Source organism: Hyalella azteca, unplaced genomic scaffold, assembly GCF_000764305.2.
Source record: "Hyalella azteca isolate HAZT.00-mixed unplaced genomic scaffold, Hazt_2.0.2 contig15697, whole genome shotgun sequence".
NCBI classification, from domain to species: Eukaryota; Metazoa; Arthropoda; class Malacostraca; order Amphipoda; family Hyalellidae; genus Hyalella; species Hyalella azteca.
The window spans coordinates 1-144,179 of NW_025945539.1; the positions used below are offsets into that span (position 1 = coordinate 1).

General features: G+C 36.5%; 2 protein-coding genes across 2 annotated transcripts; both read right to left on the reverse strand.

The window, feature by feature from the left end:
• Positions 1-15,222: 15,222 nt before the first annotated feature.
• LOC108676655 lies at positions 15,223-21,148 on the reverse strand. Its single transcript, XM_018164770.2, has 5 exons — positions 20,979-21,148; positions 20,466-20,819; positions 19,077-19,337; positions 18,141-18,331; positions 15,223-17,516 (listed from the first exon to the last, which is right to left on the reverse strand). The coding sequence occupies exons 1-5, from the start codon at positions 21,115-21,117 to the stop codon at positions 16,575-16,577; spliced, it is 1,887 nt and encodes a 628-aa protein (XP_018020259.1). The 5' UTR covers positions 21,118-21,148; the 3' UTR covers positions 15,223-16,574.
• Positions 21,149-30,180: 9,032 nt separating this feature from the next.
• LOC108676646 lies at positions 30,181-81,258 on the reverse strand. Its single transcript, XM_047884604.1, has 11 exons — positions 80,991-81,258; positions 74,002-74,134; positions 64,219-64,423; positions 62,000-62,390; positions 47,607-47,720; positions 40,599-40,771; positions 38,530-38,674; positions 35,430-35,560; positions 33,164-33,323; positions 30,826-30,934; positions 30,181-30,202 (listed from the first exon to the last, which is right to left on the reverse strand). The coding sequence occupies exons 1-11, from the start codon at positions 81,094-81,096 to the stop codon at positions 30,181-30,183; spliced, it is 1,689 nt and encodes a 562-aa protein (XP_047740560.1). The 5' UTR covers positions 81,097-81,258.
• Between the last annotated feature and the right edge of the window lie 62,921 nt (positions 81,259-144,179).

Here is a 144,179-nt window from a genome sequence, read left to right on the forward strand (position 1 = left end):
ATTCATTCTTCTTTCATAAGTGCATTCATTCTTCTTTCATAAGTGCATGGAAACCCCTTGGGTATTGAGCAAGTATGAGCTGTGGACAAACATTCCACTTCGAATTAACACTGTTCTTACTCAATTTCCTATTCAAGTTAATACGTATACTAGCAATTGTGTTCTATCAACGCCAAAACAATTTCATACTTTCTCCAGAATTACCACTGATGATTTGACTGGAAACGGACGTTTGCTTCAGCTTTTCATAATATATGTGTATTATTGATCAAAATATTTAAATCTTCAATATCACAATTACGATAATGGAGAGAATTAGGGGCAGAGAGGAACGAGGTATCATAAATTATTAAATTTACTGCGTGAAATTTGAAAATAAATCTACATTTCTACTATTACATCACCCAAAAAATCTTATTCAAATTTGAGCAAAATACCTGCGGTGCTTTTAAGGACGTTACGAAAGCCATTATCAGTAAAATTCAAATAAGAACCTGCTCATGCTCCTGATTAACCAAGACATGTACGGGAAAACAGTTACCGTACGACATTTTTTTTTCATATTCACCCCAAAATCTAGCCGCAGGAGTGGCTTGCACTGCAGCGTCGTGTAGGAGGATTATATAATGGACAGTGTAGGACTATATAAAGGACAGTATAGGAGGATTATAAAGCGGCTCTCCCGCGTGGCCTGGGGCTACAACTTCCTATACACACACGCTATAAGAACTCCAAGTGTGTGAGCTGGAGACGGGACGAGAAGCGTTTATTGTGGAGAGTGATGCTGTTTGGTAACGCTGTTGTCTGAGCCTGTATGATATTGATCTCGTACTTGAATTTCCTGATCGATGATCTGATGATAATAAATTGATTTCACTGAAACTAATGGGTGCAATAGTAACTACGAGCTTATGTCATGGTTTCGGTATTTTATTAGCATGGAACAAAGGGGTAGCAATGATGAATTATTGACACTTGAAAGCCACATGACTGTAATTGTTTGCTTCGTCAGCTAACGATCAACCAATAGCAGAAATTTTATTTTTCATCCCTCTTTCGATTAAAAGGTATTGATTTAAAAATAGCTTTTTAAATTTTAATGTCTTCCATTACAAAGTCCTCTCGTCTCTTGAAATCTGCAACACGTGATCACGTGGAGTTTATTTCTTCTCAGATATGAACTCCACTTCTCTATCGTAGTATTTCTCTGCCGCGTCAGTAAAAAAGAGTCTCGGCTGGTGCTCAAATTTCTTGCAAGAAGCCCGGTGAAGATTCTCAATAAAATTCGGTCCCACAAAAATACGAGTTTGAATGAAGTCCTGGACCAAAAACAGGCTTTCCTCTCAGACCAAACCGCCGTTGGGTATTTCTGAGCCTCTTCACTTCCCTCAGAAGCTTTTCGGTCAACTTCCTTGCTCCTTACGGACGCTTTCGAAAACGGATGCGCTTTTTCCCGATAATTTTAAAATCAGTAATGAAGGTTTTCACCCACCATTGCTGCTTTTCCGGCCTAAAATTGTGGGACTCGTGCTGTAAGCAGCCGTGTGGGCTTCAAATTTTCATACTTAAATTAAAAGGTACGGGCTACGCATATCGTCATTATGCCGAAAAGAAATCTAACGAATGGCAAAGAAAATTCGCACATTCGTTCATAGCTTGCCAAAATATGATGAGTGAAGAAAAGAATTGCGCGCATTAATTACCATTATTATAATAAAATTATTATCCTAAGTCTCAATCTAAATTATTGAATTTTAGTATGTCCGAATGATTCAAGTTAAAATGGCGTTCATTTGAATAAACGAGCTGTTTTGCAACTTCAAGCTGTAAAAATCTAGATTTTCCTGAGTTTACTAAATGATTGTACTATGCCATTCATCATTTCATGTCTGTGTACTTATCTGGACATAATACAAATTCACATTATATCTACTAAGATATTATCTAAATACGCTTTATACATATATTGCAAAAACAAAATAAGACTGAACTAGAAATGGTGACTTGAGAAAATCGGTCGTTCGTTGTCGGCTGTCTCGCCCGAGGCTCAGAAATCCTCAAAGGAAAATGCGGCTGTGGATGTGGCGGGAAAATATATAGACCTTTCGTGCACAGCTGTAAAAGCCAACAGTGAAGGCAGCCGTCGCGATTTTTCCTTGCGACTGCCTTAGAGGCACGCGAGAAGAGACGACGGGACCTGAGATTAGGTAACGGTTTCGGCTCTTCATTCCTAGAGCAGCAGACTTTGAGCGGGAAACATTTTCCACCGGAAAAGATTTTACCCCCTATTCAATTGTTATAAAATTGAGCGCGTAGGGAAATGGTGGATGAGGCAAGCAGCTAAAGGGGCAACAGGGCAAGAAATTCACGGTCATACGTTGTTACATTTTGATGGACAATCAAAGCGGGAATGAAATTCTTATTTGGGTAATTGTAATTAATGATACATATATGAACCATCTGAGTGAAATGCATTTATTTTATTGAATGTATTGCACAAAGACCACCAAAAATATTCTCATTCATTGTCATCTCAGCATTAAAATAAGAACGCTCGTATATACCTGGATTGATCGTTTGTTTTTTAAGTTAACTCTCACTGCGTCGTGAATGGCATTAGTTCCTATAGAACGATCACAACCATAAAGTACGACGCATGACTGTACTAGACGCACGACTGTGTGAGACGCACGACTGTATGAGACGCGCGACTGTGTGAGACGCACGATTGTGTGAGACGCACGATTGTGTGAGACGCCTGACAGCGTGAGACGCTCGACTGTGTGAGACGCACGACTGTGTGAGACGCACGACTGTGTGAGACGCACGACTGTGTGAGACGCACGACTGTGTGAAACGCACTTGAGACGCACGACTGTGTGAGACGCACGACTGTGTGAGACGCACGACTGTGTGAGACGCACGACTGTGTGAGACGCACGACTGTGTGAGACGCACGACTCTATGAGACTCATGACTGTGTGAGACGCGCGACTGTGTGAGACGCACGACTGTGTGAGACTCATGACTGTGTGAGACGCGCGGTCGATCAGAATTAAGCGATCGTGATTTAGCAGAAGACGATCACTCGTGGAGACCTTGCAAGAGTCTGAGTCTGGTCTCCGGCAATAGTGTCTCAGTAATTAATGTAAGAATGAAACTACCATTAAGACTTGTCTTGCACTCGATGGAAGCATATTTACCAAATTACCTATTTTAATCACAGTGCATTTCAATTTTAATTATAGATATGCCAAATATAGCATTTTGAAGCATCGTGGTTTCTTCAGAAGTCTCTCAATAAAGTTATATCGCTTGGTTTTTGGATAAATTAAAGTTTTGCAACGACGCATTGCCACTTGAGGATCATGCAAAGTTTTTAAAACTGAAGACGTTGTCAACTTGTCAGTAATCGTGAGGATTGGCTAGGTGTGAGAAATGCATGGCGATGCAAGTTAGGTACAGAAGGTTGGTGTGTGTGTGCAATGTAGCTGGATCAGTCAAACTTGAAAAGAAATTGCATTAGTTCAGGCAACAGGACAGGACAGTTCACGTTGTTGGGGCTCTCTGATTTTGAAATCCCTTACAACGTCCTCACGTATTAAAATCACTTGTTTGCTTGTATAAATTCTCTTATAAAGATATGGTGATTTTTTGTGGTATTTTCTTTGCTTTTAAATTCCTGGACGTCCTCACGTGGTATGGATCTGTTATCTGCAGAATGATTTACCCGTGGTAATAGCCAGGTGCCGTAGACTTCATTAACAATTGACTCAGTGACGTATGGACGGGTGTTGACAACACGGCTGAGTCACCCACCACTGAGTGAGTATAATGGCGTTAACAAGAAGAAAGCCAAGGCAGGGAGCAAAACATGTCTGCTGTCTGAAACCGGAGCTCCTCGATCAATGTTGTCGAATTACAAAGGTTGGAGGGCAGTGGCTACGTACCGAGCAAATATAATCAGAATGAGAAGGGGAAATGCTGCTTTTTGAAAACAATGGTGCTATTGTTGGTCTGGAAATTTGAAAATATGGAACTCAGGGGGGATTTCAGTCTCGATTTTTAGACCCTTACGGAGCTAGACTCATGCGAGTTGTTAAATAGGAAAATATAAATTTGAAAAATAATTTGAATGAACAATAATCATTATCCTCAGGTTAGTGGAGGTTCGGGTCAGCACCAAACCAAATTTAATATCTATACAATTTAAGAACGTGTCATTTTTTGTGTTTTAATTTTTATTTTTGATAAAATCCAACATTCATTTATCATTAAATATAGTGTTTATGGTTCTTCTGTTGCTGAAGGTTAAAGAATTTAGTTAAAACCACGTTTGTAACATTGTTGGAAGTTCTCCAGCACCTTCGATTGCAACTCCCATCTCCGGAGTAGCGCTTTTATAGACGCGATGATATCGAAGTTCGAGCCACTTCCTCTCATTGCGCTTATAGCTGTAAACCTGCTGAAGGCAAACAGAATAACAGGCTCTGGAGGAACAGACTACTGAAGGCAAACCCCATACTGAAGACTAAAAGGCTACTGAAGGCTTACAGACTACTGAAAGCCAACAGGCAACTGAAGGCTAACAGGCTACTGAAGGCTTACAGACTACTGGAAGCCATCAGGCTGCTGAAGGCTAACAGGCTACTGAAGGCTTACAGACTACTGGAAGCTAACACGCTACTTAAGGCTAACAGGCTAGGCTACTGAAGGCTAACAGGCTACTAAAGGCTAACAGGCTACTGAAGGCTTACAGACTACTGAAAGCTAACACGCTACTTAAGGCTAACAGGCTACTGAAGGCAAATAGGCAACTGAAGGCAAACAGGCTACTGAAGGCTAACAGTCTACTGAAGGCTAACAGGCTACTAATGGCAAACAGGCTACTTAAGGCTAACAGAGTACCGAAGGCAAACAGGCTACTGAAGGCTAACAGGCTACTGAAGGCAAACAGGCTACTGAAGGCAGACAGGCTAAAGAAGGCTAATAGACTACTGCAGGCTAACAGAGGCTACTGAAGGCTAACAGGCTACTGAAGGCTAACAGGCTACTGAAGGCTAACAGGCTACTGAAGGCTAACAGGCTACTGAAGGCTAACAGGCTACTGAAGGCTAATAGGCTACTGAAGGCAAGTGAAGGATAACAGGCAAGTGAAGGCAAATAGGCTAGTGAAGTCTAATAGGCTAGTGAAGGCTAATAGGTCACTACTATACACATTAGAAAGACAACAATCGCGCGGAACCTTCCTTCAATAATTATCTCAGGACAGTAAGAAAATCAAATCAAAATATCAAAAGTTATCTCGTAGAAAATCTTAATCTTTTAGGTGCCATGCCAGGACAACTTTTTGAGGGGTAAGTCCATCTAGATAATCTTGTTCAAGACATGTTAATGGTTCAAGTTAAATTGAATTCAAAAGTTCGGTATTTTAGCCCGCATGAGTATAGTTCCTGTCTGAAGAACGGAATGACTTCTGTGGTGTCCATGTCTGTGATGAAAAAAGTCGGAGATTTTATTTGAATGCTGGTAAAGTTCATAATTCGTTCGCTGCATAAGTTTAAACATTCTCGATGTTCCCTTGAACATTGTGATACGAAATATAGCAGTAGCGCTACATAAACATATGTCAGCTCTTAAATTTTCGTTTAAGTTTCAGTACAAAAATTTAATGAATTTGAAATTCTTGTGTGATACTTTCTTTATAAGGCGATCATAATGTAAAGAATTAAAAAATATTCATATTGATATTCAAAATTATTATTATTATTTTTATTATAACAAATATAATTTTGTACTGAATAAATAAAAATGCAATATAATTGTTGTAATAACATTATTTGGCAACGCTAAAATTATAACCATTAGTAAAATTAATCCTATGATAATTGTTAGAATTCTAATATTTAATATGAGGATCAACATACGACAATATTTAAATATGAGCTCACCATAAAATTTATTGTTGTCAGTCACCATGTGATTATCTATTTATTCTCAGAACCAATTTACTGGAAGCCATTAAAGAACAAGCTAGTCTAATATGCCTGTATTAATGGCCTGCATCGGTTGATTTATATTCCTTCATCGATACACGGGGTATATTAGTTCACTTTTATATCAACTATTGGAATCCGGGGCTAAAATGTTATCGAGGCCGAGTGTAGCACTAGTCAAAGTAGTATGCAGTTAACCACAGGTTTGCACTAGTCAAAACAACATGTAGTTAACTCCCAGGTTTGCACTAGTCAAAGTAACATGTAGTTAACTCCCAGGTTTGCACTAGTCAAAGAAACATGTAGTTAACTCCCAGGTTTGTAATAGCCAAAGTAACATGTAGTTAACCCCCAGGTTTTCACTGGTCAAAATAATATGTGGTTAACCCCAAGGTTTGCACTAGTCAAAATAACATGTAGTTAACTTCCAGGTTTGCAATAGTCAAAATAATATGTAGTTAACTTCCAGGTTTGCACTAGTCAAAGGGTATGTAGTTAAAATCCAGTGTCGTACTAGTCTGAGTAATATGTAGTTACCTGTAGGCTCGTGGTAATAAGAAAGCTCATTTAAATCCATTTAGGCTTAGTAGGATTCTTTTTAATTATTATCAACACTAATATTACTAACTCCTATTAAAGTCCTTCAGATTAGCACTGATCCACTCACACTGATTTTCAGAATTTTAATATCAACATAGATTGTGTAAAAGAAAATGAAATTTAGATTACTGATTTCTGCTATGACCCTAACAAAAATATAAAGTATATCAGGGACAGACCGACCATCGCTCATGGAATCGTCGGAAATATCGCATTTAAAAGTTAAAATATAAGCAGTGATATATTGCTTTCTTTTCAAATACGACACTAATCTCATGTATGCACGATTGAGTGGCAGAAGAGCATTGCTCCCAAGGGTGTGATTGTTAAAGATTTTATGTTAATATAGATTCCATGAGAATAAGACAATTTGCTGAACAGCAATCTAATTTGCCGATTGCACCGCAATTTCTCAGGCGAAACAAATTTTGTATTATAATTGTATGTCTTCCGTACACTGAATGTTTTCTGAATAATACTCCAGCATGAAGTCGTGGCCTCGAAACAATATAATATAAATTTAAAACCTAGAAAATATACCATAAAAAGCATAACCTAGAAATCATAACATAACACTCCCAATGTAAGTCATTACAACCAAATAATAAATTAGTTAATAAAAAAAAAACGTCCTAGAAAATCTTAGATAATAGATTTACGATCGGGGCACTGACAATGGAAGTAATTCAATCCTCGCGATGTCAGCTGGACTTCCGAGACATGAGCTCCTGAGAAGACTTCTTGTTGGGAAAGATGACTCCCTGGGTGAACAGAAGACTCCTTGGGTAAACAGAGGACTCTTTAAGTGAACAGAAGAGTCCCTGGGTGAACAGAAGACTCCTTGGGTAAACAGAGGACTCTTTAAGTGAACAGAAGAGTCCCTGGGTGAACGGAAGACTCCCAGGGTGAACATAAGACTCCCCGGCTGAACAGGAGACTCCCTGACAGGGTGAACACGAGACTAGAACACGAGACTACTTGGGTGAATAGAAGCTAGACTAACCTGATGAACAGGAGACTCAGTGTTTAAGCAGAAGGTTCACTGGTTGCCCAGAAGGTTCTCTTTATAAACAAAAGACTGCCTGTGCGAGCAGAAGATTCCTTGGTGGTACAGGAGAGTCCTAGGGTGAACAGAAGGCTTGTTGGATGAAAAGAAGATGACTTCCTGGCTGTACAGAAACCTCCCTAATTTGTGAACTAAAACTCCCTGGGCTAAGAGAGAAGTCCTTGTGTGAACAAAAGACATTGGATTTTATCGAAGACTCCTTGTGTGAACATTGACACCCTGGTTCAACTGGAGACTTCCCTTTTAGCCGGAAGACTTTGACGAAGCCAAGAAGACTCCCTGGATGAGCAGAAGACTCTCTTGGCGAATCAAGGACTTTTTGGATGAGCAGAAGACTACTTAGGTAACCAGAAAACTTTTTGCTGAACAGAAGACGATTTCCTAGGTGAATAGTAGACCCTTTGTGCGAATAAAAGACTCCCTTGGTGAGCAGTAGATTCCCTGTGCATACAAAAGACTCCAGGGTGAACAGAAGATTGCCTGGTTGAACAGGAGATTTCTTGGGTTACCAAAAGTCTCCCTAGGTAAACAAAAGACTCCCCTGATTAACCAATAAGCCTCCTGGGTGAACAGATGTAGAATCCCGGGGTAAATAATTACTCCCTGAGTGAACAGCTCGAACCCCGTCCATTTCCCCGCGGGGCTCATTACCCTCCCACTGTAATTGGATCATCAGTCGGTGTTTGCGCCGGAGCTACGCAAACGACGATGCCAGTTGTTTGGCGGCTGTTCTAAAAGTCAATTCTGCTCCAGCGATGAAATTTTTCAGCAGGATGAAGGGATGAAATCTTCCATCTTCCTATCAATTCAGTTTTTATTTTTTCAAATTTTAGGTTCAAATTAGGTCATCTTGTGTTCCAGGTTCTAGGTTTGAATTAGGTCATTCTGTGTTCTAGGGTTCAAGGTGCGAAAAAGGTCATCCTGTGTTCTAAGGTCTAGGTCTGAATTAGGTCATCCTGTATTACGGGTTCAAAGTCTGAACTAGGTCATCATCTTTTCCAGGTTCTAGGTTTAAATTAGGTCGCCCTGTGCTCATGGGTCTCGGTTTAAAATAAGTAATCATGTGTTCTAGGTTCTAAGTTTGTGTGTTCCAGGTTATCGCGTCTTCAAGGCATATCGTAATTTCCTGGAGGGCGGTTAAACGATTATTTTGAGGCATGTTTGGTCGTCAGGAGTTTCAAATTTCCGAAAATTCACACAAAATTGATATTTTTAAAGTCATTTTTCGATACATCAATTGAAAATTTGTGCTTCCAAATTACTTAATTAACTTTTAGCAACTCACTTCACAAATAGGCTGAAAATTTTGATAATGATCGGCTGATGTATTCAAGATTTAAAATTTTTCAAAATCTGACACAAGAGCTCCAAACTTGCGATGTTCTCAGCTCGGCCAGAGGCCTCGAGACTTCCTCGGGATAATTTGCAAAGAAAACATCATGCCTGATTTTCCGTGCTTGTTAGCTAACATTGACTGGGTAGTTTAGAAGTTAAACAGATTTTAGAGCGAAACTATAAAGTGGATTGCACGTCCAAAATGTGTTTGAATGACGGAAATGGAGCAATCAGGAAATTAAAAGTCTACGGAAATTGAACCTAGTATTCAACTTACTGTATTCGAGAAGTCTTCCTCGTGATATAAATTCTGGTATCAATGTATTTATAGGTAACAATAGTAAAAAAGTGATACAAAATAGTATAGACGGCTAAAATAAGTAAGTTACGTAAACATGAATTCAATTCAGAAGAAAAAAACTACGATTATATCTTAGAGCTTCAGAATTAGATTCCATTTGAGACCAGAATTATTGAAGACCAGATTCCAAAATTAGATACCATTGTTACTGCAATTAAATTTGCCTATAAATAGATTAAATTCAATGAATAGCAATTTATTTCGGGGTTAACCCCCATTGATCCCAATTTTTCAATTTTAAAAGTGCATGGCATTTCTGAACTAATCTATGGCATTCAAATTTAACTATATTCACTCGTGTGCAAGTAAATATGGACATATTATAACGGCAGAAGCATTCGTAGCGACATCACACAGGACAAATCATTCATAATTAATAAGAGATTTACGCGTATGACACATTTTCCAACTGAAGTCCAAGTTTCTATTCCTGATTGTTTCGTATACTTCTTTCATATATTCATTAATAGTAGCGTATTGCTTATATTACAGATCGTTAGTACGCTCAAAAGACAAATACTTATATTATTATGAGATTTCTTTATGCATCTGGATTTAACATGTCGTCATGCAGATATATTCCACTTTGCTTCAACATGGTTAGTTAACCATGACGATGTTAGGCAAGCGTCCAAAAATATATTGCGCTTGTGATGGAGTTTTTTGCCCCTGAAAGTTTAGTTTTCGCTAAAGATTCACGAATAATTGCTTAATTGCTGCAAGTTTCGGCAACTAACGAGTTACTTGTCTTTCAGATAACTCCGGGACTTACGTAACGACGTTATTCAAAGTGGACTCGGGATTGATGCTTCCTCAACTAGAATCTGCAAAGTTAGCTGGAAAATTGCTATTAAAAAAATCCTTCAAATGCTTGGTCCATAAAAAGAGGTCATATACCTGCTGGAATGCAATGATGAGGATTTTGATAATATTGGTGTGAAAACTTACGAAACGAAGCCAAAAGAAGAAAATATATTTCACGTGAGTCCTTTTTAGCGCATTTTCTCATTTGTGACAAAAAGGCACTATTGTGCTCGCCATGTCCGTCTGTCCGTCCGTCTGTCCGTCTATCTGTCCGTCCGTGACTTCATATTTTCGTCGACGAGAAAATGCGCTCTCTGTCACTCACTGCAATAAGTACTAAGTTATATTTTTTTTGGATGTGCTTCTGAAAATTTCGCGTCATGGCTCATTCTTCACTAAACATCTTATAATCAAACTAAGTCTGAGTCTGATTTATCAGTCAAACAATATTATCAGACTCATATATATCAAACACGTTGACCATCTTAACTTCATCCACGTCTGACTTTGATACACTTTTTTAGTTCCGCATATTTCCAGCAGTTGGACTGACAATCAAAATAAAAGAGTACGTGTCGAAATTACTTCAGGAAGTTTGTCCAAAACTATCAGAGGTGCGATGGAGAATTTTAGACTCAGATTGAATTTTGTAGGAAAACATTTTTAGTTTCTTTTGTTGATGATTCTGGTAGAATGAAATTTTGCTCTCTCGCGAAGTATTCCAAAAAGAAGACATTTGTCTAGGTTTTGGCGCGTCTGTCTGGAGGCTCTTTTTAGACGAAGATGTGAGGAAAAATTCACGATCGTAATATTCTTAATTAATTCGCTGTTAACAGCTCAGAGAAATCCTCAACAGGGGCACACAATTCATAACATGAAGCTTTCTCACAATTTCACAACATGACGATTTTGCAGTTCATTTTTCTGCTCATCACAACCTTCTAGGATGGCTAATCAAAGAAACAAAATATATATTCAATGTTGATAAATTCACTCAACTGATGGTTATAATTCAATTCATTTTATCAGCACATTTTCTATGTAGATATAACATTTTATTCTCCTTTTCAACTCCAGCATCCTGGTCTGTGCAAGACGAAGCAATCGTCACGTCAATGTTTTTTACTTGTACCTTTACCTCTACTTTATTTTTATCTCAATGAAACTTAAATATATATCATTTTCGCTGAACTTTATTTATCTAATATATACTATTATATAAGTCTATAACTGACCTGTATAATGTTTAGCCATGCGAAATCTAACTGAATAATTTATTCTCATGAGTATAAAACATAACAACGAATTGCCTACAGAAATTTTGAAGAACAAATTACGGGAAATCATTCTACATATGTTTGATAATTTCAACAGTATCGCTGCTAATTCGGTTTGAAAATTAAAATCATGCCTCGAATGCTTCTAATTTGAGTCACGTAGGATGCTGGCAAATGTTAAGTTAAAATATATAAATTTTGCCTTTCTAATTATCATTCATTGAATTATTACCAATGTAGAGCTAAACTTTTCTTTCAATCACATTGATAAAAACTCCCCGTTTTCAAATATCTCTTGATTAAATTTTTAATATATAGAACATGTATGAGTTGAACATTATTGTTTTAATTTATGAATAAAAATAATGCTTTTCAAAACCTTTGCGTAAAATTCACATTCGAATGTTGGGCAGCAAGGGAAGTCCTAATTGAGTTTTGTTACCAATAATACTACATTAATTTTAGGCTTTATTGAAGTTCGAAAAAAAATTAAAAATGGGAGAACGCCTTTTAGATTCATTTAGGTTAAAAATATAAAATATTGTAATTCATGACATGATTAGAATAGTCTATGCAGCCTGCGATCGTCTCCCCAGATCATCCTCGCCTGTCCTCCATGCCAGCCTGCTGTCGCCTGCCATAAACATCCTCGCCTGTCCTCCATGCCAGCCTGCGATCGCCTGCCATAACCATCCTCGCCTGTCCTCCATGCCAGCCTGCGATCGCCTGCCCAGATCATCCTCGCCTGTCCTCCATGCCAGCCTGCGATCGCCTGCCATAACCATCCTCGCCTGTCCTCCATGCCAGCCTGCGATCGCCTGCCAGAACCATCCTCGCCTGTCCTCCATGCCAGCCTGCGGTCGCCTGCCCAGATCATCCTCGCCTGTCCTCCATGCCAGCCTGCGGTCGCCTGCCATAACCATCCTCGCCTGTCCTCCATGCCAGCCTGCGGTCGCCTGCCATAACCATCCTCGCCTGTCCTCCATCCCAACCTGCAATCGCCTGCCCAGATCATACTCGCCTGTCCTCCATGCCAGCAGTCTCCCTGCTCGCCATGAGGCGCACGACGTCACATTTTCCTGGCCTAACTTTAGGCCTAAATTTTGTGCCACATATTTCAGGGACTTCGAAGTTGAATTCTTGCAGAGATGCAATTCAATTACCCTGCTATAGGAGACACTGTCGTTCGTCGGCAACGTCGGCGCTTGTAATTACAAAATCGAAATTTTTTTTAGTAAAATCAGGCCCAGTCTTCGTTAGCCCTACAACGGCTGCTCATGAGTCGTCTCTGTTATTTACGGCAAACGACGCGACGTCGCTTACGGCATCACGACGTTGACATGATGTTGTTTACAGCATCACGACTTTAATGCGATTCTACCATTTTGTGGCGGTCACAACAACGTTGTTTACGGCGTCACGACGGTGACACGATGTCGTTTACGTCATCACGACGTTAACGTTACGTCGTTAACGCTACATCATGACGTTAACGTGATATCGTTTACGGCAGCACGGCGGTGGCATCACAAAATTTAGCATTGAAAAGCTTGAAGCAGAGCGCACTAATTTGCATATTAATTTGCATATAATTTGTATATAATTTGCATATAAATACACAAAATAAATGCAGCGAATTGATTTACCTGAAACAATATATAGCTAAATTATGCAAGAATGTTTTACCACAATAACAGCAGACATAAATGAATTTTTCATGTCAAATGACAGCCTTACTAGGCAGTAGAATTGCCCGTATGGCAGTACCGATTTAAATAATAGTGTTGAGATGAAAAATAGCTGCGCCAGGTTAGTGAACAGCCACAAATAACCGAAATAACAGAATAAATACGTTAAATCCATGGTGAGTCAGCAATATGTTCCAAAAATAACTCACAACACCAACTCGGTTAAATTAAATTAAATTCAATGATAAATTTTCTATTTGCAAATCGTATAAAAGTTTTTGTTGAGGTTGAAATTTAAATTGTTTCGTGTTCGAAATCAATGCCTGGCAAAATTTTTCTGAAAAACTATAATAATATTGCGATTTCAATACATTTAATTTTTCTAACAGAAGTTCAAGCAATAAACAGTGACCCTCAATCTTGAAAAATACAGGTTAAATGTTTTCCGGGACGACTTACTAGCAAGCTTTGCATCACATTCCAGGCAGTCAACCGCGGGCATTTTTCAGGGAAGGCGCAATTTCTGGTCAGCTTTCGTTGTCTGGCTGGTCATATTTCACCTCGGAAATTTGCGGAGTTTTAATCGGACTGAAATTCCTGCGGCGGCGGATCGAGCACAGCGGCGCGATATGTGAGAGCTCAGCGCCAAATTAACGATAAAGTCTTTGCAATTAAATGGAACCTTGAAGGCACCACAAGAAACGACTTGAATTAAATGCAATGCTATTTTAATCGGGCTTGCTGTGATGCATAACAAGATCTAACTTCACAACAAACGACTGCAGATACAAACAAATTTAGCGTTCAACATAAATTAGCGTGAAATTCTGTAAATTTTTGTGTTTGAAAGTAAAATTACGCTATTAAGTTTACACTCAAAGTTTAATTATTCAAGGTTTACTTGACCACCCAGGGGCCTTAGACCTCATGACCCATGACAAACTAATTGTAACAGACGTAAAATAACTGCAAACTGACAACCCCCGAGAGCTGTTTTTTCCGTGCCGAACATCCAATTTATTAAAAGCAAACTCGTGGTGAGACCTTATCTCTGGCGCTAATGAGGTTTGGTGTGTCAACCCCTGCAACTTCGTCAAAAGTTTTGGGGAAAATGCCACGAGGGAGTTGGACCTTAAGTTGAAAGAGAACAACGTGGAATAGAAATCTTTATAAAAAACTAGACTTTAAATAAAAGAATCAAACAGTGGCCACAAAATGTAAGTTTTTTGTTGTTGTGTCTCAAGAAACTGTGCTTTGGCGGCTGACCCATCATTAGCACCCTAGCATGAAATACATGTTTTCTGAGATATATAGTGAATCCAATCAACGTAAAGGCCGTAAATACAATGAAATGTTTCGATTCTGTTAAAAATAGGAAGAGTAATTATCCGAATTAATTGTTGAACATTTATTTTCGTACATTCCGACAAATGTATAAAATTCTTATTTATTCTCTGTATGCATTTTAACGAAAAATTTTTTAAATTTATTTATATTAGACAAACGATAAACATCAATACATTTTCATGAATCATGCAAGAAACTTAGGATCATTTAAATTAGATATCTACATCCACTGTCAAATATTTCGTTTCGTATGGCAGCGTTCTCTCTTCGAAAGAGCTTATTAAAAACGACGCATGCGCAATTATTATTACGCTGCTATGATACATTTAATGTTAAAAATATGCTGAATGTTATACAGCAACGTTCCTGATCAGAACAACAGCCGTATAACCTCACATGTATTACTATAACCGTTATGAGCTCAAATTATGTATTACTATTACAGTTATGAGCTCAAATTATGTATTACTATTACAGTTATGAGCTCAAATTAGGGAGTCACACGAAACTGGGCGTGTTAAAAAATAACACTAGATTATCACAATAATCACAATACTCAGGAACGACAAAAAACATTGCGGTCAATTGAATATAAATAACAAGATAGCATCTCCTGTAACTCCCCAAGCTGTGGCCCAGTGCTTACAGAGCAGGGGCCATACTTTCAAAACTCGCTAAGTGAACGTAAGTACTTACGCTCTATTTTCTTGTCTATGATTGGTGGATTTTGCTTGAAAGGCCGTCAATGATTGGCGGATGAACTTACGATCTCTTAACTTTTTTTGAAAGTATATAGGCCCAGAGTTATAGGATTGGAGAGGTGCGGGTTCGATCCCGGCTCTGTGCGCCAGTTTCTGGTCAGAATCGGCGATGAGGTCGGGCCGTTAAGTTAAGTAAAAGTGTGAAGCAGTGAGTTGCGTGTTTGAGATCGCAACAAGCTGTAAATATTCTGTGATGTTAAAAATTGGCGACAGTCCTACGGCGCAATAAACGCTGAAACTGCTATTATTATTGTAACCACGGGCAGGAATTTTTGACAAATGTGATTCGATTTCACTCTGGCCTCAATTGAAAAATGTACGACAACATGGGTGCTGTCACATTGCAGTAGAGTTGATTTTAAACTTTATGAACGCAGAGAAAAATTCCACTGAAGTGAAAACCGTCTCCTAAAGCCGAATAAATTTCGAGAGTAATAGCGCACTTTCGCATTTCCAGAGCTTGGACAAGTCAAAATGGTTTTAAGTAGATAAAAATGGTATTCTACCGGCGAAAATGCGGTGTCTCCATAAAATATTCAGAATGATTCTGAGAGGAGAGAAAAAATTTTTCTAGTCGCAGCTACAACAGGGAATCGAAAATGAGGCATTTGGTGTTCGAACTTTAAAAGTGGCAACTGATAATCCAAAGCGGGAATTAAAGCGACCCAATTTAAACAACAAGCAATGAACCATAAGCCCCTTAATTAAAATTGTAATGACGGAACCACTGGCTCCGAGTTATTGGTCATTTGATGCTGGTTTGTGCTCTAATTTTATTTATAGAATTTTGCTGTTAAATAAATAGATGAGAAATCGAATATTTAACGATTTTATAGCGTTAAAAATCTCCCAAAACGTAGAACCAAAATATTCTGAACGAAAGATAACACGCATGGAAGAGTGGCTAAAGAGTGATGGGTCCACAAAGCAAGATCAGAAAAGCATTTTAAGGAATTGTAGCCAGGACCGTCAAAGCAAATGATTGAGCGAGGAAGTTTGACCGCAAGTTCAACAGGACACGAAAACCAGAAATAGGAGCTGAAAATTTCTCTTCAAATCCAACCGTCATTTTTGGCTTCTTTTAAATGTCTTTTATTATCTGGGTAGTCGGGAAACGAAAAGATCTTGGCTAAGAAAATCATTAAAATAATAAAGCACTCGGAGACGGAGTTCCCGAATTGACAGCTCACCAAAGTTGAAAGTTCAGAGGAAAGCTTTCCCAAAACATGTAATAAATCATTGAGCAAAATTGTGAAAAACTCAGCACTTGCAGGGACCGATATTTTTCACGAACAGCAATAGACAAACTAAAAAACTTTCGAAAACATTGCTGAATTTTTCAAGTGCTGACTAGATGATCCGAGGATTGTTCTTTCTTGTCATATCTGGTCAAGATAGAAGATCCCTCCACAGCTTTCCCTCTTTTGCTAGCTTCCGTCAATGGTTGCGAGCTCTCCAGTGTATTGCAAGAGTTTGAAAACATCGGAGGAGGTGAGCAGAATGTTTCATTTTGTGAGCATGCTCCATCAGCGCAGTCAAAAGTTTCTTTTTGTGGTGCAATGGACGGATGGCAAGACAGAGGGGATCCTGGGAAAGCTGATTGTTCGACTTGTTGATTCGAGGGAATTTGCACAACGTCAGATGCATAGCCAGAATTGGGATGCAGTCGTAAGATTTGATGCACTTGTGAGCCTTCGTTATTGGGGCTCCCCACTCTGATGGAAAGGAAATTACTATCCATGCGCCTTGGCAACGTTCTATCGATTCGTACGCTTTCAGGTCTCACGGTGCACTCGCTCGAAGTCGTGGAAGAGGGAGAAGGAGAATATGAAATACAAGATGTTTCATCTGGGGTCGGAGAACCTAAGTTACTGGCTCTCATGTCATACGAATCTTTATTAGCATTTCTATGCATCGGTGGACGCATGATGTGTTGATGAAGGTGGCGCATTGGTTGTCGTGAATTTCGTGGAGCGAAATTCGAATCCCTCGTCGTTTTTTCGACTGTTCCATTACCCGACTCGCCACCTCTGCTCATTTGATGAGCGGATGCTCGGGACATGCAACCTCCTGCATGCATCGATACAGACGGAAATGAACTTCCCGTTTCGCTTGTTGGAATTACTTTAGGTAATTTTAGGGGCGACATGTAGGTGATGGTCCCGTCGAGGCGGTGCAGGCTGTGGAGGCTGGCATGTGTTTTGGTGTTGCAAACAAGGGGCGAGAAGTCGTGGTCGAGAGGCAGTTGGTAGAAACGCTCGCGATGAGTTTTGTTCAGGCTCTGACGGGCAGAAGGTTTTCATAATAAAAATTATTTCCGTGTGGCATTCGTGCGAGTTTAATTTTTTTGTCACATTTAGAATATCATTTTATTATAACCCGTGAATTTATTAGAATTTTTTCGTAATTTCGTATAATTATCTCAGCCATGATCTAATAATTGTATAGGTGCTGGCTAAATCATTACGTTGGTGAACGATACGCATTGCCATGTGTTAGAAGGATCGAGATCTTCTGGCAAAACGTTGTAGTTCAACTACTATAGTTTATTGCTACAAACACGATGCACTAATCATAAATTAATTCAAAGAATGATGTATTTCCTTACTTTATGGAGATTCCTAAAGAAACAGCTTCACTCAAAGCATCCGCTATATTACAACGTTACTTTCATGTTTTTGTAGCGCCTTAACCTAAGAAACAATCATGACCCATCTGAACGCACCTGACTAATCTCACTCTGTATTTAAACCCACCTTATCTTCAATTAAATTAATTAATTATTTAATATAATAATTAATTCATATATAATAATTAGTTAGATTAATTAATTATTAACTTTCAATACAGGATTTTAATATAAATTTTCCCCTCGCCACGCATATCGAATGCATTCCGCCCTCACCGATCGCGGTAGGGAAGCTGTTCGGTGCAGCACCGCGGACGTCATTTCCGGACCAGCGCCGGCGAGGGCATTTCTGCCTGCACGCCCCGGCACATCTCTCCCATCCGCACCGCGGCCCGTAGAGTCCATTAATGACAGTTGATTGAAAGTTAAGTTGCCGCCAGCTGGCATCGCCTTCACCGTAATGGCCTCTGTGAAATGTAGCAGAGATATTTGACAGTAAATGTAAATATTTATACGGTTGTTAAGAAATTTTTTTACATATTTGGGCAGAGAGATATTTGTGTGTATCACCGTAATGCTATGATTGACGGTACACAAATGTGTATCAGAGCTATTTGATGGCATTATATCACGGCCCCAATGATCATGATATAAAAATGATTCTGTGTGCCCTTCTGAATGCATCTCGTTATCACCACAAATAAGAATGGGAAGTTGAAGTGGGTTCTCTGTTCACATTTATTTATGATTACAATTAACGTTGGGGTAAGGAAACACGAGTTATTCTCATGCATCTGGTTATGTCTCAAGTAAATATTATTTATCCGGCATTCGTTTCTCTCAATGAAGTACAACAAAATGGAAACAAATTTTTTAAGCGTGCAATTTTTACGGAATAGTTATCATGCGGAAGTTTATTTGCTAGACGTGTTTATCACAGTCAAAGGTTGAAGAAAAATGAAGTAATTAAGTATCATGTATAAAGTTGTGTAACTATAGAAGCTTTTGAAAAACACCTCTGCCATATAGTATTGATAGCATAATATAATATTTAATAAAATTGACATATTTACATAGCCACGTGATACAGAAGTAAGTTCCAATATACGAAACAAAGATACATGAATAATTCAACGATTAGAAGTTATTATAAGTTATATGAATATTAATTTAAATTTTAAGAAATCTCAGAATTCATCTTCAAGATCTCACCGCTGCAGTATGGGATGAGATCAGGACTCGAACCACCGGTATCCAGGAAGGTTGTAAAGGAAGCCTCCATTTGATTGGACTGAGCATCACCAACATCACGATCGTCGTGGGCTTTTGTGCATTTTTTTGGTCGTGCTGAAGAACGTCGTGCTCTGATAACCAGCACGATCACCACACACGACAGTGTGAGAGAAGCCAGGGCTCCGATCATGACAGCAATTATAGGTCCAATGGGCAGACGATTTTTGTCTTTCTGGGCCACTGAAATCGTAGGGTGAAAAATTGTAAATTAGGCCTGCGTGTCCTTGAATGGCGATGAGTATTTTTATTTGAAACAAGTGGACTGCTCTTGGTAACAGAGTTGGCATCAGAAGACCGTATTGTGTTTATATTTAATTAAAAGAAATATACTCCAATAAAATATTTTACAATTGAAGGAATATTCTAAAGAACATCACTACTATAGAATAATGACATGAGATTCTGTGAGGTTCCTTCGTGTACTTGGAATTTTTGTACATGTTGCAACTTTTTTAATTCGTTATTGATTTCAGTATTTGATACAGTTATTTCTGGCCTATAAACGAGTATTACGAATATTAAAGATGTTATAACTTTTTCTAGTTACCAATCAAAGAGTTCAATTATTTTACGTCTTTTATTACAGAAATAAGCTAAGGAAAACTTACAGAATAGGAACTGGCTGGAATTAATAAATTAAAAGATTCAAATTCAAGAAACTAAATTTTAAAAGATAATATTCCAATAAAATTATTCATGCAGAAAACGTCGATAACAAACTGACGATGAAACTAAGAAAACACAATTTTATTTGCTATAGAATTCACGAGCAAAGAAGAGATAAAGAATATAATTTTATATTTTTAGGCATCATATTATCTATTATATTATTGCAAATATGTTTCAGAGACCAGATCCTTCAGCTGGACTGTCTGCTTTCACGTCGAACGGTGGTACGTTCCGATGTTTGGAAGCGATTTTGAAATTTAAACGGCAACTCTCGGTGCTTTAGAATTCAGGATCCCAGAGTCATTCAATATTTTAAATTAGAAATTTAGTATAGACAGCGCCTTTGGTACTCGTGTGCTCTGCATTATTAATATATATGTTTTTATATTCCTCTTTATTTGTAATCCATGATTTAGGCAAGGATTTTACCTTGGTCCGTTATGTCGACTACGTTTCCTTCCTCCTAAAAAAACTGTAGCAGAAGTGTCATTCTCATAATGTAAGTGAGTTAATAAAGTTATGTAATCAAATTATACATCGGAAATAATGAAATATTTATTAGAAAAATCTCACCCCCCGGGAATAGTGTAATCAAATTATACATATGAAAAACTCAGACATTTATTATGAAAATCTCACCTCCCGGACTGGTCCGTTCTTGCGCCTTGTCCTCGAGCGTCTCTAGCGCGACCCTCAAGGGTGCACTATGACCCCTCGCATTCACTGCAGCAATCGTTAACACGTAAGCCTGACCAGGGTTCAGTCCCGTGACCGTAAACTCTGCCTTAGGTGAGCTCGAAGTGTTCGCTAGAACGCGCGGTGATGTCCCGTTAGAGTTGTTCGCGGAACTTGCAGGCACTGAGAGAGCGTCCTGGCTTACGGAAAGCGTGAAAGTTTGTGGCAGTCCGCCATCCCAGCCCGTCTGGCAGCGCACCGTAGCTGACGTTCGGCCAACGTCAGACAGAGTGCAGTTCTGCACTGGGTCTGGAGGAGCTGACAAGGGAATTAAAAAAAGGCTGTGAGAAGACATGAATGTAAAATTTACCAATGTGTAAAAATTTCGAGGAACAAATCATCATATAAAATTAATCTGCTTGCAAGAGACGTTATGGAGACTCACAAATGACGTCAAAATAGGCCGTAAATACTTACAAGAATGCACGACGTGGAAGACGCAAGGCGTTCGCTGCTCGCCAACGATGTTGGAGGCCCAGCATAGCAGGGAACCAAAATCCACTTTGGAGCGCGGCGTGTAAAGAACATTACGCAAGTCCCCTCCCACCGCCTCCATCTTCCCCGAATCGATGCTTACGACTTCAGTGGTTGTATTAAACGCCCATCTATAAAAATAATAAATATTTCACTTAAGTTTTGCACAACACATTTGATCACATGAACGTTTTGGTGACTGACATAAGGTTACGTAAGCCGCCATCAATGTTAATCGTATCAAAATCTAGATAATTTGTAAAACCTTCAAAAAAGGGTTAATCTTTTGCTTATAGACGCTTTAATCATCATTAGTGCTACGCTTATATAAAAAGCATGCATGAGTTACCGTCATTAGACAAAGGTACAACACCCGAATGTATGGAAAGAAGGTCTTTGATCAGACACTATAGTCACAGAACTGAATGGATGAGATTTTTGCAATTTTATGTTCGCAACGTCGACCAGATGGAAAATTAATTCTGTCATCGAGAGACTTCAAGACCATCTGCTTGCGTGAGAAAGAGAGAGATCTAATCTTCGGTTCCATTCTGCCATCGATTTTAGTTAGGAAATGCCCGTAAATAATTCACTACTCGGTAGTTGACGTTAGAGCGATATTGGCAAGCTGGTTTGGAACGTTAACAGATTCGGTGAAACAAAATGGACTGCAAAGCTCGGACAGTGCATGGCCATCAAGATCCAGCTCTAGAAAGCCTTTGACGTTGGAATAACGTCGATTAAACATTGTTTCAACGTCATTTGTTTGGGGGAACCTTCATTGCTCGAGCAACTATGGCCATCAAGACAGTCTTCATCGGTCAAACAGCACCACCATCCAGACAGTCTTCATCGATCAAACAGCTCTGGCATTCAAGACACCGTCTTCATCAATCAAACAGCTCTAACCATCTAGTAACAGTCTTCATCAATCAAACAGCTCCAGCCATCTAGTCACAGTCTTCATCAAACAGCTCTAACCATCTAGTCACAGTCTTCATCAATCAAACAGCTCTAGCCATCTAGTCACAGTCTTCATCGATCAACCAGCTCTAGCCATCTAGTCACAGTCTTCATCAATCAAACACCTCTGGCCATCTAGTCACAGTCTTCGTCAAACAGGTCTAGCCATCTAGTCACAGTCTTCATCAATCAAACAGCTCTAGCCATCTAGTCGCCGTCTTCATCAATCAAACAGCTCTGGCCATCTAGTCACAGTCTTCATCAAACAGTTCTAGCAATCTAGTCACAGTCTTCATCAATCAAACAGCTCTAGCCATCTAGTCACAGTCTTCATCAATCAAACAGCTCTAGCCATCTAGTCACAGTATTCATCGATCAACTTTTGGGCAGCCTTTCTACAGAATATTAATATTTGACAATTGATCAACAATTCCCCAAAAAATTTACTTACTGAGCAATTATCCTCCAAAATTATTTACAACTAAGCAACTATCCTCCAGAATAATTTAATATTGAGAAACTATAGTCCAGAAGAATTGCCAATTGAGAAGCTATCCACCATAATGATGATCTAATATCCTTCAGAATATTTGACTATGGAATCACTATCATCCAAAATCTCCGTTCTTCAGAGGCTACCAGCAATCTATGTTTCAAGGGGCTTGGTTTAAGGTTGGAAAAAGTATGGGAATTGCAATGATTGGAAATGCAGCGGGCTGTGGTAGCGGAAACAAATGCCCGAATTCTAATCGAAAAACTTAAGCGAGTTGAAGCCCACTTTCAAGTCTAGTTTCAGGCTTGGGGTTTTGAATGGGAATAGGGTAGATGTTGGGTCATTTGTTTATATATTTATGAAGAATATTTTCTCAAATGAGTTTTTGAGATCTAATGTAATGGTTATCTTCCTCGGAAATTGGAAAGAGCCTGATGTTAATAGGTCCAGTCAAAACAAAGATTTCTAAAGTGCGATTAACGATATCTCTTGCCCAAAATTTTGGTTATCTAATATTTTACGAGATATATTAGTACCTCGCCGATGATGCAAAGTACTCTATTCAAATTGTCACTAATGTGAAATGGCAAACCGAAAATAAGAACCGAAAATAAGGCAAACCGAAAATAATAATTAATATGCGTAACTAAACGCATCCTCCGCTTACATTAAGTGTTGTTTGTTTGAATGCAGATGCTCAAGCCGAGGATATCAATAGTGAATTAAATCGAAACCTTTCATTTCAAAACTTTTCGTTATATCGGTCGAAATTTGAAACCTATCGAAATTTTTAGCCTTTCGAAATTTGAAACGTTTCGAAATTCGAAACCTTTCGCGATTTGAAACATATCGAAATTCAAACATTTTGCAATTCGAAACCTTTCGAAATTCGAAATTCAAAACTTTTCGTTATATCGGTCCACACGACTCAAATTAATGCACGCATGCATGATTGCAAGCTGATATTTGTACTCAGCTTTATTATTCGTAGAACAACAATTTGACGCTACTGATTACGGAGCTTGCTGTCGAAATGAGACTCGGGTTTCGTAAATAAACAAGATCTGATCAAGGCAGCTGTGGCGCTCAACATGAGGCAAAAACCAGAATTGATCAGTAAATGACTTATGAATAACAAGCAATCTAGCGCTGCTCAGTGAGCAGAGATTGCAAAGTGAACGTGATCATCAAAATGAACGTGATCGTCAAAATGAACGTGATCATCTAAAAGAACATAATCATTAAAATGAATGTCATCATCAAAATGAACGTGATCGAACATAATGTTTAGTTAGTAACTAAAGTTACTAACTAAATAGTTAGTAACTAAACATAAAAATTACTAGATTGCTTAAGTCGCAAGTTTACCAGGAATTTAAAAGCAAAGAAAACAGCCAGAATATTAACCATTTCTTAAGAATGAAAACGTTTCGGAGTCCAGCTCCATCGTCAGTTCAAAAGTTCAAAACCTATAAGAAAATCAGAATCAATTAGAATCTAATTGATTCTTTTCTTTGCTCGTTTTCTTTGCTTTTAAATTCCTGGTAACTAAACATAGCATAGTTTAGTAACTAAACATAGAGTGGTAATTAAGGGGAGCGTATCCCTCAAAAAACTTTTTTATTTACGGACGGATCGTTTTGAAACTTGGTACACTTATGTAAAACAGAAATGTAAGCCTTTTTGCACGCGTGAATTTTAAAATAATGCCATTTAAATAATAGGAAACGTGATATTCTTAGAAAACGGAAAATAGGGATTCCTTTCAAATCTCCTAATTCAATTAACGTGCTGCAACATTGAGATGCACATCTTTCGATTCGCAAAAATAATTTCTAACGATTCGTCTTAGCTTTTATCACTTTTTTTGTGGGTGAGGGGTGATTTTTCGTCAGTTTTTCGATTTTTGCCCCCTTTTAGCAAAATTTTATCCAAACCATAACGAAATTACACATAAGCTAAAACTATTCACATGATATTTTTTATGAATCGAATGATATATCTCTCAATGCTGTAACTTGAAAATCACAGTTGGAGATAGATTCTTAAGCTGGCGCATTTTGAAAACTTTAATGTTTAGGGGAGCCAAATAAGTAATATTTATTAAAAAAAGCTCACTCAGTACTCACTGCAGTGAGGGACAAAGAGCGCATTTTCTCGTCGACGACAACGTGAGGTCACGGACGGACAGACAGACGGACAGACAGACAGACGGACGGACGGACATGACGAGCAAGATAGCGCCTTTTTTCATAAATGAGAAAAGGCGCTAAAAATAGGATATGCCAAAAAAATTGCTTGATATTTTAGCCCAAGCTTCCCCATTGCCAATTAGTTGCACTTAGGGTACCAGTAGGCGTCTTTAGACTTAGTCTTGTCCAGTTTAACGTGAATAATAAGCTATATATGTGACTTTTGTGATATTTATATATATAAAAAATGTTCATTTTATATAAATTCAAAACGGCCTAATGCAAAAAAAAAACATTACATGGAAATCCGTGATATTTGCTTTTTTGAACGCGCATCGATTGAAGCTCTCAAACGAGTGCAAATAATTTGCAATGAACGCAAATAATTATCAATAAATACAATTTTTATATGAAAATGTGTCATTTATGGTCATTTTGTAAATAGTTCAAAACTGCCTTTCGTAAAAATTATTCGATGTACATCCATGGTATTAGCTTTGCTGAACGCGTCTTGCTTGTAGCTTTCAAACGAGTGCAAAGTGAATGAAATGCAGATTTAAATGAAATGCAGATTTCATTTAAAGAAATCTTTGAACATATTTAAAAAAATATAACTCAGTACTCACTGCAGTAAGTGACAGAGAGCGCATTTTCTCGTCGTCGAAAACGTGAAGTCACGGACAGACGGACAGACAGACGGACGGACGGACGGGCCGTCGCTAAATGTCGCTAAAAATGCGCTAAAAACGTTCATTTTATACATTTTTTGAATTGCTTTACGCAAAAGCTAGAGCACGCACATGCATGCGGTGTACTGCATTAGAGGCGCCTTTTCAGCAGCTAGAAAATTGTGTCAAGAAAACGGAAAAGCCAAAATTTTCGATTTTTAACCAAGACGTTCCCTTTAAATCATGTTATATATTCGAAAATTACTCAAACTACATATTAGTTAGTACATTTATTAACTAATTCACTCCAAAGTTGAAAATCGTCGATTCGAGAGACGAAACTAATGCATGACATGAAAACTTATAACCCGACCACTCGGGTATAATCGTCAATAAAGCAGCAACTAATGAACCATGTCCAAATGTGCAAGGAGTGTCAATGCAGTACGTTATTCCTTTCATAAATATCGCATGCTGAAGTACGCGTCAAATCTATTATGGAAATTCTACAGCGAAACACTTAGTCTTCAGCCAATTTAATCCAGTTCTTTGCTTAGCATGTCGTCAGTGAGGCAAGTAGATAAATAAATTAATATTTATTTGGAGAAAAGGAACAATATAGAATATTGAGTAAAGTTATTATAAAGTTTTATTTTGACTGTTGACACCTGAACTGGATTGAGATTTTTATACAAGGGAGAGGGGAAGATTTGCAAGGTAATTGAGTGAGTAGAGTTTAACGAAATATATTTGCATTCAGTATATGGTTATATCTATACATTCTTGATATAATAATATACGTCTTTAAAAATTACTTTTTTTAATGAGAGCGCATTTTCTCGTCGACGAAAACGTGAGGTCACGGACGGACAGACAGACGGACAGACCGACAGACAGACTTTAGAAGTGTTGTCTTTAAAAATTACTTTTTAAATACAACACTTCTCAAGAATCCAGTGTTTCAAATGTTACAGATGTTCAATGAATTTCTAATTTCATTTTCGAATATTAAAAAAATTAAATTTTCAATTTTTTAATATATAACATTTTCTTCAAAATTGTTTATTCTGTCAATTGATTCATGCATTGCCTCCAACTTCACACAAGTGTGCAAAATTTCATATCAATTGGACAGGTAAAAGTGTGTCACATTTCAATTATAAGATTTGTAGCTGACAAAATTATTTTTTCAGTTTTTTTAATATTGGAAAAAAATTTGTATTCCTAAAATTATTTATTTTGCCATTTGATCCATGCATTGTCTCTAACTTTACGCAAGTGTGCAAAATTTCAGATCGATAGGATAAGTCGAAGTCTATTAAATTTCGATTACAAGATTTGTAACAGAAAGACAAACTAACAGACAAACAAGAAGAGAAGTTAAAGAGAAGTGTTGTAATAATTAAAATAGGATTGGGGAGTAGATTAATTAAATCCAAGGTTGTTCTAATTTTATTCATAGCCATAAAGCCTTCTTATACACAACGAGGTGGCAAAAAATGGGGATCAAATATATTTGTTTCCATTGCGTTATATCATATACGTTCATTATTATCAAAAAGATATTTGTTGAAAGTGCATAAGTGAACTCATCGCATTTTATAAATATATGAAAAACTATGATGAGTTATGGCAATGATTAATTATCTTCTTTCATTTACATGAGAGAGTTTTGAGAAAAACCTGATTAATTGGAAATTATGTTTAGAGCAATTTTTATTAGATAAAAGCTGGTTTGCCGGGGCTCAATAATCCCTGTTATTTTAGAATCGAGTTATCCCGCATTCCATCAATAATAATAGATCTAATTTGTGCTAGGTAAAGAAAGTACCAGATTTTACATAAAACATTGAAAAAACTCTACATTGACTTTAGTTTCAAAATAGGAGAAAAATTCCTTCATTTCAAATGAAATTTAAATGAAACAATTTCAAAATCAAATATCAATTTGGGATCACTTTCTCCTAATTTTGCAATAAATTACTTTTCTCATAGTAAATAAGATAAGATATCATCTAGGTAAGAATCCTGGATAAGCGCCCAAACAGCCCCTATTTAAATGTGGTGCCAGGCTTAAAAAAATTCACACACACAAAATACATAAGATAGGATGACTGCTTTTTCTTGCTAAAGCATTTTGTTGTAACTATGCTCACCACAAGTTTCACCAAAAAATTTCTCCCAGCCTTAAAGTTTTGAAATAATTTTGTACATATATAATCTTTTCTCTGGTCTGGAATAAAAATAGTCAGGCAAGCGAGCCACGTGTCTTGGCGACCTGTAGTTTGAGTGGCTCGAATAAAATGTTTGACACATAAATTCAATTTTATATTTTTAGGCTTTTTACTATGTTCTTTTATCTTAATCCGAGTTCCAGTTCGCCGATATTTAATAAATCCTAACAAAACAAGCTTTAACCACTGAGCTGGAGGCCAGTCTTCGGCAGTCGTCGTGGCGCCTGCTAGCCTCTGTGGCGCTGCTGCTAATCACATTGAAATCAACGACTTAATTTCGCTCGCCTGAATAATGGCTTAGAATTTTGAGACCTGTCGACACTTAGGAAACTAAATTTTCTGATTCGATAACCTCGACAATTCTAATCGTTACCGTGAGTGATGCATGATCGGTGCATGGCAAGGTTTCATGTGAGCGATGACTTTCAACGTGAGCGGTTGACTTTTCAAGTGAGCGATTGATTTTTTAAGTTAGCGAATGATTTTTTTATGCGAGCGATTGACTTTTCAAGTGAGCGATTGATTTTTCAAGTGAGTAATTGATTTTTTAAGTTAGCGAATGATTTTTTATGCGAGCGATTGACTTTTCAAGTGAGCGATTGATTTTTCAAGTGAGCGATTGATTTTTCAAATGAGCAATTAATTTTTTAAGTTAGCGAATGATTTTTTTTATGCGAGCGATTGACTTTTCAAGTGAGCGATTGATTTTCAAGTGAGCGATTAACTTTTTAAGTGAGCGATTAACTTTTTAAGTGAGCAATTGATTTTTTAAGTTAGCGAATGATTTTTTATGCGAGCGATTGACTTTTCAAGTGAGCGATTGAATTTTCAAGTGAACAATTGACTTTTCAAGTGAGTGATTAACTTTTCAAGTGGGCGATTGATTTTCAAGTGAGCGATTGAATTTTGAAGTGAGCGATTGATTTTTTCAAAATTGACGTTATGATTTTCTGATTATGTTGTTTTTAGTGAAGATCCAGGAATAAACTCGATTTTAATACAACTGTCTTTTGTAAAAAAATCATATTGTGAGTAATTGAAGTGATTAAGGTAGAAACCATTAGTTTGTCAGTGTTTTTATTCCCAACCTGAAATTAAAACAAGGTAACTAATTGCTGAAAATAATGATTTTGTAAATATCTTTTCAATATTTGCATTTTTGCTCTGAGAAATATTATCACATTCACCCCACATAACAACGTTAGAGATCCAGCATACCTCAGATGTGGCATCGACCAGGTAAGTTTACCTGGGAATTTCTGAATAAATATTAATAATGATATAGAATCAGCGAGAAATAAATATGAAAATTGAATAAGAAATAAAATAAATAAATAATAAAATAATAAAATAAAATAATAAATTGAATAAGAAAATAAATATAAATGAAAATTCAATAAGACAAAAATGAAAATTGAAATAATATCAGTTCTTATACACAGACGTAATATTTGTTCAGAGAAATATTTAATGAAAGGAATACATTAGGAGTTAAATGGCGTGACTGGTTACGACAGGTTATGCATCCTACCCGAGCAACTTCACAATTTATTATGAAAACGTCTTCGACAGCGGAGATATCATGTGCGACCCTAGTGTTGCCACTAGGCACCACATAATCATTAAGATTAGAAGTGAGCTTTCATTCAAATTTCTTACTTCTAAATACGTGCTTTACAATCAAATAGATTTTATGTAGGATACAATCCTCTAAAAATACGGAAAAATGTAGTCCTCTAAACAAAATGAACGTTGCAAGACAGAGGAGATGTGCTGTCTCTCAGCATGCCAGTGAGATTTACTTGACTATTCTTGTCGGCGCACGACGAAATTGAAACAAACGATGTCTGGGACACATCACATCAAGACTAAAGACGAATAAGAGGCAAGATCTTTGCAAAACATAGGCCGTGTTGCAGGGATCGTCGTTGCTGTCGTGAATGACGATGCTTCGATATTTTTCTGGGACCAGCGCGTTAATTTTTACTTGAAAAAAAAACGCATTATCCTAATCACTACTGGGAGAATGAGTGAAAGAGATGAAGCTGCTTCCCCGTTTGGGTTATTAGCAATGTTTTAAAACCATCATTACACTAGGGAATCCAAAATGGCTGGCTTCTGGAGCATGCTCGGCACTGAATATGTACTTTCTTGCACGAAGATTGAATGAAGGTTTGCTTTGTAGAAGATTTATGCATATGGTAAAAAAAATTTACCAAACATGAACATGTTAGTGGGATTTTCTGATGAACTATGGTCCAATGACCATGGAATAGCTTGCAATAATGGAATGGGTGATTTTTTTCCCGTCTATACAAATGGACGCGGTCGCCGAGGTGTTGCTTGCGCTTGGTCTATTGTAGTCTATCATGTGTAGTCTTGTAGTCTATTGTGTGCAGTCTTGTAGTCTATTGTTTATATGACCGTGTGTTTGGTAATTGTTCACATTATTTGTCGCGTCAACTTTGTTAGTTTTTATTCACGACTTGACGTTTGTAAATGTTTGTTAATGCAAACATTAACTGCAACTTTATCGAGAAGATCTGTTTCAATTGGAACAGAAAAGAAATAGTAAACGTTTCTAGCACTTGATTTTCATTTGCGACACAGTTTGCACCTGTCCATAATCGCGCATAGTTTGGTAGAAAAATAATTGAAGGACGATAGTGAAATGATTAAATTGTTGAAGAGTTAATTGCTTAGATGCGATCTAGCAATTTTTGGCCCGATGAATATGCATAATCTTCTTGGGCAGGAACAACTGACAACATACAAAAGTATTCAAATAAAAAGTATAGCTAATATACTACGGTGGTAGTCCTTAGGTTTGTCCATAAGTTGCATATCTTTCAATATATAATTGCGAATAATTAAAAAAATACTGGTTTTTACACGAGGAGTCAAAATAAATGCTAACCGTATGCTCGCTCACGGCTCGGATGATATTAAACAAATTATGAAAATATCACAAACGTTGCTTCCCGATTAATATATCAAATAATAAAACGTAATAAGATGTGTGGGGTGAGTAAATAATGAATAAGGTAGGGAGTGAGATACATACGTACTTACCGGTTAACATGTCAAATAATAAAACGCAATAAGATGTATGGGGTGGGTAAATAATGAATAAATTAGGGAGTGAAATGCCCACTTACCGGTTAATATGTCATATAATAAAACGTAATAACAAGTATGGGGTGAGTAAATAATGAATAAATTAGGGAGTGAAACGCTCGCCTGAACGAGGTGGGTGGAGGGAACGCGTCAACGTCACAGGAGACGTTGAGACTGTCGAGCCTGCCTGCCACCTGCACGTCTGACTCAGCGTGGCGACACACGGGCGCGTCTGTGAGAAGTGACAGCGACAAATATTATGCTACGTTGGGGTGAATTGTGAAGTATCGGCTAATATTATGCAGTCAATTACGGTATGCAATATCGGCCAATATTATGCAACATCGGCCCATAGTATGCAACATCAGCAAATAGAATGTAACTTTCGCTGAAATTATGCAACATAGGACAACATTGTGAAGCATCGGCTATTATTGTGCAATGTAAGTTAATGTTATGGTATGCAATATCGGCCAATATTATGCAACGACCAAAATTATGCATCATCGTCCAATATTATTCATCATCGGCCAATATAATGAAACGTCGGCCAATGTTATGCATGGACCCTATGATCAAGCAAAAGAGTTAGGAATGAGTCTTATGTAATCACACTTGCATTTGATGCAGGAGAATATCACTTTAGCAGAATAACAGGTTCAAAAAAAGACGGATGGCAGGATAATAATATGATGAATTATTTTTTAATTTAATTATTTGTTTAAAATACGAGCCAAATGATGGGGCAATGAATTTTTGATTATTTATTGCCACTAATTACCCTTTTAAGTTATAATGAAAGTTAATGATTCACAAAACATAAATTTTCTCTCACAAAATAATCAATTGACACAAACTTCTTAAAAACCTTAATTTGGTTAATTAAAAAGCAAGCCTTGCCTATTTTGTTTGAACGGTTTACCTTTCCGGTAATAAATTAGAAGACTTCATTGAACTGCACTGGACTGGATAATGAATTTCAAGGTTCATGAATTTGAAGTAACCTAAATTTTATTGAGAAATGCATTTTTTGGAGATCTTTAACATTAATACAATAATAAAAAAAGAACACTATGAACAAAAATATTGTCGTATTTCGGAGCCTCAAATTACATTGCTAATAGCGTCTAAAAAACAGAAGCCGCTTCTCTTCGTGACAAACAGTTGTGGCTTCTACCACAAATGTCAATGTACAGAAGATTCGACAGATTCCTCCTCTATTTTGTACAAACACTGTTAAAATTAGCCGAGAGCCAAACATAAGCAATAGCAACAGTCAAATACAAATGTTTTATTGCTGATGTTAAACCAGATTTTGTAATGCAAAAGACAAATTCGCGTGGCCAAAATTCAACAACAAAATACATTTGTGGATTATTCCCGTGGATAAAATTATGCATGCCAGGTTTGGTCGTGGTGACCTGAATTTCATGCTTTACGCTTCTAACTTCAACTCAACTAATTTACTGTGACTTTTAAGCCATTCATGACAACTTTTTATAAGAACTCATAAAGAGAGGATACATTTCGGTAGCTTTTTTGTACTAACCTCATTCTAAGTTCCTCACTCTCTCTACAACACATGTAACTAAACCTCAACTCGAATATCATGATACATTTTTGTGGAAATTTTTACAAGAACTTCGCATCTTATCTGAGATTTTTCTGAGCAGACAATCGGTTGTATCCCCGACTAGGACCTCGCAACGTCTGGTCCATAAAGGGATTAGCAGACAGAGTTTGGACGTAAACAAAAGTTAAGTTCTTGGCTTGATCAACGTGATGGCGGCGTCAGACCATTGTTCCCTATAAACCCCCTATTACATAAACTGGGTCTAATTGCATACTTTTAGAAATTTTAATTTTTAAAAGTTTAAAAATTTGTTCTAAAATCCTATTTTAAATATCTGGTAATGGAAGTTAGTCGTTGTGTGTAGATCATTAGTTTGTTAAAATAAATCACCGTATTTTATAGCACCGATGCTTGGAAGCGACTTGATTTGTGTCAGAATTAATATATCTGTTTATTGCCTCACACTCTTTGTATTGTATTGATAAAATAGTGATTATATTCACTATAAACACATCCATGGCTATTTTAAAACTGGATTTAGGTTACATAATTATGCGATGAAACCGGTGAATATATGAAATTAAAAAAAAAAAATTTGTATTAGTGCCATGATTCCGATTCATTGAATAATGAACCTACTAATTGTTAGAGAATTTCTACTCATAGTAATAGAATAATAATAGAACAGTATTAGAATGTTAATAGAATAGTAATAGAATAGTAATTGAATAGTAGAATAGTAATGGAGTAGTAATAGAATAGTAATGGAATAATAATTGAATAGTAATAGAATAGTAACTGAATAGTAATAGAGTAGGAGAATAGTAATAGAACAGTAATAAAACAGTAATGGGATTGTTATAGGACTGTTATGTTATTTATTCTCACACTGCACGACGAGCACGATGGGCTCGGAACGTCCGGTTCCGATGACGTTGGTGGCGGAGCAAACGTACTCCCCGGTTGAGTTACGTCGCAGTTTCTGCAGCACCAGAGACTGGTGACTCATGAGGATGCCGGCAGACAGGTTGTGGTGGAGTTCTCTGCCCTGAACATGACACGGACCAAAAACATTCATGGTAAATCTTGTGGCGTTTGAAACACGAAAAATAATTTTGATCACTTGTGAGACACTTTGATGCAAGAATTAAAAATTTCTACCACCGATCTGTTTTTATGTGAATAAGATATTTACGTCTGTACAATTTGGTTAATCCGTGGTTGTGCTAATTGTTGGAATTTGTTACCCGATGTGGGTAATAAATGAGATAATTTACATTTTATAGTGACTACGTATTATGATAAAATTTATTGCACATATACGAATTTAGCCGTAAATTTTCGTATCCGCATTTTGACACGAATACGAAAAATCATTCTCTGAACATACGTGTACCGGTAGGTAAAGGAAATGTTGTTCAAATTTCCAATTAGAATTCATTACAAATTTAATGGAAGCACTAGAAAATTGCGCTCTATTTGAACCTAATATGGAAAATTCTAATTAAAACAATAATTCAGCTTCAAAATATCATTAACCACGTCGCTGTTTTAATCACGAATAAATCGCTTTCGCTCTACCTCAGAGTTCAGAAATACGATGAAACACAAGACGCGCTTAATTATGAGGCACCGGAAAGCAGCACAGCCATTCTAAAAGGACTTATTTCCATATTAGGGACATGAATAAGCATGAGTGAGCGACCGCCTAGAGAGGAGGATCTCAGAGTCTACGTAGGCAACGTGTATGATTTCAATAGAATGGCGTGTTTGGCAACGTTCTGTACTTGCATTCAATATACGAAGTAGACGCAGTTGCAGTAGCTGAAATGTTATGTTCAGCGTTCACTGTTTGATGTTCAGCATTCGAGTTCATTATTAGCGGAACTGAGAGTTCAATATTATAATACAAAATTAAAACTTTATCTCGAGAAATTTGGTGCTCACTTTGAAAATAAAAATGTTCACTGCAACCTGAATCACTCAAATTTTTCACTTTAAAATTTTCAAGAATTTTCCCCTTGACAATTTGTATCGTTTTGACGTTTTTTTTTTACAATTTTGACGTTTTTTTTACAATTTGACATTTTTGGTATCGTTGTCAACAAATTTAGTTTCGGGAATGACTAAAATGATGTCCATTCCGTCACAGGCTTCATACATCCACGAAGACATCACCCGACATTCATCGAAATCTGTTTCCCATCGTTCACCTCAGTTTCTTCTATTTTTTACAGTCGATACAGCTTCACTGAATAATTTAACCTCTCAGTCGTGTTTGACTTCGACCCTTCCGATGTGAACTATCATTGGCGTATGTTGGTCAATATTTTAGAACGTGTATTTTTTCTTCATCAAAACTTGAACAATTTTTTTTATTTGTGTCCCAGAGTGCGAAAATATATAATATAGACATAGTGCGATAATATAAAACGTTTAATCTAAAGTTTGAAATTTTGATCCTTTCAGAAAGTTCTTTGAATTATTCAGGTCCGGACTCCATTAAAACTCTTATCAGACTCATCAGGCTCGTCTATTCAGCACAGCCGGCCTGGCCTATCAGCGAACACAGAAACACAATTTATTTTTCACTTCAAGGACAAGGAATCGACATTCGACCACCAGAATTTCTCCATTAGGAGATCTCCGTAAGAAATCTAACCTCAAAGGACGCATGAATTAAAGAACGAATGCCCGTGACAAGTCGGGAGGCGTACGCGGGAATTAAATAATTAATACCGTGACATTTCGGGAGACTTACGCAAGGCAGGCGTGAGAATTAAAGAATGAACGCCCGTGACTTTTCGAAAGGCGTACGCTTGGCGTAGGCGGGAATTAAAAAATTAATGCCCGTGACATTTAAAAAAAATTAATGCCCGTGACCTACACTCGGCTTTTTTTCTTTTCATGAATATTGCATATATATTCTAAAACTTATCTCAACGATTACGTGGTTAAGGACCAAAATTTGACTAGTAAAAAATATATCCTTAATACGAAACTAATTTATTCATTTGTGAATTAATAACCATAGAAATCTGTTATAATATAATATAATTTAATATAATATAATTTCAAGAATGGAAGAAATTTCTGATAACATCGAAATGAATGCCAAAATTATTTAAAGGTAATAATTTTCACAAAAACTCACATTGTGGAGCCATGTCAATCTGTCAGTGACAGGGTTCGCTTGAATAGAACATTCGAAGTAGACATCCGCTCCTTCTTTGATGTCAGTCAAGTCCATGTTTTGTCCAGCCTCCACCTGCAGCTGAGGAACATCTGCCGGCGACAAATAATATTTTCTCAGCGCAGTTCTCAAGCGAGAAACACCTCTGAATTTCCAACGGAATTCAGTGACACTGCATGACTTCAAATTTAATAGAGCGCAAGACCTTAGAATATGATTAAAAGTCGTTGAAATAAAGCGCAATACCTTAAATAGGATTAAAAGTCCTTAAAATAGAGCGCAAGACCTCAGAATATTATTAAAAGAAGCTAAAATAAGCGCAATACCTTAAATAGGATTAAAAGTCCTTAAAATAGAGCGCAAGACCTCAGAATATTATTAAAAGAAGCTAAAATAAGCGCAAGACCTTAAATATGATTAAAAGTCATTAAAATGGAGCGCAAGACCTTAGAAAATGATTAAAAATCGTCCTAAAAAATAGCATTAGTCCTCAAAAACATTCTGTATTGACATAACTAACAAATAATTCGGTTAATTTATGAACTCTTTATTAATGAAGAAGTGACAATGAAATATAATTAATCACACCAAGTCGCTATAGGATTAATTCAATTGACTAAACCTCACTGAAAAATTATGGAAATTTTGACGAATTAATTAACTAAATTAACTTAATTAACTAATTAAGAACGTTCTCTTGTTATTGCAGTGCAATAATAGTAATATTCCAGAATAAAATGTTATTCGACCGTGACAAAGGAAAGTTGAAAGCCAGAATTTGTTAATAGAGTTATTGACTTTAATCAATGCGAGTCGTGGTCCTTATATGGAAGAGATCTGGAATTTCTACCAAAACTTATTTGTTTACAAAAAATTATTAGTTTTGGTTAGCTTTTTCATAGCTTTGAATGAAATATTATTTTTCATGAAATAAGTTTTGCAAAACATATTATGTTTATATATTGGAATAAGTTTCACGCTTGAAGTAATTGATTTGAGCTTAAATCAATATTCAATATATACCCGTGTCACACTTCAACATTTATAGCGTAAAAACCGAAACCATTAACTATCTCATGCCTATAACGTTGTCTTTTTGCGGGGCAAAACTAAGTTTCACCGTATGTATAATATGCAAAAATTGCATATCACGAGATTATTAGTTCAAGATTATAACATTCATGACAATACATTAACTACCATTTACAAAGAAAAATTGTCATAAGCGCATAATTGTAGAAAAGGCTTTGTGTGGAATATCATGATAAACGGGAATAACAAATCTATTTATAATTTTTCGTCCTTTCAGTAATCAATTGTGATAATAAATTCATCGCTAACTGTTCTCTTGTATTAAATATAACTAAGTTTTATTCTATGAAACCTTTTTCCCCTTTTATCCTATTCCCCTTTTTCCCAATTCCATGAATCTCCCAACTTCTAGTAAAAAAAACTCTAGACTTTGAGAGACTGCAGCTAACGCTACAGCAAAAATCTCACGTTGACAACGTTATTCTTATCGAGGTTGACGATATTTCCCTGGACTGCTAGATTTTTACGCAGCTCTTATGAAATTATTGGGCAACCAGACTGAGACTACCCTAAAATGAGAAAGAAATTACCCTAAAATAAATATAATGCAGCAGAAAGACTAAATTTAACATTTTTGTATGGGCAACTAAACTGAACTCCTGTGAAGGGACGCAACTGCTCTGATCTACATGAAATAAAATGGACGTTCGTCAGAAATATTCTTCTGCTTTTGAAGGCACACGAAATACTGGAATAAAATAAGTTAAAATATAAAATAAAGTCAGCGATATTTTCCCAACGGCTGCGCAAAGCAACTTTGACATTCCTCCGCGTTGGACAGTTTCGGGGTAAATATTGAAGGTTTCAATTTGAATTTAAGGTCAAGGGAGATTCATGAAAGGAAACAAACTGAACGATCATATCGCTTCTCCATGGTTGATCCGGATAGAAGAATTATCTTTAATTTTGTTAAATATTCTGTGGTTTGGAGAATTCTGATTGTATGTGGTAGTGAAAACAAGACCGCGAACAAATTATTTATCGAAATTGGTATTTCTTGACAGTAATTACATTACACGTTAATTTTTCAAAAATCGAGAATAATTTAATTCTATCGTTTTCAATTCAACGATTTTATTGAAATTATACAATAAATTCAAACTATTAAAAATATTAAAATGCTTAAAATTGCTATGATGACATATCAGAAAATGTGGCTAGGTTAGTGATGCTGGAAGATCGCAATTCGAAGTGGACCGTTATTGCGGACATAAGGAGCGCTCGAGTGGAATCATTAGTTATGTTTTGTTGTTCGAGATCAGTTAAGAAAATACATTGTGATGCTCGAGTAGAGGTGTTATCATTTGTTATCTGTATTAATGGAATACATTGTGATGCACGAGTAGAGGTGTTATCATTTGTTATCTGTATTAATGGAATACATTGTGATGCTCTAGTAGAGGTGTTATCATTTGTTATCTGTATTAATGGAATACATTGTGATGCTCGAGTAGAGGTGTTATCATTTGTTATCTGTATTAATGGAATACATTGTGATGCTCTAGTAGAGGTGTTATATTTGTTATCTGTATTAATGGAATACATTGTGATGCACGAGTAGAGTTGTTGTCAATTGTTATCCGTATTAATGGAATACATTGTGATGCTCGAGTAGAGGTGTATTCAATTGTTATCCGTTTGAATGTAATACATTGTGATGCACGAGTAGAGTTGTTGTCAATTGTTATCCGTATTAATGTAATACATTGTGATGCACGAGTAGAGTTGTTGTCAATTGTTATCCGCATTAATGTAATACATTGTGATGCACGAGTAGAGTTGTTGTCAATTGTTATAAGTATTCTACACACCCACAAGATGTGACGGAACATACGCTAACATCATCATATCATCATGTGACGGTGTGTGCACGCTAACATCATCATATCATCATGTGACGGTGTGTGCACGCTAACATCATCATAGCGTTCACTAAACTCTATACAAAGGAAACAGGAATGACTCTTACAGTGCACGGTGATGGTGCCGTGATCCTCTATCGTAGAGAGAGGAAGTCGGGCGTTGTCAACTCTGCACGACACCTTCGCTCCTTCGTCTGACTTCTTAGGTACGATCGTCAAAATCGATTGACTCACATTTCCATCGGCGAAATTCTGAAGAGAAAATTTAAAATTTATTTAATTCCTTATATCAGAATTGCATTTCATAAGTTGAAGTAAAAATCTATCGCGATAAATACGAAGAAGAACTGAAAATGAAAGTTTTCCTCTCTATGTCACCGAAAGAACAAAAATTTCGTCTAATTGAGAACGCTTCCAACGAATCGGCTCCCGATTCTATGCATTAAACTGAGTTTTGATCATTATAAGAATAAAGAAACAAAGCTCCTAAATAGAAGTAAAACTGAATTATATGAAACTGAGGAGTTTTCAAGTAGCGAGCTCAGGAGTATTTTCATAAATGACCGAGTATTTGATCGTTTTTATGAAACGAAAACAACCTTTCCTCTGTTGATCGTTATAAATGCTTCCGAATGCCCATATAGGTGCCGTTTAATTATTATTAGTTACAGTGACGAAGGCTTTGCGAGATACACCAGAGACTGGACTGCACTCATATTGTCTACATTTGCTCATATTATAATATGAACTCTTAATAATTGTGTAATGTGATAACGTCCTAAAATTTAGGTGGATCTCACTGGTGCGTGATTGTCGATGCGTTGTCCTGAGTCATGACGAAGTTGCGTGTCTTGTTTTTAGCGTAAGGAATATTATTCACTCAATATTATTGCCAATAGATCTCGCAATTTCCATACTGAATTCGTTGGATAAATCGCATCCTTGTGTAAATCAGGCAACGATTCTAAACATTCTATTAATTAGTTTTAGTTTGATCAACAGGAAACTTCAAATAATGAACAAAAATTTCCGAGTTTTGATCTTGAAGCTTTGATTAGACATTGTTATTTTTTTTACTTCCTCTTTGAGACAATAATAACTGTTGGGCTGAAGGACTTTCACGGGTCGGAATATGTGCACGATCATGATGATGCTTGGGACTTGTTGGCTTTGGGACTTTGGGACTTTGCAGCAAGATAACTCGTCTCTCATTCAGTGCAAGGTTGGAGGTCTCGATTAGCGGACTTAAGTACATTCGGCGAATGTATTTTAGTTCATAAACTGGAGTGATGGAAGCAGATATAGCAAAAATTGTATTTCATTCAGAGAAATGCGTGCGTTTTTGTCCACATAGGGATTAACTTTTTGCTTATGTGGGTCAACATGACAAAGTTTGACTCAGTAAAGGGACGCATCACTTCTACGTCCACATTTTATTGGTGCTGTGGCTAGGAATTCGCATTAAGATTTGGACAATATGGCACCTCAATTTATCTGAGTGGTGCTCCTGTGGAACTACAATGGGCAGGGAGATTCAGTCCTAAAATAAGAAAAGTTTTTCCTTTGCTTGGCTTTAGAGTCGCGGTGTTTTGTGCGCCGCTTTGCATCGCAGCGGCGCACAAAACTGCTTCAATTATGGAAGTTGTGAGGTGACGAGAGCTCGCCTGTGTCGGTTCATGTTATACCCAGTCCAGTGGTTCAACCTGAACGTATCCAAATATATACAGAAATATTTTTTCCGAATTTAAATTTAAATTAAGCGAATTGGCTTAAAATAACACATTTTAATTTTCATTTTATATATAATTTGAAGACCTTAACAAAAGAATAGATGAGGGCGATGTGAGTTGAATTTAGGCGAAAGCAATATGGAATTATTTAGCCAATCTAGTTTCTCTAGCTTCACTACAATACTATGCAGAAATAGCATTGAACAAGGTCATTTCTAGGACTGCAGCAACAAACTATTTTAGCACGAATCAAGATACCACATTCGTATAACAAACGAAAATAGTGTACTTCGAATTTCAATTAAAAAGTCTCATTTTATTTACAAATTAAACATTTTATTCATATTACAAATAAGAATGGCTCATTTTAATTAAGAATGAAATATCTCATTCTAATTACATATTGGAATATGCCATAATAATAGCAAATTAAATTGATTTCTGACCTTGTACGAAATTCGAATATCTTGGTGCGGCGAATGCTCCATGGGGGCATCATTCCAGCGCCAGGTTATGGAGGCGGGGGGGCGGGAGCCCGCCCCCTCACACACCACCTCCCGCACCACCCCCTCCTGGAGGGGGGACTCCAGGCCCGATAGTCGACCGGTCACCGGGGGAACTGAAATGTTCGGAATATAAAATTATGGTCAATAGGCCTGTTTGGATCCTTGTGAAATTTTTTTTATAAGGCCTTGGGTCCTTATGAGAATTTAAATTCAATTGAGAATTAACCGCATTAATGAAAAATGCGAACGCGAATGACCAGACACTCAGTGTAGAAATGAATTCTTAGGGGAAGAAATTAATAATTACAAATATTAGGTCATTCTGCAGGATAAAAAAACTAAATTCACTTATATCTAAGTTAAAAACAACGTATCAGAAACTTTTTGAGCTCTCAACTCAGCTTAGTTTTGAAGTGCACTGTGGTAGCAAAACGTCTTATGTTCTTCCGTCATGTCAACTGCAGTCTCGAGTTCGCTGGACTCTAGTGTAATAAAACTAACACTATTTGAACTCAAAAGCACTCCACAGTATAATATTCTAATATAATTTATAGAATTAGAACACAACAGACTGCAACACGATGGACTCGATTATAATCCTACAATTCATTGGACCCGACATTAAGATCAAGTATCAGAGAACAACACTATGTTGTTAATCATTAACACCTGCTGCAGGTTGAAATGTGGAATTAAATCCTGAACTGAGCTGTCCCGATTTCTGAACTCTCATGAGATCTCGTCAGTCAGGGTGGTAGTGCAGCCTTGGACCACCGACACCAATCATCCCAAAATTAAAAGCATCGCTTCTTTCCGTAATGCCGACAATCAGCCACAGCAAAAGTCTGTCTTTAATATTTAGGCCTCAACATCATCTTGTTTTAAATATTGTGAGCTTTAAATTCCCAAATACGAGTGCTAATAGTCTTAGAGTGTAATGGCTGTCCACCACTAAACGTTTCATTGAAGAATAACTCCATATCCATGCCAGCTCTCGAACGAGCGTACGACTTACTGCAACTAACCAGATTAGTTCTCCTTATAATTTGCATGAAGCATGTCAAGCATCACCACGTCGCGGATCAAGTATAACTTCCGTACCATCGCTAAATTAGGTGAATTTTAGCTAGCAGCATGTGAGGTTAGGTTTAAGTTAATAAAGTTTGGTTCCAAATTAATCTTGCTTTGGCGATTGATTTTGGCTGCTCGACCGGTGGCTGATACGATGAAAAAAAGGAAGAATACTGCACTCATACGAGCATTTATGCATCGATGCAAAATTATTTCATGTCAGGCGGACGATACAGGGCCATGCCATTCTCGGCTTCTTTGCTGGGGGCTGGTTGGTCTAGTTAAAAAAAACAGTGTTTTGGCTTGCTTGGTTTGAAGCCGATAACCTGATTGATCATTATTGTTGGAAGCACCGTAATTACAAGAAGAGAGTGTCAGTCATGTCATGTCAGTCTATGCAGCGCTGGGTAGTGTTGTTCTCCGACTGGTAACCCGACAGAGTCATTAATTCCTGAACTGAGCTCCGGGACAGAGCTCCATAAGTGAGGAACTGAGCTCCTGAACTGAAAAATTCAGTTCCGAAAGTGAATAACTGAGCTCCGGAAGTGAATAATTGAGCGCCAAAACTGAGAAATTGAGCTCCGAAAGTGAATAACTGAGCTCCGAAAGTGAATAACTGAGTTTCGGCGGAACTGAGAAATTGAGCTCCGGAAGTGAATAACTGAGCTACAGAACTTATGAACCGGACTTCCGGAACTGAGCGCCGAAAAATGCGCACTGAAAATGAAACAAGGAACTGAGCTCCGGGACTTGGGAATTGAGCGTCGGAACTGAGGAACTGAGCGCCGGAAAGTTTGCTTCGAGCTAACAACTCGAGAAGATCTTCCGGGAAGCGTTCGCCGTCACTCACAGGGATCACCGAAGCGGGACTGTCAACACTGTGATGAAATATACCATGGATGGAAGATTCCGTAAAGTTTCCAAACTTCCCAAACTTGTTTTATCTTACTATGCAAATTTTTTAGATGAGTTACTCGAGCCTAAAATTGTAACTGAAGCGCCATGTTCACGTAGACTCGTGTGCTGAATGTGAACGTAACTCATTCACTCACACTACATCAAATCTCAAATCTTAAGACACAAAACATACGTGATTATATTATCTACTTATTATCCTAATTTCGTTATACTAGAGCTATTAGAATCTATTTTTGAGTCATAATTTTTCTTCACCTCGCGTCATGTCTATGCTGAGCCCAACACACGCGTCATGTCTATGCTACCCGTAACTCACGCGTCATGTCTATACAACCTTTAACTCACGCGTCATGTCTATACAACCTTTAACTCGCGCGTCATGTCTATGCTGCCCGTAACTCACGCGTCATGTCTATATAACCTTTAACTCACGCGTCATGTCTATGCGCCAGTAACTCACGTGTCATGTCTATGCTGCCCCCGTAACTCACGCGTCATGTCTATATAACATTTAACTCACGCGTCTTGTCTATACAACCTTTAACTCGCGCGTCATGTCTATGCCTGTCTCTTATACACATCTAGATGTGTATAAGAGACAGCTACAATACTATGCAGAAATAGCATTGAACAAGGTCATTTCTAGGACTGCAGCAACAAACTATTTTAGCACGAATCAAGATACCACATTCGTATNACTGAAGAAAAGCGGGTAAGTTGACGGGGCGTTAGTGTTGACTGAAGAGAAGCGTGGCAAGTTGACAGGGTGTTAGTGTTGACTGAAGGGAAGCGGGCGAGTTGACAGAGTTAGCGTTGACTGAAGAGAAGCGGGCGAGTTGACTGGGCGTTAGTGTTGACTGAAGAGAAGCGAGCGAGTTGACGGGGTGTTAGTGTTGACTGAAGATAAGCGGACGAGTTGACGGGGTGTTAGTGTTGACTGAAGAGAAGCGGGCGAGTTGACAGGGCGTTAGTGTTGACTGAAGAGAAGCGGGCGAGTTGACGGGGGCATACTTGTTGACGGAAGAAAAACGTGACAAGATGACGGGTAAGTTAATGTTTGCATTAATTAAAATATATAACTCAGTACTCACTGCAGTGAGTGACAGCGAGCGCATTTTCTCGTCGACGAAAACGTGGTCACGGACGGACAGACGGACATACAGACGGACAGACGGACGGACATGACGAGCACAATAGCGCCTTTTGTCCATAAATGAGAAAATGCGCTAAAAAGAACAAGTTTGTAATGCATGCAGTTGAGTTAAGTGAGTATTCCGCATATCTTTACGTTACCATCGTGGTGAGAAGTATCTGAATTCTAAAAACGAGATTTCCTTAGGTACAAATCACTTGCATTTCATGATGACCTAATTTGACGAAATAAAAATTTGTATCGAGAATGAACAGCAATAGAAATTCACAGCGTAAAATTTGATTTTGTTTATCGATTTTAATTTCCATCTTTATCGACAAACTCTCCCGACACCAATGTCGCCAGCCTGTATTAGAAAATGAGGTTAATGACTTCCACCACTGCGCTTCATAGGTACTACGAATTTGATGATAATGTTCTCGGGTCTCTTGTTCTGGTTTTGTTCAGTATTTTTACACTAGGAACAATTAAAGAGTCTTTTTTAGATTCAGAGTCACAATATTTAGATTCAGAGTCACAATATTTAGATTCAGAGTCGCAAGTTCAACAAGAGATATCATGACAAGAGTAGCATGATGGGACCCTGCAAGCCTCCCAGCTCCGAAGACGAAGCCTCAACTCGCGCGTACTGAATCTCGGATCATTCTGCAGCTGACAGAGTACAACTCTGTCTGCCAGCGAAAAATCTGCTAACTATAAAAATGGTAAATCTAACATTACAGGAAAGATTGGCATGAACGAATTATTTACATTATAAGTCAATGAAAAAGAAATGTTTCTAAATCCTATCTAAGTACAAGGCTAATGTGAGACAGGTGAAAAAAACACTGAGAAAAAATGCAAAAATATAGTACAAAAGACGTAATAATTCTACCTTAAATTAATAACTTCCTATAGAGACATAAAATTGAAATCCTCGCTTATGTTTGTTGCTCAAATACTCTGTATATTTTTGATCACCATCATATAGTTTTAGGGAGGCGAGACCAGTGACATGTTGTTGCCTGTTGTTGTTCAAGTCAGGGGAGTTCAAACGTTTGATGTAACCGTGAAGCACATGCAGTGGGGTCATGTTCAAGACCGTTTGTACATAGGAACAATTTGAATTACAACTCATGAATTGGAAGAATATGTCCTTAAACATGGACTTCGCTACGGAATACGGACTGATTGCTCTCACTCTCGCATCAATTTTCCATTTCCATTGCAGAATCAAGCCAATTATTCTTTTCACAGTTTTCTCTCATACACGCGACTATTTTTTTTTCATATGTTGCGTGATCCAGCCTTTTCTCCTGCTCATAGTTTTCTTCCGTTCTCGAGAACCGTTTTCTATTTGACTGCAAAGTCCAGCACTTTCTCTCCCTCATCGATCACTCTGCCAGTCCATCTTCACCCAGGAGCAAATCGGCTTGTAGTCACCGAGTTTTTTGGCTCCATTCCGAAATTCTTCGCTGTGGGTTAGTAGTTTCTGTATTAATGTTCTAAAATTATAAAGTTTTGACCTGCGAACATTGTAACAGAGTGTATTAATTTAATGGATCAATACCATCGCATTTATGCATCAAGATTGATAATCCTAAAATTCATACCCTAAACTCTAAATTTCCATGCAATTTACCAGTCATTTACGTATCAATTTACATTCTGTGTGCGTTGAAAGGCTGTACTTGCGCTTCAGAAAATTTCAATGTTCAAAGTGAGAACAAAATATGCCTCGTATAGCATCGAGTTGATATGACCGGGTTGGTTTCATCCCGGTTCCATACGGTGCATAATCGTATGGAAATTCCGGTACTTTGAAAAGTGATGCGGCATCAATATGCTACAGGCGTCGGCAGACCAACTCCACACGCTAGCTCGATACGATGCTAATATCAAAATACGAGCCAAATGTTGGGGTAATGTGACACTAGATATAATATTCGATTTGTTCTACGTGCTTCGCATCACAGGAAATAAATAAGGGGCTGCTCGAACCCGGATAGTTATTGAATGAAAGGAATATAAATTTTCTTCCTACTCAGCAAGTCATTAAGAATAATAAAACTTATACGATTGCATCTAAATCGTAATAGATTACAATAAGATTTGAGACCTAGAAAATTCAACTAAATCATTATGTCATCAGACGCCACAGCAATTGCCAACCAGAACAAATATGGTACACCGTCAGTAGTAAAGAAAACGTGAATTAAATTCATTTTTAGTATTTCAAAACTCTAGAGTCTCACTCATGAACTCTAAGATTGATAATAATTTTTATTCAGCGTTTAGTATTTTATTACACCATTGAGTCAATTCATGTTTCACTTATTCTTGTTTCCACGCGATTTCGCTCGAATGCTAGAATTTTGTCCAAGGGAATCCGGAAAATGTTTACGACATAGACAAGGCACATCAAGATGTCGCCTTGAAGACACGCGAACTCTAAATTCAATTTTCAGCGGAAAGTCAAGAATCCAGAGACACGAAGTGGCTTCCGTATTCGAGCGTTCGACGTTGTGCGAGGCTGGGTTGTAAGAGGCGTTCGACTCCCAAGACTTCAGTCAATTGCGTTAGGCCGGAGTGACGTGTTCAATAATGTACTTATTTACTCACTCGGGGACTACGTGACTCACTGGAGGAAAGATCGAACATTTATTTGTTCTTCTGTACGAGCATCGACAAGAAGCATAGTGTTTTTATTCAGTAATTGATTGGCGTCTCCAATGATTTCTGTAATAAGAGATGTGATTAATAAGGAAACGATTTTATATATGATTTCCTCTTCGCGGGATCTATAGTTAAATACATAGGTCCGCAATGAAGATGCGATTAATCGATGGTGAGATTAATGGAATTTTTATCCATGTGTGTCATTAGATTAAGAGTATAAAAAAACTTTCCAACTCATTGCTTGCAGATGAATCCTCGGTGAAATTGTGAATTTTGCAAGCGCAAGATATGAGATTGTTTGAAGCACTGGTTATCCAAATTTTTTAATCTATTACCTTTTTATCTTGATGGAATCTTGGGCTCCAAAAAATTTCACCCATATATGTACAGTATAGCAAGCTCAATCCAAATGATGAAGAAACTTTCTCATATTAATTACTATCCTTTTGTTGCTTCAATCTCATTGCAGCGCAAAAATTACAAAATTACCTCCAGAGTATTTCTATCCGCCCCCCTGAAGCCATACAGTCCATAACAGGTACGTGTTTGTTTGTATCTCCGCTAGCCAATCACTGGAATCACTGAGGCATTTAAAGCTAAACCCACCAATTCAATCGTAGACAAGTAAGCGGGCGCTACAAGTGCATGGGCTGCTACGTGTACCTAGGCCGCTACATGTGCCTGGGCTGCTACGTGTACCTAGGTCGCTACATGTGCCTGGGCTGCTACGTGTAACAAGGCCGCTACATGTGCCTGAGCTGCTACGTGTGCCTAGGCCGCTACATGTGCCTGGGCTGCTACATGTACCTAGGCCGCTACATGTGCCTGGGCTGCTACATGTACCTAGGCCGCTACATTTGCCTGGGCTGCTACGTTACATGTGCCTGGGCTGCTACGTGTACCTAGGACGCTACATGCACTCAACCGATTCTTGTATGTACGGCTCTTCAGTCTCCAAAAATGGGGCTTTATTAGCAAAATTTGCTGACGTACATTTACCGGTTGATTGTTCGACAGTGATAATTGGTGTGTTTAGCTCGAATAGCTGTCAGTGATTGGCCAACGGAAATAAGAACGCCTAACTATTTTTGATACAAAACAATGGTCTCAAGTAAGCGATACAAATGGTAAGTGCATGCAATACTCACCACCATGAACCTCGCAACGGAGCGCCACGATGTCACCTTCCCTGTGGGGGCCAACCACCCCTGACGCGACTGCCGACCCGCTCGCCTGCACAACGCTGGCGCTGCGAGGAGGAACTGAAATATAAAAGGAAAAATTTAGTGGTTTTAAGTAATTAAACTGTGTAATTAACACATACAGCATTATGATACATTAATTATCCACCTTTTCTGTGTTTTCAGTCGGGTTAATATTGTAACAGAGAACTGTGTTACAGCTAAAGCGATACACTTTTGGTCCTATTGTGGGTCGTCCTGACCCAGTTTGGTGGAGCAAAAGAACGTATCAGTGCTACGTATTCTCTCAACTCGTGCTGTAGGTAAAAGCGAGGGAATCAATATTTAGGCATTATGACATATTTATTTTTCTAAGATACTCAGAAATTCGTTATTTTTTCTTTCTGCGTTTCACCAGGAGTCTAAATCGGAGAAGTCAAATTTTCGGTCCTGGTATTCAAGGCACATGTTAAGACTGACAAATCACAACATTTTTATAAAAAATGGTTCAGTAATATCTTGCAGTCAAAACTATCTTCAGTCGCATGAAACATAATAGAAAGTACAAATTTTGGAATTTGAACGAAAACAACTTTTACAACTACAACTTTTTAGAATTGATGTCACTTGTTTGCTTAAATCGCGAGTTAACAAAAAATTTAAAAGCAAAGAATAGTCCACAAAAATTCAGATCTTTATAGAAAACTTTTTCAATAAAGATATGATTTTTTTGGACTATTCTTTGCTTTTAAATTTTTAGTCAACTTCTTTAGATCTGGTGATTATTGGAGCTTTGAAGACTTGTCCATGTATAGCTTTTTTCATATCTTCGATGAAGTTTCTAAACAAAGAGGAACGTCATATTGTGGTCCGGTAGACTTGAACATTTCACTTTCTTACAAAATCGATATTTACAAAATATTATTTTTATGTATCGTGTTATTTTACAAAATCTTTATTTTAATTAAACAAAAACAAGTATGTTTGTAGCTCGAAGAATCTGTTTTCCCTGAGAAAAACCTATACTCCAGAGTCACCGCGTGCAGAAATTCAACACTTATCTTAATATTATATTTTTTTATAGTTGTTTCTAATACTTGCACCTTACATGATTGCTTGCTGCGTTATATACCAATTTAGATTGGAAGCTAAAATTAAATGTGATAAAATAAAAGCATATCTGAAACAGTAGCAAATCAAAGAGCCATAAACTTTAGAAGTCCTTGTATTAGTAGCAGATTTATACCCCTATTTTTTGTTGCATTTCATCAGGGCAATTAAAGAGAATATGATGGTCGAAGTCTAGAGATAACCTGACACTCGGGCTGCCGGATCGTGTTAGGTTGGCTGGTATCATGAGAACAGCTATATTGCGCCTAATTTAATATAATGTAATATAATATGCAATATAATATACTCGTAATATGAAAACGAAATTAAAAAAAATTCCATATTGATGGACTTTTGTAGATTTTTCAGAATTCATATCCTTTCTTGAAATCATCAATTGATATTTTGATCATCGCTATTATTCGAAATAATCTTTATCACCCCAAACCTTAACAATAAAAACAAGTCAATCGTATCGACAGAACTGCTCTCAATTTTCTAACGCAAACGTTGCCTTCTCACAACACGTGTATCGCTAAAGTTCAGTCCTTGGATCCACCAATTCAATTAAAAAAAACATCAGTCCTTGGATTTCTGAGCTGGGGAAAAACACCTTCGATTTCAAAGAGAGCCTTTCATTTGGCTCCTTCCCTATGAATTAATGAGCCCCTATTCACCAGCCTTCCACCTATGATTTGACTCTGGTCTCAAGGCAGGTCGCAGGAATCCCTCAGACATGAGTATAAGGCGTCTTCTTATGATGGAACCCTCCGTCACGCAAGGGGATTATTTCCTTTAGAAAATGACGCTCCGTCTGTCCGGATCGGCTTAGCGTGGCCAGTTGCACTCCGCGTTCATGCAGAACCGCGGATACGATCAGCCTGCTTATGTGAGTGCTCCGTCTTTGATGTATTAAGTAATGCTAGTAAATTCCCTTCAGGATTAATTCTTGCAGAAATGTTCTAGCATTATTATATATGAAAAGAAAATTAATCATAAATTAAAATGGAATATAAGACGTTTCTAGTGCACGTAATGCATCATGAAATAACATAATGATATTTTATGTAATAGAAAACATAACTTTTTCGTAGAAATATTTTCATAACAAACTGTCAACAAGTTAGAGGTAACATACCTTAGCGGAGTTTTGCTCTGAAATTTTAACAACGATAATGGAAGAATGTTGCTCTCCACTGCCTTCATCGTACGGCTTTTAACCGAATTAAGAACACCGAGTCCTTTAAGTTTGACTTGAAGTGTCCAAGGACGTTTAATCATAAATTACCTCTGTTGCGTAACCCCTAGAGCGCTAAATGCCAGCAAATAAGAAGTTTAAATACGCAAAATCAAGAAATTTTTTATTAAGTAGTATTCTGCTTTAAATGTCAATGTATAAACTCTTCTACCATCCTAGTAGCACACATGTACTTTGTTCAGAATAATGTAGCTTATGTTGTCTTAATGTGTGTATGTTAATACACATTAATTAAGTGGCATTTTGCTAACATGTGTCCATGTTAATACACAAAAAAGCCATAAAATATAAACATGAACATATGAAAAACAACACCATAAATCCTACAGCCCCGCGAGATGTATAGCTGCGCACACATCAAAGGATTCCATTTAAATTTCTACTGAAATTCCATAAAATTCCATAAACAAACACCGATTATGGAAAACGCAATTTAAAACTGGCATAGTGTCCATTTAAAAGAATTAATAAGCGGAGGCGGATTAGGGGATTTTTTTTTATTTCGTGACTTCTGAGACCAAAATAAGGACCAGGGTTTATAAACTCGTAATTAATAGCTCAAGTCATGAAATAACACTAACATTAATCGCGAATAATATGTCAAGTAAATTTTTATCTGGTAATTATTTTGCAGTTGTAATAGTTAACCTTTCTATTTAGGTTTTAATCTCTTCGGTGTAAATTTGGCCGTCTACGTTTGATTTAATTCCTGAAATTTTGAACTGATGAAGTTGCTGTTATTCCATTAATGTTCTCGATCAAATGAAAGCCTATTTACATGAAATCATTAAATTCTTTTCAGATTTGAAATTCAGAGTTAGGATTGCATAACAAATAAAAAATGTGACATATGATAAAGTATAAGAATCGTTTTGTTTCTCTCGTCTCAATCTTCCTCAATCTGCGTGAGAGCTGGGGATTATTGCTAAGAAAATTTGGGGATACGATCGTTGAACGATTATTGGGGAATAGCTTACTGATGAAGCTGAGGAATAGTGGTGCTTTTACGATAACTGCGAAATATGAACATAAACATAGTTTTACTCATGAACAAATATTTCCATTTAAATCTTGAATATTTACAGCCTATTAGGAGGGCGAAAAAGCCGCTTGTAAACAGGAATCATTAAATTGTATAAAAAATGATGACGGCTGAATTATACATAAAATCATAGCAATGCATGATAACACATCCTTTCTGACAGTTTTCCGATCACGAATCGAAAACTTGTATAGTTTCATTTGATTTAAAACGCTTTAATACTTTTACGTTTTCCGGTAATTAGTTTTTTAATCAATAAATAGTACAATAACAGGAAATACGGCACGTATTAGCAATCCACTTGAAGTTGATTATACTAAGCATAAAATGCTATCATTCAAAAACATATGACATGGATTAGAATTTATAACGATAAATATGAACTTAAGATCGGTAAAATGAAAGTCTGAACGTAGAACGTAATAGATAACAAACCTCCTTTAATTAAACAAATATCTGCGAGTCTCTCCATCCCATTGCGTCCCATTATCGGATTTCCGTTGGAGAGGACAAGCCGGTATCGAAGTCAGGAAAGAACAAAGGCTGACATTTCTGACAGGGGAACATAGTAAGCTAAGCTCGCGATTCCGTCAATATCGACTTTTGTCCACGAGCGCTTGATCTCTACTAGTTGAAGTGGTGTGGTGAACACGGACTTTAATCACCAAATGTTTCATCTACAATGGCTGAAGTGACGTGGTGAACACGGGCTTTAATCACCAAATGTTTCATTTACACGGGCAGATGTGACGTGGTGAACACGGGCTTTAATCACCAAATGTCTCATCTCCACGGGTTGAAGTGGAGGGGGGAATACGGGCTTTAATCACCCAGAATTTAATCGCCACGGGTTGTAGCGGTGTGATAAACTCGGGCTTTAATCGCCAAGAGATTAATCTCCACGGGTTGAAGTGACTTGGTGAGCTAGGTCTTTAATGATCAAGTGTTCAACGACTCTAGCATCACCTATGTGGTCACTGAAGTTTCGCTAATCGTAATGTAGAATCGTGTTGAAGGTAAAGTATTAAGGAGCCAGAAACTCTCAGAAAATTAAGTAAAGTATTTATGAAGCCAGAAACTCTCGAATGATTTGTATGTAACTCATTCAATGCGGCGTCTCCTGTCATAATGGCTTTCGGTCAAAGGTTTCCTCTTTCCCGGGACTAAGTTTTGATAAATCAGAGTCTCTGTTATCAGAGGCTTGGTGCTCTCAATTGTAAAGCTGGTATATTTCAGGAATAAAATCCTAATTACTCGCTTTACTGTGCTGAATGCGTTAGAAAAACACATTTAAGAGCACCTCTAGCATTAAATGAAAATTCCGAGCCGCCATTGCCTTCTTTTTAGAAGTATACACATTCAGATCTCATTTATGCCTGCTATCGCTGGAGCTAAAAAGCAAAGCATAATCCACAGCTGCATTTTGCATGGAGTTGGAAGTGCGGCGTCATGGCGTTTCCTGTCCCAAACTCTCACAACGATCACGCTGTCCAAACATTTTAAGTCGCTAAGTGCAAGGCTCCAGACACAGAAAAAACGTCAATGAGCTGAAGGCCAAAGAGTTTTCCCAAAGAGCCGCTTGCCCCGATTCCATGGGCATAATCCCTTGTGAAAGAACACTACTGTGATCTTAAGCTGAATTTAAAACGGGAGAAAACAAACGATACATTCTGCTTTCTTCTATGGCCGTTGGTATTTATAACTAGAGATCCGAGTCCATGGAGAATCTATTTTTTATTTTCCCGATATAAAATTGGAAGAAAATATCATGGCTATTGTTTGGAGAGTTCATGGAGCAACGAAACCTCTCTGGAGGCGAAGCCGGCTGAAATGGTGACTAAATTAATTGCTTATTTATTTAATCGCTTTTTATTTGATTATTTATCGTTAGTTAATTTCATGTTATAAGTAAATTATTACTGTTATAATTATAAAACATTAAAAAATTTGTTATCACGTATATGCGAGTCATGGATGTTTAGAATTAGAGCCCAAGAATGCCTCGTTTTTTCTCCTCTTGATGACCATTTTTCCTGTTTTACGTTGTCTTCTGTTTCATCTGTTGCCAGTATGTCCGTGTTTCACCAGCTTAAGCTCGTAGCAAATTAAAACAAATCATAGTTTTGTAGTCACTTATTCACGGCAGGTGTCGTGCAACGTGCCCTTTGACCTCGGGGGACATATTCAGAGCTTTACAAAATTAAATTTCAAAGTTAAATTTGTGTACATTTTCATAATAGACCAATGATTTACCATTATATTTCAAGCATAAAAAAGAATCAAAGAACTCAGTCAAGGTTATGATATAAACTTAAAATGAAATTAAATATGAGCAAGCCACAATTACTATTTAGTTATTATCAATAACCTAAAACGCGATGCAGATGTTGTATGTCAAGATAATCCGAACACTATTATTCCTGAAGTACACAGATTAAATTACCCCAACCCCATTCGAAGTTAAATGTTCTATTTTGCTCGATATTCCCCACACAGCATATGTTCAGCCACGAACATCTCCACAGCACACACGCGAAACTCGAATTTAGTTTGGTTACAAATTAATTAAACTGGCCGAGACGAAGCCATTGCCGGGACAAGCGATGTCTTAGTGCGCAAGGCTTTTGTAATTGAAAAGCTGTTCGGTGGTCGACCATTTACGCAGTCCAGTCTTGGGACCAGCTCGCTTCTGCACATCCATTATAAATAAGTCCCGTGGCTTTGGCTAAAATGCCAGCGAATATCAGAATAGCACGTGCGAAGATTCTCTTCAAATAAACTACGTATGTTTAAAGCACGCGTATAATTAACATGACGCATGGGCGTGTGACACGAAAGGAGTTTTATCATGCGATGCACATTTTGTGTGCTGCTCATACGTATTATTTACAAGTTTATGTGCATTGTGGAGTACGTACGGAATTTTTTCGTACGAATATGTGAGTTTTTTGTAGAGCACACACGCTCTCTAAAAAAATTTGTGTGTAGTGGAAAGTTTTGACGATGTTTGTTCGCTCTATTTACTTGCGTTTGAAGTAGAGCATATACGCGCTCGCTTGAAAATTTGCGTTCGATGTAAATTTTGTTTGTTGTTTGTTTGTACGTATGATGTGCCTTTACTATACAGTAGAACCTCGCTTAGCGACAATTATCCGTTCAAGAAAGTTTGACGTTAACTGAAACGTTCGTTAATCGAAATAATTTCCCCCTTAAGAAACGATGAAAATAGAAATAATTAGTTCCTAGCCCTTATTGACACGATTATATTTGAAAAATACAGGCTATGTAGGTATGTTTCTTAAATAAGAAAAGTTAGAAACGAAGGTAAATAATCATAATGCCAGCAAAACAAGCATTCAAACGTAAGAAAACATTTAGTAAACCGAAGGAGACACTGTTTTGACTCTGATGTGCAACTGTGTGAGCGTGACTGGATGGAGTTGTTGGGTTCAGGGGAGGAATTTGTGATGAGTTGCCCTCCAAGAGTTGCCCTTGTAAACTCGGGGGTCAATTCCCTTCTCTGTCGCTTTGACATTGAAGAAAAAACTTATCCAGTGTCTCTTTCTTCTGCCTTTTTTTTCGTAGCAATTTTCGATAATATGAAATCAAATTACCATTAAACATGTTTTGGCTCCTACCCTAACAAAATTTGAAGGCGTGCGCGACCCTGCATTAGGGCCACCTAGCACTCGGACCGCACGTAAATCAGCTTCTCTATGTCCGCTTCGGTTTAGGGTTCGAAGAGCAGCCTCTGGGCAGTTTGTTTGCTCGGTATGACTCGGCTCGGCTTACCCTTGTTTTACTCTCAGGCGACTATAAAGGAGATGCACATTTCCGGCGACTATAAAGGAGATGCACATTTCTAAATGCACATTTCTGGTCAGGAGATTTTGACCAGCAACTGATTACGATCTGGTGGCCAAACGGACCCAGAATTACTTTGCACAGAGTGTAGTGACTATTCGGCTGAAGCCTAGGCGGTCCCCGAATTTTGTTAGGGTATAGCCTACCGCACTACTGTTAAACTCTTAACCTTCTTTGGAGGCTTGCCTAAGGGCTATAATTGTTTGAATATAGCACAAAATCACTATATAAGATGGATATAAACAGATAATGATTACGAACGTCTAATCTATGCTGAGTCATCCGCAGGACTGGGCGTCATGTCGTTCATCTCGGAAGCTTGGTTACTTTTCCGGTCATGAAGCATTAGTTCTTCGTTCGCAGAGGTAAATTTTTATCGAAACTCTTCGTGGTTAACCGCTTATTTCGTTAACAGAGGCCTTCGCTAACCGAGCTTCTTCTGTACTCGTATTGCGCACAAGAGCTCTACACTTCATTTTCCTAAAGAGTTTGTGGGTAGTGCAGATTTTATTATTTTGATGAACAATGAGTTCATTGGGCGAGCTTCACTGAAATGCTGTAACGGGAAATCTTCAAAGTAAATTATAAATTGACTATTGATTAATCTTATTGTCAGTAGCTGGCGTACTTGCGAACACTATCTTGGATATGAAAGTAATCCAGACCTGGCTATCGGTCTAAACCAATAATGTTCTTTCAATTATATATATATTAGTATAGATAGAAACTTATTACTTCGCTTTCAATTAGTATCAACTGATTTAGGTTTAACTTATTAATGTTAAACTTATTAATTACAAACTTATTAACTTAACTTTAACTTATTAATTACAAACTTATTAATGTCAGATAAAGAATGGAAACGAAAATCGATAGGATTGCTAGCAAACTGTCAGACAAAGACATGAATGGTATAAAAGTTGATTTTATTTTAAAAAATTTATCGCACGAGTCATGAAAATTTTGTAAAGTTCTTGTGCCATCATTTGGAAAGTGCAAAGATTGACTAGCCATGATACGCTGTGTGTGTCGCAAGGACTGATGTAAGCCCATGATTCAATCATTACAAAAGCCAAATGATTGACTCACAATAACCCGAAGTATGTCACAAGGATAGATATCAGTCTCCCATGATTCAATAATTTCAAAAGTCAAATTATTGACTCACAATGACAATTTGTGCGTGTCGCAAAGATTGATGTAAGTCCTTGATTCAATCATTTCCAAAGGCAAATGATTGACTCACAATGACAAGCTGTGTGTGACCCAAAGATTGATGTGAGTCACTGATTCAATCAGTTCAAAAGCCAAATGATTGACTCACAATGACCCGAAGTATGTCGCAGGGATAGATATCACTTTCCCCTGATTCAATAATTTCAAGAGTCGAATGACTGTCTCGCCATGACATGTTAGTGTGTCCTAAGGACTGATGTCAGTTAATGACTGAATCGTTTGAAACATCAAATGATTGGCATGCTATAACTCGCTGGCGTGGATAGCTAAAGCTCACAAACTCTAGAGACTCGTTCGGCCAATTAGGTCGTCGTAGGCCTAAGGGATTCTGCCGCTCAGGCAAATCTAGCAAAGGCCAATTATTGGCCGCTCATTGTGCGGCTCTTAACTCCATGGCTTCATTTAATGTTAATTGACTTTAACGGCAGGGGGCACGAATATTTTACCGCGACCTTATAATAAATACAAGGACCCTCATTAGGAAAGCTCTTGAAGCCCAAGTTCGCAGCAAAAGCCATTTGCAGGTTAGGGGAGCGTTCAGTTCGATTAGCTTAGGCTATAAAAGATTAAATACATAGTGGTGTAAGAAGCTATCTGCTCAAAACAATATCTAATTTTCAAGTGTAACATCTATTAAACCAAGCAAACTGTGTATTTTTTTTCAAAATTGAACAATTCTGTATCATCTCAGAATGATTTCGTACATTTTGCGAGTTACTTGAAGCTTTGGAATTACCTCTCAGTTAATACGCGAAATATTTCCAAGTTAACAACCGAATAACAATGTTATAATAACAGCAGACATTGTTATACACAAACGATGTAACAATGTTGAATAACAGTGTGTTCACCAGCTTGTCATAAAAACAAACATTTACTCATACCACCAATTTTTGTATGCAGCGAGTTATCCTGTACTACGGGTGTGTATAATATCGCTTCAAATCCGATCAGTAGCAAAAAACTCATTCTTCATAGATTGGTATCACCTGCGCTAACAACCCTTCATCGTTTCAAAACGCAATCTCACTATGGATCGCCCGAGAACCATGACATTCTTACGAGGTCTTCAGTGCTACTGAGACCATTCAAAAGAAATCCCATTTGGTTATTTTTTGGTCATCTCCCGGGAACGCCTGCGATATCAACGAACACTTTCGCACCGCGTCCCACAAATCTAAGGACGCGCAGTGCAGCGATTCAGCCCATGGAACATCGTAAATTTGTATGATAAAAACATCCTAAAAAACAATATAGCAATTCCTCGCATCGTTTTCCTGAAGACGAACGGCATCGAGGACGCATGATCTGCGTGAGAACGGCCTCGCCGCCGCTTCTGTTGCTGCAGTAACAGTGGATTCTATGTCACCTGAGGCTCCGAAAAGGAAATTGAAGGGATTTCTGCGGAGGAAATTGCTGTGTTTCACTCAGCTTGGGCAGCGTTGAATTGGTAAGCGGTCTGTGGAAACACTAGAGTTCTGACTAGAGCTTGTATTGCAAGCTTGAAGAATTGCGCATTATTAATCAATGAAGACGGAAAGCTAATGCAATTGTTAAAGGACCACAAGGTCCTGTGCAGGCATTTTTCCTGTTCACTTGTAAGCACAAGATTTAGGTTTGAAGGCGTACCTGGAAAAAGTTTAATGTAAACTTTAAAAGACCCAGGAATTGCTTGACTGCTATTGTAGGTTGAACGTGTACTGTGTTTTTAATGGTACCGTTTTCATGATGCCAATAAAATTTCACATGATTTACTAGTTAATAATGTTTCCACAATGATTGTGAGATTTACTAATAAAATACCCTCATATTAATAGCATCAAATCAACTGGTTAATATTTAAAAAATATAACTCAGTACTCACTGCAGTGAGTGACAGAGAGCGCATTTTCTCGTCGACGAAAACGTGAGGTCATGGACGGACAGACGGACGGATGGACATGGCGAGCACAATAGTGCATTTTTTTCATAAATGAGAAAATGCGCTAAAGAGAAGCTTATTTTTTATTAAAACCTCATTCTAAAACGTTATATATTTTAATAGTGTATTTATGTGAGTGTGTTGAAGTCATGTGCTCTATATATAAATGAGCTGTTAGGGCCCGCATTTGCATTGCAAATCGTTTCGGAATATTACCTGGCAATACAATTATTGGCTATTTCAATTTTGTTAAGTATGAATAATATGCGCAACAATATTCTTAAGGTTGCTTTAAATTTAAAAAACATGAGTTAAATATTGGGGGTATCGTGCTAAATGTGACTTTTAACTGGCAATTTTTAAATTAACGTGCACCAATTTAAAATTATTAGCTGAATTTGGGAAGACGGGATTCGGAATTCTGTTATTCGCAAACTGTAAGAATAATCATTACGTGCTACTGCGGACCTTCTGCTAGTTTTCTTCCATGATGAGAATTCTTCTTCTCAATTCTAAATGTGTAATTAATAATCCCATATTACAATATTTTCCCATGCTTTATAAAATATTGCAAATTTTCTACATTGGAAATTGCAGAAAAATGTTCGGTCGAAACGACTGCTATAAACCTTTAATAAATAAAGCTGGGTTTGGCAAGCGACATTAGAGTTTTTTTATCGTAGCAAATCTTCAAAGACCGTTTTTTTCTTGAAGATCACAGAAAGCTCAAGATTTGGAAGAAATTTTGGAGTCGTTTCGCCTGAGGAGTGGAAAGTTCTCAGGATTTCCTGGCCCTTATTACAGGAGGTTGCTGAAGACTCTCGTGAACTTCCGGCTTTTCCATTCCGCTGTCTCATCCGCATTGCTAAAAAATTTTCATCTCAGATTTTACCCTTTTTCTGCATGAATAAAGGAAGACAAACGCTGCCTCTATTTGCATCAATGAAGAAAACTTATGGGATATACTATTTTGGGTCTAAAGCTGATGGGATTTACTTTTGTGGGGTTTTGGTTGAAATTCGGCCAAACCATGCTAAGAAATTCTATTTATTTGTCGGAATATAAGTCGGTTTTTCCTCGTCGGCCAGGACTTTTATTTACCCGTATGAATCTTCCGTTCTACAGTTGTACCTTTGCTTATATGTATGAAAAGAATCAAGCACCAAGAATCCTTTAGCAATAGAACTGTAAATAGAAGCTATCACTGATCGAGATGGATCAATTGAGAATTGATTTATATCGTCCTTGTATATTTTATATATTCCAGGCTCCAGAGAAATGTTATATATTTATTGATTATTTAAGGCATATTCACTAGTCCTATGCCAAAAGTATGCTTAAATAATCAAACAGAATTGCATTTTATTGATCATTGTATAAAAACTAATGATTACAGAAGTCGCATGTTTCTGTTGCCTGGAAAAGAGTCGGGTGGGTAAAATTGCCTCCGGTCCGGTCAGGGCTGAGCGATCTTTTGACTCCGGTCCGCTCAGGGTTGAGCGATCTTTTGACTCCGGTCCGCTCAGGGTTGAGCGATCGATGAAGCATTTTTTCCATTTGTGAACGACATTAACCGTCAGACTCCCCAGACGAATTATAGACGTGATTTTCCAGACCAGCCATTACGTCAATCTTTTTCAAAGTTTTACCTGTCGTTTTTCGTCTATGCCACGCCAACCCGTTAGAAAATGAACATACTAATAATTATTGTTCATTATTCATGACTATGGAAAAGAAATTAAAAAATTTCTGGAAGAATGACGTAATTGATTGTCATAATATAATAATTTGATTGCTCTCCAGTCAGGAATATAAGTAAATAAGATAGTTATGGAAATCTGACTGGGTGCTGATATATGATATATCCCAACATCCACTCACAACCTATAAACAACTCGCTACTCGTCTTGTCAATAAATTAAGGCTTTTATTGTATGTCCTTTGAACCAAATGTAACAACAATAAGTATTCTAAATGGCTTTTAATTGTTTTGAATAGAAAGTAGCACTTTTTACATGAAATCCAAAATTCCTTAAGCGACAAGTCACGCCTTTGTTAGGCACATACGTAAATTTTTCTTCTATTTTTCTGTACAAATATTGGCTTATACTTTGTTATTTGTGTTGGTAATTAAACTCTAAAATTCCTAAATTGACGTAAAAAAGGCATTGCAACCTTAGCCTTTATTGTTAGTTTTATTCGGTTTGCATAATTTTACAAATTCATCCTGTTAACAGTCTTTTTAAAAGCCTTTGTCTAAAATTAGCTCCACATAGGTTTTCTCTCGGTTTTATCAAATCCTTCACTCTTGACTTCAGATTTTCCTTCAAGTCAAGATGCAAATTCTATAATAGCAGGAAGCCCTGCATGGAAATGGCGTAAATATTTTTTCAAAGCTGGCCCAGTGGGTCGAAAATAAATTGTGAGGAACGTTTGTTAAATCAACGCAAAAAAACAAAGCCTTGTGAGTACCAATCGCCACCAACGATTCATATTTGCCTGAACTTCAAATATGCACGCAGCTTCCAAATTCGAATTCAAAAATTCATGGACCGTGCGCGCTTCAAGATAAAATGCACAAGAGGTTTGTGGTCTATGCTTCTGCGCGCTCTGAAGCGAGTTCGTATCATATGATAACATTGAAGCGTATAAGATAACTGAAATGCCAAAAAGCGAGATTACAGCGTGTTTTTCGGTTGTGTTCCCGAGGTTTCCTGTGATGTTAGTATTGGCGGTTAAGTGATGATCATCATCCTCTACAAGCTACCACTATCATCATTCTATTGCCTTGGAGTTTTAGTTGCTGCCCACAAGTATTTATAATCAAGGCGGAGTTTGTTCATATTGAGGTTTCTGTCAATTTAGCCAAAATGCAAATAAAATCAACCACGTTCGATGCAGGGCATACACGTGATAGTATATCATTACGATTATTATTATTATACGAAGAAGTTATCGCAGCGTCTGGTTCAAACGAACTTCGAGTGCACGTCACACTCATGTTTAATAATTAATAGCAAGCGAAAAATGAATAGAAACAAGAAAGGATTAAAACTGATAAAAATAACTAAGCACTTGATTCATAGGCTCTACGAAATGGTTCCGTCTTTAGGCGTCGACAAAACACCTGCAACGAAGGAGCTGATGTTACGGAAGCAGTCAGACTGTTCCAGGTATTGGCGGAACGTTCTGTCGACAACGGCAAATGGACGACGAGGTCCGCTGTTTACGACGAACGCAGTCGTCTTCTAGAAGGCAGATCCGACATGCGTAGCAGACATTCCTTGAGATAAGGAGGCGCCAGACCGTGAAGGCATCGGAACGTCAGAACAGCGACCTCAAACTGAGTGCGCTGCTGCATGCGCAGCCAGTGAAGATCGCGCAATATCGGCTTCACATGGTCGAATTTTCGCTTATTGCCAACGATTCGCTCAGCAGCGTTCATTACGGATTGCAATTTATTAAGTGTCGTGGTCGCAAGTCCATAGAGTGTGGCATTACCATAGTCAAATCTGGTCAGGTTGAGCGCCACCACGAGGACCTCGAGGACCGGCCTCGAAAGACAGCGGCTGACGATACGTATTCGTCGTAGAGCGCCAAAACAAGCGGTGGTGACTTTGGGAATGTGATTGTTCATAGAAAATTCCGAGTCCAGAAGAATTCCCAGGTTGTGAACCTCCTAAGACGCAAGCATGATGAACTCGTTGCCCACACGAACAGGGTTGGCCGGAAGCTGATATTGGCGCCGAGCGGTCGCAAACTAAATAAAGTCGGTTTACTATGCATTGAGCTGGAGCCTGTTGGAGCGCATTCAGTCTGAGACGACGCATCCATGCAGACAGACATCCGGCCCTGCAACACTGCAGCGTCAGTCTGTGCACAGTAACTATAATTTTGGGTGTCGTCTGCGAACATATGCCTATTCAAACCATGTGAATCAATTATGCGCAACACGTCGACAGTATATAACAGGAAGAGGATTGGGTCGATAACTGATCCCTGTGGTACGCCGCAAGTGACCAACGATGGCGTAGAAGAAGAGTTCCCGCGTCGAGCGCATTGGAATATATTGCTGAGATAGGACTCGATCAACCGCAGCACTGTGCCATGCAGGCCGAAAGATACGTCAAGTCGGCGCAATAAAGTGGCGTGGTCGGCCGTGTCAAACGCGGCCGACAAGTCTTGTAAAACCGAGTCGCGGTCTACTGCTCGCATACTTTCTGGAAGCACCTTCAGCACAGCTTTTTCCGTCGAGTGGAGATGACGGGATGCAGACTGGAGGAAAGGCACAAGACCGGACTGCTGAAGATGTTTGTTCAGCTGTCGGGACACAACGCGTTCCAGGAGTTACGACAAAACAGACAGGTTGGAAATGCGATCAGATTTCGACGAAATCGACAGGTTGGATTTGCGATCAGAAGCGTCGAAGCCTGTTTTTTCAATAGAGGCGTAATTTAAGCTGATTTGAAGTTCTCCGGAACAAGACGGTCAGTGAGGCAGCGGTTGGTAAATTCAACCAGAAAAGTATTCGGGTTACAACAATTCCCTCAAGTAACGACGTCGGCAGCGGATCGCTGGCACACTGCATGTTAAGCAGCGTGCGCACTGCAACAATAACATCATGAGCTGTGACGCCAGTGAATTCTTGGAGCACGGTGAAAATGTTAATGACGGAGCATCGGCTGACGACGCTCGCACAGCAGAAATTATGTTTGCAAAAACCGCATGGAATTCTTCCGAACTTACGTCCCCCGAAGCATCTGTATGAAGCCCGTAAATTTACCAGAAACTTTTGTCACAATGGTTTTAACTTCCAAAAAGCATTTAAAATATTACATTAAATTCAAAGGAAGATTTCCAATAGTCTTGCATCATATTTATATCAATAATCAAATAAAATATAATCACTTTGAAATGCATGAAAAGTCCGGAATGTACGAAACAAGAGTTACGACTCTTTTATCGTACTCTGAATGTGCTCGTATTTCTGATATGTATTGAACCCTGGACAATATTCTCTTTAAGTAACATTTCAAAGCACAAGCTGAGCCTCTATGAACATTGAAATTCAACGCACCGTATTCATCGCCTTGAGAGTTCAGCAGTTCAAGCAGTGCTACAAAGTCTGGCCAGTTTGCAAGCGAATCCTTCTGATGGTTTCCAAACATTTCAGATTTACGAGCCTCGTCGAATAGGAAATTGTTGGCTAATCATAGACGGCCAACTACTGGCTGGCTAGTGGCCATGGATGACCCACCCAACATTTACAAGAACTAGATCAAACATGAGAATTATGGCGTTCAGGGCTTTGGTTTTTGATGTATGATGCCCAAAAGACGTAAAAATGTCTGAGATCGAGACTTCCACAAACTGCTTCCTTTCGCTGACGGTGTAGGCAAGTTTGTCTTCGCATTCCCCGTGATATAGATGATGCATTTTATATATGTCTTTAACAATCAGATTATGGGATTTGAATGCATTAAATAGATCGATCACAAACAATGATATTATGGTTGCATTAAATAAATGTCGTCATCAAACAATGATATTATGGATGCAATAAATAAATGGTCGTTATCAAGCAATGATATTATGGTTGCATTAAATAAATGGTCGTTATCAAACAATAATATTATGGATGCTAATTAAATGGTCGTTATGAAACAACGATTTTGTTGGCCCTTTGCATTAAATAAATGGTCATTAGCAGGGATTTAATAAATGGTCAACATCTTCATTACCGACATATGAATCGTTTATCAGAAACAATTAAATTAAATAATAAGCTGCCGGCAAAATTTTTTCTGCGAAATCCACTGTATTTCATCGTTTCATTTGATTTATGAATTCGGGAAACAATTTAAGCTATACATGTTTAGGACTTTTTAAATTTCCTACGAGTTAATCACAATTCATTTATTTCGAGTCGTTTTAAAGTTCCACCGAGTTGATCACGTGTCATTTATTTAAAGTCTTTTAAAACTTTCGTTAAATTAGTAACGTTTCATTTATTCGGGTCATTTTATATAAACTTCCCCCAACTTAATAACGATTAATTTACTTCAAATCTGTTTTAAATTCCAACCGAATTGACCACGATTAATTAATTTCTCAAGACCCTCGCAACTCCTGCATCTAACTCACCCACAATGTCGAGTTTCATCCGAAAGTTTCGTGAGCGAGATCTTCTGAAGTCGACGCGGCAGCGGTACAGCCCTTGATCGGTCCGCCTAACCGCCCGCAGCACCAAGGCGGGTCCCTCCTTGGCCGTGTTGAAGTGAGCGCCTGAGTTGAGGAGGGAGCTGTCCTGCCAGTGGTGCGCGTGGGGCAGAGGAGTCGACCGTCCGTCCACACTGAGACAAAAATATCCAGAACTCCTTTTATACAGAAGAAAAATATTATATATTATATAGAACACCTATGTAATATTTATATCTTATATAATATATATGTTTATATTAATTATATAGAACACCTTTTAAACCGAAGAAAAATAACCAAAATAACACATTCCTTAATTAATAAAATATTACTACATATAATACTGAACAAAATAGCTATGCAGTAAATGTAGGACTTAACTAAATATTTAATGAGTTTCAGAAGTAAGCAAGGATATAATAATCGTTTAATTGAATTGTAAGCAGCTAAATGGGTTAATTTTTAGTTTGCAGCTGAGTAGTGGGAAATGCCTGCAAAATTTGACGCCTATACCAGTTCACAGGAGTGTCATACTTGCTAAATAATAGAATTTAGAGCTGTGTATAAAGCGGCTAAATGCCCCATAATCAGTCTTAAAGTTAGCTAGTAATAATTGGTACGAATTCCGGTACAACAAGTAATAAGTTAAAAAAATTAACTCTTATACTGTATTAATTATTATTAAATTAAATATCATCAGTTCGGCATTTTTTACCATTCACCTGCTTAAGCCAAGGAATACTAAAATGGGAAATTTATTATCTTCATTTGATTGCTCTCGACGCGCGCAAACAATTTTACAACATGACTGGATGTTAAAAAATACTATCTAATAAAACTGGCATCAGTGTAGCGATCAATCTCTCGGACTCTCTCGAAAAATCGTATATAATGCAGTGCCCAGAGCGTTTCTTGAGCCTGGTAAGCTGAATGAGCAGCGATATAGAGCCATTTATTGCTGTATAATTCATTCGCTGCCGCGTTTGATCAGTTAAATTGCTGCAGATCAAAGCAGCGATGTATTTAGCTTTGAAACCACCAGCGCATCGCACCTGACTATTCCGTGTCAAAGATTTAAAATATAAATTTAAAATTAATGTTTTGAAGTCAAATGACTATTTATGGAGAGAAAAAAAGGGACAAAAGGCTTTACGTTTCAAGTTTTGTCAGTGCAAAGAAGATGCCCTCCAATTGTAGATAAATGCCCAGATTGTACAGCAAAAACTCAAGATTCAACGAAAAATTTCATTTTAGAAGTCAGTCATCATTGCAGGAAAAAAAATTGAATATTTTTTATCGGAAAATTTTTCTATGAATAACGTAATTTGAAGATCGGTTAAAATATCTGATAAAAATCATGCATGTCTTTTCTATAAAACAAACGTGTTTGCTTATGCGATGTGGAATAATATGGCTTCCTTGCGATAAAGTTAATAGAGAATTTTAGCTCAATTAACTGATGAAAAATATTTCAAATTCTATAAATGCGTCAGCCCAATAAATTTTTTTTTTATTTCTCAAACTCTTCTATTTAGTTTCAATTAGATATTAACCACTTACTCTAAGTACCTATAGATACGTGGAACATATTTCTGGGCTGATGGAGGTTACATCAATTATTTGACACGGATTAATTACTTGATGTGATGTAAAGCTTGGATTTTTATGTAAAAAATATAATCTTTTGCATAAATTGCATCGGTTGCCATATTCCTATCAAATTAAACTAAGAGGCATCTACTTCCAACCACGTTTTTGTTTGCCAGGGTCAATTTAGAGTCAAATACTGAAGCTTTTCAACATAAAACAGAAAAAATTACCCGTTAGCACACAACATCCAATCCACGTAAAATTTTGTAGAGTTTTAAGCTCTCGATCTCGGTACTTGAGTCCGACGCGTCTTTCCTTTTTGCTGAAAAGTAAAGGAAGAAAATTTCGCTTCTCAGTTCACTGAATACTTTTTTCAGTAAACATTATCCGCCATCAATAGTGCAGCGGCGATTTCCAACTTTAACACCAATTTTTTTAAACTTTCTAGCATTTTTTCGCTATCCTGAGCTATAATTTTATTGCTATAACTTGCGAACAATGTTTCAATGTATTATTACACTAGCGATCGAGGTTATATTTATAAAAGTCATAAAGCAATATTAGCTGCAACGGTGAAGTCCACAAGTGCTTCTCTGGTCTCAAACTCCATGAGATGGATAGTATAATTTTCCGAAGCAGCGCTTTCTTGAGAGCTCTTTCCCTGCTGAATAGACCTTTGTCCTTAGGTAACATCTTTTGGAAAGTCTTCCCATACCAGCAAGATCTCTAGTATTTTTTGGACCCAACTTCCTTCCTTCTCCGTTGCATTACGACCTTTAGATTTTTTGTCCACCACAAGGACACTTGTCCCTTGCATTCTTCAGCCAGCAGAGTAAAGGTAATGGCAGAGACAGCGATATTGCTCGGGATTGCGGCCAACTCTGAGCCTCCGGAGTCGGTGTATCGAAATGAAAAGTGTCATCCCGAATCTTTATACATTGCGCTGGCCGGACATGAAACCTAACTTTGTGCAGTGAGCTTTATTTGAGCAAGCGAGGCACGTGCCAGGACTTCGAACTCGACTTCCATGAGAAATGACGATTCTTAAAATGAAGGTTGAGCTTGACATTAGATGAAATCAAACTAATATACCAGGTTGTTATCGGCAACACATTTTTAAAGATCAAAATCATGACACTATATATGAAGTTTAAACGTTGGACTGAATCTGGTATTAAAATATATGAAAATCTACTGGATTTCTGGGCAGTCAAGTGACTCTCAAAAGCTAATTTGTAACCTTTTTTCAACGAGTTGGAAAGTGATTCATACCATTGTCAGTTTTCATGAAAAGAAGCTTATTTTTCTTATCAAGGTAAGCGTGAGAAACGAGTCACCTTATCACTAGATTTCAAAGACTTAACAATGCAAGCAAGAGAACACAACTTAGTTATTATACGTTGAAAACTGAAATCTGAGGCTCCGGCAGGGAACAGAAAAAAAAGTAACTCAGTACTCACTGCAGTGAGTGACAGAGAGCGCATTTTCTCGTCCGTCTGTTCGAGAAGTCACGGACAGACAGACGGTCGAACGGACATGAAGAGCGCAATAGCGCCTTTTTTTCATAAATGAGAAAATACGCTAGAAAGAATGGGAAGTAAATTCAGTTCAGAAAATTGCGCAATATAAATAGACAGTTCCCTGCCTCCCTCCACCTGAGCAGCCTTATAAAGCGGCTGCTCAGGAAATATCACTCCATGTGTCATAATCTCTGTGAGTGACGAGCCGTTCATCGTCTCGGGACGAGACTGGCATAACGCCTCTTCGCCTATACTTTTGTGTCTATAGCTAAATAATATATAAAGTTGCTGATGCATGTGACACGGAAATATAGTCATGGACACACTTATTCACACTACATCCAAGACACACTTATGATTTTTTTATAATAGATAAAGACTTTTAACAAACAGTTTCTACTTCTTCCAATTTTAGCACCAATACGATGCATGTTTTGTACAAAAATGTAGGATAATTTCGTAAAAGCAACATTTCTTCTACAGACCTTCATTTTTTACATCGTAAAAATATCTCATCTTCTCTTCCTCAACCGCTAATAAGTCTCAAACTAACAAATGTTATTCAATTTCAATATCTCTTGATGGCATACAAATTATTTTCATCTCTTATCCTTGGTTAATTATCAGCTATTCGGAAGACGGGAAGCGTTTCTCCCTTCCTCACAGTCAGCAATTAAAAGTTTCCGACTGCCAGGCCGTAAAATGAGGGCGCTTTTTGCGAGCTGACCACAAACCGCACAATTTCATTTTGTTTACTACGTCAGGTAGGAATTGCACGTAATTATAGGAGATAAATTTACCGGATTCAGCCGTCATTCATTAGCCCTCTAATTGCAGTAATATAGCCACTCTAGTATCTAAACTTAAATACGATGTTAACTTCGTCCTTGAGGTTAACGGGGTGGGTTGAATTATTATTATTTTTCAATTACTGCATTAAACAGAGGACTTAATTAATGAACAACTTTACAGTCGATAATTATTTACAATGATAACGCAAAAAACAGGTGGCAATAATGGTCACGTTCACCAGAAAAAGTAACTTGGAATACGTTGGACTGATTGAAGGTCCGAAACCATGATGGATATTAATTTCATAATCGTCAATTACATGCTTATGACAAGAAATCGCGATGAACTAAATTTTAGAGTAAAAAATCTAAAAGTAATACCACTAGTCAATCAATTTGTTCATAAACCTAACGTAGAAGACTATGCAGTGTACTTTTTGAGTGCGTCACATAATTTATATTCGGAACAACAATTGATGCAAAAACACCACGCTCTAAATTGACGATGAAATAAAAAAAATACGCAGAAACAAGTTATTTTTCACCTTTACTTTAGAGATTTTCAGAGTTGAATTCACATTGCCGAAAACTTGAGAAAAGTCATTAACTTTCCTTAATCAAATCTCGTATTGTAAATTCACCAGGAATTTTTTCGCCTTCGTTCTCTGAAGGCCGAGTGATTAAGAAATACTTATGGTTATTATTTTATTAGCTGTTCACATCATTTAATATGGCCAGTAACATTTACTCTGGTTTGTAAGTATCAAGAGTTCGATTGCAGATCATGGCTCCACAACAACGGCGAAAGTTTAGAAAGTTTTGCAGATACTTATCATGTTGGTAATGTTATGGCTCTGCAAAGTATGCCACTGTTCGCAACTTTTGTTGGTAATGACATGTCCCTGTATGAAATGCCACATCACGCTTCAGTAGTTGGTTTGACATGCCACTGCACGCAACTTTGACTGGTAATGGTATGCCTCTGTATGACATGCCAAAAGTACATACTTGGTAATGATATGACACTGTATTGCATGTCAGTATATGGCATGCCACTGTACGAGAATTTTAGTTGTTAATGATTACAATTTGTTAATTTTAGTTCTTATTATGATTAATGCCTTAAATGTTTGGGACAATAGCTGGCTTTCTTCTTCTATCTTATGCGACCGGTATTCAGGACAGAAAAATATACGTTAGTTTCTCATGCAGGATTGTGAAGACAATATATTCTACTTACAGTTCTCTAGTGCCAGTTTAGACTGCTTATTAGTTCGATTACTGTCACGTCAGGCAAACAACTGATCATTCACAGAAAGTCTGTTATTTTCATTTGAATAAAAGTCATGCCCGTCCACTTCATTAACAGTAAACCCTGTCAGTTAATATACTGTTCCAGAAAGTAACTTCAATTAATTAATACAATTTTTTCGACTCGAAGATTAAAATAGGTGATCACATCTACGACCCCGAATCTACGTCCATCTACTTGCTGAAATAGGTGATCGGTTTTATGACTCTACATCTACCGACTCACATCTACGACCTCGACTCTACCTACATCTACTGGCTGAAAAAGGTGATCGGTCCTACAGCCTCGACTCTACATTTACCGGCTGCAACAGGTAATGATTGGAACTGGCGCATGAATGGAAAAGTGCTGAAAGTGCTGGTCAAAAGTGCAAGTGCTGGTCATAGTCCAGACTCGATCTTTTGTTGAATAATTGATTGCAGGCTATTATCACTACCACAGAAATTTAATCAGATTAGACTAGAGGGCTTCATTTATCAAATTAAGATAATTATGTTTCACCATTGGCGCGAATAAAAAAATTAACATATGGATGATTTTTTTCAGTGAATAAATCCGTGAATCCATTTAAGGTAAAATCTATATTTCCTTTGCACATGAACAATTACAAACTTTGCAATTGCAACAACATTGATGCAGCCTTAAACGGTACCGTTACTGTTGTTGCCAACTCAGCAGTAGCAGCATCTGTTATTTTGACAATGAGAGAGCTCAACGTAGAATTTTTACGCGTCCTTTCCCTTAGTTGCTATTTCAAATGGGATACATGAAATTATGTTCAAAGAATATTTGACTACATTAATTTGGGAAAATGTGACGATATATCATACACGACAAAATGGCGATAGATGCTTCACGCCAAAGTGATGGTATATCATCCACGTAAAAGTGACGATATATCACATGAGGGGCGTCACATGAGGGGCGTCACATGAAGTAGATCTTGCCTACGCAATGTTGAGGTCGGGGCTTTGTTTCAACTTCAACAGCGCGACGTGGCATTACTCAACTTAACCTTGCTAAGCCTCGCATCAAGATTGCAGAGCAGAAGATCTGACAAACTGCTTAATGTCTTGACGCTGTACAGACATTAACATGAGCACACACCGAAAGAGAAGATTGGTAAATGAATTATTCGATGACAGATAGAGCTTTGTTACGGAGACTCGAGATCGTTATAGAAAGAGACGTAACGGCAGATTATAAGAGACAGTGGAGGTACATAACTACACTATTGTTATGTAAGTTATGAAAGTAAAACTATTGTTAAAGAAATAAATTTAGTGTTTTAGTAGCGTATATACTGATATTTCTTTCAAGGAATTTAAAAGCAATAATTAATAATATATATATATATTAAATAATAATTTTCATCCAAGATAGACTGTTTGTAGAAATATTGATCTCATCATTGCATCCTGTTTTAGCGGATTAAATAATGAAAAAATGTTAGCGAATTAATCGTGTGAAAATCGAATTTATGTGTTAAAATTTAATATGAATTGATTTTTTATTGTGCTACATTTCATCTTAGTTTTATCGTTTACGACGAAAGAGGATTCTCGAGTCAAGTCTGAATTCTATCCATGTTTTATGAAGCGGTCCGTTCTAGTCTTTTCAGCATAAATTCATCTGAATAATCTATATAATGCTGCATGTATCACAATCATTTGGAAAAAAAAAGAATATACCGCAATAATTTATATAATGAATAATTTACCTCAATCATTAATATAAAGATGAAAATACAACAATCAATTAAATAATGATTAATATACCACAATTATTTATATAATGATAAGAATACCACAATCATCCATATAATGATAAATATAGCAAAATATTGCGTCAAGAAATGTCTTTGCTATAGTTTCGTCTGCTGTATATCAGAAGAGTAATTTCATAATGACATTATATCGAGTCTAGCAGTGAACAATGGGCAGATTTTGGTGGGTAATTCGCAATAGCTTGGCGTATAGGAGGTGAGATATGATGCAATAACTCACAAACGCACTAGGAACTTAAGATATTTTGTCTCAATGCTTGCAGGGCCTTGAAAATAATAAAGAACTTAGCGCCATTTTGCTCCATGGATCAAATAAAAAAAGAAGCCAGAAAACCGAGGCGTATTGTAAAAAAAAACATAATTGAGAAGCACGACAAGACATTAATCATAATTACGGACCGAGAATTTACAGCACATGTCATGAAAGTCACACAGTCGAAGTAGCTTTCCTAATCTCTAAAAAACTGAGAGATTAGAGATCTTTCAATTTATAATTTTAGAATTGAGAGATCTCTCTCATCAATTTATTATTATCAGCTAGATTCACTTCCCCATGCACCTCTCCTTCTCCAGTGCATCATCAGCAGCTGGCATAGTATGTCAATATTCTGTACATAGTGTGATATATTTTGTCAACTTCACACAATACGATACGGTAATTTATCAGCAATTGTACATATTATGCTCATAATTTTTTATGAGAAATGAAGTGGACTAGTGCAGTACAAAGATGTGTTCATTAACAACTTCTTTTATTACTGATCAAAGGGGAGGATTCGAAGTCGCGAATTAAAAAATTTACTTCACGCAGTTTTTTATGTTATTGGTGAATAAATTAGAATAATTAGAAGCAATAGCATAATGATTTAGAATTGATTGCAACGAGGGATTTTTGCTCATACTTCAGTATTATTAACGTAAATTTGTTGTTTTATAAACTATTACTATTTATCACGTATAATTAATTTAAGGTTAAAAAATAAAGTTAAATTAGTTAAAAGCGTAATGAAAAATATAAGGGTACAAAGTTATATAAGGGTAAAAAGTTAAATAAGAGTGAATAGTAAAATTTGGGTAATGAGTAAAATAGGAGTAAAATAGGAGTAAAATTGGAGTAAAATTGGAGTAAATTAGGAGTAGAATAGGAGTAAAATAGGAGTAAAATAGGAGTAAAAAAGGAGTAAAATAGGAGTAAAATAGGAGTAAAATAGGAGTAAAATAAGAGTAAAATAGTAGTAAAGATTAAATAAAGCTTACTGAAAAGTCTACCTGCTTGGTAATGACACTTGAAGCTGACGCTCGCAGGCGGGTGAAAGAACACATCACTTTTTCTCAGCCTTTGTAAAAAAAAAACTTCCCGTTTTTCATGTCTTTTTGAGACTTTTTTCTCGGACGCACAAATTTGGCAGGATCTTAAACGGTGGATCCATGACTTACGGTTTGTAGAAGGTATATTGTGAAAATAAATGACATTTAAATGGATAACATTTATACGAACAAAATAGCACAAATAAGAGATCATTTAGACACAAGAAACTAAGCGAATCTTTTTGGATTCAGATGGTTTCTCTATCAAGGTCCCTAACCAACTGACCCATGAACCTAATAAGTGAATTTTTTAGACCTAACTAAGTTCTGACACTAAAATACCAAGTAAATACAACTTAAACTAAACAGTGAAATCAATAAAGCCGAGGTAGACAAACGGTGGTTCCTTACATGTTTCATTATTATGATTTAATTCTAACTTGCAAATAAAGATGTTTATTAATATGACAATCTTGATTGTATCTTGAACATCTAATCATGCCTCTACAAAATTATTTTCTTCAGTATTGACAGAAACGAATTACAATAAATATTTAGAGTTTCATTAATGCATCACGGTTACTCTTGATCATCACTCGGCAGGATCATCATCATGCATGATGATCATTCCGTATGATGAAATTCACGAGGTTTCTTCCCCTCTTTGATGTCTGGGGCCTTAATATACATAGCCAGCTCGTATCCAGGATACCGAACGAGTCGGAATATTACCGAGACCTGACATTATATATGTAACGATAATGCATTGCAAAAAAATGCGTTGAATTCCAAATCAAATTTTAATGCAATTCTGAAGTAGTAAATTTGCTTCTTAAATTAAAAATTTGGAATATCTTTTCTAGTACATGTATTCAAATTGATTTTGAAACTTAAAATGGAGATGAGAGAGAGGGGTTTTGGTTAAAAAATAAATATTAGTGAATAACTTTTCATCGTAAATCATAACCTGCAGGGGATATGATTCACGAAAATGATTCCGAAATCTCATTTATTTTATTTTTTTTTTTATAATTTAAGCATATAATGTAGAATGGCTTGATAGATTCTTACATATCGATTAGGCACCCAAGATTCAATTATTCAGCCTCATTCAATTATCACATTGTAACAAATGACTCAACACGCGGGACAAAATTCTTCACTTAGTTGTCATGAGGATAATTTTGTTCATCACTCACTCTACACGAAATAACTACAACGATAATATATAATTTAGCTAATATAGAGATAAAGATATAATAATTATAATATGCCATAATATAAATAATAATGAATTAATGAATAAGAATTACTTTTTATTGCTATTATAATTATTTTGATTCCTATAATTGTTACTATTCTCAGATAAGGAGTTATCTTAATTACTATATATAATCATAGTTGAACGTATACCAGAACGTACGTATATATAGGCGTGCCCCCGCCCCCGCGGTAGAACAGAACCATGATGGGGGCGTCGTCGGGGGGGTGGGGGTGGATGGGGCAGGGCAGGGAAGCGTCGCCCCCCACCACCGCCGTCACCTCCGTCAGGGGACCTGTAGTAAAATATATATGGATATACATGGAGGATATGTAATAGAATATACATAAATATACATAGCGTGTATGCAGTAAATATAAAGGTTTCATTGAAGACCAAAGAGTATTTCTTATTGACAATTTTCTTATTATTTTTCTCGATTCGGCGAATTAGGCTCTTGATAGGAAGTGCCTAACATGCCACCTCCAGACCGGAGGACCGAAGAACCACATGAGAGAGGCTCATAATGAGACACTCACTCGCGCGATGTTGGAGACCCACACCAGATATACATAGGGGACCTGTAATAAAGTATACATGTGTAGATATACATGGCGGACTTGTAGGAGATATTCATATTTAGATATACATAGTGGACCTGTAGTAAAATATACATAGATATACAAAACGGACCTGTGGTAAATATACATGTGTAGATATACATAGGGGACCTGTAATAAAGTATACATGTGTAGATATACATGGCGGACTTGTAGGAGATATTCATATTTAGATATGCATAGTGGACCTGTAGTAAAATATACATAGATATACAAAACGGACCTGTGGTAAATATACATGTGTAGATATACATAGCGGACCTGTAGGAGATATTCATATATAGATATACATAGTGGACCTGTAGTAATATACATATATAGATATACATAGAGGACCTGTAGAAAATATACATCTTACTTTTATATAAAATAATAAAAAGTACGTATAAAATCTACGTTGAAGACCTGTTGTCTGGATAAATCTTAACATCGGTAACTCTGTCCAACAAATATACGATTCTATGAATGATATGTTATTAACATTTGTTTCTCACTCGGTTATATGGAAGGCATTCGTGCTAAATTAAGTCTTTTCGGCGAATGAGCAAATTTATGCTCTAAGCGAACGCTGGAATCGCTGTACGCTGGAATAACGTGTCGTAACTTCTACATCAGATTGGTCTTTCACCGAAGGAGGAGCTATCGTTCTAAGAATCTGCTTACCCATCCGCCCCATTCAGCCATGTGTCTTCATACCAAAAATGCAACGGTCTTGGGTCTTGGAGCAATTTAAGATTTTAAGCTACACCTCGGATCCTTCGGATTTATGTATCTTTGAGTCGTTGCCTGTTGTTGAAGGAAATTCTTTTCATGCTAGTCGTTTAATCGGAATCTTTATAAACTTGAATTTTTAATCAATAGCTTTTTATTTAATTTATCCGATTTATTTCGCACTCGGTTTTCAAACTTCCCTTTTTTACATTCGGTCAATTGATTATTCTTGTATTCTTTAAGTACAGAACTTATGATGAATCATATATATTTCAAATATATATTCATCAATATTTCAAAGGAAACAATTTTGGAATCTAAATTTGTTATATTTCATAACTCCTAGAATATATTTATCATTAAGTGTTCTAAATGGAAATGGAATAAAAAATTAACATTTTATGTAGTAAACATAATTTTCATCGAGAAATTTATCGATAGGCCATGAGTAATTCCTCCGATAATTTTACCAAAATTCCGAAAGCGACCAATTTTTTATACATCGGAATATAACAATACCAATACGTGACAATGTACGTGACCTTTTGAAATTGCCACTTTTGATTTTTTTCATGATCACGATTTTAAACACAAAATTAACTTTTTGCACGAACCTAGTGCTAAGTCATGCCTAAGTTCAATAATAATTTAATTTAACTCAATTTAGTGGAATCTCGATCAATAAACAGCGTTCGATGTTAGTTGACAGCGTTCCTCCCTCCATTCCAACCCTTGGAAAATTAGATATAATCTATATGATTGCCAGTTCAGCGAAGATCACAAAATATAGACACGTAATGATGTAGCAAGTGAAAAATATTACATTATGGGATTAAGGAGCTGATTGATCGCTACAAAGGCTTCTTTGACCCCAGCTTCTAGGTACGGAGTCAAAGGCTATGCTGGGATTCTGAAGCAGAGTGATTGCGATCAAAGCAAGCCATTGGTTATTCTGGGAGTAGCTTCGGTTCTAAACTTTTTTCATCGGGCCGATGAGGCAGCACGGTTGGAATTTCCTCTATCCAAACTCTCATATTTCAGCTCGGGTAAAGCGGCTGAAACTTGCAGCCTGAAGTTTCGGTTCAATGGTAAGTTAAAATACTGGGCCATTATTCGGTGCCCGTGTTAGAGATCATTGCTGTACCAGGAGCGAGCAATAGACGGAATAACTGACTGGAATAATGAAGTAGTTTATTTATTTGTTTTGATTATGGGCTGTCTATTGGAGGATACTATATCAAATCATGGGAGATACAAAACTAATTATTAAATTAGATGGCCAAGACTAACCATGGGTGGTTTTGCGTGAAAATTATGAAACATTAATTTGATAAATCTCGGATCTTTTACTGGAATTATTTTGAAGACACGCTTGCAGTTTAAGCTACAAATTAGGGTACGTTTAAAAAAAATTTCATTTTGAGAGATATATGCAATTAAGATTTAAATGAAAATGCAGTTACCATGATGATCAAGTTTCTTTTCATGTATTTTAAATATACAATAAACGCACAGATAGCTGAATAACAGGCACAATTAAAATACTGGACGTTCATAGATTATTCGGCAAATAAAATCGGATTAATAATTTAGGACGTCTTTGAATTCAGGAGGTTATTTGGGGCTTCCTGAGATGTTTATATTTAACTGATGGTTTAATTTCAATAGTGCTAGTATGAAAAAGTAGGAGTTTGTATTCTAATCAAAGTTCGCTCGACTGCTGTTCCTTTTAGTGTAGGTTCTGTTTGATTGACGTTGCCGCCACGAAAAAATATTCCTATTCTGAATAATCCAAACTCTTTTTATACTCCACACTGACTTCCCTTCTCAACGCATAAATCTTTCTTCTTTTTACTCGACCGAAATACTCCGATGCTTGAAAACAACGGTTTCCAATATACTGAAGACGTTATCAGTGTGTGATTTTAATTCAGCAACCAAAAATATTTACCTCTCGTGTTTGCAACGGTTATATAAAATTCCGTGCATTTTTTAGCTGTGAGAAATAAATTCGTCCTCTCGCCAACGAAAAATGAATTCTTTCGTATGTGTTGATTTAGATGTGGCTATGTCAGTGACAATAATTTCTTTGCCGTGAATGCTTTCTTCGTGAACTGAATTAATTCTTTAAATAAAAATCACTATGCTAAAATGATCATGTAACATTATTAGGTATTATACCGGAAGCCATTTTGTTTGAAAGTGTACCATATATAAACGTGCTGCTGTTCAGCAGAACATGATTTCCGACCAAATTTTGGAGAAAATATTACGCTTATGATGGACATATGTTGACGTTTTAATTATTGCCGAGGATCCAACTCCACTTCAGCTGTTATGGCGCCATCGGTTCAACAAGTTCAGTATTGACGGTCCATTTGATGGGCTTCGTTAAAAATTAGAAACGCTTATAGACGAACGTTTGATGGTTACTCGGCCCTTATTCGGCTCTCGTCTGTAATAGGGATACATTTAAATGAATGCGTTGCGCTGGTGCAATATATTCACGTGCATTTATCTACGGGGGCTGTCGGTTGAAATCTTATTTAAATGGTGAATTTTGGGCACATAACTAATTTATTCGTCAAGGCTGCGACAATGAACTGGATTTTAATAACCCGAAATAAACACTTCGTTGACGTGAAGGCATGAAATAATAAAAAAATGAAGGCACTTAATAATTCATCTCGAGGAATAAATTGCATTTCATAGTCAGTTGTACTTGTACTAAGAAATGAATTTGAATTTAATCGATTGTGAAGTCGAAGTGGTAAAACTATTAAAGAAACGCTTCGCAGAACAAGCTTAGAATTCATAAACTGGCATGGTGAGCTAGTCTAGATAAAAAATTTACTGCAGTCGTATGGTTTATATCATGGAATTATCATCCCTCGAAAAAAAGATTTTTCCATATTATCCCTTGAAAAGATTTGTTACGTAATTTAAATAGATAAATTCCTTTTCTAGTGCAAACCAGCAGCTTTCCAAAAATAGTATAACACACACGCGCACACGACTTTATTCCATGCCCTCTCGTTTGATTTAAAAATGAAGATTTTTAACGCTAAATTGTGAGTTTTGCAGCAATTTTTCCCCGAGCAATACCATGACAGTGTATTTTGCCTTTATTCTTCCAGCACGTGTACGCGCGATCGCACCGTAAATTGCGAGATTTACGGTCGCTCTGAAGGAGTGCCCGACCATCAAACGGAGACGAAGTGAAAGATAAACGACGGTACGAATAAAACTTATCTTTGATGCCTTTGCCCTTCCTTCACAGAGAGAAACCGTTGATAAATCGAAAATGACACGTTTTCGTTGTTGGTCAGAAAAGATAGATTATTACTGTGCTATGGAATTAGGTCTGAATATGTTATATTAACTACATGAGTGGATCTTGGAAAATAGTATACCTTAAAAATATGGAAGAATATGAGCGATATGACAGTCATAATGCTACGAGAAATGTAACCTGGACTGAGTATTGTGTAAGTGTACTGAGTAAATGCAAGGCAGTAAAGTACTCCATAGACTGTAACGATACATGTGTATTGTTGGTTGTTGTACAGTTTTACAAGAAATTTTGACGCAAAATGAGTGGTGCACTTGTCGAAATCTGCTCCAGGTTATCATTAGTTTTTATTCTTCTCATGTAAGTAAGATCCTGGTACAGGCCTGACGCACTGTGTTGAACAGCGATAGGAATTACGATCGAATATGAAGAAACAATTAAATCAGTCTTTAGATGCTGAAGTTTACTTTAAAAACTTGCTGGTTGTTATGGCGAGTGTTTCTGCGAAAAAACAGTTTTAGTTCCACTCAATAATTGTTAAAAAAAATTAAGTTTAACAGTTGTCCTCGTATAGGAAAACTCTACACGATATAATTTCTCAATTAGCGTTTGACATTCAATATTTCCCCCACTTAAAAAAATTATCAATTATTATATAATACTGGAATTGCTATGCATTTCAAAGCCTATTGATGGATTGGTCGCTTCAAAGATTATTCAGATATTCGATGGAGAGAATTCATTACTGAAATGCGTGTGCTGGGAGCTGACATAGCATTTAACTCTGCTGGAGCATCCCTCCGAGTACAACAACAACAGCGGAGCCAAACAACAGAGACAAAATACAGAACCAAACAACAGAGCCAAGAGACAAATTATAGAGCCAAACAGAGACAAAATACAGAGCCAAACTACAGCGACGAATACAGAGCCAGACAACAGAGCCATGAGACAAAATACAGAGCCAAGCATCAGAGCCAATCAACAGAGCTAAAATACAGAGCCAATCAACAGAGACAAAATATAGAGCCAAACTACTGAGCAAAAAAAAAAAAACGGAATGATTGAACAGAACCAGAATACAGAGCCAAGCTTCTGAGCTTAACAACAGAGTTTAACAACAGAGCCAAAATAAAGAGCCAAAGTACAGTGCTGAACTCTCGAACCAAACAACAGAGCGAAACAACGGAGCAAAACAACCGGCCTGAAATGCAGAACTAAACAACAGAACAAAACAACTGAGCTAAACAACAGAGCCATACTACTGAGCCAAACAACCGACCTAAAATGCAGAACCAAACAACAGAACAAAGCAACTGAGCTAAACAACAAAGCCATTGAGAACGCGTCAACGTCGAGACGAGACCTCTCCGGGAGGGCTTCAGCGCTCCTATTTGGCCTCAGGGGAGCCGGGGAGGAGTGACATCCTTGAGTCATGCGTCCTGGGAGACGCTACCCGGTAGTCTTGGACCAACGGCTTTTTCTGATAGGGGACTTGATGATCTGGCAGCCAAGTTCCTCCTCATCCTGCGCGGTGGTGACATCGAGCCAAACCTGGGTCCTATCACTTTGTGTCCCACCTGCAACATGCGCATAACATCTTCTCGCGCTTGAAAGGGATCCGTCCTGTGCAAAAATTGGTATCCGTCCTGTGCAATAGCGGCAGGTGCTGGTTCTACCTCAAGTAATCCTTGCTCCCAACGCTTAAACATCACACCAACAACTGGCTCTACACGCTTTGCTACCGTTTGGAAGGAGCGCCCGCGCTGCAGATAGACCAGCGTGCACCTCGTCCCTATGTATTCGGCTCACCTGTGCACCACCGGCTCATCAGCAGTCGCCCAGCCGTCTGCCCAAGCTTCCCTCTCTGCCTCACCCAATCTTTCCAGCTTGACCTCGAACCAGCACATCACCATCCGTGGTCGCAATCAGAACCTAAACATTTTTCAGTAAGAAATTTTTGCCAATACTGCCCAGCACTCCCCCACATCGCTGGACAGCACCTAAAAAAAAACTTGTGCCCCCACAGCCAGGCACACCGGTAGACAACTCCAGCTCGAGTGCTCGGAGCTATGCGTGGGCACATTATAAAAACATAATTTCAGTCAAACGGCATAATTTCAGTCAAACAACTTCAGACCCCGCGCATCAGAGGTTGCCTTCTCTTGCGACGCGGGCTTCCAGATGTGACCGGGCCGGATGAACATCAGCAATAACAACAGAGATAAACAACTGAACTAAACAACAGGATCAATTAATGAACAGAGCTTAACAACAGATCCAAATAATTGAGCCAATCAATTTAGCAAAACAACTAAGCTGAACGACCGAGCTCAACAACAGAGCAAAATAAATGGGCTAAAGGAAGGTTGTCTGTTCAGAAACCATTCCTCTAATGATAATTCGTATTAATTTCCTATTTTATTAATTCACATTTCGATTACCTGACAAAGTTACGTTCTTGAATGTAAGTGGCATATAAATTATGACTTTAACAATAAATTAAAAGTTTTTATTACTATACTCACTGTTCTCAAGGCCGAGAAGCTGATGCTCTGATGCAGCCGTCGTGTCCAAGAAGCTCAGCAACAACAAATGTACAAGTAGAGCTTGGAAAAAATGTTTTTTCTTCATTTTTATTAGCTTAGATGGAGGAAGTCTTGCGGTGACAGAAGTAAGAAGAAATTGTTGCTCTCTAGAGAACCAAGTTCTTTTTACTCTCTAGAGGACCCTCTTGATAAAAATCATAGTCGTATTTTCACTGGCCGTATGTCGGCCGTCCCTGTATTAATAATGTTAGTCTGTCTTTTTTCAAATCTGCTTACTGCATTTGGTCTAATCGACAATAAACAAGTTGAGAAATTTTGAGATTTTAAAATTAACTAAACACTTTCTACAGTTTACGAAAAAATCTAATCAGGATATTTTATCACCTAGACAATAGCTGCCGTTAATCAACCTGCAAAAATCAACAGAAAATCATTATTGTCTCATACAAAATAGAAAACGTGTGAGCAAGACCACCGTTTCAAGCAGTCTTCAATATTTGCAACAAATGGGCCTTTCAGATCTAATTTTACATCAAATACATAAAAAATATAACTCAGTACTCACTGCAGTGAGTGACAGAGAGCGCATTTTCTCGTCGACGAAAACGTGAAGTCACGGACGGACAGACAGACTGACATGGCGAGCACAATAGTGCATTTTTTCATAAATGAGAAAATGCGCTAAAAATAACTACACAATAACTTTTATAATTTTAATATTTTGCAGGAACGAATACATTATTTAAAATTATATTAGGAGGAAGATTATTATAATAGGAGAAATGAATTATTATTCAGCGCCCACTCCACTATTTACCCACTTCAGCACATACTTTTCAGCGATTATTACAGGCGAAAGATTACGCTGATTTTTTTTTTGCAGCACAGTTAATGAAAATGGGCTTGCGCAATTTTCCTCAACAGTCCTGCAAAAGGCTTATATATAAACCCTTAGCATGAACGGCTTCTAATCGATTCAAGCTTATTGAAATTATATTTACCAAACGGCGAATTATTTCGACGTTGATTGTACCCTCGAGGTGAGTGGAAACGAACCATAAGCAAAAATGTTCTAAATCATACACACGTGTATTTAAACAAAAGTTAGAAATTTCTTTTTGAACGTTATTTCATTGGTGATTACTGACCATAAAATGTAAAAATTTTACCAACACAGCTACACGAGAATGAACTAAAAGAAAATACACAACGAAACAAACGAAGGTTTTTTTTTCCGGACAGGATTAATTTTGAACGTGAGAGTCTTGATTTAGTTTTTTTCTGGATGAATCCGACAAGGCAGTTAATTGAAGTGCCACAAAGAAGAACGCATTTCATTCTCATTATTTCCTGATTATTTTTCTGAGAGGACAGAAAACAAGAGACGCAATCAGCAGGAGTTTAGAAAATGTGGATCGTATCGGAATGAAGCTACTCGCATGATTCACAGTCAAAACCCGTTTATTTACCGTGGTTTCGCCCATTGTTTTAAAAAAATTTTGATTAGGTACTTTAATATAGCACAATGTACTGTGAATTAAATTGAACTAAGAAGGCAAACTAGTTCTTTTCATTCAGCAATGCCATGTTTCCTATGATTGAAGGGAAGTATAATTTACTCATATGTCGCTAAGAGTTTGAACACTTGTATGATTAATATTGTAAACATCAATTTTTGAAAATAATATTGGGAATTCTGAACTAGTTAGGCCTCGGACTCGTTGACATGAGCCTCCATTAAATTTTTGTGTGGACCAACAACGCTTCAAAATTTCAGGGCATTCAAGAGGCGACTTCGCTGATTCCTCCTCTGATCTCTTAAAAATCTTGAGTGGTTCTTTGTACTCAAGCAAAGTTTACTCACTTAAAGAAAGCAAGTTCAAAAAATTGATGACAGGTCTTAAAAATCGACCTAACGAGGATGCTCTCAGGCTTAGGCATTTTTATAATGATTTTTTTACAGACGATGATTGATCCACTATAGTTCTAGTTTCCGGCTTAAGCATTTTCATAATGAAATATTTTTACAGACCATGATTGTTCTATAATAGTTCTGGTTTCAGGCTTAGGCGTTTTTATAATGAAGTATTTTTACAGACCATGATTGATCTATTATAGTTTTGGTTTCAGGCTTAGACGTTTTTATAATGAGTTATTTTTACAGACCATGATTGATCTATTATAGTTTTGGTTTCAGGCTTAGGCGTTTTTATAATGAAGTATTTTTACAGACCACAAATGATCTATTATAGTTTTAGTTGCAGGTCTTGACCTTTTTTATAATGAGTTAGTTTTGGATAGGTCAACGCTGGATTAACGATAAATATAATCGGATAAATCAGACATCACTCAAAGAAATGAGTGAGACTTTGTCCAGATAGGCACTTTTGCTCCAGCGTGACTCATATGGTCTCAATTTAGCCCGGTAAAAATGCGGATCATTCTAGTGTTGAGGGCGACCTCCCCTGCAACACTATCAGCGGCGAGAAGCAAGCAACAGCATCGTGCATCAGGTGGCCCAAATGAGGGCGGATGCGCGATAATGTATAATCAGAGGTGGCGATCCATCGTGGCCTGGGACTGCTACGTCCGAAACAAATACCAAGGATACCAAGGGTAAGAACGTGTGTCACTATTAGACATCCTCTTCATCGATATCCCCTTCATCGATGTCAGTTAACTATGATGGGCGCAATTCTTCTTCGCTTTTAATTGGCCGAATAAAATCATCAATAATAACATATGATCGTTACGCTATCGTCCCTATCCTCAAACCATCGCTACAACCAAACCAACCCTCAAGTCTTACATATAATTATTATACATATAAGAGGTGAACAGAAAAGCTCTGATATAAGCACCAGCACAGTTGTAGAGTTCTTATAACCTCGCGCAAAACGCAATGCAAGTCAAAATTAAATAATGAATAACAAACAAATCATAATTGTCCTATGAAAATGTTTTTTGAGATGCGTGCGCTCTCGATATATAACTGAAAGTTACCTAGTGACGACGAACTTGTGATTGAGATGACAATAAAATTTTTAATAAAATAATAATAATAATAATATATAATTCAAATTTATGTGTGTATTCCTTACAATCGAAATCCAGATTAGCATGATTATTACATAACAACCTCTTGGTCAACCAGCTTTTCTCATCGGATAACTTATATAATGACATCATTATTATATAAGGGTGGAACAAAATGAACTTCACTGCCGTCGGGCTTTGTTAAATCGACGCAGGACTTGCATTAAAATACGCGCACTAACTTAATGACTTGAAGGAATGAATTACAAGTATTTTCGAAAAATATACCAAATTCTTTTTTCTCCTCAGATCTGATTTAAATTTAGTTCTTTTCGTTTACAGTTCACAGTCAAGCTACTGTCGCAGTCACTCCTTTAAATTGTGTCTTCACTTGAGCCGTGGCCTTAGGCCTCAGGGGTCGCATAGACGACTCCTGCGAACTGCCGCGATTGAGGCGAACGCTGAGTTAAGGCTGCGAAATTCTAAATTTGCATACACCATTTGCCGATTTATTTATCGATTTGATTTGTTATCACTGCCGGTTATAGCTTCAGTTCGGAAATTTATCGACTATCGCTCAGAATATCTCTTTAGTTATTGCCGAGCTATAATTACGATGAGCTTATTTGACTCAAAGTTTTAATAATATTTAGTACAACAAAAATATACAGACTTTCGTGATATGAAGTTTCAAGTCTTGTTTTCAAATAGCAGATAAACATTTAATTTATTTTATTATGTAGACATGACCTACTAAGCTTATGCCATTAATTACTCTTTTTTAGCGCATTTTCTCATTTGTGGAAAAAAGGCGCTATTGTTCTCGCCATGTCCGTTCGTCCATCTGTCCATCCGACCGCCTGTCCGTCCGTCTGTCTGTCTGTCCGTCCGCGACTTCACGTTTTCGACGACGAGAAAATGCGCTTTCTGTCACCCACCGCAGTGAGTACTGAGTTACATTTTTTTTGTTAACCGAGCGTCTGTTAAAGACAACCCTAGACAGACTCTGAATATTTTCAATTCTTGTCTAGACAGACTTTGAATCTATTCAATTCTTGCCCTCGCGTTCCGATAAATTGCATGGTCTATTCTGCTATATTTATTTTAATACCTAACACTGCACGACATTTATTTAATGTGACTGCAGTCAGTTTAGTCTGCAATCACATTAAGCACGGTGATAAGAATTAACAACTCTCATTAGGAGCCGTTACCATTTTGCCAGTGACAATTTAATCAGAGCGCCTATTAAAATAGTTACATTGCTAATTGAGGGGACTGCGGATCATGTGATAAAAATTAATTACTATGATTTTTATATCCATCATGGATTATTATTTTTAATGCTAAAATATGTCATTTGTACTAAAATTTTTCTGAGTGCATCCGAGAAAATATTAATATATTACAATGATTTTATGCAGTTCTTAGCTGAAATTAAATACCTGACAGGAAATTTATTTCCGCTTCGCAAATGGAATGCATCATTAAGGGAATTTATAAGCGGATATTAGAGACATAATTTCCACGCTTCATTTCCAGTCATCTCGATCGAGCAAGTAAATTAAGCCCCGCTCAATTAACCTAATAACTATTTACACACAATAAAGATTTTACAGATCATGCGTACTCAACAAGAGAGGCAAATTTTAGGAATTGTAATATTCATAGCAGTGTTTTAGTTAAAATAAAAGTTTAAATAAAAAAGTTTTAGTTGTTTCCTCACGAATTCTGCATCGAATTTTTTTTGTCGATACATACGCTTCAGAAGAAAAATACTCATTCAATTTTCAATAAAATTTGCCAAAAATTTAAATTCTTATATATTCTTTACCTTTTTATAAATTAGACTCTCTGAAACACGACCTAAATTTCGGTAAATTTATATTATTTTCTATTTCAGTGTTTGTTATTTTTTCCCTAACGCATTGCCTAGCAACATAACGACAACTCTTTTTCAAGATATTTTAAGTTAAGTATTAAGTATTTAAACAATCGGGCTTCCGAGCGCGTTTCCGGAATGCGGACTCGTGGCGTTCATACATAAAAAAGCGGACGAAAACTTCGTGATGTGCGGAGATTGATTTCACGCTCGACGCACTTCACGAATTGCGTGGCCGACCAATGCGTGGAGGGTCACAGCAGCATTTAAACTGAAGGGGGATGAATGAATGGAAGAATTCGCACTTTTGTTGTTTTTGTAACCTTCTCGGGTACCTCATCATTCATTCGATTTTACATGACTTTTCATTACTCTTACATGACTTTTCATACAATGCAGACATTATTTTCACAATTATCTCCATCAAAAGACTATACCTACGCGTTTGAAGATTTTTGGCCGAGAAGCGCTACGAGTAGCCTATTTCTATGATACCTTTTTTAGTTCGCGAGAAATATTTTGCAAGTAATTTTTCCGCTATGGGATAAAGAGTAAAATTAGTTGTCGAGAAACGCTGAAAAAGAACAGTAACAAACAACAGTTGAAGTTATTAGACTGGTTATATACGTTTAAAAACAGCCTATTTATCGAAGGAGCAGCTTCAACGGCCTCAGTCCAATAAAAAATCAAGAAATGTTTTTTCCCATGAACAAAAATCGGTAAATTTAAGGCAGGATGTCCTCGTCTGTCTAAGGGTAAGGCCTTAGTCTCACTAGCCGCCCTTAAATCAGAACTCTATTGCCCGATAAGCCAGGGACACAATGCACCGGTCCCATGCCCACAAATGACCCACTAAATAACATACAACTGACCGGCAACGTCGCATAAAACGTCCCTCATGAACAGATTTTAGACGTCGCGGCCATCACCAAATATCGGCTCATGCAGAGTCGCGCGACCCAAAACCCCATTGCAGGAAAGAAGTTCTGAGGAAATGTCATATTATTTTTCAGGATTTACAACAATTTAAAATAATATGTTAAGCTTCATATTATTTTCATAACTTATTTTAAAGGGATTGAATTTTTTATCAACTATTGACCAGATATTTTCCGTTAGTTGAATGAGCCTCATTGTTATCAATTTGTGTGCTATTAATTAGAGGCATTGTAGAAATATATTGATTATTCTCTATGCAGGAACTATCGTGTCAACTTATATGATCTTGCCGAGACTTATACTTTATAAATCAAGTTTTTCAAAGCAAAAATAGGAATGAGTGTTGAAATATGTGAATATTAGATGAGTTAGTATTGAAATGAGCATCAAAATAAGTTAGTACTCGAATGAATGCGCATCGATAGAGTAAATATCGCATGGAGTGAGCTGGAAAAAAGCAAATAGAATAGAATAGAAGTGTCAGCACTGAAGAAATAGGTCTATGGCATATTACCGATTCTTGGACTTTTCGTGACTTGATTCACAAAGGATCTCACCTTTGGAACCCGATCTTTCCATAACTGACGATTGATTGAGATAGCTGCTGGACTTATTGCCTGGTCCGTAATTTGCTAGGCATTTTCAGACTGAACATATGCTCCTGCATAGCTTCGTCTAGTCTGTTTTTGAAGGCGTTCATACTCGGAGCGTCAACGATGCTATCAGGAGGCTGTTCCACATGTCGGTGACTCGAAGCGAGAAGAAATGTTGTCGCATGGATGTGTTACAACGCAGTTATTTTAGTTTATAGCCGCGGCCCCTGGTGTTGGTTCTTATTTCAAATTCCAGGACTCCTTCTGAGACATTGTATAAACCGTGAATACACTTGTATACTTCACTGAGTATTAAAACGAGTGAGTGTTGAAATGCTTGATTTTTGCAAATTGGTTAGTATCTTCATGTATGACTATAGTAATTTTTAGTATTTAAAAGTACGAGTATTGTAAATAGTTGGTATTGAGAGGAGAGAGTATTGAAATTCAAGCGACGCAGTATCAAAGAAAAAAGCTCGCGCCGAATAAAGGCATTTGGCTTATTAAGGTGGTTGAAAGAGCAACATTTTGACGGCGCTGTTTTGCTCGTAAATGTAGTATCTTAGAGAATGCTTTCCAGAATGTTGGGAAGAAATAAATGAATATTATTACTTAAACGGCTTACTTCTTCTTGAAAATGATTTCAGATGCGAAAAATGTTATATAATTCACATCGATGTTATGTTAAACGAAATACGAGAATAAACGGGAAATTTCCTTTATATTTCCTCGGTTTTCAGCCATGTCTGTAAGTGAGACGATCGAAAGAGATCTCCCTCTTTATTTATAATTCTTGCCTTGGATTTTGCCATCGACAGTCGTCTGATCGCACCCAATAAATGACCTCGAACATAGAGCCTCAACGCTTCCAATAAATTATCGAGAAACGATAAGCTCTCAATTTAATTTCTTCGTCCTAATGCTGACCATTAAGTAACTTTAATGAGGCCGTTCAGGCTCCGATGCGAGTAAGAGATCGCTATTTATGGCTGTACATTACGCGTTTCGTTGTCCAGACAAGAATCTGAAAACTTCAAGGATTCTAAAATTTTCGATAATGGTTTGCAATTGGACGGATGTAAAAATTTCTTACTTTTTCAGGGTGCAATATTAATTTAATGAAGGAATCTACTAAAGTCGCGCGTGACTTTAGCGAACAATTTTTACATGCTAATTTTCTGAATCGGGATGAAAACCGGAAATATATTCACGAAAAATAAATTCTGAATAACGCAAAAATAGCTGATGATGAAAAGCGTTGATCATGACGACAGCTCACATATCACATTAAATTAACAGTAAACCGTTTAATAATGGTAAATAAAGATTGTTCTCCCATGAACGAAGTAAAATTGAATAAATAAATAGCAAAATATTTGGCCCAGGAAAAGACACCAAGACTCCTACACCCTCTTATTACCTTCTAACATTTTCTGATTGTTTAGATTCATAAATTGGCTAATACAGTTTAGAACTTCTTTTTTTTGAAGACCATTCAGACACTGAAGACACTGAAGACCATTCAACAACGACCAACAATTCGTTGAGTTATTGTTTGTTAAGAATATTCCAACAAATACAGCCTTCCTTCGTCGAGCACGAAAACTTTTAAAGAAAGAAGTGCTTTAGTTGGAGTTCTCTCTCGTAATGAAACAGAAAACTTTCCAAAGCAAGGTAATTTTTACAACACTTCTCTTTAACTTCACTTCTTGTCTGTCTGTCTGTCTGTCTGTCTGCTACAAATCTTGTAATCGAAATTTAATACACTTCTACTTATCCTATCGATCTGAAATTTTGCACACTTGTGTAAAGTTGGAAAATATTAAAAAAAATTGAAAAACTAATTTTTTAATTTGAAAATTAAATGAGAAATTCATTGTACATTTGTAAGATTGGAGACACTGGATTCTTTGGAAGTGTTGTCTTTAAAAAGTAATTTTTAAACGCATATTATTTCACTTAACTCAGTTTACTCCAAATATGATGAAATAACAATAGGTGGAAATATTGCCAGTGAAATAAACAATCAGATTTTATGCTGAAGTAGATATTTCAATGTAGGAAATAAATTATATAATAGAAGTAGATAGTGGTGTAAAATTGGTTGGGACGATATATGGTATCATTAAATATCATTAAATAATCAGATTCATTAGAATTGTTGTGAAAATTTTATGATAAGAATCATTAGCTATGATATCGCAGCTATTTAGTTTTGCTGAATTTACAGCTTGAGCTAAAAAGTTCGGCCCTCAGGAAGCTCGGCAATAATGGTCCCTGCATCTCAGTCCAAATGTTCACTTTCCTCGCAATATCAGGAATTGTAGGTGAATAAATAAGAAAGTTTGCAGAAATTTATAAGTTTTGAATGTGTTTAGTTTCCAATAAGTGATGTGGTTATGCATCATTTCAGCCTTAGGGTCTGCAAAATAAGCACAAAGTTTTCCGTTCTGTGGAAGATTGTGTGACTAAGAACTTTTCTTAACTGCTTCTTGTACCCAGTAAATCACCATGATCACTTTTTGCGTTTCCTTATTTTCTAATATGGGCCATGATTAAACTTAGGTTACCAGTAAATTGTTCAGTTTTTCATTGATGTGGATACCGAAGTTGAGCATAGTTTACAATTATGAATGGATACTGCATGATTCAAATACTAAAGAATCTTGTTACATGAAGACTTCTTGAAATACTTCGGTATTAAATTTATTAATGATCAATTAATTTTGTTTCGGATCGTTGTGATTTTATCACAATTTTGATGAATGCATGATAGAAAAATCGAATTCCGGCCTCTTCAGACCGCTATTGAAGAGACCGACATAGTTTGAAGACTGTTTATAGTAATAATTTCTCATTTCACTTCAGGTCCATGCTGTGAAAATTCCAATAATTTGTACCGAAAAGAAATATGTGGAAGCAAAATATAACCAGGCAGAGAACAACAAGCCTGAGACTTCCACGGCTTCGATCATTCGTTCAGTTGCAGCAGAAGTGGAAGCGTCCTGAGAATATGCATTTATTGATCAAACTGTAAGCGACAAGACATAAAAACTCCATGAGCAAAGAAGCCAAATTATCCAGGAGTTCATAAAAAGGAGCTCCGAATTACAAATTTGAAACTCTTCTTCGAGAAATCCGAAATTCTGGAAATTGTTTAAAGGGAAAGAAAATTTTTTGGCTATCCTCTTTGGCCGTCCGCAAATTACATGAGGTGTTTGTACAAGAATTTAGAAATTAACATTGCGTGTTCATAAAATATACATAAAAATATTTTACGAGTATTGCCCTGATGTTACGCTTATATTTAAATATAGAATATAGAATATTTTAAGCTGATTAGCTAAAATACAAGTCATTTCAAGCAAATAGCATTTGATCAAGTTGGAAATCAAGTCAAATCGTTCACTTAAGTGAAAAATTATTTACAATTTAAATGGGCAGCAAAAAATTCGAAATACCGCTGCTATTAAATTTTATTCAATGATTTTAGTTTGAAACTAATATTAAATTATAATTTTATATCTCATAACTGAATTATATAATTTGACTTATTTTGCACCAACTGAAATATTATTCACACACCTGAAATTCATCCACATTTGAATTCGCCTCGAAATAATATCCGATTAATTATTCAGATTCAAATTAATCAGATTAATTATTCATTATTGAAAGCTCCTTCATAATATTCTTTGGCTTAAAAACACATTCATCAGAGCTTGAATACCTTATGAAACTCGTAGCACTAAATTGAGATGAAAGGAACTGCCCTGCTCGCTGCCAGAGAGCAGAGTTCCACAATGCAAAAGATGCCTCGTTAGTTGGACAAGTCAAACTCATTTGTCTGCACACTCTGCAGAAAAAAAAAACGGGCGGATACTCGGAGGCCAACGGATGAACTTTAGGCAGCCACCTATAAGACGGCCGATACATTTAATAGCTTATGATAATTAAGAACACTGAACGAGGTCAAATCTTTTAAACAACAACGAAAAGATTCCGGCCGTTTATCGTTTATGCTCATGAATAACACTGAATGAGGTCAAATCTCTTAAACGACAACGAAAATATTCCAAAGGCAGTTATTTAGGACGATTATGGTCTCTGTATGAGTTTTGATGGCGATTTCCACAGGGATTTTCCCAAAAGAACACATAAAAATTATCGTAAGCATACATGATTATTGATTCAATTTTTATATAAGTTCAGATAAATTTTGTTCCATTTTTATTCAAATATGCGACTTTAAACTAACTTTTCATGTAGAGTTAATTAAGAATGATTTTTTGTGTATACATATATATGATTGTTGAATACAGTCATTGGAAAAAACCATGTAGGATTCACGAAAAGGACTACAGTTAATGCAATTAATTATTAAATCCATAAATTATATTAAAAAAGAATAACGAATATGTTTCTCATGATTTCTCAGGCCGATCATTACGAAAATTATACTCATAGTTTATTCATGAGAGGTTCTAAAAAAATCAACGCTATTTATCAAAGCAGACAATCGATAAATTGATCGGAAATAATTGGACCAGATCAAAGCTAAGTCCAGTTTTTTAACAGTCTACAAAATAATAGCTCATTGATTATTTAGACTTCGAATAACTTAGATTACCATAGCTCGGCAGCTTACTCAGGAGATTGCTAAGCAGTCTACCAAGCTAAAAATGCCTTATGCTGAAAAAACGCCGCATATTCTAGCATGGAAAATAATGAGTCCTTCTAAACATTACTGCAAGCATCATAAAAATGGAAATATGACCTAATAAATAATAAGGAAGAGTCACTAGCCCGAGATATTGTTCATCAGAACGTAAGTGACCATGGCGGTGATACTGAAGCAATTCTTCCGTGAAATATGCCAGGCTTAGAGTCTCGTACGGTTTTCTTTTTTATATAAAGTACGTTGAGTACGTTGACCTAAGATGTACTTCAGACTTGCACAAAGAACTGTTATGACATAATAGATTTTTTACAGTGGATAAATAAGAGTAACATTGAATGGAGCAATAATTCAGTGAAGACAGAGCAACATGAGTCGGATAAATGTTCCCGGCTTAGAGCTTTGTTTGTAGTTTATTGCTTCCCAGGCTGCGATGCATTATCCTTTGGTATCAAGAAAACATTAACGAATCCATGACATGAGAAATAAATTGTCAAAGGGGCTCCGGAAACATTGATCTCGCCTTGATTCTCGGACAGCCTTGGATGAAATAACAGTCCTGACCTGGAGGCCCATTAATTGAAACATGCCAGCTGAGCTGCAGTTATTGAAGCAACGTCTGGCCTTGCCTTACCCCAGCCATTGCATGGCCATTTCCGACTGATGATGGATTTCAGTTCAAGGCGGAAACATTGGGTAGAAATTCGCAAAGGAACCATAGCAAAATACATTGCAAAATTTGCCCGGGAGTCTAATTACTTACTAAATTACTACTTACGAATTACTAGAAGGCAAAAAATGTTGATGAAAACTACGACGTTTTATGGAAAATGTTTTCAAAAAGAAAGATGGTTCCCTGTAACATAATTTGCACGGCAGGGAGGGAAGAAGCAGTTCATTTAATAGAAAAAATGAGTTATTAATTTTAAGGTTATATCTAGGATCTAATATAAATATGCATGATAACTTTCAGTTGTAACAGAAAATTTGAATGAATTTTTCAAATTCCAGTTAAATTAAAGCTATTTTTTGTCATTCGAATAATTATTTAGTCACAGGAACCAGCGTATAAGCTCACCAGCATAAGTGATTCCAGATGAGTGACTATTGGGGTTATATATAACACTCAGCAACCCTTGCCAGTGGAACACAAACCTATGTAACCCTTGTTATTTAAACTCAACCCACAGCAACCCTTGTCAATTAAATACAGCCGTCAGCAACCCTTGCCATTTAAAAACCACCCACAGCAACCATTGCCATTTAAAAACTACCCTCAGCAACCCTTGCCATTTAAAAACAACCCTCAGCAACCATTGTCATTTAAACACAACCTTCAGCAACCCTTGCCATGTAAACTCAACTCGAAGCAACCCTTGCCATTTAAATTCAAATCGTAGCAACCCTTGACACTTAAACTCAAACCCACTGCACTGCAACCCTTGCCATTTAAAACAACTCGTAGCCACCATTGCCATTTAAACACATCCCTCGCACCAACCCTTGCCACTTGAGCTCAACCCACTGCAACCCTTGCCATTTAAACACAACCCTCAGCAACCCTCGACATTTTAATACAACCCCCAGAAACCCTTGCCATTCAAACTAGTTTACCAAAGTTAAGCTATAATTGTTCTTCCAAGTTTGGTTTGCAATGCTCCTATGTTTGAATGTCAAATTTACCAATTATGAACGACGCTTGCAATTCCGACTCAATTTCCGCCTTTCAATCACCTTTGTCGGCACAAAAGTATGATGGAAATTACCCCAATCTCGGGTAATTAACGTTGATAACGGAAGTGCGAGCGGTCCTGAAATTGCCTGAATTGACTGTCATTCCACGCCAAACCTTGTAAAAAATTACGTCCGCTTGAGGCGTTGACTGGCCATTGGCTTCGGTCGGCCAGAGAATTTTCATCGAGGTGTGCGGGAAAAAATTGTATCGTCTGACGTTAATTAATAATGCATATTCGGAAGCTTAAATCCCTGAATTGACAGGAGTTTTTCTCTTTTAAATATTTTTTAGGGGCATGGAGGTCTTTCCTAACGATTGAATCGTCTGAATAAAGGCTTTCAGCCTCACCGCCGTCTTCAAAATGGCGATGACCTTCCTGCGCCTATTGTATGAATCATTAAAGATGCTCTCAATTTGACTAGGTGCGTTTCTTTTGTTGAAATACTTTTTTCCGTCAAAGGTTTTTTCTAAAAGTTTCAGCTATGGATAAAGGCATTTCCTCTATAATATTTTCACCTTCTTGAAGAGAACGCTTGTTTTCGGGTAATTACAATTTTATTGTGATACATTCTCTTTCCGTTAAAATAATTTCTCTTCATACGATGCTCTCCTTGATAGAAATGCCTTTTTTTCTTACAACTTTCTCCTTCAGGTAAAGGCATTTACTTTCCTACGTTGTTCCTACTTAGATACTTTCCCGTACAATCATCTCCTTTGGATAACCAAGTTCCTTTCCCTATCATGTCCTCTTTCATATCATAGCGTTCTTTTCTATCCTACATGAAGGCGCCTCTGCAGCAGGAAATGATGAGCATATTCACATCAATGGCTGCGCATTCATCGCTCTAAATGCTCCGGCGCCGCAAATATCCAAATTAAATTCATAGTTGTCCCGAGGTCAACATTCTGACGGACCTGCCTTCGCTTATGGGCCGAAATCACGACATTCTGCCACACCAGTACTTTGCCTGTGCCCATATATAGCACAAAAAGAAACAAAGCTATTTTAATAATTAAATTAATATTCGCTAGAGAGTTTTTTAATTTGTTCCAAGCAATGATTGACTTGAATCAATGTTGACTTATGTGCTGTCTAACAAGGTGATTGCCTGAACTCTTGCTTTGAATTGCTTGTATTAATAATTGCACTGACCCCTTTAATTTTTAAGAAAAACTAATGATGAAAATATATATTCATTTAAAAACATTGTGGATACTTACGTAATTAATTATAACTCGTTGTTTACATGCCATCGGGTTGTAATTGATGAATGATTAATTTAACCTCATGAATCGATCCAGACTCCAGTTATATTTTAAACCCATGGATTTTTGACGTGTGAAAACTTTTGAACATGAAGTCTGTAAAGTGATAATGAGTAAATTCTACTAGTGAGATTGTTAGGGAATGTCATTCAATACAATGTTTGATTTTTAAGTTTTGGACATTTTTAATTTCGGCTTTGAGTCACCTCCGACGTGACCTCGTGAAGACATGTAATGTACTGTCATCCACACTGGAGGTGCGTTCTTTTATTTGGTCTGTTTATTTTGTTATAATTATGTTTAAATTCAGGAGTAGGCTTTTATGGGCGATCTTTAATATTTTTCTTACTAGTTTATTAATTATTTGCGTTATGCTATGCGTCATATAGTATTTTGTTTATTTTGTGATAATTATGTTTAAATTCAGAAGTAAGTTTTTATGGGTGATCTCTAATATTTTTATAATTAGTTTATTATTTATTTGCGTTATGCTATGCGTCATATAGTACTTTGTTTATTTTGTGATAATTATGTTTAAATTCAGAAGTAGGTTTTATGGGTGATCTCTGATATTTTATAATTAGTTTTTCATTTATTTATATTATGCTATGAGTCAAATAATTTTTTTAGTGTCAGATCAATGCATGTCAGTAATTTTTTTTATGTATTTCCAGAAAGACTCTGAAATTTTAGTCAGAATTCAGAACGTGAGCTAAGGAAACACACTTCATATTTTTAATTTATATTTCGTTCATTATCATGGTTCTATTTATAACTTTTATTCATCCCTATGATCATCGGTTTAACGTTTGGGGAAATTGATAGCTTTGTCATACGATCAGTCAGAGAAGCTGATGGACTATGCTCCCCGAGTCTTAGGCGTTCCCTAATCCAGAGCCGCCCTAGGCTCTAAATTTTGTTAGGGTATTCGTTGCATAAACTCCAACAAGAAAATATTGGTTATGTTGGTAGAATTTAGAAAGTTTGACAGAAGCGTGTGCAGAAGTGACATGCATTATTATGAACGTAAGTTTTTCTTCTACCTTGTGCTGCGGGTATTTTATAATAAAAACCTTAAATAAAATAAATTAGATAAACCATATTTGAATCTATACAGTTGAATTTGAAACTTAAATTTTCTCTTTTACTTCAAACACCTTCCGATATGAGATTTTGTTTGCATGAATTCAAGAATTTTCAATGCTGAGCTGATATTATTCAGGCATGAATCGCGTGTCGAAGGTAATTTTGTAACCGCCATCACAAATCTTGTCGATGAGAATCGGGTCCAGCGAACAGCTCAATCATCTTCTGACTTATCACGCTGACAGTCACTCGCTCGAATACCGTCAACTTTCGCTGTAGCTACAAATCATTGATGACTTATGGCACTAAATCAGTCATTGAACTAAGTCTCGATTACAGGCCTCCAGATTGTTGGAGTTCCTCCTTCAGAATTGGTTTGAAAGCTCACAACTTTCATTTTTGCTGCCTTGAACTTCCCAACAAAAGTTTTGAACTTATGCCAGAGGATTTTTTTTAGTCGTGCTTGGAGACATATTTGTCAGCCGTCTTGAAATGCTAAATTGCATTCAGCATTTTCTTGCGGATATAAGCACAAAAAGACATATTCCTAATGTACTAGCTGAAGAAGAAGCTAGTTCTGTTGTGATTAGAGCTTAGAAATCTCACGAAAAGAAATAATTAAACATACGCACCCGCTATTTCTGCTGAAATACGAACAAATATATCATTCGATAAGCATGAAAAACTTATAATCTGAATTTTGCAGTTACTGATGCAAGAGGAAAGCTGTGAAAATTTTTTACTAGATTTTTAAAATAGTATTAGGATTTTTTTTATTTAAACCCCTTAACATTATTTATTAGGATTAAAATTATTTACTTGTATAAAAAAATTTAATTTTTGGTTCCTCGAAACGAAAGAATGAACGTATCAAAAATTCATTGGTAGCGGCGGTTGAAAAAACGAATAACAGCGCGTGCAGCACTTAGATTTTCACTCTCAGTAGATACGACGAAGCATGTTTTTAAGCTTAGCTTTTCACTCTCAGCAGGGACGCCAAAGCGTATTTTTGTTTTGATTTTCACTCTCAGTAGTGACGCCAAAGCATGTTTTTATAGCTTAGATTTTCACTCTCAGTTTGGACCAAGAAGCGTTTTGCTATTCAAGTTAACAATTTCATTAGGAAGATGCATTAAAGAACTCACAAATGCTGGAATATGCTTCGCGTTTACAATTATGCAAATGTAAGCTGCTAGTGATGAAGGGATCTCATTACTTAAGGACTGGATTTAAGGGGAGGCAGTGGAGCATTTATTCTTGTCAAAGGAAAGAAAGGCTCCCTCATTAAGGTTAGGTTACCTTAGGCGCTACAAGAAAGCAGAATCTTTCAAGCTCACAAATTCTGTAATGATGATGAGCCTCCAATAAATTATCTCTAACAAACTATTGTTCTGATTAGGTGTTAACTCAGAGAAGCTTCTAATTAACGTGTGAAAATACTGTTATTTACTTATTCAAATTTTGATATTTTTTCAGTGCATTCATGAAAAAAAGCCCTTAAAATTCTTGTTTCTAATATTTTGTCATTGTGTCAACTACACTTATACTTATAGAAGCTTTTTCGAACCACTAATTACTCTGCAAGATGAATTGAACAAATGAATTTTTAAAACCTGAGTAAATTGAGCTTGGAATTTCGAATAACCACTTTTGTTTTTGTCAGCGAATAACCGAAATTTGAGTTAATCCCGTTTTGTTTATGTTCCTAATATTTTGGGATGAGAAATTATGAATATTTCTGAATTATTATACTTCAGATAAATTAAATGGTATTGGGCATTCAAAGCAAATCAGATATTTATTTTTCAGGATTACTGAATCCACAACATCAACGATACTATGCTATAAATATCACCAATTTAATTTGCACATTCACTGCAACAAAAATTGTTTTACATGTTAGCAGGAACATTATATTAAATAAAATCAGTGACAGTAACATGGCACCTTGTCTCTTATTGCGACGGAATTTTGTCCAAATTTTCCAGTAATTAAAAATTTATCAAAGGTATTGCGGCAATAATACTTGCTTTTTGGGGCCGCTAAACAAGATTTAAAAAAAGCGAAAGCTGCAGTACGGAATATTTTGCTTTAGTGTACCTGATTTTTGGTGCAAGTTTTTAGTTAACTTTAGTTTTCCCAGAAAGTGAAAGCAGATTAATGAAATATTTTACCTTTGAGATTCAACATTAAATCGAGCGCAATGTTCACGGTTATAAAACATTTAAAAATATGTACTTGATATGTAGTTATAATCTGGAAAGGACTCTTAGTTATTCGAAAGAAAAATGTTTTTCTTTCGAAAAATTTTCCCAATTAAAATTGGAATCTAAGAATTATTCAGGTAACAGAATTCATAATTAGGAACCGAATCTTTTATTTCAAATTATTTGTCTCTACATTTAAAAAATCATAAAATTTCAATCTTGAATCTTTTATTGAAAATGTTCGTCTCAAGTGTAGAACTTGAGTTATGAACTCCAAAAAGAAAATGAGTTTCAACAGGAAAGTTTTTTATTTCATCAACACGAAATTTTTTTCCAGGTTGAGGTCATTTTTTTCAATGCATTGGTGTTTTTTCTTTCAACTGATACTTTTCTATCGCCAGCTAAATAATTTTTTATTCAGGAAGGTAACAGGATTGGTGACGTGTTCTAAATTCATAGATATTGTCAATCGCTTAAATCGCTAGCGTATAACGATTTAAACGACAGCTTTACGCTCGAGAGCGTCACTCCAATATTTGTCTTGGTGCGTTTGGGAAAAATTAATGGAATCTTCCTATGCAATACATCGAAGAATCAGAGTCTGGCCACAGCAACAGGATGCTTCCAAAAGTTCAATTCTCGCTAGCGAAAGTTTAATAAGATTCCTGTTAAAGTTGCCGAAGTTCTTGACAACGCCAATTGAATGTTATCGAGATGCCCGTAAAATTAAATTACAAATATCAACATGAAACGATCAAGTTTAAACATATTTAAAATTTTTCATGTTTGGGTATATTTGGGGTGTAAATATTTGAAAGCCATATGCCAATAAAGTGCTTATATCGTACAAAAGATGCGCATTACGATTGAATTTGATGCATTTCACTGAACTGCAAAATCACAAAACCTACATTTTGTTTTATAAGGCAAGGATTATTAATCATAGCCTTAACAACTCTTACAGTTCTTGTCCACTTGAAATTACTTATCGATATGTTATTCAGTTTCTTTATCCGATACTTATAAGTTTTAATCTCTTCTATAAAAATTACTATTTTCCCTATTATAATAATCTCTTAATTTTTGAACTGATGATGGAAGTGCCGGCTCCAAAATATTTTCGACGAAGATATGATGATTTCATTTTGCGTGTCTTTTGTATCTAATTTGTTTACCGACGTGCAATATTGTGTTTCAAATGTGAGGTAAAATTGAATCGACTTGAATTTGGTCTTTTTTATAATTTAATTTTTGTTTATAAAGAGATCACGAATTTTTAGAAGTATTGTTCAATCATCATCATAAAAAAGTTATGAATATAATAACGGGCGTAGATGTAAGCTAATTGTTTCATTGAAATACCGTCCTAGACTCAGGAAACTGCATTTAATTTTGTCTGCGTTAATTGTCCCTATATTGCACTGCAGTGCAGTGGCACTTGAAATATTTTATGTAATTACGTGTACATTTTAATGCAAGGTAATTGCCCCGGTTAGATTTTTTCCCTAAGGCAAGCTGCACACGCGATGGACAAAATGGTATAATGTTATCAAAATTTTTTTATTATTTCCGTGTGTTAGAGGCTAAAAATAATCCTTCATTTGAGTAAAAGAAAATATTTCCACAAGGAAACGTTACAAGCGCTCAAATCTCAATAATAACCGTAATTTTTTCTGTTAAAGCCGTTCCAGGCGTTGTCTAAGTTTCTTAATATCGCCAACGCAGGAGCTTTCTTAGCATTACTTCAGCTCCTACGAGCGACTCGGAGGAAAGAATAATCACTCCCGAGTAGTTCTTTGCGGAAGCAAAACAACGCAAAGTTTCTCGAGTTGGTCGTAGGCAAAGTTTAGGACTCAATTAGGTGAGTTGCGGATCTTTAAACGTCATCAATTTGCATGAGGGCATTTCTGGCACAACGGAAAGAAAGCTCTTCAGTACCGTCATGCACTTCCGTCCGCTCCGGGGAAATGAACGATGGTATGGGCAGTCCTACCGAAAAATTATAATAAGAGTCCAGGCAAGCAACCAAGAACTGATTTACGTCTCCGAGACTAATCAATTCCTATTATCGAACATCGACCGGCTAATTGACGCTATGAAAGTCAATCAATGAATAAATGTCGAGGGTGTCCGTTCCTGCGTGACGTATGATAGTTGAAATTGTGCTCTGGTTATGATAAATTATGGGTGGCTAATGAACCTTCAATCGTTGCACCGATTGACACACCCAATTATTTCGCTTTCATTCTTAATGGCGCCATGGCTCCTATCTCTATGGAGGTTTTCAAGTTATTGCACGTTACATGCAAATTATAATAGTAACCTTTTTGTACCAATTAATGTGATACTTATTGTTTAGCAATATATATGTATAATGTCTTTTAGGTCATATACCGAACGCTCGTTTCCTCATAGACTTTAGTTATGTGATAGAAAGTAATGTCACGATTTGTAAGGCAAACTCCACAGAGTTTTTGTGCTTACAAGAGTTTGAACGTTTGACGAACATTGAGATATTCATTTTATTTAATCTGTCCAAATTACTGCTCAAGGTATGTGCCGTATGTGCGTTTATGCAGGGAGTTCAATCAATTTTAAAATAATAATACTAGTTTGTGCTCAGTAAATAAAAAATTAAATGTATCTAGGTTCCCATTTTTAGGATAATCTTGGTTATTCTGAGACATGAAGTGTTCTTATGCGCTTCGCTACACTTGGTAGACCTTTTGATCCCAAAAGCAACTAGAACTTCCTCGCGTGCGGGCTATGATAATGCGTTCACGGAAGCTCATACCCTATTAGGTTAAGACCCGTATTAACACAATCCTCGCCATGGACGATAGTGAACCTTCCCTGACTGGATCACCATTTCGTTACAGGTAGCCCGTCATGTGCTGTAATCTGCACCATCATGCTGTGCTCCGGCCTCACCGCTCCATGTACAGGCTAATGGAAGCACATTTTTCATGACCAGCCTTAAGTTTTGATTAGAAGATAACCGTCCAGAGGTTTGAACTTCACTGTGAACAAGAATGTTTATTCAGTTCGGCAATTTTGTTTTGCAGTCGAGACGCAGACGTTTCTAGTCTGTGGTTAATTCTGGAGGCCTTTTTAGTCGAAATTCAAAGTAAACGCAAAAGAGCTTCTTTGGAATTTGCAGCTTGAGCAAAGGCTTTTCGGGGAAACTTAGGCTTCGATGAAGGTAAGGAAAAATGAGCTGGTCTCGCGGGCTCTGGAGTTTTGTGCAATTATTTGTATGAAAAGAATGCATTTCTTGCTCTAAATGGCGACATTAATTACAGGATTTTTAAAGAGTGAGCATATGTGGGAAAAATATGGCATCTATGTCCAAATTGAGCGTCCAAGTTATTATATTTGAGTAGTATTTTTTTGCTACAAAATATCGTAAATTCAGTGACATGCTTTGAACACAAGGAGCAAATGTGGTCTATTTTTAAGTGAACATTGTTTATGGGAAGGGTATATGGCATATTATTACTAATTGTGTAGCCACAGGGAATAAAACGAATAAATTTTATTATGTTTAGCTTGATGAGCGTCAAATCTTTCCTAAAATTGAACATAAAAGGGAAGTTAATTGGCTTACCCACGATAGTTAAGAGATTTTATTTGGATGTTTGAGATGAATTCCTTGGAAGAGCAAAAGAATAATTTTGAGCTTCTCAGGACTTCTCCTTGTAATCTCTGAAATTGTGGACTCTGCAGATGAGTTTTTAATTGACTTTTATGGCGCAATTAAGGCGTTATGTGCCTTATCTCAGCGGTTCAGTGATTTAGTGATGAAATTGCGGGATAATTGAATGATAAATATACGCTTCGGTGGAAATAAAAGACTCTCTACGTACGTTGGTTTTTGAAGAATGCAGTAAAAAATAATCACTTTTTACGTTTGTTTGGAAAGAACATGTACTCACAGAGATTCTGTTGAAGAATTTATAGGAAATTTACGGTTAAATTGTGATACCAGTGCAAATTTTCGAGTTTTGTTGAATATTTTTTTACCGGATACTGTGAGACAAATTTGAATTCAAAATTTAACTGAAAAACTAAGTAGTTAACTGAATTAAATACTCACATGCTCTAACACTCATGTAGGATTTTGTGTGTAAAGGTGAACAATTTTTTAGTAAATCATGCAGCCTGAATTAAAATTGATGCAAAGTATGAGGTTTTTGTAAAAGCTAAAAGTATGTGAATAATCAAACATGAGATTCCTTTCAACTTTTGAAACACTTTCTGCCAGTCACAAGATAAAAGAAGTTCCATCATTTTTTTGCTAGCTGTGCTTTGTTCGATATAAATCCTGTATGAACTATTTATTTTAGAAATCCTCCCTACTATACATGTCAATCTATATTTTCTATAACCTTCATCTGGATCGAAAATTCTCATCCCTTACATAAACGCGAAAAATGTATTAAACTTAACTTATTAAACTTAAACTTATAATTTAACCATTGAAATAAATTCAATTTTATTGCAAGTTGAGAAATACATTTATACTTGAGCATTATACGTGAGGAAAAAATATATTTTTGCCTCGTGAAATTAAGATAAATTACAGTGTTAAATGCGACGCAATAATCACATGGTATGGTAATATAACAAGTCTCTAGAATCCCTCCACTCAGTTGAAGTGCCCATAAATGTTGTAAGTAAATGGCAAGGGCAACTTTTTTTAAATTAAGTTCTTTATTGCCAGTTTCAATGGCTGCTTAAAGCCTAGGTTAAAAGGTCAATTTCCGGCGTCTGTGCGTCACTGCCTAAAAATAACGGAGTGCCTACAGTGCTTCCGAGAGTCAAGCTTATTGCACCATTCACGAATGGACCGTGAACTTCAATAGGATGAATGAGTATCGCTTGAAGTAATGGTCTCACTTATTGGAAGATGAATCTCTCGCAATATACGGTTGCAGACGGATAAAAATATAAATGAAAGTTAACAAGTAATTGTCAAAGTTATGTCATTATTGAATGCTCGAAATATACGATTGCAGACGGATAACAATATAAATGAAAGTTAAAGAGTAATTGTCTATGTTATTTCAAGATTGAATGCTCGAAAGATACGGTTGTGGACACGAAGCTGTAAAATATTAATAAATGTTACATTAAGCAAATATCAGAGTTATTGGAAAATGAAAAATACCGTGGCAGCCATAGAGGTATAGAATATCAATGAATATCATCTAATTAGTAATTATCAAAGATGGAACGCTTGAAAAATAAGATTGTAGGTAAACTGCTAAAAATGTGATTGGAACTTACCCCATGTAACGGTCTATGTTATAGGAAGGTTAATAGCACGAAATGCACGATTATGGATTAATTACAAAGTTTATTATTGGCATTACTAGTAAAATTTATGTAATGGTATAATTTATCAAGAATTGAAAGAAATTTGAAGTTTTTAATAATGAATTGTCCCGAATAAATATTTAGTATGAAAGCCAAATTACTCGGCATGAAAATAAACTTATTTAAGGCATCACTAGTAACTTAAATCGCAAATTAATAGGAATTTAAAAGCAAAGAAAACGCCATGTAAATTCACCGTATATCATCATAGAAAACATTTCCATCATCATCAGTTTTGAATATGAAATGTATAAAAAATAGACTCAAAATTTTCTATATGAAATTTTTGGAACTGATGATGAAGCTGGTCTCCGAAATGTTCTCAACAAAGATATGATGAATTAACTTGGAAGCTTTTTCCCTCTTAAATTCCTTAAAAACTAATATCGATAAAGCAAGCAACGACGTGCTAGTTCTTCAGTCCTTCCCTTTGCTATTTGCGAATTTATGTACAATAATTATGCCCATTGTACAGCGAATGATTACATGATAGAAATTCTAAATTCTCTATAAAACTCCAGATCAAGACCAATAGACTTTGAATAAACTGAAATTTCTAGGGCACAATAGCATAAAAATATGTTATAAAGTCCCTTAAACATAACCACTTTCAACACGATTACGCTAAAAAAATTCGAGTCAAAGTATCCCATCACATCTGAGCGACTGGTAAGGCTAAAGTAGGCGGAAGAATACGGTTCTCCGTAAGATTATATTCATTATCTGATCGAAGCGTGCCTTGCATCATGGCTTTTTTGTGGCCAGCCTTTGAGGCAGCTGCTAGAAGTGACGTAAATGAGATGCATTCATCACTGCCTGGCGTATAAATTCTTCTCGTTTTCTGGTCATCATCTACCCATGATGGATGGCGGGCTAGATTCGCTCTAATGGATTCAGTTTCGCATCATTTACGGCGTTTCAACGCTGTATCACTTCGAGCAAGATTCATCAGCAATACACACGGTGGTGTTGATATCATGGTACGTCTACGGTGCCGTTACACTACGGACCAATTCATCAGTAATTCTCACGGTGGTGTTGATATCACGGTACTGCTACGTGCCGTAACACTACTGGACCAATTCATCAGCAATACCCACGACGGTGTTTTCGTCATGGCACGGCAACGAAAAAATGCAAATTTTTCATAGATATTTATTTTTATTATAATTGGCAAATTTTAATTATCAATCGAATGATTCCAACCTTGTTCTCTATCACACGCATTAATTTGCGTCTTCTCTACTGCATCTATAAAGTTACAGCTAAGCTCCTAGAGCATTTTGTCTCTGTTTAAAAATTGTCCCTTAACTTGTTAAAAGTTTAAACGCATTCAAAAGTTTTTTAACGTTTTAAACGTTTAAATGTAAATAAGTATCTTTACACTGCAAATTATTTGAAAAAACAGAAGATATTTGATTTTTATAAATTTAGTCGTATATTTTACTATAAAAATTAATTCAACATTTTCTCATCAAATAGAGTAACTGTATTTATTTATTTATTATTGCTCGAAATATTCCAGAAAAGACAGAAAAATAAGAGTTGCTAAATTCAATGAACCCATCAAAGGAATCGCAGAATTGCGAATTTTTCATCGCGTTGCAAATGAAGCACACTAAATTTCGCCTGAATTTCGAGACACGCATTTCTCATCAACAGCGCGCCGGATTACGGCCGAGTTCCACTAATCCGGAGCGTCCGCGTCAAAAGTACAATGGTGGATGCCGCAAAAATGTCTCACTGCAAACAGACGAAAGCTTCCACAAACAGTCCAATGTCGAGTAATTGTTTCTATGCGAACACGTCGACGCTAGGCCCCTATACGAACTGGGCGGTGAAGCTTAAAAATCTGTAGCACACATGTAAATTGTCATGTCACCTGACAAGCTGAAATACTAGTTTAATTACAATCAATAAAATACAAGCTAATATTATTGCAGTTAACTGTGTTTATTCATTATAAACTAAGAATATCGTTTTAGATCACAAACAAATAAGATATTAGCTAATATCCGAAAACACGACAATATTTATTACAACCTAAATGTTATGTAATGTTTGTAAAAGGAGTCGGAATAAATTTTTTTTACGAAATTTGAGAGCATTAAGCTTTCAAAAAGAGCGTTTCAGGGTTGAAAATATTTAAACGATTTGCCACTAGGTTCGCTGCAACTGTAGCTTTGATGCTTGCAACATTAACCTCGTGCCGAAAGGAGTGTATGTTTTTTAGTCTGGTTGCTGAATGCGTGGGATGATTTCCATGCATAGCATTGCGTCATCAGTCTCAGGTTATCCCTTTGACACCGGGCTTTAACATGAGCTCTCAAAAATGTCTATATCATGTGGAACATTGCCTCCTCGTGTAAATTAAATCTCTGTTGTAATTTCCGTAGACTAGTTTTCGTTCAAGCATATCTTCAGAATGACAACTATTCGACGAAGGCACGAAAATTTATAAAAAAATTACAATACTGTTATTCTTTCAATGTTTAGCAAAAAATATAAAAAATCAACTTCAAAAATGTGGAGCCACGAGAATTCGGCCTCAATGTAATTAAGGCGAAGTATGGAATCACTGATATTTTTTCAGTCTCGAAAGTGAAGTTAGGTCACAGAAATAGATTCCACTGAAAAAACTCGTCTGTGACGAAAATGTCTTTTCTATGAGTTTCTTCTTTGCAAGTTTGTCTCAAGTTACCGGGCGTTTTCAATTAAAACGTCGACTAGACATTTTCGGCGAAAATATTTTAATTTTGTTCGCAATTTCTTTTAAATTCTTGAAATCCCCATTTGGGCGGATCTCCTTCCTTTCCGCTAAAGTTTAAACAGTTTTAGTGAATTAAATTCGGATGCCCACTTGAACAAGAGAGTGAAGTCGAATGAGTAGTTACAATTGGAGCTGAGATTATGTATGAAAACTAATGTCATGCAATCAGAGTTCAATTTTACGTTTGTATACAAAATTTCAAACCACTATTTTTTGAATCCGAGAAGCAAAGCGTTTTTTTAAACCACGAGGGACTGTGATTTTTCTGCACGTCTGCCAACAATTTCTGCGCAATTTTACTTCGTAGAATGTTTCCAAATTATAGGCTTGGAAAGAGAATATGCCACCATTACTCTCGATATCAAGCGCAAAACTTTGTGCATAATTTGCGTGCATAATTCAGCACGAAGCTAATCTGGCAACTCGGAGACTTGGTATTAGGAAACGAAGGAAAGTTTTGCGTTAGTCCAGCTCTCAAAACTTTTGTGTGGTACTCTTCGTGACAGTCGACTGGTAATTTGTTGATGGAACAAAATACATAGAAAAATCTTGAGTGTTATGATGATCGATAGATTGAATGTGATTACTTGGGGATAGCACTGGAACGTTCATATGATAAGTGCAGTGGAAGCGAACCTAAGATGGATAACGTGGTTTCGTAAAAAAATGCGTTTAGATTTATTTAGTAAATGAATTTTGGACAATTAAGTATTGGACTGAATAAAAAATTTTGCTGTTTGGTTTGCTGCATATTGAAAAATTAATTTATTTCGTGTAAGCGATTACGTTGTGATATTTTCGGTCCTAAACGCACAACACGACTAGATCATTCTATTGATTCATCTATTGTGTAACTATATATATCCACCGTTTTCTAATACTATATGAACCCCTGAACCTTAAACCTCACTGTTACATGGTTTTAACTTCCCATTGCATAGTGGATTACATGTAAAGTAATCTCAAATGTCAACTATACCATATCAATGTATGTATCGTTAATTAAACTTTTAATTACTTTCTATTACTTAATGTCTTTCGGAAAAGACTCAGCTGGTCAATTTACAATACTCACTAAAGACATTTTGACTATGAACATTTAATCTAAAAAGGTTTCAGAAAAATGTCACAAATGTCTAAAAATGCAATTTAAGCATTTATTTTCCACATGAACTCTAATTCCAGAATCATGATAACTTTTTGGAATGCTTTTTTTTAGCATTATTCAATAAATTTAATCTCCTGGAATTAGGTTCGGACTACACAATAATCATATTTCATTTTTAAAATTTTCTTTGTTGAAAATCTAACCAAGATTTATAATTTGCGAATTAAAAAAAAATAACTGCGGAGTTTCAGTAGATCATAAACTGTGTCTTGAAATTCAATCCCAAGAGCTGCACAAAATGCGCACAAAGTAAAAGCTTTCATGAAATGAAAAATGAAGCAAAATGAACAGTAGTAAATAGAAACGCAGTTCAAGGCTAAATCTCATAAAATTAACAGAAGCCTTACGCAGTTCGCAAAACCTGAATTGAGAGTCGAAAGCCCGATAATAGTGTGTATAAACTATATAACTATAGCACCTAACCCCTATATAACTAAACTATAAAACTAACCAGTTGGTTAGCTTTAAGTCAATTAGGTGATTGCTAATAACATTCTTTTGTGCAAGAAAAGTCTCACGGACAGGAACTGTTCAAGTGTCATTGTACCTTCAAGGAAAAAGGCATTTCCAGATAGTAATCTCTTAAAATACTACTCACTTCTCGCATCGAGTCACTGAATTTAAATTCAGTAAATTAAATAAATTTGTAAGAAATAATTTCATAAGAAATTGTCTTCAAATTTACTGCAGTACAATTCAATATTGTTCATATATATATCTAAGGATATTAAAGTTTAAATAAAGGGTAATTCTTGGAAACTTCGTGATTCGAATGCTCAATAAAAAACGAATTAGTAATGATATCATTACAATTTAAATTTTATTGAAAAGACATTACCAGAATTTTTGTATCATTTAGTTTTAAAGATGATATTGGACAAATGACGGCCATAATTTTCATTGCATTCAGTTAATTGAATTTTGAAGTTCCGTTCAACTCGCGGAAGCATATTGACGGGTATGTTGGCGATGGCTTGGCGTATGTTCTTCAAATGAGGTAGGGTCCTTGGACAGTCATTGTGAGCAATTGATTTAAGATAACTTGCCCTAAATGTGTTCACCCACTGAACAACCGATTTCCGATCAGAAACGCGACCTGAAGGACGAAAACTGAACAGAATATGGAATTCTCTTTGAGTAGCAATAATGTAACGGCCATTAGAAAACTCACTTATCCAATGCATAGTGGCACCTGATCAGACGGAATACAAAACTTCATGACTTTGCCTTTCATGTGAAATACTTCCGGCCCTTATCCAATAAAACCTGGCTGCTTGACGCGAAATACAAAAAAAAAATACTGTGAACCACATTGTAGCTGCTGATTAATCCCTTTCTAAAGCTGAATACGGTGACAATTGGCAAATCAAGAGTTAACATTCCGACGAAAGTATGTAAGATATGGAAAATATTTTCTACATTATCATTATGAATAATCTCATTTTTAGGAAGTTGGCCCTTCAAAGATTTACAGCTAAATATTGCCAGTAACTTATTGTTAAAGAACTCCAAGAACGTCCTCAGTAAACGCAATGCATGGATCATAAATTATCGAGCGGACTCGTGCAATATCATCGAGCTCCATGTGCAATATCATCGAGCTCCATGGGTAATATCATCGAGCTCCATGGGTATTATCATCGAGCTCTATGGGCAATATCATCGAGCTCCATGGGCAATATCATCGAGCTCCATGGGTATTATCATCGAGCTCATATCATCGAGCTTCACGGTTAATATCATCGAGCTTCACGGTTAATATCATCGAAGTCCACAGTTAACATTAGTGAATAAGGTAATCTCATGGGCAATTAGGCAGCTCAAGCTCACGCTAACACCTGCGATTACTAGCGATGCAAAGCGACATCAAAGTGAAGTGTAAAGTCACTAATTATGCTCATCCAATTGAATTAATTTACAGAGATATCGAGAATGACTGAACTGAAATTTAATCACAAGAACTTAATTATGAATTAAACTCTATCTTTCACCGAATTAATGATGAGGTTCCCACGATATCATTTGTTTCAAATTGAATGCTCACGTTTTAGGTAAAAATGTTTTCCTCGAACTAATCATTTTATTGACCCTGCTGAGAACATTCCCACCTCATGAATAGTTTTCTCTCCAACATTAGACGTCTTGTGTAGACCCTGATAAAAAGTTCAGCACAAGATGAAATTGCAATGGATTCTGGACGTCTAATTTATGATAACCTAGTCATTCAACTGGCCGAAGCAGCTTGTACGCGAGTCTGGCAAACGTCATTTTTTTCTTCCTTTTTTTGGCGCAAGATACACACAACGAGAACAGTTTTTTCTTTACTTTCTTGTAATCATCTGGAATTGAAGTAAACAAGAGCAATTGATGTCGGTGTCCTATTGGCCAGGTTGTCCTAACTGCTTTCTTTCGCTCCACTGCTTCCGAGATGTCTGGTTTTCACTTTCATTTCTTTGCATGTAGCTTATTAAAAAGAAATATGATCACTGGTATTTTTTATTTCATTTTCATGCCACGATCCTAGGCAATTTTTCAAATTGTTAGCTCCCTATTGAGTCCACTGTTGAGTTTCTTGTTTATTACTTATTTTCTTGGTTCTCTTTCTTACTTTATCTCACTGCCTCCAAGATACATGTTTTTCCATTGCAGGTTTATTACCTGCTATGTTTTGGCCCTCTGTTTTCTTATCGAAAATATCGTTTGCTCCATCTGTCAGCTATTTTTAGAAGCACCCTGGATAATTTATTTAATTAGTAGCTCCTCGTCGACTGTTTCTTGTTTATTATTTCGTGTTTTTCCTCTTCATGCTGCTTTTGGCCTGATTTTTCAGGCAGGCTTCCTGGCCAGGCTTTTTGGTGTCTCCGAGATATTGATGTCGCCGCGAACTGAACGGCGTCTTTGTTTACCGGCGACAGGAAGAGTTTCTTGTTGGGCGCTCGCGGAGAAAGTCTTGCGATTCTCGATGAAACTCTTGCATCTGCTCGCCTATATACCCAGGGAAAAGTTACCAATGGATTTTTTGGAGGCCTAAAATGGTCGTTGTTAATTCCATGATATTTATTTTAGGAAATTCTATAATGAATCTTCGTTGTTGTATTAAATTCAAAAAAATTCAGGAATTCAAAAGCAAAGAAAACAGCCAGAATATTAACCATTTCTTAAGAATGAAAACGTTTCGGAGTCGCAATTGTTGTAATGATAGTTTTTTGTGCTGAAGTGTAGCATTTTAATGTAGCGTGAAGAAAGTATTATTTCGTTCAGATAGCTCAATTTCATAAGAAGCGGCCAGTTACAAATTTACTGCCGTAATTTCCGATTCATTGAGTCATGTTACAATTTTTCATAAAACTGAACAGTTGCTGGTTGTTCCATCAATCTCTTTCATATCTCACGCCAGCTCGGCTGTGTATTCAGTTCGTCTTTCTGAAAAATATGACGTGAGATTGATAGCTTCGCATAAAAAAGCTTATGGCAGGGATAGATTTAAAAACATTCAAGTTTATAGTTATTCTTTTTAAAAACATAATTTACGTGAACGGGCACGACCAATTTTGTGTCTTAAAAATTTTTTTTAAATTAGTCAGTGGGAAACATTTTTTTCATCTCTCAAAGTTTTGAACTCTCCTTAATGCTGCAAGTTAGGATTCTTAGGATTTGAATTCGGCGGCTGGTGAACTGTAATTTGGTCAAATTCGATATACGTTTTGCCACTGATTAAGATGGTTTTTTTAAAATATGTCAGTGTCCTGGCAGCAGCGTAATTTTTCTGAAGAGGAACCTTTACACAAAGGCAAACTTACACAATTATTATAGGGCAGTGTTTGGGTGAAGTTACGTTTTAAAACTCAGGCTTCTGTATTGCTTCAGACTCACACACAAAAGATTTGTACGTATAAACAGTCATTTCACGTGAAAAATATTGGTGTTATTGATTGAAGTACAGAAGAACAAACAGAATTTAATTTATATTTTGGAAGTTTATTTTAAAATTGTGGTATATATGAATGATATATTTAGTGAAACATTAAATTTTTTCTTCATATTAGTTTAGTTTCGTGAATGAAATCATCCAGTTAAAGTACAGGGCAAAATAAAAATCCCTTCTATATACGATTTCAGGTAAATATACTCACAGGTTAACGTGAAGTGCTTTCATATATTTTCCGTATCCGACTATAAATGTGATATTTAAACGGAGAATTTTGGAAAGTGATTAAAGATTAATCAAGGGATTAATCGAGTTTGAGTATTATACATTGGAATAGACTATGGTCATAGTAACGCGACCAATCAAAATTTTTACTTGATTCTAAATCTATCTTGGTTTGAAATTTCAAAACCTCCAAGTATTACTATAAAGCAACACGAATCGTGCATGTATACGCTAGGCTTAAAATGACATGGAAATATATATCACGTTGAAGCAAGTTAAAGTTGAATATCAAGTGGCAATTCCGAGGAGCCTGAGTTGGAAACTGTAAAATTAAAAGATTGTATTTTTAAGTAAATAAATATAAGAATTGTATGAATTAAAACTTAATAGAGCATTACTAGGTAAATCGTGCTGAAAATTGTAAAAGTTATAGCATAAGGACACCGTTAAATTACTGGAATTAAAGACAGTAAGATTTAAGGAGACAAGATAAATTTTTTATTAACTCGTATTAAGAGCTAAATATAAAATTTATGGCTCTGAAAGACACTCCGAAGTGACAGGATTAAAGAATATTTTGTTCAAGCTCGATGTAATGGGACTAAATTTCGACAAAGCGTTTTATATAAAATTGATGGTACCGAGCTCTACACTAGCACCTTAATTTATTGTACGCGCTCTAAACAGGCTTTTAATTATACGGGAGTTCTGTTCACACAGGCACATACCTGTAGGGTCCAGTTTAAGAACTTGCTATATGGAACAAAATGTAGTGGAAAGGCTTAGTTCATTCTTATGCGACTGAGCTCATCTACTTTACGTGCTGTGAAATTACTTATTGATCGAGCAAGAAGCTTATGATAAACTTTTTATATCTTGGAAGAGACAAGGAAGGCCAGTAATTCTATATTACGAGGCCACTGAAAATCCACACAAAATTTTTTGATAGGCTCCCGCGTAACTTGAACAAATTGGGCGTCAACGAAGCGGTTTAACGCTGAGAAAGCTTCTTTTCAGGCCGTCAGACTTTGTGATCACCGGTGCCCTGAAGACTCTATCGGACAAGCTCAGAAAATGTGTTTTAAAGAAACCTGTTTCTCGGTATTTATTTAAAGATATAAGATTAATATCTTTACCCACCCGATGAGTCAATTTCGCTAACTGATGTGAGAGATAGGAAGGTTTGTATTTCAATTAAAGTTGAGTAGAATATTCGAGAATTTAGCAATAAAATACTTTTTTGAAATAAAGGCAAGTATAGCAATTAATTTAAAAGATTTTTTTAGGATATGAATATTTTTTTAAACCAAGTCCGATCTTTTTGCCATTGTTAACGAAACCGTTGGCCATTACTGCGTGACTAGACTCTGCACTCTAGGCACTGTTAGACTCGTGGTCTGTACTATCCGCTATCAACACGCGCAGGTTGTGCGTGTAAGTTACTGTTCAATGTATCGCCTCTTGCCCTTCAAAGGCATGTTAGTGTGCAGCGTATCTCCTCTTTCACTCAAGGTGTTCACTTAATTAAAGAATTCAAGATGCATTTTAAAGCAAAGTTCGAGTTAGACGTGAGCGTTGCACAAGTACAATTAATAAATGTCTGCTTTTGGTACATAGTTTTGAGCCGCAGATATCTATAGCTCTTGATGCTATCGTCTAATATGTACAAAAAATTACGTATTTTAGGCTGCAGTTACCTTTATATGCCATCGTCTTCAGAAACTAAATAACAATTACAAATATACAACAGAGGCTGAAAGAGGAAAAAAATTTAAGACAATTTTTTTTGGTAAAAATCATTCGATTGAGTTCAGAGCTGCGTCGCAATTGCACTGGAGGAGTGTGTGTTATTTTCCCGAGAGTCAATATACACAGGAGAGCGTCTTTTGTTCCCGTCATGAATAGGAAAGCAGCTTATACGAAATTGCAAGGTTTCGAAAATTTAACAAGATACTTTAAATCAAAAGCTCTCTTTGAAGCGAATTGCATTCTGCCAGGAATTAAAAAAAATTGTCCAGTTAATTGATTTCATGTTTGTATCGAAAACAAAGACAACTGCAAAATACCTTTATTCAATATATAAAGCAAGAGCTACAAATGCATTGCTATGCCAGGGGGCTTGCAAAGGCGCTTTGTTTTAGTCTTTTACAGTGAAAAACAAATTAATGAGTACGATTTGGACAGCAATTCGATGAGAAGCGCATTAAGGAAGAAGTTAATGAGTAAAAATACCATCGGTGAGTGAGCGTCCATTCATTAAGAGTAAAGATAACCAATGAGTACATTGAATAGTTAATTTAACGAACTCTAATTGAGAAATTTGTGTGCTGGCTTTCTTCATTATTTTTTTAAAGCCATTAATTGTGGACATTGCCACTTGATTAAGAAGGCGGGGAACAATCTGCCTCTTTATTCATCAAATTAATATATTAAGTCAAGAACTAACGGCGAGCTATGCACTATCCTTGAGAGTTGATAAAAAGCAGAACAAAATTACATTAAAAACCACCAATAAAAAATTTTAAGTCAATCGTCAACGACCAAACCAGAAATTCTTTTTATTGTCAAAATTCGCGCCCAAATAACTGCATTACTCAAATTTTCTTCATCAGTATGATTTTCGTACGTAATATTCATTCATCATTTCGTACGTTAATAATTATTCACCATTCATTCATCATTTCGTACGTTAATAATTATTCACCATTCATTCATCATTTCGTACGTTAATAATTATTCACCATTCCTTCATCATTTCGTACGTAATATTCATTCATCATTCATTCATCATTTCGTACGTTAATATTCATTCATCATTCATTCATCATTTCGTACGTTAATAATTATTCACCATTCATTCATCATTTCGTACGTAATACCCATTCATCATTTATTCATCATGTCGTTCGTTAATATTCATTCATCATTCATTCATCATTTCGTACGTTAATATTCTTCAGTAAATTTCAGGAGAGTACGAATGCTGACCAGACTCTGTACGATGTCATGATACTCGCGTGTAACAATCTGCACGAATTGATCCTCGATTTGACTTTCACTCATCGAAATGAATGAGCGTGTGTCCAAATAACGGTGTATTTTTGCCTTGCTCGGGTCATTTTGACTCAGTTAGACCCAGAAAAAAGACGTATTAGTGCTACGTATGTTCTGCTCGTGCGTGAGTAGGAAAGTGAGTCACTATTTGGAGACTATGACCCGTTCATTTTCATGAGTGTTGCTTTGCATTTCCTTGCATTAACAATATATACTACATGGTAAGACTGAGGAGTGTGATGAAGGCTTTTAAATTAACATGGATTGCTCCAATCCCCTGTTACGACAAGAAGACTTGCTTTAATATTGCCTTGGATTGCTCCAATCCCCTGCTACGGCAAGATGATTGCTCCAATATTGCCTTGGATTGCTCCAATCCTCTGCAATAAGGAGTCTTGCTCCAACATTGCATTGGATTGCTATACAATCCCAAACAAAGTCAAGAATGCCATTATATTACCAAGGATTGCTCCAATCCTGAGGTGCACTACCGCGCATTGTATTGGTGACAGAAGAAAGGGTATCGATCCAGACCTGCCGGAGATCGCCTCTGCATCACATATCGTCACTTCTTAATATTTAATGCATAGAACGTTTGGACGTTACATGCACTGGATAAGAAAAACAATATTGTGCATTAAACTGGTGAAAGAAGAAAAAATATTGGTCCAGAGCGTCCCGAGATATTTTCTTCATCATAAATCTTAAATTTTTAATATTTAATATATAAAACACAATGACTCTACACACCTTTAACAAATAAACAATTTTGTGCAGCGAAAAAAAGCATCGAATCCTGCAGAAAAAAGAGCATCGATTCAGAGCAGCCTAAAATTTTTTTCAGCATAAACCATCACTTCTTAATATTTAATATATAAAACACAATGACGCTACAAAAGAAAAACAATATTGTGCATCGAAAAGTGTATTGAATCCTGCAGGAAAAAGAGCATAGATTCAGAGCTGCCTGGGATCGGGTCTTTATCTGCCGGCACGGCAATTCAAGGCGCCGGTAAGTCCACGGGTTTTACCGATCAAGGCGGACGGCTGGGGAAGTAGTTGGTATTCAAGTCCATTACCAAATGAATCCATCGACTCAGATTTACGATAGAGTTCGTGATCCAACTGCATTAACTTCATATATAGATGGCTTCGAGAATTATTTATTGACGGTGTTGTATTCAGAATGCTTGCATGTGAATGTTAGAGCAGAGAATGTGAATGTTAGAGCAGAGAATGTGAATGTTAGAGCAGAGAATGTGAATGTTAGAGCTGATGCAGGAATTAATATGAAAGTATCCATATAATTATGCCTGCGTTAACGCATGATTTTGATATTTTAATGTTTTTCCTTGTGATGGCATTATAATTATTCATAAGAAAAATGTTTTATTTCAGGCGCTTTATATCGTCATCATTTCTTCCTACTGAAGAATATCCCGCTACAATAATTTAAACGATGAACTGCGCAAGATCAATCTTGAATTAAACGACTATAAAAACATTGCGACATTTCTCTGGCCATTAAACTGAACGATTAAACAAACATGCAATTAGTAGAAACAGTTCCCATAAATAAGTGATGTTAGGAGATGTTTAGAGCAATTAGCAGCTAAACATATCATTTTGTGATATTGCTTGTAGTTAATATCAAATCACCACACAAATATTAATGTTGTGAGATGGTGATAGCAACTGATAGTGAATTATCACATAACTACGCCTTTTTATATGTTGCCAGCAATTAATAGTAAATCGTCCTATAAATACGTTATGTTGTGTGATGTTCATAGCAGTTAGTGTTATAGCATCTCATAAATACGTCATTTGTATAATTTGTATCCCTGCTACGAGCAATGATGGCTCGTATCCCTGCTACGAACAATGATGGCTCGTATCCCTGCTACGAACAATGATGGCTCGTATCCCTGCTACGTGTGATGATGGCTCGTATATCTGCTACGAACAATGATGACTCATATCATCGCATGTAGCAGGCTCGTATCCCTGCTATTGATAGCAATTAATACAGAATCATCTCATAAACACGCCATGTTATGAGATGTTTCTAGTAATTGGTATATATACATCTCATAAACACGCCATGTTATGAGGTGTTTCTAGCAATTGATATAAATACATCTCATAAACACGCCATGTTATGAGAGTATAAATACATCTCATAAACACGCCATGTTATGAGGTGTTTCTAGCAATTGATATAAATACATCTCATAAATACGAGCTGTTAGGACTCGAATCAAGCAGCTGTGTTGATCGCAGCGTCGGACGCTCACGAGATTTAATTGAGTTATTGGAGAGTCATTAATGTGCAATTATCCTCGCAGGGAGAAACTAATTAGCGAGATGACTGGCAGAAGTGGAGAGCCGGTAATTAATCAAAACTGACAGGATATTAATAAATGATAAACGTCATTTAAATAATGTCTGGCGTGTTGTCATGAGGAATATTTGAAGCTTTATCAACACACAACAACCCACAAACTTACACCGGCAGAGAATTTATCCATCTCATTTTTGGATACAAATTTTGTAAAAACTTTTTGAATGATGATTTTACGATTGTACGAGAACTTTTTTGAATAGAGATTGTATTAGAGCTTTTTAAATGGTAATGGTAGAGGCAAGATCTTTATATCAGGAAAATCAAATCATTCTTGAGTTACCTTAAATGCGTATAGGAGCTTTCAGTGTACCTGATAACGTAATACAAACATTTTCTACTCCACGTATTTTAAATTTGTTGCATTATCTATTTTTCTAGAATTTCATAGATACATAACAGAATGAATGAATGAATAGAACACGAGTTCTAACATTCACATTTAATTAATAAAAGTAGCATCGCGGTTGGTATGACATAATACAATGATAAACAATTGCTGAGCTCAAAATCATACAATCATTCATAATATTTTACGTTGGCCAAATCATTTTCTTCGTTCATTAGTTTAATCAATAATATTGAGACGTTATCAGATGTATGAAATTATTATCAAAAGCAGCTTAATAAATCATCAATGGTTCATAGATTTTAACATGTCCGATCAAGTATATCGGCCTCTTTCAACATAATTATATATAAATGACATAATATATATGAGATATCTCCAGATATATTATACCTATACATATCTCATTGACGTAGTTCATACATAATTTTCATGGAATTTTTTTTATGTTATGAATAGTAACACGAGTGAACATTTTGTAAGAATTCATGTACATGAACAATTTTGAAAACTTCGATAATTTCGATACGGAGGTAATTTGTAACAGTCCATGCATGCACGACATTCAAATTATATTTCACTGGAGTTAAACTCTCTGAATTATAGTGAATTAATGCGTGAACGCTCGCCCGGAACATATGCAGTGTAATCAATGGTCACTTGCATATTAAAGTTAATAAAAGTCACCTTAAATTGAATGAGGTGAACCTTATTTGATTTATTAGGCTTTTTAATCACAAGTAGAATAATGTCGTTGACTCGGGAAATATTTGTTAGATATTTGTTCCCAATTTCTGTGTCAAATGTTAAGAAAACATTTATTAAAATTAAAAATGATAGTCATACACTAATTTTTCAACTGGCCTTGGATTATTTCTTCCATATCTATAAATATATCTATCATTTGTTATGTCTGTAGATATAAAACATTTGAATTAGTCCACATAGTCCACTCATGTGAAATAAAATTTTTGGTAGAACAGTCTGTGGTGTTAATTATTTGGTTATTTAATGAATAATAACATTCAATTCCACACGACTAATATTCAATACAAGACTAATATTCAATTCAATTCCACAAGACTAATATATAATTTTTTAAGAAGTCATTATTTCAACCAAATAAATAAAGATTGAAGTTTACTACTAGCTATCGAAATAAAATAACGGTGCACTTGCTACATGTTCCTTTCCCATTTTTAGTATCTCAAACATTACTCCATTAAGAATTTTTTCTCTAGCCTCGTCTACAACCTCTGGCCTACTGTGTCACGATCAATCCACTTCATGATCAAATAAGTCGTGTATTTTTCATTCAATTAACAATCTCAGCATCAACTACGACGTCACTTACATCGTCGAGATTTCGTTATCAACTTAATCAACTTTCAGCGCGACTGTCTTCATTAACTTTTTTATACGATCTTTATGACTTGCAAGACAAGACTGCGAAAGAAAGACTAGCATGGCAAAATTGGCAAGGCTAGACTGGCAAGACTAGACTGTCAAGGCTAGACTGTCGAGGCAAAACTGGCATGGCAAGACTGGCAAGGCTAGACTGTCAAGGAAAGACTGGCAAGGCAAGAATAACAAGGCAAGACTGGTAAGTCAAGAATGCCAAGTCAAAACTGCCATGACAAGACTGGCAAAGCAAATGCCAAGGCAAGATTGGCTAGGCGAAACTGGTAAGGAAAGACTAGCAAGTTAAGTCTGGCAAGATTTAACTCACTAGACTGGTTTGATTAGACTGTTTCTTATTGGATAGACTTTTATGAGAGACTGTCTTGACTAAACTGTCTTGGCTAAACTGTTTTGGCTAGACTGACAAAGCCAGTCAAGGTATAATCATTCATGCGCAGCTTGAATTGAAATTTTAATTGCTAGCTAAGCCACCAGACGAGCGATCAACGACGTGGCACAAGTCTATGAGCGCCAAGCCAATGAACCCCAATCCTGTATTATTAAATATTACTAAGCTCTGGCCATTGTCGCTTTGTAAATAATATTAGCTCTTGTCTTCATCTGCAATTTACAGGGTAAAATTACGATGTTTGCTGTTTTGCATTTAGCAGTGTACACTTTGGAAAAAGTGTGGGATGAAGTTATACTGAACTGCAACACTGGTATTCAGATCTGGTGAAATGATGTTTTATGGAACTGAATCAGAATGTTTATTATATTTTTGAACAAGCATTTGCCTCATCATTGCCACTAGGACTTTGCTAGTTGAATATAATGAAAATTTCGTCATCAAATACGTAACACAAACGAACACAAAAATCGTCAGTTTATATATGAAAAAGATTTTCTTGGTTTTCCTGAAATATAATTCAATATATATAGCAACCAACCCACGTAGAATTTAGATTTTTACTTGCATTAAGAGTATACACTCACTCGCGCTACCCTCAGTAATTGTTGGGAGTGAAAATAATAATATTTCGCTTCAATCCGACGATTGTAGATAATTTAAGCAGCAACATGTCGTATACAGCAACATGTCGTATACAGCAACACGTCGTATACAGCAACACGTCGTATACAGCAACACGTCGTATACAGCAACATGTCGTATACAGCAACATGTCGTATACAGCAACATGTCGTATACGGAAACAGGTCGTTTATAGCAACATGTCGTATACAGCAACATATCGTATGCAGCAACATGTCACTTGCAGCAACATGTCGTATGCAGCAACATGTCACTTGCAGCAACATGTCGTATGGAACAACATGTCGCATGGAACAATATGTCGTATGCAGCAACATGTCGTATACAGCAACATGTCGTATACAGCAACATGTCGTACACAGCAACATGCCGTATACAGCAACATATCTCATGAAACACATATCAAATGCAGCATCATGTCACATGGAACAACATATCGCAGGCAGCAACATATCGCATGCAGCAACATGTTGCATGCAGCAACATGTCACATGCAGCAACATGTCGCATGCAGCAACATGTTGCATGCAGCAACATGTCGCATGGAACTACAAGCTTGTGGTTCCGAATCACAACATGGTCAGCTGATAAAATATTTGTGCCACGAGGCAGCATCTCGTGATGACCTATCGAATGACCGTATAGGTTGGCAGCATATCGAAGTGTTATCCAACCTACGATGTTACTGGTGGAAACAATGACTGAATTCGAGAAGACAATATCCGCGTTAAAGGAATAAGAGATAATTATCTATAACTATTGAGAGAATTTGATTACTGGGTTAAAAATTACTCTAAAAAAATTCCTGGAAAAAATAATTTCATTGGAAAAAGGATGACAGTGCAAAAAGTTGCGATTTTCATTGAGCTTTAACTTTTAGCTAGGGTAAATTTAAGCTGTATCGATATGCACACAAGGTTATCAAATTAAACAAAAAACCCCTACTGTGCTCCGGAGGGGGGGGGGGTGAATATAAAAGCAAAGAAAGTGAATTGAGTGAAAATTTTGAATAATTAATAATTAATAATTGAACCTTGTGATTGTGTAATTGAATTAATAATAATAATAATTTTAATAATTTTGAGTGAAAACTGAGAAAAATGAATACACAGTGAATACTGAGAAAATCGCTTCATGATTCAAAAACCTCAAAGAAAAAATTTTTTTTTTCAAAGTGATCAAAGATTACTTTGATTTGGAAAGTGCTTTGACTTTGGAAAGAAATTTTGGGGGAAATTTTATTAACTATTGATGCGCGCAAAGCTATAAGCTGAAATTTTCGCCACGAGGAACTAAAAATATCTGCAAATAATGCATAAATTCAAATATTGGCTAACACTTCCCGCCCTTTCAACAAAATTTGACCGCGGCAAAAAAACCTGAAAATTTGATTCGAAAACAAATTTTCCACGATGTTATGAGCCGGAAGCCAAACAACAAATATTGTGAAATGGTTCCCCCTGAAATATAGTTGTTGTTTTTTGAAGCTTGATTTGTGAAAAGTGCAATATTTTCGCAACCTTCACAGCCAATGACTCTTCCCGGGAGCTGATGGCGAATTTCAGTGAGCGGACAATAAAAAAATAACATATTATTTATGAACAATGAAGTTCAGTGAAGACACGGACTCACTGCTATGTATTATTGAGTGAACTCTGCAGCGGGAATTTCACAAACTCACGAAAGGTGGCATCATTTTATTTATTCGTAAGGATTATTAGAATATTTCGAGCTAACGTAAACGATGATGATATATTTTATTATTCATTATTTATCACAAATTACATTTTTTTATTTTTAGCTCTAGTTCCTTTATTTATTTAAAAGATATTTTTTTATTTTTTTCTTTATTATTGTGTTCAATGGATAAAGGGAAATTGAAAATTGGAGGTAAGTGTACTTAAAATATTAGAGAATCTGGACTATACAGTAACATTAAAAACTATGAACATTCAGTTGATGTAGTTGGAGCAATGAAGTTACGATCGAGTGGATCAGTGGTATTCATGATGTTTACAATAACAATTAAAGGCTATCAGGTGCTTTATTGTTACCCTGGGCAAACAATGGAATCGCAGACAAGTCAAAAATTCTTAACGTTGATTTTTACAACTCGTAGCGGCTCAAAAAATTATCAGCGCGCAACAATGAACCTGCTCAAAAGTTTAATTGTTAGGATTAATCCTTAAGCTTTTGTTGTTGTACAGCCAGCGCAGAAATTTCATTCTGACCGGGCAATGTTTTTTCGCAGAGACACGGACCGTGAATACACCGCATACGGTTGGATTTAGACAGAAATATTCTGTAGAAAAGTTTTTCGAATAATTCGTGAGTGGAAAATATAAATAATCTATAGAATAACCGAATATTTAAAAAAATATAGAAAAACAATACGGTACAATTTAATTTTCTGTTTGTATCCTAGATTGGAAGACATGAAGTGATCGCTTCATCTGCAGCATTATTTCAGTTTCAAACTCAATGTTATATTGCCTAATTATTATATCGCAATATAATTTTTTATATTTAATATATAATATATATAATAACATACTAACAAAATGTATTATTAATATAAAATAACATAATATATAACATATGATATATATGATAACTCTTAATTAGGCAATATTAGAAGTTATTTTGCCTAATATAATTCATGAACATTGTTTTCATCGTCAAAAAAAGGTAAGACTCGTGTCTTTCGATGATAACGTTAAATTCGTACCTTGTGCTACAATCTCGCAATTAAACCGAATTTTTGTCCTCAGTAAGACCTATATTTGACCTCCAAGTAATTATCATTCTTAATTGTAGCTTTATTTTAACTGCACTGATGATGGGCCTGTAATTCAAATCGGAATGGCAACTGCCTTAAGATTTCTGCTTGAGAATAAGATTGTCTGTGTTATTACAGGTGTTTCATAGCCATACTGAATATGGAATTTCGCTAGTGTTTAAGCTAACATAAGTGCCTTATCTAATCTGGCGTTATGATGAGACCTGCTGGATTACAAGTACTTCTGGGAACTGCAAGTGGCCGTTAAGTGTGGTTCCTTATAAGCCATAACTTAGCTCCAGCGTGGGAGCTCGTAAGGCAAGATCAGACCTCCTCATTAAATTGATTTATGAATCTACACCAACACACTCGACCTGAAGTGTAATGTACATCCTACAGTACCAATGAACTCTTTCTTAGAGGATTTTTTCTTTGTTCTGTATAATGAATGTGACTCTTACCTGGTATAATATGCGGGTAATATATGTATAGTTATATATAGTGTGCGTTCAGTCTAATGACTTCGTGGTAATGCCTTCTGATTTCAACTAATGATCATCTAAATATATCCCAGTAATTATGAGTGACCTCAGTAATCAAGGGAGTGAGTGACCTCTTTACAAAATGCTGCACTTACATCTTTAAGAATTGTTCAATTAATCAAATTTCGGACATTAATTTCAAGTATTAAACCACTTTGTCTTATAGTGGCTACACGTAATGCATGATCGAGTGAAATTTGGCATAGACTTCAATCACATATGATTGACTGACAATCATTCATGATTAACGAATGATCATCATGGGTATTATTAACGAGTGATCAACATGCATGACTAATTTATGATTTACTGACCGTTATTATGCTTAAAATAATAAACACACACTTGACTCTGTCATATAAACTCTGATCACATATGATTGACTGACAATCAATCATGATTAGAGAATGATCATCATGGGTATTATTAATGAGTGATCAACATACACGACTCATTTATGATTTACTGACCGTTATTATGCTTGAAATAATAAACTTACACTTGACTGAGGCTCAGTTTGCATGCAAGCTGATCGACGCAGAAGACTGTATAAAGTGATTGATGCGCACGGTGTGTGTCGGAGTCAGCGAGTAAGCTAAAGCATTGCAATTCCATTATCGAAGCTAGGATTCACCACCCAACTCAATCCCCTAGGCAATAATTGCATGCATTCATTGACATGCAATCGGCAAATGGAGGAGTTTGGAAGCCAAATACCATGGGAAAGTGAATGAGTTCGTCATCATGGCCATGGATCTCAGGATGATGTTTGCCTGTTCATAATACGTCCACGGTAATATATATAACATTTAAATAACTAAGTTAATTCTAATCTTGCGAATAGATTTTAATGTAAAATGCGAGGAAATTATGTTGAAGTATTTTTTTAATATAGCTAGGTATAAAGAGACATACTAACCTCGCCGATTAAAGTCTACGGAATTTGCTCCTAAGATTCAATTATCTTCTGTCCTAAATGCCTATGATTAAAGTCTACGGAATTTGCGCCCAAGATTCAATTATCTTTTGTCCTAAATTTAATCGGTCAGCAAACTCAATATCGAAAAATTCGTCTTGATTATCGTTGAATAACAGTTTCTTTTATAGTAGGATACTCTTCGGCAATTCCAAGGACTCCGTCTACTGGTACTCTGGATATCTAAGGCTGCTCGGAAATTAGGCATATTTTCCTCAGAGAAAGCCATAGGACTCTCGCAATAGTGCATGGTCAGCCCAATGCCAGCAAAATATGCAGGTCATTTGGTCGAAGATTTTTACTTGGTCCAGAGCTACTTGGGTAACATGGGGGAAGCAGCCAGCGTGAAATGTAATATTATCCTTATAGCAACATCCCAGAAGAGCTAAAATAACAATGACTTGAGTGTGAGCATGTGAATGGGAATCACATGAAAAATGTTTCTTATTAAATAGAATGAGAATGAATAATTAGGATATGTAACTTAATTAAATGAAAGAAGTGAGTAAGAAAATTTCCAGAGAAAATGCCAATGGATGCTTGCCTAATCGGATTTTGCGTTCGCAATATAATGATAGTGTGCGTGCTTATTGAATTATTTAATTTAAGCTTCTATAATTGGATGAGAAAATCAACGAAGAAAAATGGAAATATTTAATTCGTGATCTCAACTGAATCAAAAAATTCCAGTGAATTCGACACAATCAAGTTTAATCATGGAAATACTTGTGAAATATTCGAAAAAATATTATTTTCAAAATAGTTTACAAATTTGAAGATTATCGTTATGAATAGTAAATCAAAATCCTAATGGTATTTAATCTGGCCATGATTGTGCGGATGATCGCAAATTATGAATAATAATGCAAGGATTTGTATATAATTATAAGTATAATAAAAGATTTGAAGGTGACGAGTGAATTTTTAGATATTTTTTAACTAAATCAATGCTACTGTCTCTGATTAGAATTAATCTGCCAATCTACATTATTTTTGCGATATTATTGATTCCACATTATGAAAAGTGACGAAGATTTTCTTGAGTTCTACAAAGGTTACACATACTCATCTTATGTACGCAATCGAAGATACTGATGCGAAAGTCCTGCTATGTTAAAAGTTCCAATTTTTTTTTCAATTGATGAAAAAGTAAATTTCACATGAGTTTTTAAATCCAGTTAAAATGCGCGGCGAAGGGCAGTTAAATTTTTTAAAGTAATACCTCAGTATGGGCAATGAATAACGATATTCGTATTAGGTAAAATTAGGTAGAAAACTGAATAAAACATCTATGTCACCACGCTAGAAAGCCAGCCAAACCGGCAAACATCTTTAGGTAATTTCAAACTAGAGCCATGAACACACTTAATGATTCGAATCGATTTTTAAGGAACAGGATATTGGAGAAAACAAGCGATGTTTACGTCGATGAACAGTATGGCGCGTAAAAAGACGTCTGTTAGGGTAATCGGAGAAGAAATGTAAAATAAATCTCTTTGATCGGTGGGAGCAGGTTTCAAAGAATTTTAGTCGATTGAAGTCTGGAAATAATCTTGCAAGGAACTCTTTCAATGACAAAGAATATTAAAGAAAATCTTGCGGTGACACGAAATCTTGTAAGTTATTTGGAACCATTAAGTTTTAATTGTTTCAATTGACTTGATTCAAAAGTTTCAATTTATGTAAATTAGGTGGATGTAAGTTTATTTCTTTCAATAAACATTCATATATGTAAGCAGCAAAATCCCAAAATTTTATTCAAATATTGAAAAACGTGTGTGAAAATCTAATTTTTAAATTGATCATTTCGATTCATTACAATCTCACTTTTCCAATCTCTTTTCTTTGGGATCACAACCAACTTGTGGCAGACGGACGCGACGCGCACTCAATCGTGGTCAGAGGGCAACTGAAACTCCACGGCGACTAGGCAAAGATTTTCACTGGGAGACAATAGAGCGGCCGGGGCGTCCAAAGCTTTCAAGCCATTGCGAGGCGATGCATGGTTATGGGACTATTGGGGTGAATAACGAGACGAGCAGTTCTGTTAACGCTGCAAATGCACCTTAAGAGAATTCATTGGCGCTATGCCAGCCATTTAAATGAATGGCGACGAACACGAGCTCTGCGATGCGTTTAAAACTATAACGACCGAGTGTGAACAAAAATGAGAATTATGTGCACGGCTGGGGACATTGGGTGACGACGATCGCTTCCGTTGTTGCTGATGCAGTAGCATTAACAAATCAAAGGAAATCATGTTTGCGTAAATGCCAAATAATCAATAAAAATCATGTATGTGTAAATAAATACATATCTCTCTCAATATTTGATTAAAAATTTAGATATAACGAGACAATTTATTAGTTTAATCTCAAAGTCACATTTTTTAAGGGAAATGTGCGGATTGTAAAAACACCTCAGTTTTTACAAAGTACGTTGCAGTTTCATCTAACTGCTGCTAAAATGAAGAGCGGTTTTTGATAAGTAACAACCAAAAGCTACATATTACCTTAATTTGTAGCTAAAGCTTCTAACTTCGTTAATCCGGTTTGTGGAATGCGTCAGCAGAGATAAATAAAAATAAAATGGTGTTAGACTTTTGCTACCTCATAATTTATATATGCATTGCGTCATTACATTTTCCAACAATGTGTTATCGTTTAGCAATGTGTGTATTCCATCAATGTGGTACTGCAAATAAATGATTTGCAGTGTTTGTATCAGTAAGGTCCATTCTAAGATCTGCTCATTACCACACAAGTATAATTCTCAGCTTAACATTCAGCTTATTATAAAACTTTAAATAGTCGTTACTGCGCCTAGACCAACTTAGTTGTGACTGTGCTCGGTCGATATTAATTATATGAGGACCATTTGGACCAATAGGACCTCATCATAATATACTTTACACTCAAGACTTATGTCACTCAGAGAAAAGAGCAATACTTTTTTTAAAATTTTGATGCACTTCATGTCCTCGTGTTGGTCACCTGATCTAGTTTAGCCAGGAAAAAGAGCGTATTTGTGCTAAGGTCAGAAAGTGTATCATGATCTATTATTGTTGCATGCAATACAGGATTAAACTTAACGTTATAGCGTACAGTGAGATGCTCAATGATATTCAACCTGGACTCTACACGGTATTCAACCTGAGTTCCTCAATGATAATAATCAACCTGAGCTCACCGATGATATTCAACCCGATTTCTTCGATGATGTTCAACCTGAGTTCCTATCTGATGTTCAACTTGATTTCCTCAATGATGTTGACCCCCAGTTCTTTAACGATTTCGAAATTGAGCTTCTTGGCTGATGTCAAACGAGCTAAACAGAACAGCGTCGTCTTAAATGAAGATCAATAATTTCACGCGGCCATACATAACCAAATTAAGTGTATATTGTTATGATATGTCTTTCCAAAGATTGGACTTTGAACTGACTATTTTTATGAGTCAATTTTCCATTCAATATTATATATGTTTAATAATTATAAAATCGTGGCTCTATTGTCATGCACTGACGTCATTTAGACCCCTACCCTAGTTTGCCCGTATCTTCTATTGCTTATTTATGTGTCTTTTAGGCTTCACTAGATGCGACTGTTTTACCCATCTAAAAAACATGCGCCTGCGTCACTTGGACTGAAATAAATATTTTGTGCTATCATCATGTCATTTAAAAAAATACAGTTGTATTCGAGGATGTGACAAGCTTTCATGTTTTGAAACAAATCAAAAACGGCAAAGGTGGGGCGTATGTTTTGGCCGTAACAATAAAGCGAGTCTATAGGAACCAAGCCTGGATACAAATTCTTCGTCGGACATTTTTGTTAGCATCTGAGATGGTAAACAAGACAGTGAACAAAGTCCCTTCGCGTGCATTATTAAGTGAAATGTTTGAGAGGATCCATGTTTCTTTGAAATTAAACATAATAGTAATTTTTATTGAATTAATGGCATTCCCTCTTTTATATTGCCAGGATGAATTCGTAGTGAATTATTAATGTAAATTAACTCTTTTAATGTTCTATTTATATGAGCGATAAGATAAATTAAATATTTCACTCTAACAGCCAATCAAAAATCCAGTGCATAGAGAAACCTGTTGAGTGCACAGACTGAAGTTCGTTGCATAATTTATTATTAATAAATAATTAATGTTCAATGGATATTTATCATTCCAGTATGAATTATTGATAATTTAGCTCCCCGAATTGTACGCCGGAGCATCAATTTACTAGCCCTAGTGATTTATTTATTCGCTGAAGTAACTCTGAATTAGTATTAAGAATAAAGGCTAAAACTAAAAAAGTTGCATAAAACATTTTACTGAATAGAAGTCCTAGATAAACAAAACAGAACGTTTCGGGCTATGCCCATCATCAGCTAGTAAAATACATCTGGAAATACATGGAAATCAATTTTAGTAAATAAATTTAGAAATGAAATGGAAAGAAAGGAAAAAAACACAACTATTGACCTAGAATCGAAAGAGGAAAAGAGCTGGATTGGTTATTCAATTTAGGTTTAAGTTTATGGATGTAAAGAGACTCTAAAATTCGTAGATCGGTTTGGCTGCTAGCGTTACAAAGAATTTTAAATTGATTGATGGACACGGGAGGAGCAAGTGAGCACTGTTCTGTATCAAGTCTGNTACTAGCTGATGATGGGCATAGCCCGAAACGTTCTGTTTTGTTTATCTAGGACTTCTATTCAGTAAAATGTTTTATGCAACTTTTTTAGTTTTAGCCTTTATTCTTAAACTTAGAAGAACTCCTCGAGATATTGTGAATTAGTATTCTTATAAGAATAATCTGGCGCTGCATTCAAGACATAAATAATTCCTGAAGATTTGCATGTGATTTCAAATAAGTTTTTCTTAAATATAGCGGCCGCTGCAGTTTTTCGTCACGGCTGTGCAGATGAAATCAAGTCTGAGCTTATCCCTTTATTTCAGACGAGATAATATCCCTAAAATTCTTGCAAGAAAAAAGCATAAAAATAATTGTTCGTTATAAAATAAATTCCTTCATCAATTGCACAAATTCTAAGCTAACCAAAATTAGGCAATACCACTGCCGTCACCGAAAGATAATATATATTGATTGATATACATAATTCTGGAGACATCGATTATTCCAATTATACTAAAAAAAATGCTTTTACAGGAAATTTCGCAGCACTTCATGGAAATTAAAAAAAAATAAGTTTTTAGGCACGTGTGATGCTAAGTGGTCTTTTTCACACAAACTGAGCCTGTCGTGACAGCCTCTGCCAGTCAGAACAGCAGAGACTAACGTTCTCCTTCGTTTGAAAGTGTTGAATTTTTTGCATGATTAGTTATATTAAATGTTAAAGCGTGTCTCATTCGTAGACTTTCGTCTTTTTTGTGAGTCATTCAAATTGTTCTAATTGAATGAATGTGTAAGAAGTCGTTTTATTGCATTCACTATGAGATTTTTGTCGATTCCAGTTTAAAAAATATTTATGAAATGACCCACATAAGATTTATGAAATGTTTTCCTCATTAAGCCCTACATTTGGGGAGCTGTGCGAGCACTAAACTCTTATATCTAAATTCTTGTCTGTACTGGTACATATGACCATAGCATAACGATGTACATTTTGAGTGTCCCATGTAATCTTTCTTGGTAGATTAAAAAAACGTATCTAAATTGCTGCCTCTCAGTCGTAGGCCTAATATTCAGTCTCAATATAGCCATTGACAAGCATAAACTCAGCAATAAACTTATTCTAATGATTTTTGTATTGTAATGGAGGTATGAAAATGTTAGTAACGAAAAGTCTTTTATAAGACAATGATGATATCTCCAAGCATCCCAACCACAACTCAGAGGTGATGCGTGCCATGCAATTTTTGGGCCTAGATTTATGAATAATAAATAAATAAAAAGAACTCAGTACTCACTGCAGTGAGTGAGTATTTTCTCGTCGACGAAAAAGTGGTCACGGACAGATGGAAAGACAGAAATAACAAGCAAATTAGCGCCTTTTCTCCATAAATGAGAAAATGCGCTAAAAGCGGGTTTAAAGTTGGTGACAAAGCGATTTTAAGCTCAAGACATTTCTGAAAGCAGAAATATAAACTACGATTGAATTATCTCAAATTACAATATTCAATACTTTGTTAGTATTAAACTACAAATGCACAATAGTTAGATAATTAATAATATTTCACAAGATAAACACCGTCACGATACGAGCAAACTAATTACTGAAACAAGCCAAACAGATTTATTTTAACGAATTTAATTTGCTGTGCCACAAGACCCGAGCGCTGAATGGAGCTGATTGATCGAGTTCAAGGCACAAGAAATGTTCATTAAAATTTACTAAATTTGAGATCCTGAAAGTTAGTGAGGCTTTCATCCAATTAGAACATAATGCTATATTGTAAGGCATTGGGGAAAATGTCCTATTTCCAATTCTTAATGACTGATTACGCGTTTGTTCGTAAATTACAACTCCTTCAGTTTTCGTTCAAAAATATTCAAATTACTTGCTTTAACTTGGTTTCTGATTACTCAGTCGTCATATTTCGGTATGCAATTGCGTAATAATCGATTAAATTAGCATATCAGTTGAAAGTTTTTTTCCTAACTTGTAGAAGAAGGCCATGATTGAAGTTTTAAATTATGTGATTCAAGTTAGTACTACAAAACTTATGCCTATGAAATACCTGCATGATGGCCTTCTCATCTTCAGTCAAGTGAGCGTAATTGAATTGGAAGCCTTGCGGAGGCTCTTGTTTTCAGAATATTGAGCGAGCGTTTATTACCATGCATACGAATACCGCAATTGTGTTCGGGCAAATGGCCACAAAAATGTTCGAAAGAATACGAGAAATCAATTTCGAACGATTGACAAGAAAGAAACTGGTAGGAAATGAAACGAAGTTACGATTGACAAGAAAGGAACTGGTAGGAAATGAAACGAAGTTACGATTGACAAGAAAGGAACTGGTAGGAAATGAAACGAAGTTACGATTGACAAGTAAGGAACTGGTATGAAAATGTTGAGAAGTTGAGAAATGGGAAGAAATGGAAAGTTGAGAAATGGAAAATATAGATGAAACGGATGAGAAAACAAGCAGTTGTCGAAAGTAGGAAAGAGAGATAAAAGATGACATGATGTGGATTTTAATATTTTGACATGGTATTTAAATTGAAAAATGGGATTAATAACGATGAGTTAAGAAAGACGGTAATTAATGTTTCAACATAAACGATGCATCTAGGGATGGGTTACAAACGAACACGATTCTTTGAATATTAATTATTAATTGATACAGAAAATAAAAAAAAATTACCAAGGACGAGTAACTTGTAACAAACTAATTTTTAGTGAAGTAATGAAAACGATCAAAAATTAATAAGAAACTCAGCATTGGTCACGATGGATGAATGGAGGAGAGTAGTTTCCGTTTAACATCGATCATCTTGATCGTGACACAATATAATACAGAGCTCACTTGCTACTAAAAATTTGGTGGATTAAAACTTTTTTTAAATAAGAATATAAAGGTCGTGCTCTAATTTATTGCTGTTAATGTATATATTAGATTTATTTGTCAGAGTTTAGAAGTTTAATTATTCTGCGAGTCTATAATCCTGAAAGTAAATAAGACATGTAAAACTGTATATCCGCTACATAATATCCAATTTCGTCTTTCCTTGACATTAGTAGTTGCATTGACGAATCGCAGAATCGCAAATTTAGAGCATACGTACGTATTTACCTGTTCAATTAAAGTATTTTTGGTATTATAGTAGCATGCAGTTATTCTATTTACGTTTTTCGCCACTGCTTCGGTCAGTAATTTGTACTGAATGTAGCTACTCGAAAATAGTGCACTCGCAGCAACATGAAATGAAATTCAGCAACGGATATAATATCAAATAAAGTTCAAGTTTTAATACGAGTTCACTCCCAATGTCTTTTAGCATCACGAATGAATAATTTTGGAAAGCTCCATAGTAATAATAGTTTTAAATATAGTGAATAATTTAGAAACATGAGACAATGAATTTGCCTCTCTTTTAGGCAGCTTGTATCCCAGCTGCTAAAAAGTAATGAAAATTAACAAACTTAATAAATACCGATTATCTTTTCAGTCTTACAGTACTTTAATCTAAGATATTTATGCACACCGAGTCCCCAAAACGACGATAATGTATATATACGAATCTGTTTATCTTTAAATCAGCTTTTTATGCACGTATCCACGATTCTGATAGGCAGCGAATGTCTTGGATGCCGGGAAACTTAAATTATCAGGGACTTGAAAGTCGCGGATGAAGCAATTCTTCGGGACGCTCTAATGCACCTCTGGGAAATTCAGCCGCGCCTTCCATGTACACGAGGAGGAACAGAAACCTGGCGACGTCTTAAAATGTAACTTTTAATTTTAATTTAAAATCATCGTGGATTTATAGGTATCTGATTTTTCTGGCTTATTTTATTGCATGGAATGTTAGACAAATAATTAGTGATTTCGTCGTATGCAGAGTTCCTTTTGTGCTTAATGTATTGTAATTTCTTAATGCTATTTTTTACATTTTAATCTGAATTTTGAAATATTTACAGCTACCATCACATATCTTCTGTTTATTTTTAGCATATTCCGAAATTCCATTTGCCGTTTTATATAGTGTGAATAATTTTCTCGTTCTGCAGCTCATTGGAGTTCGGTGTGAACGGCCGAATGTGAAAGAAGGCACTCATCCGGAAATAAAATAAGTGCGAGTGCTGGACCCTGTTTCGGCTAAAGCGAAAGTGCGAATTTAATACACGCAAATAATCGATAGGCGGACTATCAAAGGCCGTCTCTAATTCTTTTACCATTTGAATTTATAAAATGTAGGTCTGGTTGGGCATTAATTGAATATAATTGCCATAGAAAGTGACCTGTCGAAAAGCTGTAATGAAATACGGCCCATGAGGGGGCTGCACATTTCCAACATTGTTCTCTGAAAATTCAATGACATAGGAGACAATGTTCATCTGAAATTTCTCGAAAATGTGGCTGGTATACACATTCAAATCAAAATTGAGTGTTGCATAACATAATTCGATTACTTTAATAAAATCTATTTAAATAAAGTATATTTCACTTTCTTTCCATCACCGTGGATAAAACCTGAAAAATATAAAACACCAGTATAGTAAATAAATGACATCTGAAGTCAGATCTCCATTCATATTACCGATTTTTTTAAAGCTTCAACCAAAAATATTTTTCTTTCATTCTCGATGTAAATTGGTAGTTTGCTGAGATTCCTGTTAACCAATATAACAAAGCACCATCATTCATAACTCATCTTGTTAGCTGCCATGTAGCTGAGGATCAGATGAAGTCCCTTCAGTGCTTACAAGACGCTCCAATAATATATAATAATTTCATTTCAATTATGTAATATTTCAGTGATTACGTGCTTTCAAGACGCTTCCAGTATCTCAACGTCTAATTGCTTACAAGACTCTTCTAACATATCACTGTACAAATACTGGCAAAATACCTGTGTTATTGCAATCTTTATGCGTTTTCAAGACATTTCTCGTGACGCAATGTTTGTTTGTGTGCTTTCAAGACGCTCTTATTATTCCGATATTTGATTACTTTCAAGAATTTCTTAATATCTAAATCTTCAAGACGTTCGTAATGTCTTGTGAGCGAGTGCTCCCAACTACACAGTTTTTGACTCTGTTTCACTGAAATTTCAAAATGGAGGATTAAAATGTACTGTCTCGTTTAAAGCCAATCGTCCTGTGAATTTTATTATTATAAAAAATGTTTCTATTATTTTCATGAAAGATAAAATTAGTTCGAAGGAAGTAGAAGTTAAAATGTATAAAATGTTGTTGGAAATTAATGAGCAATCAAATGTCTGCTGCAAAGTAAAACCAGCTCAGGTTACTTGCGTGAGCGACGAGGCAGCGAGGTACACCCATAAGGTCCGTACGAGGTAACACGTACTCAGAGTTAATTTAGGGATACCAACCCAAAGCCATGCTGCAAGCATCACCCATAGACAGCTACCAAGTACTGTCCACCAGCGACACTGAGAATTGAACCGAGCTTCTCCAGGCTCGAACTCACGGCTAACTCCTGTCATTTCGCTGCTGCTACCACTGCGCTACGGCGGCTCTTCCAGAAAGCGCCCTCGAGTTGAGAGGCAGAGCAGCAGTAAGGCAGTATGCGTCGAATCGCCTGAACGTGCCTAGTCAGCAGTCATAAGAGGAGCGATGAGGTAGGTCAGTGGTCAAGAATGGTGTGACGATACAGCGATGAAGAAGCTCAATTTGGTAAGATAGCAGACACGAGGAACGTTATATGACGTTGTAGCTGCGGAGAAGTGACAAAGAATCAACACTGGTTTCCCCGATTAGAAACAATAATCAAAGAGGTTATCACGTGAGCTTAAGGCTTAGCAGGTGGAACCAATGACTTCACGAAGAAGAACATGCATCGTCTCCAGCTCTCGTCTGTTACGAGGAGAATAATCTATGATTCGATATTGCAAGGCTAGCCAGCTTACCGAATTTATTGTCCTGGCAACGGTGACAAGTGGAGTGACCGGCCAGCCACGTGGCAGCGGCAATCTACTTATTTGTATGGAGTCAGAAATGCCTAAGACAAAGTAATTCTGCTATGACAGGTTATGGTAGTTCGCGGGACAAAAATGTTAGAATATTATTGTAGCAAGAACCACTACAATCTTAACGATTAATTTCACACTCCGATGTATTTTCAGATATCACTCCGAATAACTCAATGTTGAAGCACTTTCGAGGCGCTCCCAATGTTTCAATGTTTAATCACTTAACAAGACGCTCGCAAAATATCAACCTGCAACAAGAGTGAAGGGATCTGAACCTACTTTTAAATATGCGGCAGTTGAAATTTTCCTGCCATTATTCCGTTTAGTTACCAATCACGTATTTTTCGACCTTGCTACGCCATCCGGTATTAAAATATTACATTTTGTTTTCTGTTTTCAATATCGCAAAATTTATTGATGACTGAATGTTAACGTACAGTATTGACCAAAAAATTATTTCCGGTCCTCGAGCAAAATATAATCAGTAATATTCATTGGTATCAGATCTCACCACAATTCTGTTCAGGAATTATTGTCCTAACATTAAACAGTTTGCTCATTTCCATTCGACACGTTTCTTGGGTTAAATTTGCCGATCTTTCAAGCGACTCCCTGTGTGATGTTTGTAAAATCACATCACAACCAAATCTGTACTGAATAACTACATTAAATTTTTTATACGTCTAAGAAGTATTGACTCATTCCTGGCATGTTCATAGTACGATTGCGTGTGATGAGTAAAGGTTAAACTTGCGTCTCAAACCGGCGTATTGAGGTAATCCTGCGTAGCAGAATAAACTGGCCAGGCCTGGAAAGTCTTTTGAAACTGAGAACTCGATTATTATGTAAGATGTGATGCCTTGATACACATGAATAGCGTGATGCCTTGATTCACATGAATAGTGTGATGCCTTGATTCACATGAATAGTGTGATGCCTTGATTCACATGCATGGTGTAATGCCTTGATTCACATGCATGGTGTAATGCCTCGATTCACATGAATAGTGTGATGCCTTGATTCACATGAATAGTGTGATGCCTTGATTCACATGCATGGTGTAATGCCTTGATTCACATGTAAGATGTGATGACTCGATTCAAATGCAAGGTGTGATGACTTGATTAACATGCATGGTGTGTGTGATACCTTTATTCACATGCAAGGCTTGATTCCTCGATTCACATGCACATGCATGGTGGGAAGCCTCGATGTACATGTAAGGTGTGATGACTCGATTCAAATGCAAAGAGTAATGCTTCGAATAACATGCATGGTAAAATAGAAGCAATGCTCACTTATGATCCAGAATCCGCATCAATCAATTATACCAGCCCATGAAATAAACAGAAAAAATACGACAATGACAGCCATGTAACTAAGAGTCTTATCTTACAGACTGAAACTATACATTCAAAAGTATATAACAACTCACAGTATATATAATTTAATAGACATAGTGTAATGGTGCTCATGTGTATCAGCGTTTTGTATGAGATTTCCTCAAATATCCATATCCGCCAGGGACGCAACCATAATGTTTGCATGGTGCATCTTCGTCAGGTCTTTGAGCCGCTCTACTGAAAGCTCAGCCCTGGCAAGCCGCTGCTTCATGACGCTGTTTGAGGCGCATAGAAACACTTTATTTTAAAGGGACTATTAAGGCAGAGCTTGGCCCAGGCCACCGTTACTTTTAATATTACCGAACGACGACAGCTTTTCTGTTCTTTAAAATCCGCGTTGCTAAGTGAAGCAGTTGGGTGGGAGTCAGAAGGGTCGGGTTTCTAACGGTTTACGCGTGTGAATGTTCAGAAAAGTGAATGAGGTTTCTTCAGAAAGCAAAGCACTTTTTGCACTTTCCTGGGTCATCCTGATCCACTTTGGCCCAGCTAAAGAACGTATCAGTGCGTCAATTTTTTGCTCGAGGTGCGGGTAAACAAATTAGTGGCTTTTGGACAATATAACCAAAACCACTCTAAGTGTGTTCTTCAGTACGTTTGTCTTTTCTTGTTTTTTTTAGCGTCCAATTCTGTATTGTTTATGTCTCGGTCCTAACCCTAGGTTCTTGATTCATGAAAAAACCACATTCGTGCAGAAATAGCTGTGTATTATTGTAATAAATTTTTTAGAAAATAATTTAATGAATTAATTTTTACTGCGCCTGATTACTGAACATCTCATTGGCATGAAATTCCTTTGCGGTACGATCGATAAACGATGCGATATGTACGATATCCATATAGCTGATTCCTAAATTTTCCAATAATTTGGGAAATTAAATATTCGATTTGTAAAAAATTAATTTCAGTGATCTTGGCCAATTTTTCTTCGCAAAATTCAACGTCCTCCATGCGCGATTTTCATTCCTCGCGGAGGAAGATATTTTCGATAAACGAATTACGCGAACACATTGTTAGATTAGCCTTATCTTTATCGCTGCAGGATAAGTTAGTGAAATTTCATGACAATGTCAGCGATTCCTCGTGAATCTTTCCATTGTCAGAGGAGCATAAAGATAAAAAATATTATGGACGTCTCACTCTAGCCTCGTGTAAACAAAGTTTTATTGAAGCCGGTGTTTTTTGTCGAGGCGTTAAGGAGAGGAATGTGCTCAAGGGGCTGCCTAGGAATGTCAATAATGCCGTTGAAACTCATGGCTCTGCATCCCGAATTATTCGACATGCTGGAGGCGAAAAAAACATGTAAAAGCTATGTATTACACATTCTTTGTTTGCGATTGTAAACGAAGCAATTAGCCCTGAATACGTTGAATTACCCAGTTCCTGTGCTTTCACTGTTAAATAACTTTCTCAGTACTAGAATGATCAGAAGATGTAGATAATTGATAATTGCTGGAAATAGTGGCTTGGGAGAAAACATTCAAGCAAAATGCACGCGAATTTATTTCTTAAGATAAAGTGAGTTTCTAAAAAATTTCTACTAATTTTATGACATTTGTATTTTTGGAACGAATTTTTCTACAGGATTGGTTTTCAAAATACGCACCATTTGAATTCTGAAATAGGAATTCATTATTAGACGAAATTAGTTATTCATTCAAATATTCGAGGAGTTATTAACATTTATCAAGTGTAATTATCCCACCATTAATTTTTAAGTGTAAAATCATGCATCAAAGATACATCCACTGCTGTTTTCACAAAATAATGAAGGCATGAAACATTTCGTGTTTCAACGTCTCAAAAATCATTAGTTGTCCAGTCAACTTCTCGCACGACATACAGACGCCCGTTTGTGCTGGATCCGTGGAGACAGCTGGACAAGTTATTTCCTGATCTCTGTCGCAATCTCTGATTGCATTGTTCGCCCGGAGAGTTACAATTAATTTGCCACAGTTACTTGTTAACCACTAAGCATTTCAGCTGGGAAGTTTGTCCTAAATTGCGAGAAGGTTATAAATTGTAATGTAAGTAAATTGTGATGAATTATTCGGAGATTTTGAAAAGGAAGTCTTATGTGATAAAGATAGATATTATAGTTGAATATTTACGAGATTAGGAGCAGCCTGAATGCAGATAAATACAATTTTTAAGGGAGAAAAAATGGAAGAGACGTTTCGATATTTGAGTTACATAACATGTATTGCATCATGAATAAAATCAATTCTATTCATATAGGAACGGCGCATGAAACTAGGAAGCTTTATTGATGTCAAAAATTTTAAATGCAATTCTCATACATTTTACACACGTATTCAGAGTTGGCACAAAGTTTACGACTTTTTTAGTCATCCTCAATATCAACATGACGCAGTGGTACTATAAACAGCAATACCGAAGTTTATATATGCGGTTCCGAGATTTTCAATAAAGAATATTCATATATATAAGAAAAATTATATTTCAAGTTAAGCTAGGTAGTCATAGCAATTAGAATCCAACACATATGACCAAAAACTTGGTCAAGAGACAGTCAAAACAGTCATTAACATTTCGCTCAATGATGAAGTAATATATTTCCCACCAGTGCACTGTTGCAATCTATATCTAAAATAAAATTTATTCAAAACCTAATTATGCAACCTAAAAATAACGACAAAAATATCAACAAATTTTAAAGAAATTACTCAATTTCACTTCGACGAAGTAAAACAATCAATGTAGTGAACAAAAATGGTTTTACGTCGAGATTGGATAAGCAAGATCCTAACTAGAAATAGGGCTAGTGAAAAGCATCGAACTTTTCTTGGTGCCGGCTTGATGAAGCCCAGGCTCAGCTCGATGGAAGGGATTGGCAAGACGCTCCTCCTAATTAATGGGCCATAAAGAACCGCTGCAATAACAAAACATTGCTTCTCTCCTCAAACACGCGTGCCTTTATTATACCAGTCAATCTTAGCCACCGCTGGCTTGGGCAGCTATGTCTAAGTCAGCTGTGTCAAGACGCAGCTGCTATATCTAAGTCAGCTGTGTCAAGCCGTAGCTGCTATATCTGAGCCAGCTGTGTCAAGACGCAGCTGCTATATCTAAGTCAGCTGTGTCAAGACGCAGCTGCTATAACTGAGCCAGCTGTGTCAAGCCCCAGCTGCTATATCTAAGTCAGCTGTGTCAAGACGCAGCTGCTATATCTAAGTCAGCTGTGTCAAGACGCAGCTGCTGTATCTAAGCCAGCTGTGTCAAGCTGCATCTGGCTTGAGACTACTTCAGTATTTTCCCTCGTACTACTGTGTTGCGCCCTCTTTTGAGGGCAAAATTTTACATCTTTTCCGCGTGACGGTATGCCTGCTTATGCTGCCAAGCAGCTCAACATAGTGGAGTCAACAACAAAGAATTAATATTTACTTGTATTATTTATTTGTAGCATAAACTTCTATTTTTAGTTTTACTTGAATCCTCAAAATACCCAGACAACAGTGTCTTGAGTTAAAGTTTATATTTTATAACATTTTAAGCCATCACGTTCTAATGAACTACTGATAAGAAAGTTTTTTCTCCTCCTGAAATAATTTGATAACGAAAACTATTACTATGCAATACATGTAAGTGTGTCATTTGAACTGGTATTCTGAAATGTATAAGCTTTAAATTACGATGCATTCATCTTGAATTCTTACAAGATTCGCAATTCCACACACTATCCCTTTATGAAAAAATTTCTTATCCAGATAATATCTTGGCATTATAAAATTATTATGTATACGCGCCCGAAGAGCTCCTATAAAATTTACGATACAAGGTTTCAAATGCACACTAACACATACAACTTTAACGAATATATGTAATATAATTTCATTCAATTTAAAAAATATCATTGAGCTCTTCGTTGATCTTAGCCGTCAAGTTAACCCTTACTTGACTTGGCTGGCCGAGCTGACAGGTTCGTCTTATCATTCAGAAGTCCGTTCCTTCCTGATTTGCAAATTAACCAATTACGGCCTAAGACGACTAATGCTATTCCTACCAGGTTGCAACGTTAACTAACGTGTTAACGGGTTAATAGATGCCTTAACAGACTTAACTTATATCACGTCTATGTAAGCCCCTAAGTCACCCTTTAATAACGATCCTTTGCTGTCGATATGTTGGTGACGGTACTGACGATGTGTTGGTGACGGTACTGACGATGTGTTGGTGACGGCACTGACGACGTGTTGGTGACAAGGCTGGAGCAGAAAGCTATAACTCCAACCCTCCAGGCCAGGGATTCTGTCACCGTGACAGGTTTAGAGATGCTGTGGAATAATTGCGACATGGAAATTTGATTGCCAATCATCATTGAGGATTTGTACCAAACCAGCCAATATTGTTGGCGTTGTTGGAGTCAAAGGGGAACTCAGCCTTACATGATCAAAAATAAAAAATATGTAGTAATCTTTGTAGTATCAGGCGAAAGCTTTGACGGTTATGTTTTCTAGTTTTCGGTCATATCTCAAAATTAGAAATTTAAGTTTCGAATGCTTGTTCAGCGCTTTTCACAATGCATTTTACATTAATAATGCTTTGGAATATTAGTCTCAGAGCTACAAAAAACTCCTTGATTTTTATTATACATGAATAATTATGATAATTTAATAATATCATCTATTTAGAATCTTCTATTGTTTTCATTCACTGGCTGCAGCATGTATGACTTTGAACATTTCTCTATAAGGGCCTAATAACGTGCAATAGCTTCGCAGGGCGTATCATGATTTTACATAAATATTCATATTGGCAATTTTAAATTAAATTTTCATTCTAAGCAAAACAAAGAAGGAATTATCAATTCTCCCACCACAGTATCACTATTGAAATTTCAACCCTTATAATATCATTGTAAAGCAGTCATGAAATTAAATACTTTAGTGGGTGTTATGGCCATAGCTGAACTGGCTCTCGTCGTATACTTTAAGATAATCAAATAACTTTCAACCGTCATGAGGATTTCCAAGCCCCCACAGCCAGGTTGCGTGAACGACCTCGTTGCCAGCGTGCCGGTCAGAATGGCCTTTAAATGGCGATTCGATGCGTTTTATGGCAAAGCCCAGGCGCTTCCAGCAAAAGGGAGCTAATTTTCATGGCAGGGTCGTTGGACTCGAGGTGGTCTATCAAGCAACGCCGGGGAACAGGAAAAGTGAAGTCGGACAGAGTGCGGACCGTCCGGCAAGATGGACGTAAACTGCAAATGATGATTGTCGTCCTGCCATGCCGCTCTTAAGTGGCTCTTGTTCTCGTGAGGCGAATGAGACATGGCCTGTGTGTCTCGGAGTCAATGAGGAGAGTGAGACACGGCCTGTGTGTCTCGGAGTCAATGAGGAGAGTGAGACACGGCCTGTGTGTCTCGGAGTCAATGAGAAGAATGAGACACGGCCTGTGTGTCTCGGAGTCAATGAGAAGAATGAGACACGGCCTGTGTGTCTCGGAGTCAATGAGAAGAGTGAGACACGGCCTGTGTGTCTCGGAGTCAATGAGAAGAGTGAGACATGGCTTCTGTCCCACTGAATCAATAAAAACGAATAAGCCTAACTTCTCTAACACATAACCAAGAAGGTGAAGGAGACATTGCTTGTATTTTCTAAATATAAGAAGAATTAAACATTGCCTTCGTCACTCAGAGTGACGAAGCTAATGCTAATGAGACGTGGCAAATATACATAATCGATTGTGACGGGGCTAGCAATCATGAGAGTGAGAAATTCCGTCTATTTCTTTGTTTTCATGTTAAAAGTTATACAGGATTAGACACCTATACAACTTAAATTTACATTTAAATTTAAAAAAATACATTGAAAATACATTTAAATATAGCAGTACATTTCAATTCCAAAATGCCTTACCACTACCAGAATCTAAATAAATAGTGTGCGGAATGAGGAAAGCGAGTAAATTGTACAAGAGTCATGGACGTAGTAGAAGCTGAGCAGGTGTTCATAAATGAACGAGTGCATCGCAAACGAAATATTACTCTGTTTGATCAATGGCAAGCTTGATCAAATATCCCTCGCTTCACTGAAAGAAAAGGCTGTGTCCGAATGAAAGGCTTCAGTGCAAACCTTATCGCGGGAAAAAACGTGCAGACGGTTAAAGTAAACTTTGCCGATCAAATGAAAACGTTCTAAAATGCAGGTTGAAACGAGAGTTTAGGAGTTACATTTGATAGTTTCGAAGTCAGGCTCGCGCGAGCACTAACATGCGACTTGTTAATGGATGAAACCATTTGCCTTGTGTTAATTTGATAACAATTAAATTGCATTTCTACCATTTAATAATCCCTGTTATTAGATAGAATGCCTTTAAAGTTACAATGAGCAATTGATTCATTATTTCATTTCAGTTGATATTTTGCTTATGATTGTGTTTCTGAAGCAAATGATATACAGGTACGTATATAAATAGCATGTATATAAATCTTATTTGTGCAAAGTGAAAATTACCTACCTCAATTTTTAATACAGACTCGTAGTCTTTCAAACTATTTTAAACGCATTTCTGCAATTTTAGTGTTAGAAGGAACGTCTCATGGGAATATCACCAATATGTCATTGAATTAGTCATGTCTATTAGCGAGATAATTTTTGCTTTTTATCAACATAATGAGTTCCTTCATCGCAAAACTTCCGTATTTTCATCAAGAAGAATATGGTTAAGAGATCATGTATGAAAAGACTTCCAAAATCTGAAAATAATCAAAATTATAGGGTCTATACAAGAAGGTCTCTTCACAAAACTGTACGAAACGCACACCTAACTTTTAAAATTAACCTAAAAGTTTAAAACCTATCAAAGTCGTTGCTCCAGTCACTGCCAAATCTAGCATAGATCATTCATGCATCGAAGCCTTTATTATCGATGAAAATAACAAAGTTCTTAAGGCAGTGTCACACCATCACACGTTCTGAAATGCCATGTCATGAAGCTACGTAGCTGACACTATAGTGACTGGAACAACGCTATAATTCCACACCGTCCTCAGAGTATATCATGTGATGAAGCTATACGGGCCTGACACTATAGTGACTGGAACAACGCTATAATGCCACACCGTCCTCAGAGTATATCACGTGATGAAGCTATACGGAGCTGACACTTTAGTGACTGGAACAACGCTATAATTCCACACCGTCCTCAGCTTCAATTTGTTCCAACTTTGTTCTTGGCATTCCCAGATGAGCAAAGTTAGTGCATCTCAAATGAATTATAGCATCTGGAGAATCCCATCCTTCACTTGGACCTTTCACTGGCATTGCACTAAGCCACATTTCACTGAGCATATTCACATACGTGTTATGCATAAGTTAAATCGACTGCCTTGATGTATCTGAGCGCTAATACCTCGATGTTGGTAGCTCTTTGATGAGGATATTACAGAGAATATATGTATACATAAATACATGGTGTTTATACTCTGATATGTCGTGCGTGCTTCTTCATAAATTATTATTTGTGAATCTGACTGAGTACATGAGTTTCTTACACGGATGCGATTACATGATAAATTACATGTGATGATAAATTTGATGATAAAGATGATAAATTACATGTGTTAAGATGACTTTGTTCTACACCAGGCAGTAATACAAAGTGGTGTTAACCATCGTACTTCATTACGTGCCATAAGGTCATTATAAAAATAAACAATTGAACAATAGTTAAT

Coding starts and splice junctions, on each gene's coding strand:
- LOC108676655 (XM_018164770.2), bottom strand. CDS start 21,117: ATGGAGGCGGTGGGAGGGGACTTGCGTAATGTTCTTTACACGCCGCGC. Junction 20,820..20,978: donor CTTCCACGTCGTGCATTCTT/GTAAGTATTTAC, acceptor TTCCCTTGTCAG/CTCCTCCAGACCCAGTGCAG. Junction 17,517..18,140: donor CAGCTTCCCTACCGCGATCG/GTGAGGGCGGAA, acceptor TCTGCCCGTCAG/AGCCTGAACAAAACTCATCG.
- LOC108676646 (XM_047884604.1), bottom strand. CDS start 81,096: ATGAAGAAAAAACATTTTTTCCAAGCTCTACTTGTACATTTGTTGTTG. Junction 47,721..61,999: donor GCGCATAATTGATTCACATG/GTTTGAATAGGC, acceptor TTTATATTTCAG/TTCCTCCTCGCAGCGCCAGC. Junction 33,324..35,429: donor GATTGACATGGCTCCACAAT/GTGAGTTTTTGT, acceptor TGTCATGTTCAG/GGCAGAGAACTCCACCACAA.